This window comes from Pseudophryne corroboree, chromosome 10, assembly GCF_028390025.1.
Source record: "Pseudophryne corroboree isolate aPseCor3 chromosome 10, aPseCor3.hap2, whole genome shotgun sequence".
Lineage (NCBI taxonomy): Eukaryota > Metazoa > Chordata > Amphibia > Anura > Myobatrachidae > Pseudophryne > Pseudophryne corroboree.
In genome coordinates, this window is record NC_086453.1 from 158,949,258 (window position 1) to 159,093,436 (window position 144,179).

The 144,179-nt window shown below is 45.8% G+C and overlaps 1 long non-coding RNA gene across 1 annotated transcript; it reads left to right on the forward strand.

Annotated features, from left to right (window-relative positions):
* Positions 1-32,353: 32,353 nt before the first annotated feature.
* Positions 32,354-98,477, forward strand: LOC134965115 (uncharacterized). The gene is made up of 2 exons (XR_010188325.1): positions 32,354-32,852; positions 97,626-98,477. It is a non-coding gene; the product is annotated as an uncharacterized LOC134965115 (long non-coding RNA).
* The last annotated feature ends 45,702 nt before the right edge of the window (positions 98,478-144,179 follow it).

The following is a 144,179-nucleotide window of genomic DNA, read 5'->3' on the forward strand; positions in this document are numbered from 1 at the left end:
TATGTCCCCCTTCCTCAGCCTTCCCCTGTGTGAGCCATTCTCACCTTCCCGTGTGTGAGCCATGCCCCACTTCCCATGTGAGCCAAGCCCCCCCTTCCCACTGACAGGGAGAGAGACATGGATGGGGGGATAAAGACAAGGAGAGAGACAAGGGAGAAGGAGACAGAATGAGAGAGAAAGAGGGAGAGATACGCAGAAACTGAGAGAGAGAGAGAGAGAGAGAGAGAGAAAACAGACAAGGGAGAGAGGCAGAGACGGAGGGAGAGAGACAGGAAGAGAGACGGAGAGAGATGCAGATACAGAGAGAGACAGGGACACAGAGACAGGGAAAGAAACATAGAGACAGGGAGAGAGAGAGATGGGGAAAGAGAGAGAAACAGAGGAGGGAAAGAGAAAGGAAGAGAGAGACAGATGGACAGAGAGATGAGGGAGAGAGATAGGCAGGGGGTATAAAGACGGGGAGAGAGACGAGGGGGGGGAGAGACAGAGGGAGAGAGACAGGGAGAAAGATGCATTAACAGGTAGAGAGAGAGAGAGACAGATGGGGAAAGAGAGAGAGGGAGACAGGGAGAGACAGACAGGGAGAGAGATGGCGAGAGAGAGACAGAGTGTGTGACAGAGAAACAGATAGAGGGAGATAGAGACAGGGAGAGAGAGAGAGACAGGAAGATAGAGACAGGGAGAGAGAGAGAGATCAAGACAGGGAGAGAGAGAGATGAGGAAGAGAAACAGATGGGGAGAGAGAGGGGACAGCACAGGGAGAGTTGCATGAAAATTTATGCCACTCTGCGGGACGCTGGGGGATGAAGAGGCGCTACTCCTAATGTGGGTGGGTGACTGTTGTCTCGACCATAGATTTGATAGTCTTCCTGGCAGAGGGGAGATTCCCGGTGCTCCCTGCATAAGAGTTGTGAATTTTCTCCACACTTACCCTCCAAGGCCGCCATGGTACCCGCTGGGAGCAGCGCTTCTTCTGGCCTAGCTGTCCGGACCGTGTCCCCCTCTCTTGGGGAGGGTGGCTGGTCGTGGGAGCAGCTCCTTCCCTGTGTCCCCAGTCTCTGCTCTACTCCACCTGCTCGTTTCCCACCTCCCCGTATCTCACGTATTCTGCAGCACTCGTCAGCACTCAGCCAGGCAGTGATTCCTTTATGTGTCCCCACTCTCCACCGCTCAGGAGGGATGTTTTGTTAATAGCTAGACTTCACATGCCCCATGTCGGCGCCGCAGTTCCTGGTGTGTGTTGGATACACAGAGGAATGGTTATGTGGTCCCATGTCTCCTGCGCTACACAAAACTTCCAGATCTTGTAAGAGGAGGTCTTTTAGTGACCCCTCCCCCATACACTGAGTCTCTAAGTCACAGAGGGGAGCGCACCATTAATACTGATCGGCGCTGCGCATCTTGGTGGCTCCTCTATTGAAGCAAGAAGGGCAGGGTTGGGAGACAATGGATGTGCCCTCTGGTATCCGTTCAGATGGTCGACAATGTTAAGGTCGACACTCATTAGCTCAACCACTATTGGTCGACATTGACATGGTCGACATGGACAAATGGTCAACACATGAAAATGGTTTTTGGAACTTTTTCATACTTTACGATCCACGTTGTTAAGTTCAATTAACTTACAGGAGGAAAAAGCAATACCTTAAATACAGAAATGTTCAGGCTGCTGCAACTTCTAAGCGTGTGTGGGTTAAACCTCTATGAAATGCGTACACTTTGCATAAGCACACCGTCATGCTATAAGCACAAAATAGCTACACGTGCGGCCTATACACTTTAACCCCTAACAGGAAAGGAAATGCGACACCAATTGTATAATTAATGTTGTGGTCCAACCCAGCAACAAATATTTACTTAAAAGGGGGTACAACAGAAATTCAATAACACAAGAGAAAAAGGCTACAACCAATGGATACATACATTTGTTCGCCTGCGCCACCCGGTTCCGGTCCTCAGTCAATCTGGACAGATGACCTTCAGAGAATAGACTGAGCCCGGCCAGGAGGCTTGGTTTTTATACAATGGTCCAAAGCATGAAACAAAGGAAACTGTAATCTCTTCATCCGTAGGTGAAAGGGGTGGTCATTTACAGTACATGAGGGGTCATAAATCGGTTTGAATAGGTGGGCGATGCCTTGTCCAGGTGCACTTGCAGATGTCCTCCACTGGGTTCCCTCTGAATATCAAGAGTACAGTAAATACAGTGTAATATTAATATTGCACTCCTGCGCATATCTATGCACAGGAGCGTGCTGCTTTCTGCAAACTGCCATTGGAATATTGCCCTTGAAATACTGTGCAACTGGATACCAAACACCACCTCCTAACCCAATTCTGTCCCCTCATATCCTGTAAAGTTGAATATCTCTATTGTTCCATTTCTAAAGTAAATGTAACTTGCTGGTGTGGTGTGTGTGGGCTATGTGTAAATTATGCACTATGTGGATGAAATGTCAGTTATGTCTTTGTGGCTTTTCCATGCGAATGCATATGCTACCGTATTTACTCATACAACGCGCTAAAACACAGGACTTCGTGAGCCAATGCATGCACGGCAGAACAAGTACACGCACGGAGGCCACTCTGGTGTTTGTACTTGATGCATGTGGATATAATATTTTTGACTTCGACAGTCCACCCTTTGGCAGTAAACAATAACTGCCACACTTAACAAATAAAACTGAAAATATAACAAGGGAAGATTTGTAGGTGAGAAATGTATAGCCTAGTGGGATAGGAAAGAAGCTTGTATGTATGAATTAATGTCTGAGGGGCATGTGTCATCATGCCGTATATGTTCTAAGTAAGCTTTGAGGTACTGCGAAGTATACATTAAATCCTTCTCATCCCGTATTAAGGGTCTGTACATGGGCAAACAAACACTACCGAGCTCTTTTCGGGCAAGAGCCATTAGCCCTCACCTTTCCGGCTTATTATACCAACAAATGGGGAGCACATTTATCTGATGATACAATGTATGTGTATGGTACTATATGTGGATAACATTTATCGACTATGTGTGCCATTAACTGAAGATTGCAGAGATGAGGGTAAGATATATAAAAATACATTTACATAAATTAGGGTATGGTTGACGTCTTTTTTGCGGTTGGATGTTTCTGGGTAGAGGGGGAAAACAGAGAAAAATGGTGAAAGAAACAGGCCAAGAAATTCATTTGCAATCCTTATCATAACACTGTTTCTACGGATGGGTCATAAATCAAATCTGCTGATGTAACAATGCCCTCGGTCCTAAGACTCATTCATCAAGTTTGTCCTGTGTTTGTGCTGCGTCAAAATTTTAACACATCTGAATATCAGACCAATAATTTTGACGACACCCAGGATACAAAGGAAAAACTTTCCTACACTCGCAATTACATTTTGCGCCCACTCTCCTAACCCAGAGAACTATTTGAGTGGGTTCAACCTGTGACTGCCAAATTGTTTCCTTACAAATATTTAAAATGCCTGCTCTAATATATATTGTAGATGCCTGCACATCTTATTACCATTTGCCATGAATGTGCGCTGTACATAGCAAAACACTGCATCCCATAAGAGAAAACAATACACCCACACATTATCTGAGTTCCAAAGCTCATTGATGTATTTATATTTGTTATTAAAAGGATATGGATTCAAAATATCACAATGTACAGTATACACATAATTATAATGATTACAATTTATACAGTAAGCAGTTAATACATACAGTTACAGGCCAGCATACTATACCATTATCCTTAAGTTATATAAATTCATTTCTCCATATCACTCTCTCTCTCTCTGTAAAATCATGCAGGCACTCCATCATCGTCTGGGACCGATCAGCAACTGACTCCTGTGTGATCAGCAATGTGTTATCTAGTTTTTGGGGGAGGGGACTTTTTCATTCATGATGAGTCACTAGTCTGTGTATATGCTAAACAGGTTCAGCCTTGGAGACATCTGAGGGGGCTGGCCTGAGCTTCCTGTCCACTACCTGTTTGGAATATCTATTGTTCTAATAAAAGTGATTTCTAGCTTTCATACATTTAATCATAACTATTTGTTGCAATGTCCTACAACTTAATAACAAGTATCAAATGAATCTACACATTAATCTGCTTGCTTTAATACCAAATATGACAGGTGTATCTGGTTTCGTACAAATAATACACATACATGACATTACTTCATTATATAATTTTAAATCATCATGATGTCTGGCGCTTGATGTTATTATAATTATGTACTGCATGAAATAAGTGTCGAATCCATCTCTGTGGCTTGTCTGTGTAAATGCATGTGTTACTATATATTGCTGTGCTCGCTGCGCGTATTTGCAAGTATAGCGACTCATAATGTGTGTAGTTTGTATGTTCTTTTTATGTAATATTTTTGACTTCGACAGTCCACCCTTTGGCAGTAAACAATAACTGCCATCAATTATTCTCATTAAAAAAAAAATATTTCATACAATAATCGGTGACCTAGACACAAGTATGTATTAATTTCAGAAATCAGACACTTGACTTTATTTGGAGAAGACAGGGAGGAGGACGAGACATCCTCTATATGCACTCGGCGGTCACGGGACCACTGGTTGGGTGTGGGACAACATTCAACCTATAGAGTATGCTGGGACAGTGCTTTGGCCTATAATGTCTGATTTGCAACGAACATTTCACACATACATGTACCTACGTCTTTGTACACTGATGTTTGGATTCGATTGAGGTTCTGCTGGGTAGATGAAGAAGACACAAACAAATCGTGACAGTGACATATACAATTTTCATGATCTACATATTCCTATCATTTTCTGAACATTGTTTCCATTTCTGGAACGTATGCTAGGTCTGTTTAATCATTGAACAAGGGTTATAAGTAATGTCCTTCCTAAATAACATAAACCTTTGGAGTTCGGGGAGAGCCACTCATAAACCTTTCTTCCACATGTATTAATGAGCTCTTTATCTGCAATGTGTGAATAGCCATTGTCTGATTTTTCCTGATTACCTCTGAACTCCATAACCACTAGACCTTTGATTTTTCTCTGACTTTAACAAACTGATCGGCTAATCCTGGGATCCTATAAGGAAATCACTCCTTCCTCCAGAACCAGTTCCAGTCCCACACTCGAATCCTCATAAAAAAAACTCGCAAAAATAGAATATCCAGAAAAAAAATGTTTGTCAGCGGGAAAGAGAGAAAAGAGAAATAGAACAAAACAACTCTTGTTCATAACAAATAATTACAATGACTTATCTTTCTGCAATCCTTTAGTACGCTCAGGTAGTGTTCAACAGTGCCGCCTTTCAGTCTTCACGGAACAGAGTCTCTGGTGATACTTTTGCGATCTCACTCCATTTACGAGTTCCTTCCGGACTACCGACTTTCCTGCAAAGGGAATCGTGGACCCAATTCTCTCTCTCAGCTACTTTCACTGGGATAGTGCTGTCAACAAAACTTGGTATGGTCCTTCCCACCTGTCTATTAGGCAACCTGAGCGTAAGAAGAATCACACAGTCTCTTGGTTCACAATCAAGACAGTTAGTATTTGGCATATCAGCAATCAACAGTTTCAAGTTCTTTTGTCAAGTTCTCAAATGCTGGCTCATCTCAATAAGGTACTGTACTGTCACCTCATTGGTGTATTTCTGATCATTGTGCGGCTCAATCATGACATGAGGTTGTCTTCCAAAAACAACCCAAAAAACCACCCACAAATACCAAAAACAAATTTCGAAGAGGGTGATTCGTTGAGTGAAGATATGGGAGTGGTTCCGATGCTACATAATACTAGTGGCAGTATCTATGATCACAATAGTACAATTTCAAGCTTTGCTCCTACTTCTAGGGGTACCATTATCTACACACAAATTTCTGCACAATTTTTGTTTGCGGTAAACACAGCAGCATCCGTGGCTGCAGGAAATGCCTCTACCCAGTTTGAGAAAACATCAATGCACACCAATACATAACAATAATTCCTAAAGGGTGTTAACTGTACGAAGTCGATTTGTATTTCCTGAAAAGATCCGTCTGCAGGAGGGATATGGGATGGCTCTGTTGGTATTGCGTTACCAATATTCTTCCTCAAGCAAGAAAGACAGGTATTTGCTCTCTTACCTGCATGAGAATAGAATCTTGGCGCACACCAGTAGGCTCTCATCAGCCTGCACATACCCTCTTTGCCTAGATGAGTCAGACCGTGTGCCATCTCAGCTAGACTTGAAAGGTATGATCTGGGGGCTTCCGGCTTACCGAGTCCACCTGTCCACAGTCCTGAGGACTCCTGGCCATACCCCTTTGTCCTCCAGACTGCCCTTTCCTGTATGGAACACAAATTTTTCTATCTTAATTTACTATCGTCTGTTTGCAATGTAGAGTACCATAAGCATAACTCAAAAAAAAGAAAAGAAAAAAGAAACATCTCTAGAGGAGAGATAGAAGAAGAAAATGAAAAATAAAATGTCAGGTTTGCCATTCACCAACAGGCATATCAGTGTCTATACAAAATTTCCCTTCACCAGTATTCCCATTCTCCACCCTTACTGCAGTGTGCATGACAAGGCACACTGCAGTAATACTGGTGTTATCGTGCTGTTGAGATATACTGGGTTTGGGCAGAACTCTGAAGGACCTAGGCATGTGGAGTTTGAACTGTACTTGGGTCCATGTATTGAACCACCCTGTGTGAACGCAAAAGATGAAGAGGAAACTGTAGAGAAACAGAATAGAGGTTGGTGACAGATGAGTTTGTAGAGGTGAAGAAGATTTTATAAATATTTGACAACTGGATTGGCCACTACGGGGAAGTGATTCTCCACTTGGTCTACTCCCCTTAAAAAAAATTCTGTGTTTGTCGTATTGCTATTGGGACTATCCCAGCCATCAATCCAGTGTCCTGTCCATCCTAAGTTCATAGGGAACCCGGTATCTGTGAGATAATTTCCTCTACCTGTGATGGACATGTATCTAGAACAGTAGAATGCGACATTAGTCTTTGTGGATGTCTAACATACTGAGCGGGAGCACAGTATATATATATCATATCTAACAAAATTAAGTTAATCAGGGGCCATTTCTGCTAGGAAAAAGAAGCAAAAGTTTAGCGGCCCCAGCTTAACCCCAGCAAGTTTTATCAAAGGGTAATGTTGCATTTATTTTGCTCTTCCCATTAGCCGAATCTGTGTTTTCTATATGGCTTATGATTCCTTACTATATGTCCCTTGGTCCCGTCTATGTTTTTAGTAATGTGGCTTGTTTTTTCTGTCTAGGGGATCTATATTGACTATGTGTCCTACAACTCCTACAATCTCTGGCAAAATGCCCTTCCTTCCTACAAGTGTAACATATTATTGACCATTAGGGATCTGGGGTTTGGACTGATGGGTCTTTCCTGTATGTGCCAGTATACTTACCGTCCTCAACCTCTCCACCTGTTGTTCTCTGCACCTAGCACTATTCTTGTGATGTTCAATATCACACTATCTAAGATTAGCTACTGTGACCCCTTTCCAATTTTGCAAAGAAGTCTGCACCCTGACCCTCAATGCCTTATTGAGCCCGTCCATTAGCACAGAGACAGCCACCTCCCATTTGCCGAATTAGTGTTTACCAGTGGTCTTATCCAGATGGAGAGTTTTCTATTACTGCAAGAGACAAAAACCAAAATGTAACAAGCTTCTAGGTCATGCGAAGTATTCATTCAATCCTTCTCATCCCGTATTAAGGGTCTGTACATGGTCCAACAAACATTTCGAGCTCATCTTGACTAGGGGCATTACTAGGAATTAATACTTCTTATATGGTAACTGAAAGAAATACCCGGGGGTTACCTTGTCTCTGTCCGCTTTCCTACTGGCAAATACTAATGTGCGGACAGGTTTTTCTCCATTTCTGTCGTTACTTTCTTAATTTTTATTTTTATTTTTGGGGTTTACTATATATGTACACAAATGATACCATACTTACCTGTTCCACTGGTCTCAGCCACTTCCCCCACAGGACTCCTTTGGGTGCATGAGAAATGGCTGAAAACAATCAGGTCACCTTCTCCTCCTAAATAAAACTTCAACATTCATTAGTACATATATAGGTTACAGTCATAGTTTTCATATTTCTATTATTTTCTATAGTTTGTATGCTGGCCGTAACTGCTTCCACATCTACATATGGTGGTGTACTTGCATTCTCTTTTTTTTCCTACTTGTTTATTGTTGCTACAAGTTCAAACAGTTCTTATATTTCCATTCTTGTCTTATATGACTTTGGTTAGACATACCACCAGCAATACCTTAGGATCAAACTCACCAACCCCTCTTGCTGCCACAGGTTTAAACACTTTGTATGTCTGACCCTTTGTTTTCTGGATTTAAGAAGACATATTTTACTGCTTACATTCTGCAGTACCTCTGGTTCAAAGCTGCCCACCCTAGGGAATGGTACCCTATCTTTGTCAGTCATACGTACACGCATTCCGGGGTTCGAATCCACTCACTCCTACGTTCACTCACTCAAATACACTTTATTTTTCTGTACAGAAAATTTTAATTCATTCAGATTGGCAGCTTTACCCCAGAGGCAATACAGTTTAAACAAGTTTTATACTAATCTGCTTTAGAAACCGAGTAGTTTTGTGCTATTGTAGCATGGCTACTGTCCCACCTTTGAACTAAACGACACTATTGTGTAATTTGTACTTAGCGCCCGCACTCTTACGCACTTTTGCGTGAACACGCGACCGTGCATGTCTCTTACGCTGCGTGCGCAGTCCTGTACTTTGTCCAAGACATGTGTACAAAACCCTGCGTCCGCAATAAAACAAATCACACAGCTCTATAAATGTGAACAATACTAATTACTATTGCCCACTAGACACAACTTTTTCTGTATAAACTTTTATGCAGACCTGCGTTTGTGTCTTTACACTTCCTTAAAATACTGTTATTTCAAATTTACCTATATAGCAACAAATGTATCCTATTTCACACAGATCTATAATGACTGCAATAATCTATAATTTAAATGATATGATTCAGATTTGATAACTATCTTGCAGAACATACACTGATATAAATATACACATAATTATAATAATATTATATATATATGTATCATTCACTAGCCTTTATGAGTCACCTTACCTCTTATTTGCATATCAAATCTATGTGCTTTTGCCTGCCTGTAAAAGTGGTTGAACAAGTTAATTAGCATTTCAATGCCTATCTTATAGCAAACAGAGAGTTAACTAAATCCTAGGAAAGAAGCTGTTTCTTACACCAAACCAAGCATTTATCTCACCATTTACTCTCACTAGGCCCAATTGAAACTATTTGTAATTGACTATGGCATGGGTTAAATAAATGCATTGGTAACTCATAAATGGTGTTTGATGTGACCAAGGAAACTGATTGTTCTGAGCAGACTGAAAATCAGCTATTTAGAAAGTGACCTTCCTAAAATAGCCACTGCTCCTCCCCCTTCCACATCCATGAGGTTTACACAAAATGGTGGACAGGCCATGTGGTTAGTCCAAAATGGAGGACAGACCATGCGGCTTCCTTTGTCACAAAGAAATCAAACATTATGCAAGCACCAGAAGTTATTTTAGGCCTGAGTTAAAAAAAACTATGTCAAGGCTATGCAGCAACTTTTAAACATCCTTTTAAACCTACTTAACAGATATACAATCCAATCTGAATCAAACACAATATGACTTATTTGAACTTTGTTTTGCAACAATCTAAATACATTTTAGCATCTTAAATATTATGAGAAATGCATTGTCCCTTGAAATTTCATATCATTGGCTTACTGATATCACAACAATACACGTGGATGTTATTCATCAGCGTCGCGATGCGTCCATCGGAGCCAGTCGATCACAGCCGCGTTTGTAATGTACAGTGCATCATTAAGACCATGATATCCCGTAAGAGCCCTCATCTGTGAAAGTCAAATTGTTTCCTTACAAATATTTAAAATGCCCGCTCTAATATATATTGTAGATGCCTGCACATCTTATTACCATTTGCCATGAATGTGCGCTGTACATAGCAAAACACTGCATCCCATAAGAGAAAACAATACACCCACACATTATCTGAGTTCCAAAGCTCATTGATGTATATATATTTGTTATTAAAAGGATATGGATTCAAAATATCACAATGTACAGTATACACATAATTATAATGATTACAATTTATACAGTAAGCAGTTAATACATACAGTTACAGGCCAGCATACAATACCATTATCCTTAAGTTATATAAATTTGTTTCTCCATTTCACTCTATCTCTCTGTAAAATCATGCAGGCACTCCATCATCGTCTGGGACCGATCAGCAACTGACTCCTGTGTGATCAGCAATGTGTTAGCTAGTTTTTGGGGAGGGGACTTTCTCATTCATGATGAGTCACTAGTCTGTGTATATGCTAAACAGGTTCAGCCTTGGAGATATCTGAGGGGGCTGGCCTGAGCTTCCTGTCCACTACCTGTTTGGAATATCTATTGTTCTAATAAAAGTGATTTTTAGCTTTCATACATTTAATCATAACTATTTGTTGCAATGTCCTACAACTTAATAACAAGTATCAAATGAATCTACACATTAATCTGCTTGCTTTAATACCAAATATGACAGGTGTATCTGGTTTCGTTCAAATAATACACATACATGACTTTATTATATAATTTTAAATCATCATGATGTCTGGCGCTTGATATTTTATAATTATGTACTGCATGAAATAAGTGTCGAATCCATCTCTGTGGCATGTCCGTGTAAATGCATGTGTTACCATATATTGCTATGCTTGCTGCGCGTATTTGCAAGTATAGCGACTCATAATGTGTGTAGTTTGTATGTTCTTTTTATGTAATATTTTTGACTTCGACAAACCATGAGGCCCAACCGGTCAGTTCATTACCCACAGCCATCAAGGTAAGGTTGTGTTTCCTTCTGAACTCCCACTTTAACTGCAAGATCTTGTCCATCTTTTGATCAATGATCTCCGTTGGATCTTCAGTGCTATTCGTAATATAAGTACAGCACTTCACACCATATTGAGTTGCCAGAGTAACACAGTACACACCTGTCATAATTCAGGACCATCCTGTGCTGGACCAGCTCCTTCTTGTAGGCTTGTAGCTCTCAACCCGTATACCTGAAGGTGTCATCATACATCTCAGTGATATTATCTATCAAGTTCGCCAGCGCATGGATGTACAAATTTATAGTTCCTCTGGCAGTACGGGTGATATCTAATGCAAGAAGGAACTGAATCCCGGTGGATTCATGGATCAAATCAGGGGCTGCATGCTCTGTCCTATCTAGGAGGTTTCTCTTGATGATGTGTTCATAATGTGTATGAGTATAAGGAGTCTGAGCGTTGCAGTGAATGTCTTTCATTTTGTTGTGTGCTATGGTCATAACCTCTGGTAGTACTCTGCCAATATAACACAACCCTTCAGAGCTCGGAGTAAGCCACTTGTACGCTTTCCTCCCACATATGAAGTAGGCATCATCTGGAAGAACAAAAGGGACAAAATGCAACAGAACCATATCACATATCTTCCTTGTAAAGAAACCGGTCCCCAGTTCTCTCATTTGCTTAGTACAAGTATCAGGCTGGATGATGTGGGCACAATACCCCTGCAACACTTTTCCAGCCCACATGGTTTTAATCCCACGTGTATACCTATATCGAAAGTACTTCCCACTGGTGGCTATCTTACGTACAAGTTCGGATTCGATAGGTATCTTATCAGGTCTGTGTGAAAAGGTCATTGTCTGGTTATTCCATGTCACTTCCCAATTTCCTGGTTTCCGGAAATTGGACACATTAAAGCACAACAGTGACCTATCTACGTGGTACTGGTGGATCTTCAAGCTAGGGGCCTAGATATATTGAATTTCTTTTCCACCGGTCTTCCCCCCCCCACCCCCGTAATTCGAGTACCTCATCTATCGTTAAAGGGTGTGGCACTAATCCCGACTTACTCATTCCTTGGGGTACCTGTGAGCACACCCAGCATTCTGTTTGGTTTAAGACCGTACCCACTAATGAGTGGTAATCACTCAAAGGATGTCCGCCAATGCGTATATTACTGTTTGACTGACATCTCTGTATGCACCCATCTTCGACTATGTTTTCACAATGCTTACATATGCAGTATTCATCAGACAATAACCCTTCACATTGCCTCCGAGCTCCGTGACAACCAGATCTCTTTTTGATACCAGCCTTGACCAAAGTGATACGCTGATCCTGGGGTCCTACGAATCCGTACTCTCCATCAGAACCCATTCCAGATCCTTGCTCGACGTCTCGGGGGCCCTCACAAAAACAGATTGTCCTGATCAAGAACAAAACAAAAAGTCACAAGAAAAAGCCAGAACACAGTCTCTTGGTGTGGATCCATTTAGTTAAAGAACAAAAATAGGAAGAGAGAAAAATAAAAATGCAATGTGTGTGTGTGGGGGGGGGGAAGAAAAATGGTACGACAACCATCCTTGATTTTGTTTTTCTCCGCGCTCAGGTGCTGTCCAACAGTCCTGCCTCTTAGCTTTCCCGGAACAGATTCTCTAGTGATACGAGGTTCTCTTCACCTTTCTCTTTGTCACGTGTTTTCTCCGGGTCAGCAACCTTCTTGCAGTGGGACGAGTGGACCCAAGTCTCTCTCTTGGCAACCTTTAGTGCTGTCATGCTGGTCAACAGAACTTGATACGGTCCTTTCCACCTGTCAATGAGGCAACCTGAGCGAAGAAAATTTAGAATCCTCATAAAATCCCCAGGTTCAATGTCTTGACAATTACTGTTTGGTAGGTCAGGAATCACCAGTTTTAGATTCCTTTGCTGATTTCTCAGTTGCTGGCTCATCCTAACCAAATATCGCACAGTTATTTCGTTATTGCACTTCAAATCATCCTGGGGGTCTATCATTACATGGGGTTGTCATCCAAAAAGAACTTTGAAGGGTGATAAGTTAAGTGGTGACCTGGGAGTAGTTCTGATGCTGTACAACAGTAGTGTCAATGCTTCTGGCCACAGCAATCCAGTTTCAACCATCACTTTGCTCAGCTTGTTCTTAATAGTGCTGTTCATTCTCTCCACCTTCGCACTTGCCTGTGGCCGGTATGGAGTATGCAGCTTACTATTAATACCCATCACTTTGCACATGACCTGAAAGACTTCACCTGTAAAATGGGTACCCCTATCACTTTCAATCATTCTAGGGATACCATATCTGCACACAAATTCCTGCACAATTTTCTTTGCAGTGAATACGGCAGTATTTGTGGCAGCGTGGAATGCTTCTACCCAGTTTGAAAAGACATCGGTACATACTAACACATACTTTAAATTCCTACAGGGTGGTAACTGTATGAAGTCGATTTGTATTACCTGAAAAGGTCCGTCTGTGGGAGGGATATGGGATGGCTCCGTTGGTATTTTCTTACCAATATTCTTCCTCAAGCAAGTAAGACATGTCATGGCTTTCTTACCTGCATGAGAAGTGAACCCTGGTGCACTCCAGTAGGCTCTTACCAATTTGCACATACCTTCCTTAGCAAGAAAAAAAGGCATTTGTTTCCCCCAGCACCCTGAATGATAACCGTAACCAGATATAAATTCCACATGATAACAGAATTCAGAGATCTTCGTTACACTTATTTGCGCAAATGTGTGAATAAGCCCCAAAGCCGCATCAAGGCGTCTCTGTATATTTGGGGTCCCTAGCGCTATATCTAGGTGCAGGGTGTGGCACCCCAAAACACCAGCATAAGCCAGAAAGCCCAGCGTAGCATACCTGTGAAAAAACTATAGTGTTAATAAATTAGTATTTAGGAAGCCGAAGCTATAGAGAAAGTGATACAAAAATGAAATGCAATTAAAATAGAGAAATAGTGTTAAGAAATTAATAAGTGAAAAGTGTTAATAGAATGTAAAGGTATGCCACACTAAGGCCATCCAGCTCAGCCAGTCCAGAGGCACCACACCTCACACCTCCATTACCCCAATCTGGGTCTAAGATTAACCAGCAAGGAGCCACATGATAATGGCTCCTTACTACAATATGTCTAACCTAAGAGCTACCTACCTTGGAGCAACCCCATAATGCTCCCTGTGGCATGTCAGGGCCTGCACCTCCTCCTAATGCAGGAACCTCTCTGCCTCTCACAACAAACATATATATATTGGTAGATGCTCAATTAGCTTAGTGGTATCATTCAGGTGCTCGAAAGGGAGGGGTATTTCTAAGCAAGAAAAAAAGGCATTTGTTTCCCCCAGCACCCTGAATGATAACTGTAACCAGATATAAATTCCACATGATAACAGAATTCAGAGATCTTCATTACACCTTACACCTTACATGCCTTCCTTACCCAGATGAGTCAGACCATGTGCCGCCTCAGCTAGGCTCGGGAGATATGCCCTGGGTGCCACTGACTTACCGTGTCCATCTGTCCAAAGTCCTGGGGACTCCTGACCATATCCCTTCGCATTTCCAGACCGCCCTCTCCTGTAGGGAACACAAATTTTGCATTTCAATTTAACTGTTGTGTATTTGTTGTGTGGGGTAAAACATTTCTAGAGGAGAGAGAGAAAGGAGAAAAAAAGAAAATGTCAGGTTTGCGTTCACATGCATATCAGTGTCCGTACACAATCTCCCTTTACCAGTATTCCCATTCTCCACCCTTTGTGCATGACAAGGCACACTGCAGTAATACTGGTGCCATCGTGCTGGTGAGATATACCGGGTTCGGGCAGCACTCTGATAGACTGATAAGGCATGTGGTGTATGAACTGTAATCGGGTCCATGTATTGTACCCTTCTGTAGGTGAACGTAAGAGATGAAGAGGAAACTGTGAAGACCAACCACATAGAGGTTGGTAACAGATAAGTTTGTAGAGGTGAAGAGGATTTTATTAAAATGACAACTGGATTGGGCACTACGGAGAATTAATTCCCTACTTGGTCTACTCCCTTGAAAATTTGTGTTTGTTGTATCACTACTGGGACTATCCCAGCCATCAATCCAGTGTCATGTCCATCCTAAATTCATAGGGAAACCGGTATTTTGAGAGATAATTTCCTCTACCTGTGATGGACATGAATCTAGAACAGTGGAATACAACATTAGTCTTTGTGCGTGTCTAACATACTTTGTACTTTCTGAGCGGGAGCACACTATATGTATATCATATTTAACAAAGTCTCTGTTGATTAAGTTAGTCAGGGGTCACCGTTGCTAGGAGAAAAAAAAAAGTTTAGCATCATAGAGGCCCCATTTTAACTTCAGAAGGTTTTGTCAAAGGGTAATGTTGCACTTACCTTGTTCTTCCCATTTGCCGAATTTGTGTTTTCTATGTGGTTTTGAATCCTTACTATATGTCCCTTGGTCCCGTCTATGTGTTTGATAACGTGGCTCGTGTTCTTTGTCTAGGGGGTCTATATTTACTATGTGTCCCATTACTTCTACAATCCCTGGCAAAATGTCCTTCCTTCCTGCAATGGAAATATGTTATTGACCATTTCTTACCATCAGGGGTCTGGGGTTTAGGTGGACTGGACATCCCTGCAAGAGCCTGTATACTTACCTTCCTCAACCTCTCCTCTTGCTGTGCTTTACGTTTGGAGATACTCTTGTGATGCTTAATAGTGCACTCTCTGAGAGTATCTACTGTGACCCCTCTCCAATTAGGCAAAGAAGTCTGCACCCTGACCCTCAATGCCTTATTGAGCCCGTCCATTAGCACAGAGACAGCCACCTCCCTGTAATTCACATCGTTCCTTATATCCGATACCCCACTGTACTTAGCCATAGTTTGTAAAGCTCTATGGAAATATTCAGATGTCATTTCATTTTCTCTCTGTTTTATGGAGAAAATTTTGTTCCACTTAACAACAATAGGGAAATACAATCCCAGTTGTATGTTAATTCGTTCCACGTTCTCCTGATTGTGTTCGTCAGTCAGAGAATCGTCTGACTCTATTTTACAATCCGTGATACATTTTTGGGTGTCAATATTAGGGGGTAGGCACACTTTCAAAAGTGTCTTTCAATCTTTGTTTGCAGGGTCATGGGCATTACCCAGATCCTTAATATACTTCTGACATTGGCTAAATATCTCCAGGGATCGGGGAATTCTGAAATGATTGATTGCAGTGCTGATCTGGTCCACGGGCAATACATTGCATTATTCCTGGTGAAGGTTACTCCCTGGCTATCAGTTCTCCCATTGGAAGTTGCTATTTCCAAGACAGGATGTAACCCAACCATTCCATTCTCACTGTGAGGTGTTACTGTCTCTGCGTAATGAACAGTCTCACACTTACTGGTGGCTATGATCTCACCCATCCCTTCAGTGGGAGACATCGTCACTGCTCTTATTGGTTGGGCCGTGCCCACCTGAGTTTCCTGCAAGGTGGCTGCCTGGATGAGGGCTGAGATTAGGCTGGATCCATCATATTCCTTCGACCTATGACCTTGGAGAGAACTTAAGACAGGGTACAATATACATGGGTTAGGGTTAATACAATTTACATGAATGTTCCTATCATTTGCCACTGTACCATTGGTTGTAGCTGTTCTCTCCCCATCGACATGTGACGGTGATGGTGTGCTCACAATCACATTCCTGTCAGGTTTGGTACTGGCTGTGCGAGCCAGCTCCCTTTACACATCTCCCTCTTGTTGCCATATATTTAAACAGTCGTTATGTCTGATCCTTTGTTTCCTAGATTTGATAAGACATATTCTAATCCTTACGCTCTGTAGTACCTCTGGTTAAAAACTACCCATCCTAGGAAATGATGCTTTATCATCAGCAGTCATACGTACCCATTTATCACAAAAAGCCTCCGCATGTGGACCATATTTCCCACACATTATCAACCTTGCTGACCCCCTGGGCCGCAGCTCTCCTGCCTGATCCCTGGCTATCGAACGCCTTCTGCTTGTGCAATTGGATCCCATTGCGGACTTTTTAAACACAATATTCAAATGCACAACGAAAAGACGGTGAACGTTAACCTAGAGCTTTCACTTGCTCCTGCCCACGCTGGCCTATACACCGACCCACTCCACCAGTGGAAAACCCGGTGTACCCAACCTCAGAATCCTATCAGACCCTTCAGCACCATAATTTCTTTTGGTGGAGTTTCTGTTGGAATATTTCCCTGAGAGAGCCAGCGAAAAATTCCTTTTCGGTATCTTTCCACTGGAATTTTTATGGGGTGAGAAACAGACTATCAATCACCCTTTCCAATGGATGTCCACCAGGGAGATTTCCTGAAGAGCGAAAAACACATTGTTTACACAATCACGTCTGCATATGCTTTCCACAGCGCATATGACACACCTGCACGAGATAATGCAAATAGTATCACGTTGCGCTGTGTATAACACACGGACGTGCTGCCCAATCGCACAGCCTATAGGTACTTGTTTTCTATATGCCCTACGATCGTGGGAGTCGAATTCACAAGCTGCACTCCTCTGCCGAAGCGTAACACAAAAACATTAAACTTCAATTCACAATCTATACTCTATCACGCTCCTGTGCAAGTCTCCTCACGACTTGCGTACTTCTCTATTTATTAACGCAAGGTAGCAGACCTCACGCCACCGAGCCTCTGCTAACTCAGTGTTTCCATGGGATCCTGATTTACGGGGTTCAATCCACTCACTCTTACTTTCAGCTCACACAAATACACAGTGTTTTTCTGTACAGAAAAATATCACTCCCTTTGACTGATAGTTTTATCCCAGAGGCAGTACAGTTTAAATAAAATATTACAATAATCTGCTTTTGAAATCGGATAGTCATTTGCTATAGTATTAAATATATTCTATCCCACCTTAAATTGAACTGCTATCATGTGGTTATACCTTGCGCTCGCAACTCTATGCAACCTTGCATAAACACGTGACCGTGCGTGTCTGTACGCCACGTGCGCACTTCTGTACGCTGTCCTCACATACTGTATCACGTGTACAAATGTGCATTCGCACTTCAATAAACCACACTATCTCGATAAATGTGAGCAACAAAACTACTATTGCTCACTAACACAACACACAATTGTTCCGTACGCTCGCCTGAAGTCACCCACATGGGCAATCCGCTTTTGAGTGTAAACCTAAACGTTTAGGCCGGAACTGCGTTTCGTGTTTTACAATTACTCCCTTAACACACTATTTCAAATATATATATATATATATATATATATATATATATAGCAAACAAATGTATCTGATTTCACATAGATCTATAATGACTGTAATAACCTATGGCAACAATATGTGAGAATGCATGCAAAGTATCGGTACGCTTTGTGTATGCTTTTGCGCCAAAAATTACACACAGATAAAAAACGGCTTTTTCCCTGTGTGTCCCTCGGGTTACACCAGCACCTGTAACACTACAGAACAGACATGGTCTAACAACACAACAGAGAGTTTCAAACACAAAGCAACAAAGCAAGGTTACTTAAGATGCATCTCCACCCTTTGTTGGTAGACTAAAGTCTGTTATGGCCTGTAAGTCTATAAGTATGTGGCGAACCGGACAGAGCCCCCAATTGTTAAGTTTGATTAACTTTCAGGAAAAGAGCAATACCTTAATTACACAAGTGTTCAGGCCGCTGCGACCGTTAAGCGTGTGTGTGTGAAACCCCTATCAAATGCGTACACACTGCGTCAGCACGCCGTCACGCTGTAAGCACAAAGTAGCTACATGTGCGGCAGAATACACTTTATAACCCCTAACAGGAAAGGAAATGCAACACCAATTGTATATGTAATGTTGAGGTCCAACCCAGCAACAAATATTTACTCAAAAGGGGGGTACAACAGAAATACAATCACATAAGAGAAAAGGCTACAATCAATGGATACATACGTTTGTTCGCCTGCGCCACCCGGTTCCGGTCCTCAGTCAGTCTGGATAGATGACCTTCAGAGAATGTGTCTGACCGGCCAGGAGGCTTGGCTTTGATACATTAATCCAAATCATGAAACAATGGAAACTGTAATCTCTTCACCTATAGGTCAAAGGGCTGGTCATTTACAATACAGGAGGGGTCATAGGTCGGTTTGAATAGGTGGGCGATGCCTGGTCCAGGCACACTTGCAGATGTTCTCCACTGGGTTCCCGCCGAATATCAAGAGTACAGTAAGTACATTGTAATATTAATATTGTACTCCTGCACATATCTATGCACAGGAGCGTTTTGAATATTGCCCTTGAAATACTGTATAGCTGGATAGCAAACACCACCTCCTAACCTAATTCTGTTCCCTCATATCCTGTACAGTTGAATCCCTCTGTTGTTATACCTTTGAAGCAAATGTAACCCGCTGGTGTGGTGCATGTAGGTTATGTGTAAATTATGCACTATGTGGATTAAATATCAGAAATGTCTTTGTGGCTTTTCCATGCAAATGCATATGCTACCGTGTTTACTCATGCCACGCGCTAATACGCAGGACTTTGTAAGCCAATATACGTAACATGCGAGTATGCGCACGCACGGCAGTACAAGCACACGCACGGAGGCTACTCTGTGTGGTGTTTGCACGTGATGCGTGTGACTATAATATTTTCGACTTCGACACAGCGTTCACTTCCGATGACGTCACCCGGAATGGAACGTAAATGTGAAACACAAAAGTTAACCCTTCACCAACATATCACGATCCTGGGACGAAAAACGTATATCAAAATTATCAGACGGTGATCAAGAATTATCTATCCTCTTCACCAATATACTTATTGTAACTTTATAATCACTATAACTGTCTAGACAAAACCGTTACATAGACCTAAATGATACATGTAAGTTACATCATACTGAAACAGTGAGTCAACTGCAACAATTACTAAAGAGGACTAATAAAAACTAATACAAAAAACTAGAAAAAGATAAGGTTTCATTAAGACCATATGGTGCCATTGTATTTAAAAAATAAATCCACCTCTTTTCACAGCGCAGTAATAATTTATTCCTGTCACCTTGTCTACGACTCTCAGGGATATGATCGATCATCTTATACCTAAGGCTGGACAAATTATGGCCCATAGCTTTGAAATGTTTTGCTACCGGTTGTTCGGAAGCCCTACATCCAATGGCTAATTTGATGGCATTCCTATGCTGTGCTATACACTCTCTAAAGGTAAGGAAGTCTTTCCTAATTAAAGCAGCCCGCAGGGCTACAGGCTTAAATGCATTGATCAATACATGAAATAAAACTCGCAAACAAAAACCAAGTGGCGCTTGACAATCAGATAATTGGAGACATTTATTAAATATAAATAAAATACAACAACCTCCCGGGGGTATGTTACAATATTAAAACATCGCAATAATGTTAATATACAATGTAATATGGCTAAGCATCCAAAATATAATTGGAGCACCAATTGAAAACAGATCATGAAAGTTCAATTACTGATACCACCAGAGGGGTCATGAATTGTGCAGAGTTCAATGTATGCACTGAAATATACGGCTAAAAGGTAATTATCAAAGGAATAGCTCACGGCTGTGTACTTAAAAAGTATTACATGTAGCACAAATGGAAGGCGTTGTTCAGCCGGTACAAATGAATGAAATGATAAATGGATGTATATGCGCACCTGTAGCGCTGGGCAGGAGCTTTTCGATGCCTGCTCCCTGGTGCTATCCCGTTGGCCAGGGAAATGTTGAACACCAGAGCCTCAGCGGTGAATGAAAATGGTGCCGTGACGTGCAGGGAGCCCTAGTTATCCGTCCTCACCCGATCAATGCTGCATCCGGGGGCTCCATGTCCCCCAAACGGGGACAGATGACTTATGGAGCCGGGGCTGTAGCGATGGTCAGGCCGAGTGCACTGACCAACAGCCAGCCTGTCTGTAGTTGGAAAGGCACCCAATGTGAGTCCCGTTCGCAGGCCCGCACCAAACCTGTTGTGGGATGGCAATTACCGTTCTTGCCGCCAGGCTGGAGATGGGCGGCTGGGGCTGTATGGGTGGAAAGCTGCAGGCTGGGATCTCCGGGCCGCAGTTGTCAGACTGGGCTCCTATGCATGGCTTTGAAGGGAAATTGAAGTACACAGCGGTACTGATACTCAAGGTGTATCACCTGTATCCTTAACGCGTTTCAACGCCAGCAGGGCGTCTTTCTCAAAAGGCAGGTATACCTGGGAGTGGGAGTGTTCAGTCCTTATACCTGCTTCACAGGTGAAGCTAATTATCAATAATTGAATTCAGCCATTCTGGATAATCAGGTTGAGTATAATGCTTTAGGCTCCTTCACTTTGGAGCAGACACAAACATTCATGAATGAAACAAGAATGTTACTATATTGATGCCATAAAACAGTATCCGTTAGTACGAAACTATAAACAGGCAGCACTAAATACACTGCATGAACAGTACAAATAGAATAAAAGAGCCAAAACAAAATATGAGACTGGGAATACATAAATTTATCCTAAAAAATATGTTATAATAATTCATAATTACTATAGCATTTTGCATGCATACAAGTGTGTGTAAATAAATAAATAAAGTTCTATATTATCATCACAATAATTTAAAAAATTCCTTGGTGAGAAATAACTTATTTTGTATGAATCCATATTACTACACACAGTTCCGATCTCTACTGACACCAAGACATATTCTAATACATGGGAGGAAACCCCCCCCCCACTCCTAAAATATTATACTAAAATGCAGAGAGGGAAAGAAAGAGAGAATGAGAGGGAAATAGAGACAAAGAGAAGATAAGAAACTCATAGCGGCTTGATTATTTAGAGGATTTAGAAAGGTGGCTACTTACACAGAAGGCAGAGTGGAAAGAACCCCTTAGCTGGGATGGTGAAACCAGATCTCGGGCACTCCTATAAAGGTGCTCAAATTAAAAACAGAGATAAACCCCTAGATAAACTCAAGATCTATGGTTTCATTGAGACCCTGAGAGTTAAGTGTCTGTAATCTAAGGATCCATGCTGCCTCCTGTCTACACAAAGTTCTAAAACGGTCACCTCCCCTGCTGGTGGCTGGGATATGTTCCAGCCCAACCAGAAGAAGCCCCATAGGATCGCCTCAATGAAACTCAGAAAAATGACGTGAAACACTATGATTCGTACATTTATTTAGGATGTTTCTTCTGTGTTCCATAAATCTGAGTTTCAGGGGGCGTATTGTTCGACCTACGTAATATAATTGACATGGACATATTAATAAATATATCACATATTGGGTGTTACAGTTGATAAAAGTGTTGATTCTGTACTCTTTATTAGAAACATTAGAAACAACACTTTTAGTTTTATTCGAAACAAAAGAACAAGTGGTACACCTCCCATGGTTACACCTATAAAAACCAAAAGGAACCTCTTGTATGGGGATGGTATTATCATCATTGATCTCCAGATTCACGCCACCTAGGTGACTAAATTCCTGTGTGTCAACATGACTTTTGTCATCCTCAACAGCAAGGGTATCTTTTCTTACAAGTTTAGAAGCATAAACCAGAGCTTCGTCCAGTACTACTTGTGGATAATCACAACCTTTAAATGTTTCCACCAAATCCCTAACTTGTTCCTGATATTTTGTATCAAATGTGCAATTTCTTCTAATCCTATGTACCTGGCTTTTCGGTACATTCTTGAGCCAGTTTTTATCATGATTGCTGGAGTAAGGTATAAAATGACATACATCCACTGATTTTTTAAAGGGAGATACTGTGACGGCTTCCTCTACCACCTCCACCGTTACATCCAAAATATTAATCTGTGAGGGATGGTGAGTGCATGTAAAGGTTAAACCATAAGTGTTGTTGTTAATGTAACTAACAAACTCAGTGACTGAAACAGAATCCCCTTTCCAAACAAAAAACAGGTTGTCGATATAGCGACCATATAGGACCATATAGGACCAGGTTCGGGTGGACAATTGTACCCAAAATGACATCACAGCAGCAAGAATCCTCCTTAGCAGTTGCGAATGGAGAGTCTTCTCAAGAGCGTCGTCAGGGAGGAGAGACAGGATGGATTTGAATGCCAGAGGGAACAGACATTTCACACACAATTGGTATGACCCCCTAATACGAACACCAAAAAGAGGAAGAGATACCGACCAAGAGGTCGAAGAGGAGGTAAGGGGCAACAAAAACCAAAGGTTTCGTTAAAACCAGTTGGTATTTTTAATCTCTCCTCTATTTCTCTAACTAAAACTGAAGAAAAAATTCTCTCCAAAGGGATGAATTTTGCACCTACTACACGCCCCAATTTTTTCGAGCTCTTCATTGAGCTCAATCGTTTTGTCAGAGGATTATGCAGGAAAAGATTTTTTGTGACAGCAGAAAAACAAAATAAGCGTACCTGCCAAGACAATCCTGAAACTATATTAGACCAGGACGATGTCTCAGGTCTTAATATGCTGAATGAATTGTTGCTTGAAAATATGCTCCCTGATAATTTAGATCAGCAGGCCAAAACATTATTATTTGATGTTAATAGAGGTACCTTCAAGAAAAAAATCTCAATTTTTTCCTACTCAACATAAAACCAGTGCTATAGACACTTTTTACCGCACCACTCTGGAGGAATTTCGCAACCTGTGTGATTATAAAATACACCCCTGTTTGTACAATTTAAAGCCTGACGAAAGAAAAGCTCTTAAGAGACTTTCTGACAATCAGGCTCTCACCATTAAACCAGCGGATAAGGGAGGAGGAGTGGTGGTGCAAAATACTGAAGATTATGTTAGAGAGGCGAAAAGACAATTGACTGATACCACTTTTTATAGAATTCTAGGACAGGATCCAACTCTTGATTACCAAAAACAACTAAAATATATGTTGACATTGACTTGTGCTGATGATGTTCTTACACGTGATGAGTTTGAGTTCCTCTACCCCCTCCACCCAATCACCCCCATTTATTATCACCTTCCTAAAGTACACAAGACACTGCACGAACCCCCGGGTCGTACTATCATTTCAGGGATTGAGGGTCTTACATCAAATTTGTCATATTAGGTTGATCATTATTTACAGCCACGCGCATCCTCTCTGAGATCCCATATTAGAGATAGCACTGAGTTTATTAAACTGGTGGAAGGTTTGAAATGGAATCCAGACTTCTTGTTTGTCACTTGTGACGTTCAAGCCTTGTACACAAACATCCCACACGAAAAAGGGATAGAATGTGTGGCAAAAAGCCTACGTGAAGATATGAGTATCTCAGAGGGGAAACACCAATTTATTCTTTCTGCTATTGCTTTCATTCTGTCTCACAATTATTTTTTATTTGATCACCGTCACTACCTGCAGGTCCTCGGTACAGCGATGGGGACCAGGTTTGCTCCCAGTTTTGCGAACATCTACATGGGCGATTTTGAAAACACCTACATCTGGGGAGGCACCCATGTTGCGAACCTGGTCCTATATGGTCGCTATATCGACGACCTGTTTTTTGTTTGGAAAGGGGATTCTGTTTCAGTCACTGAGTTTGTTAGTTACATTAACAACAACACTTATGGTTTAACCTTTACATGCACTCACCATCCCTCACAGATTAATTTTTTGGATGTAACGGTGGAGGTGGTAGAGGAGGTCGTCACAGTATCTCCCTTTAAAAAATCAGTGGATGTATGTCATTTTATACCTTACTCCAGCAATCATAATAAAAACTGGCTCAAGAATGTACCGAAAAGCCAGGTACATAGGATTAGAAGAAATTGCACATTTGATACAAAATATCACGAACAAGTTAGGGATTTGGTGGAAACATTTAAAGGTTGTGATTATCCACAAGTAGTACTGGATGAAGCTCTGGTTTATGCTTCTAAACTTGTAAGAAAAGTTACCCTTGCTGTTGAGGATGACAAAAGTCATGTTGACACACAGGAATTTAGTCACCTAGGTGGTGTGAATCTGGAGATCAATGATGATAATACCATCCCCACACAAGAGGTTCCTTTTGGTAGTCTCAATAAGATCAAAAATAATGGAAATAATGATATTAACAATAAAAATAAAAACAAAAATAAAGTAAAAAAATAAGATTTTACTTACCGATAAATCTATTTCTCGTAGTCCGTAGTGGATGCTGGGGACTCCGTCAGGACCATGGGGAATAGCGGCTCCGCAGGAGACAGGGCACAAAACTACAGCTTTAGGATCAGGTGGTGTGTACTGGCTCCTCCCCCTATGACCCTCCTCCAAGCCTCAGTTAGGATACTGTGCCCGGACGAGCGTACACAATAAGGAAGGATATTGAATCCCGGGTAAGACTCATACCAGCCACACCAATCACACCGTATAACTTGTGATCTGAACCCAGTTAACAGTATGACAAACGTAGGAGCCTCTGAACAGACGGCTCACAACAATAACAACCCGATTTTTTTGTAACAACAACTATGTACAAGTATTGCAGACAATCCGCACTTGGGATGGGCGCCCAGCATCCACTACGGACTACGAGAAATAGATTTATCGGTAAGTAAAATCTTATTTTCTCTGACGTCCTAAGTGGATGCTGGGGACTCCGTCAGGACCATGGGGATTATACCAAAGCTCCCAAACGGGCGGGAGTGTGCGGATGACTCTGCAGCACCGAGTGAGAGAACTCCAGGTCCTCCTCAGCCAGGGTATCAAATTTGTAGAATTTTACAAACGTATTTGCTCCTGACCAAGTAGCAGCTCGGCAAAGTTGTAAAGCCGAGACCCCTCGGGCAGTCGCCCAAGATGAGCCCACCTTCCTTGTGGAATGGGCATTTATATATTTTGGCTGTGGCAGTCCTGCCACAGAATGTGCAAGCTGAATTGTACTACACATTCAACTAGCAATCGTCTGTTTAGAAGCAAGAGCACCCAGTTTTTTGGGTGCATACAGGATAACAGCAAGTCAGTTTTCCTGACTCCAGCCGTCCTGGAAATCTATATTTTCAGGGCCCTGACAACATCTAGCAACTTGGAGTCCTCCAAGTCTCTAGTAGCCGCAGGTACCACAATAAGCTGGTTCAGATGAAACGCCGACACCAACTTAGGGAGAAACTGGGGACGAGTCCACAGCTCTGCCCTGTCCGAATGGACAATCAGATATGGGCTTTTGTGAGACAAAGCCGCCAATTCTGACACTCGCCTGGCCGAGGCCAGGGCCAACATCATGGTCACTTTCCATGTGAGATATTTCAAATCCACAGATTTGAGCGGTTTAAACCAACGTGATTTGAGGAATCCCAGGACTACGTTGAGATCCCACAGTGCCACTGGAGGCACAAAAGGGGGTTGTATATGCAGTACTCCCTTGTCAAATTTCTGGACTTCAGGAACTGAAGCCAATTCTTTCTGGAAGAAAATCGACAGGGCCGAAATTTGAACCTTAATGGACCCCAATTTGAGGCCCATAGACACTCCTGTTTGCAGGGAATGCAGGAATCGACCGAGTTGAAATTTCTTCGTGGGGCCTTCCTGGCCTCACACCACGCAACATATTTTCGCCACATGTGGTGATAATGTTGTGCGGTCACCTCCTTCCTGGCTTTGACCAGGGTAGGAATGACCTCTTCCGGAATGCCTTTTTCCCTTAGGATCCGGCGTTCAACCGCCATGCCGTCAAACGCAGCCGCGGTAAGTCTTGGAACAGACATGGTACTTGCTGAAACAAGTCCCTTCTTATCGGCAGAGGCCCTGAGTCCTCTGTGAGCATCTCTTGAAGTTCCGGGTACCAAGTCCTTCTTGGCCCATCCGGAGCCACGAGTATAGTTCTTACTCCTCTACGTCTTATAATTCTCAGTACCTTTGGTATGAGAAGCAGAGGAGGGAACACATACACCGACTGGTACACCCCTGGTGTTACCAGAACGTCCACAGCTATTGCCTGAGGGTCTCTTGACCTGGCGCAATACCTGTCCAGTTTTTTGTTCAGGCGGGACGCCATCATGTCCACCTTTGGTCTTTCCCAACGGTGCACAATCATGTGGAAAAAACTTCTCGATGAAGTCCCCACTCTCCCGGGTGGAGGTCGTGCTGAGGAAGTCTGCTTCCCAGTTGTCCACTCCCGGAATGAAAACTGCTGACAGTGCTATCACATGATTTTCCGCCCAGCGAAGAATCCTTGCAGTTTCTGCCATTGTCCTCCTGCTTCTTGTGCCGCCCTGTCTGTTTACGTGGGCGACTGCCGTGATGTTGTCCCACTGGATCAATACCGGCTGACCTTGAAGCAGAGGTCTTGCTAAGCTTAGAGCATTGTAAATTGCTCTTAGCTCCAGTATATTTATGCGGAGAGAAGTCCCCAGACTTGATCACACTCCCTGGAAATTTTTTCCCTGTGTGACTGCTCCCCAGCCTTTCAAGCTGGAATCCGTGGTCACCAGGACCCAGTCCTGAATGCATAACTGTGGCCCTTTAGTAGATGAGCACTCTGCAGCCACCACAGAAGAGACACCCTTGTCTTGGAGACAGGGTTATCCGCTGATGCATCTGAAGATGCGATCCGGACCATTTGTCCAGCAGATTCCACTGAAAAGTTCTTGCGTGAAATCTGCCGAATGGAATCGCTTCGTAAGAAGCCACCATTTTTCCCAGGACCCTTGTGCAATGATGCACTGACACTTTTCCTGGTTTTTGGAGGTTCCTGACTAGCTCGGATAACTCCCTGGCTTTCTCCTCCGGGAGAAACACCTTTTTCTGGACTGTGTCCAGAATCATCCCTAGGGACAGCAGACGTGTCGTCGGAGACAGCTGCGATTTTGGAATATTTAGAATCCACCCGTGCTGTCGTAGAACTACTTGAGATAGTGCTACTCCGACCTCCAACTGTTCTCTGGACCTTGCCCTTATCAGGAGATCGTCCAAGTAAGGGATAATTAAGACGCCTTTTCTTTGAAGAAGAATCATCATTTCGGCCATTACCTTGGTAAAGACCCGAGGTGCCGTGGACAATCCAAACGGCAGCGTCTGAAACTGATAGTGACAGTTTTGTACCACGAACCTGAGGTACCCTTTGTGAGAAGGGCAAATTTGGACATGGAGGTAAGCATCCTTGATGTCCAGGGACACCATATAGTCCCCTTCTTCCTGGTTCGCTATCACTGCTCTGAGTGACTCCATTTAGAATAGGTCTCACCGAGCCGTCTGGCTTCAGTACCACAATATAGTGTGGAATAATACCCCTTTACTTGTTGTAGGAGGGGTACTTTGATTATCACCTGCTGGGAATACAGCTTGTGAATTGTTTCCAATACTGCCTCCCTGTCGGAGGTAGACGTTGGTAAAGCAAACTTCAGGAACCTGCGAGGGGGAGACGTCTCGAATTTCCAATCTGTACCCCTGGGATACTACTTGTAGGATCCAGGGGTCCACTTGCGAGTGAGCCCACTGCGTGCTGAAACTCTTGAGATGACCCCCCACCGCACCTGTTTTTACGGCCCCAGCGTCATGCTGAGGACTTGGCAGAAGCGGTGGAAGGCTTCTGTTCCTGGGAATGGGCTGCCTGCTGCAGTCTTCTTCCCTTACCTCTATCCCTGGGCAGATATTATGGGGACGAAAGGACTGAGGCTGAAAAGACTATGTCTTTTTCTGCTGAGATGTGACTTGGGGTAAAAAAGGTGGATTTTCTAGCTGTTGCCGTGGCCACCAGGTCCGATGGACCGACCCCAAATAACTCCTCCCCTTTATACGGCAATACTTCCATGTGCCGTTTGGAATCTGCATCACCTGACCACTGTCGTGTCCATAAACATCGTCTGGCAGATATGGACATCGCACTTACTCTTGATGCCAGAGTTTCGCATATATAGAAATGCATCTTTTAAATGCTCTATAGTCAATAAAATACTGTCCCTGTCAAGGGTATCAATATTTCCAGTCAGGGAATCCGACCAAGCCATCCCAGCGCTGCCCATCCAGGCTGAGGTGATCGCTGGTCGCAGTATAACACCAGTATGTGTGTATATACTTTTAGGATATTTTCCAACCTCCTATCAGTTGGCTCCTTGAGGGCGTCCGTATCTGGAGACGGTAACGCCACTTGTTTTTATAAGCGTGTGAGCGCCTTATCCACCCTAAGGTGTGTTTCCCAACGCGCCATAACTTCTGGCGGGAAAGGGTATACCGCCAATAATTTTCTATCGGGGGAAACCCACGCATCATCACACACTTCATTTAATTTAACTGATTTAGGAAAAACCACATGTAGTTTTTTTCACACTCCACATAATACCCTTTTTTGTGGTACTTGTAGTATCAGAAATATGTAACATCTCCTTCGTTGCCCTTAACAAGTAACGTGTGGCCCTAAAGGAAAATACGTTTGTTTCTTCACCGTCGACACTGGAGTCAGTGTCCGTGTCTGTGTCGACCGACTGAGGTAAAAAGGACGTTTTAACGCCCCTGACGGTGTTTTAGACGCCTGGACAGGTACTAATTGGTTTGCCGGCCGTCTCATGTCGTCAACCGACCTTGCAGCGTGTTGACATTATCACGTAATTCCTTAAAAAGCCATCCATTCCGGTGTCGACTCCCTAGAGAGTGACATCACCATTACCGGCAATTGCTCCGCCTCCTCACCAACATCGTCCTCATACATGTCGACACACAAGTACCGACACACAGCACACACACAGGGAATGCTCTGATAGAGGACAGGACCCCACTAGCCCTTTTGGGGAGACAGAGGGAGAGTTTGCCAGCACACACCAAAAACGCTATATTATACAGGGACAACCTTTATATAAGTGTTTTTCCCTTATAGCATTTTAATATATATATACATATTGCCAAATAAGTGCCCCCCCTCTCTGTTTTAACCCTGTTTCTGTAGTGCAGTGCAGGGGAGAGCCTGGGAGCCTTCCAACCAGCATTTCTGTGAGGGAAAATGGCGCTGTGTGCTGAGGAGAATAGGCCCCGCCCCCTTTTCGGCGGGCTTCTTCTCCCGTTTTTCTGAGACCTGGCAGGGGTTAAATACATCCATATAGCCTCCAGGGGCTATATGTGATGTATTTTTAGCCAGAATAAGGTATTATACATTGCTGCCCAGGGCGCCCCCAGCAACGCCCTGCACCCTCCGTGACCGTTGGTGTGAAGTGTGTGACAACAATGGCGCACAGCTGCAGTGCTGTGCGCTACCTTCATGAAGACTGAAAAGCCTTCTGCCGCCGGTTTCTGGACCTTCAATCTTCAGCATCTGCAAGGGGGGTCGGCGGCGCGGCTCCGGGACGAACCCCAGGGTGAGACCTGTGTTCCGACTCCCTCTGGAGCTAATGGTGTCCAGTAGCCTAAGAAGCCAATCCATCCTGCATGCAAATGAGTTGAACTTCTCTCCCCTAAGTCCCTCGATGCAGTGAGCCTGTTGCCAGCAGGACTCACTGAAAATAATAAACCTAAAAACTTTTTCTAAGCAGCTCCTTAAGAGAGCCACCTAGATTGCACCCTGCTCGGACGGGCACAAAAACCTAACTGAGGCTTGGAGGAGGGTCATAGGGGGAGGAGCCAGTACACACCACCTGATCCTAAAGCTTTAGTTTTGTGCCCTGTGTCCTGCGGAGCCGCTATTCCCCATGGTCCTGACGGAGTCCCCAGCATCCACTTAGGACGTCAGAGAAATAAGAATAAAGACAAGTACAGTTTAGTATTTAAGTCCAAATTTAATGTAGCTGCTAGCAAGATCAAGAGCATATTTAACAAAAACTATAGATTACTGTTTACTGATCCTGTCCTTAAAGACCATTTAGATGAAACACCAGTGATAGTCTTTAAGAAGGCCAGGAATTTGAAAAATGTTCTGGCTCCTAGCTTCTTTAAAGGGCATTCAGATCAGGTCTCAAAAAGTACACAAAGAACCCTAATTGGACCAGAGGTTATGGATTTTTATAGGTGTAACCATGGGAGGTGTACCACTTGTTCTTTTGTTTCGAATAAAACTAAAAGTGTTGTTTCTAATGTCTCTAAAAAAGAGTACAGAATCAACACTTTTATCAACTGTAACACCCAATATGTGATATATTTAATAATATGTTCATGTCAATTATATTACGTAGGTCGAACCATACGCACCCTGAAACTCAGATTTATGGAACACAGAAGAAACATCCTAAATAAATGTACGAATCATAGTGTTCCACGTCATTTTTCTGAGTTTCATGGAGGCGATCCTATGGGGCTCCTTCTGGTTGGGCTGGAACATATCCCAGCCACCAGCAGGGGAAGGGGACCGCTTTAGAACTTTGTGTAGACAGGAGGCAGCATGGATCCTTAGATTACAGACACTTAACCCTCAGGGTCTCAATGAAACCATAGATCTTGAGTTTACCTAGGGGTTTATCTCTGTTTTTAATTCGAGCACCTTTATAGAAGTGCCCGAGATCTGGTTTCACCATCCCAGCTAAGGGGTTCTTTCCACTCTGCCTTCTGGTACACTGGTGTGTACCAGAAGGTGTGTACCACTGGTGTGTACCACACCAGAAGGTGTGTACCACTGGTGTGTACCACTGTCCCACTGGGTTCCCTCTTTCATTTTTACATACCAGCTTTGTGCAAGTAGCCACCTTTCTAAATCCTCTAAATAATCAAGCCACTATGAGTTTCTTATTTTCTCTTTGTCTCTATTTCCCTCTCATTCTCTCTTTCTTTCCCTCTCTGCATTTTTGTCTATTATTTTAGGAGTGGGGAGGGTTTTCCTCCCATGTATTAGAATATGTCTTGGTGTCAGTAGAGATCGGAACTGTGTGTAGTAATATGGATTCATACAAAATAAGTTGTTTCTCACCACGGAATTTTTAAAATTATTGTGATGATAATATAGAACTTTATTTATTTATTTACACACACTTGTATGCATGCAAAATGCTATAGTAATTATGAATTATTATAACATATTTTTTAGGATAAAGTTATGTATTCCCAGTCTCATATTTTGTTTTGGCTCTTTTATTCTATTTGTACTGTTCATGCAGTGTATTTAGTGCTGCCTGTTTATAGTTCCGTACTAATGGTTACTGTTTTATGGCATCAATATAGTAATATTCTTGTTTCATTCATGAATGTTTGTGTCTGCTCCAAAGTGAAGGAGCCTAAAGCATTATACTCAACCTGATTATATAGAATGGCTGAATTCAATTATTGATAATTAGCTTCACCTGTGGAGCAGGTATAAGGACTGAACACTCCCACTCCCAGGTATACCTGCCTTTTGAGAAAGACGCCCTGCTGGCGTTGAAACGCCTTAAGGATACAGGTGATGCACCTCAGGCACGGATAGAGACGGGGGCGATGGGGGCGGTCGCCCCCCCTAGCAAACTCCGTCCGACAGGCAGACAAACTGTCTGTGAAGTCCTGCTCTCTCCTCCCTTCCTCACTCAGCTGGCTGTCAGCTATTGTCAGTGGCGCCGAGCCGAGCTCCCAGACGCAGCATCTCACAGCAGGTGCCCTTCCTCCCCACTCACCCCTTTGGCCTGGACGGCAGTAAATCAACATATTTTGTTGATTGAGACTGCTTTCTTGTGGCATCTAAACAGTGCTGATAAGATGAGGTCAGGAAGTGGCTGTGTGCTGGGGGCGTGGCTACAGTTACATGACAGGCCTGTGGGCTAATAGAAACAGTATAGTGTTGGGAGGGTAGAACCTGTTCTGTGTACACTGTACACAGGAAGAGGAAGCATAATGGAACTGTGCGTTCCATTTCTTTCTGTCCTGTGTTCCACTTTACTTTGCTGCACAGAGTGAGAGCACACTGCATTCCTGCACCCAGAGACCAGCCAGAGGGACTATCCTGCCAGTCTGCCACAGGGACCATCCTGCCAGTCAGTCACAGGGACCAGCCTGTTGCAGAGGGGCCATACAACCGGTAAGAGATCTTATTGTTAAATTCCCTAGGCAGGGTATTACAGGTTTAGTCTCCCATATGTACAATACGATAAAGGGTGTCTGTAATACTGTAGGTGCCCTTATACAGTAGGTTTTAAAACATACCTTGTATTTCATAATGTTAAAAATGACATATCACGTCCTATATTAAAACTATAGAGACGAGCGTAAAAGTACAGAAAGTGTGTATAAAAATACTATACAAAAAAACATGTGTCTGCTAATTTGTCCTCTATTTGGTTAGTTTCTCATAAATAACACTGTACACATTCTATGAAGTATCAACTTGGAATTGTCTTCACCGTATAATTAACCACCTACAAGGTGGCCCCGCTGTAGTCTTACAAATGAGTATTAGTTACAACTGTCTTCAAGTTCCTGTATATTATTGGTCCTATAATATGCATCAAATAGTTTATATATCACTGGGAGAGATCCAGCGCTACTGCATATGTAGGTTGTTCATAAATAGGCCACTTCGGATACAGCAGATGTCACATCTCACAGCATACGTCTCATTAGGCTCATTCAAATGTACCCAAAATGGATGGGATAAGAAAATATGGGGGGGTCATTCCGACCTGATCGTAGCTGTGCTAAATTTAGCACAGCTACGATCATCCACACTGACATGCGTGGGGACGCCCAGCACAGGTTCTAGCCCGCCCCGCATGTCAGTCCCAGCCCCATCGTAGAAGTACAAAAGCATCGGCGATGTTTTTGTACTTCAGGAGTAGCTCCCGGCCAGCACAGCTTTTGTGTGCTGGCCGGGAGCTACTCGTCGCTGCCCGGGTCGCAGCGGCTGTGTGTGACGTCACACAGCCGCTGCGGACCAGCCACACCTGCGTTGGACGGACCGCGCCTACAAAACGGTGACCAAACGCCGCCGTGCCGCCTCCTCCCGGCCAGCGAACACCTCTGCCTGTCAATCAGGAAGAGTCGATCGCTAGGCAATGACAGCCGTCGCCTGTCAGCCATGCGCCGGCGCACTGCGGCGCATGCGCACTTCTGACCTGATCGCTACGCTGCGATGAATGGCAGCATGCGATCAGGTCAAAATGACCCCCATAGTGAAGTACTGTTTAATAATTTTAAAATTTCACATGACAAAAACATAAACTCCACACAGATCACATGTATTTCCAGTCCCACCCCCCATAGCAAGACGACCCGCCAAATTACTGGGTTGGGAAAGGCAGCCTCTAAGGTCCAAAGCCGGATCCCACCTGGGAAGGACCCGTTTCCAATTCCCGGGTGGGATCCGGCATTGGAGATGTGTAAGGGGGGGTGGGTGTAGTATGTTTTGCCGGCGGTCGGGTTACCGGCGCCCAGCAACAGGCGCCGGGATCCCGACCGCCGGCATGCCGACAGCTGGGCGAGCGCAAATGAGCCCCTTGCTGGCTCGCTACGCTTGCCACGCTGCGGGCACGGTGGCGCGCGTCCAGGGGAGTTGCGAACCCCCAAGAGGGAGAATAGTTGTCGGTATGCCGGGTGTCGGGATTCCGGCGCCGGTATACTGAACAGCCGGCACACTGAATACCACCCGTAAGGGGTAATAATATGCCACTTGTTACCATTTGTATCAATAAATGTTGGTAGTATCCCAAAGATCTCTGATTGATACAATTATTCTAAGTAATTATAGTTATTATCACATTTATACTATTTATCATCTAAATATAAGGTGCTTATATAGAGTCAGTCAATCATCAAGGTTTATAATACTGTATTTCATAACAATGTCAACATATCATAAAACTTGATTGACTGACTATTTCAGCACCTCATATTAAGATGAGAAATAGATGAGAATAATTACTCCAGACATTTGTTTTCATTTAATATATTTCTCTAACGTCCTAGTGGATGCTGGGACTCCGTCAGGACCATGGGGAATAGCGGGCTCCGCAGGAGACAGGGCACATCTAAAAAAGCTTTTAGGTCACATGGTGCGTACTGGCTCCTCCCCCTATGACCCTCCTCCAAGCCTCAGTTAGGTTTTTGTGCCCGTCCGAGAGGGTGCAATCTAGGTGGCTCTCCTAAAGAGCTGTTTAGAAAAGTTTTTTTTTAGGTTTCAATCTCAGTGATTCCTGCTGGCAACAGGATCACTGCATCGAGGGACTTAGGGGAGAGATTTCCAACTCACCTGCGTGCAGGATGGATTGGAGTCTTAGGCTACTGGACACTTAGCTCCAGAGGGAGTCGGAACACAGGTCAGCCTGGGGTTCGTCCCGGAGCCGCGCCGCCGATCCCCCTTACAGACGCTGAAGAGACGGCAGAACGGAGGTCCGGAAAGCAGGCGGCAGAAGACTCCTCAGTCTTCTTGAAGGTAGCGCACAGCACGGCAGCTGTGCGCCATTGTTGTCACACGGCTCACTGACTCAGTCACGGAGGGTGCAGGGCGCTGCTGGGGGCGCCCTGGGCAGCAATATAATTACCTTTAGTGGCAAAATAAATACATCACATATAGCCATTAAGGCTATATGTATGTATTTTAACCCAGGCCAGTTTCTTAAAAACCGGGGAAAAGCCCGCCGAAAAAGGGGCGGAGCTTATTCTCCTCAGCACTCAGCGCCATTTTCCTGCTCAGCTCCGCTGGTGAGGAAGGCTCCCAGGTCTCTCCCCTGCACTGCACTACAGAAACAGGGTAACAAAGAGAAGGGGGGCATAAATTGGCGATATTTATATATTAAGAGCGCATATATAGTAAACAACACCTTCTAGGGTTGTTTATATACATTTATAGCGCTTTTGGTGTGTGCTGGCAAACTCTCCCTCTGTCTCCCCAAAGGGCTAGGGGGTCCTGTCTTCGATTAGAGCATTCCCTGTGTGGCTGCTGTGTGTCGGTACGTGTGTGTCGACATGTATGAGGACGATGTTGGTGTGGAGGCAGAGCAATTGCCGATGATGGTAATGTCACCCCCTAGGGAGTCGACACCGGAATGGATGGCTTTAGTTATGGAATTACGTGATAATGTCAGCACATTACAAAAGTCAGTTGACGAAATAAGACGCCCGGCTAACCAGTTAGTACCGGTTCAGGCGTCTCAGACACCGTCAGGGGCTGTAAAACGTCCTTTACCTCAGTCAGTCGACACGGGTACCGACACAGATGAATCTAGTGTCGACGGTGAAGAAACAAACGTATTTTCCAATAGGGCCACACGTTATATGATCACGGCAATGAAGGAGGCTTTGCAGATCTCTGATACTGCTGGTACCTCAAAAAGGGGTATTATGTGGGGGGTGAAAAAACTACCTGTATTTTTTCCAGAATCAGAGGAATTGAATGACGTGTGTGATGAAGCGTGGGTTAACCCCGATAGAAAACTGCTAATTTCCAAGAAGTTATTGGCATTATACCCTTTCCCACCAGAGGTTAGGGCGCGCTGGGAAACACCCCCTAGGGTGGATAAGGCGCTCACACGTTTATCAAAGCAAGTGGCGTTGCCGTCTCCTGATACGGCCGCCCTCAAGGATCCAGCAGATAGGAGGCTGGAAACTACACTGAAGAGTATATACACACATACTGGTGTTATACTGCGACCGGCAATAGCCTCAGCCTGGATGTGCAGTGCTGGGGTAGTGTGGTTGGATTCTCTGACTGAAAATATTGATACCCTGGATAGGGACAGTATTTTATTGACTCTAGAGCAATTAAAGGATGCTTTCCTTTATATGCGAGATGCTCAGAGGGATGTTTGTACTCTAGCATCAAGAGTAAGCGCGATGTCCATATCTGCCAGAAGAAGTTTATGGACGCGACAGTGGTCAGGTGATGCGGATTCCAAGAGGCATATGGAAGTATTGCCATATAAAGGAGAGGAATTGTTTGGGGTCGGTCTTTCGGACCTGGTGGCCACGGCAACTGCCGGCAAATCCACTTTTTTACCTCAGACCCCCTCCCAACAGAAAAAGACACCGTCTTTTCAGCCGCAGTCCTTTCGCTCCTATAAAAAGCGACCAAAAGGACAGTCTTATCTGCCGCGAGGCAGAGGAAAGGGTAAGAAAGGGCAGCAAGCAGCCCCTGCCCAGGAACAGAAGCCCGCCCCGGCTTCTACAAAGCCATCAGCATGACGCTGGGGCTTTACAAGCGGACTCAGGAACGGTGGGGGGTCGACTCAAGATTTTCAGCAATCAATGGGTTCACTCACAAGTGGACCCGTGGGTCCTGCAGATAGTATCTCAGGGTTACATGCTGGAGTTCGAAAGGTCTCCCCCTCGCCGGTTCCTAAAGTCTGCTTTACCAACGTCCCCCTCAGAAAGGACGTCGGTTTTGGAAGCCATTCACAAGCTGTATTCTCAGCAGGTGATAGTCAAGGTACCCCTCCTACAACAGGGAAAGGGGTATTATTCCACACTATTTGTGGTACCGAAACCGGACGGTTCGGTAAGGCCTATTCTAAATCTGAAATCCTTGAACCTGTACATAAAGAAATTCAAGTTCAAGATGGAGTCACTCAGAGCAGTGATAGCGAATCTGGAAGAAGGAGACTTCATGGTGTCCTTGGACATAAAAGATGCTTATCTACATGTCCCGATTTACCCCTCACACCAAGGGTATCTCAGGTTCGTGATACAAGACTGTCATTATCAGTTTCAAACGCTGCTGTTTGGGTTGTCCACGGCCCCTCGGGTCTTTACCAAGGTAATGACCGAAATGATGGTTCTTCTACGAAGAAAAGGCGTATTAATTATCCCTTACTTGGACGATCTCCTGATAAGGGCAAAGTCCAGAGAACAGCTGGAAGTCGGTGTAGCGCTAACACAAGTAGTGCTTCAGCAACACGGGTGGATTCTAAATCTTCCAAAATCTCAATTGACCCCGACAACACATCTGCTGTTCCTGGGCATGATTCTGGACACGGTTCAGAAAAAGGTATTTCTCCCGGAAGAGAAAGCAAGGGAGTTATCCGAACTTGTCAAGAACCTCCTAAAACCAGGAACTGTGTCAGTACATCAATGCACAAGAGTCCTGGGAAAGATGGTGGCTTCGTACGAAGCGATTCCATTCGGCAGATTCCATGCACAAACATTTCAGTGGGATCTGCTGGACAAATGGTCCGGATCGCATCTGCTCATGCATCAGCGGATAACACTGTCACCGAGAACAAGGTTGTCTCTCCTGTGGTGGTTGCAGACTGCCCATCTGTTAGTGGGCCGCAGATTCGGCATACAGGACTGGGTCCTGGTGACTACGGATGCCAGCCTACGAGGTTGGGGAGCAGTCACAAAGGGAAGAAACTTCCAGGGCGTGTGGTCAAACCTGGAGACGTCTCTTCACATAAATATACTGGAGCTAAGAGCGATCTACAATGCTCTAAGCCTGGCAAAATCGCTGCTTCAGGGTCAGCCGGTGTTGATCCAGTCCGACAACATCACGGCAGTCGCCCACGTAAACCGACAAGGCGGCACGAGAAGCAGGAGTGCAATGGCAGAAGCTGCAAGGATTCTGCGCTGGGCGGAGAATCATGTCGTAGCACTGTCAGCAGTGTTCATCCCGGGAGTGGACAACTGGGAAGCAGATTTCCTCAGCAGACACGACCTTCACCCGGGAGAGTGGGGACTTCATCCAGAAGTTTTCCACATGATTGTGAACCGTTGGGAAAAACCAAAGGTGGACATGATGGCGTCTCGCCTCAAAAAAAAAATTGGACAGGTATTGCGCCAGGTCAAGAGACCCTCAGGCAATAGCTGTGGACGCTCTGGTAACACCGTGGGTGTACCAGTCAGTGTATGTGTTCCCTTCTCTGCCTCTCATACCAAAGGTACTGAGAATTATACGGAAAAGAGGAGTAAGAACAATACTGGTAGCTCCGGACTGGCCAAGAAGAACTTGGTATCCGGAACTTCAAGAGATGCTCACGGAGGATCCGTGGCCTCTACCTCTAAGAAGGGATCTGCTTCAGCAGGGACCTTGTATGTTCCAAGACTTACCGCGGCTGCGTTTGACGGCATGGCGGTTGAACGCCGGATTCTAAAAGAGAAGGACATTCCTGAGGAAGTTATTCCTACTTTAATTAAAGCCAGGAAAGAAGTGACCGCACAACATTATCACCGCATTTGGAGAAAATATGTTGCGTGGTGTGAGGCCAAGAAGGCTCCAACGGAAGAATTTCAATTGGGTCGATTCTTACATTTCCTGCAAGCAGGATTGTCTATGGGCCTCAAATTGGGGTCCATTAAAGTTCAAATTTCGGCCTTATCAATTTTCTTCCAGAAGGAATTGGCGTCAGTGCCTGAAGTACAAACTTTTGTCAAAGGTGTACTACATATACAACCCCCAATAGTGCCTCCAGTGGCACCGTGGGATTTGAACGTGGTTCTAAATTTTCTCAAATCTCATTGGTTTGAGCCTTTAAAATCGGTAGATTTAAAATACCTTACATGGAAGGTAACCATGCTGTTGGCCCTGGCTTCAGCCAGGAGAGTTTCGGAGTTGGCAGCTTTGTCATACAAAAGCCCATATCTGATATTCCATTCGGACAGGGCAGAATTGAGGACACGTCCTCAATTTCTCCCTAAGGTGGTTTCGGCATTTCACTTGAACCAGCCTATTGTGGTGCCTGCGGCTACTAGCGACTTGGAGGACTCCAAGTTACTGGACGTTGTCAGAGCATTAAAAATATATATTTCAAGGACAGCTGGAGTCAGAAAATCTGACTCGTTGTTTACATTGTATGCACCCAACAAGTTGGGTGCTCCTGCGTCTAAACAGACGATTGCACGTTGGATATGTAGTACAATCCAACTTGCACATTCTGTGGCAGGCCTGCCACAGCCTAAATCTGTAAAGGCCCATTCCACAAGGAAAGTGGGCTCATCCTGGGCGGCTGCCCGAGGAGTCTCGGCATTACAACTTTGCCGAGCAGCTACGTGGTCAGGGGAGAACACGTTTGTAAAATTTTACAAATTTGATACTCTGGCTAAAGAGGACCTGGAGGTCTCTCATTCGGTGCTGCAGAGTCATCCGCACTCTCCCGCCCGTTTGGGAGCTTTGGTATAATCCCCATGGTCCTGACGGAGTCCCAGCATCCACTAGGACGTTAGAGAAAATAAGAATTTACTTACCGATAATTCTATTTCTCATAGTCCGTAGTGGATGCTGGGCGCCCATCCCAAGTGCGGATTGTCTGCAATGCTTGTACATAGTTATTGTTACAAAAATCGGGTTATTACTGTTGTTGTGAGCCATCTGTTCAGAGGCTACTTCGTTTGTGTTATCATACTGTTAACTGGGTTCAGATCACAAGTTGTACGGTGTGATTGGTGTGGCTGGTATGAGTCTTACCCGGGATTCAAGATCCTTCCTTATTGTGTACGCTCGTCCGGGCACAGTACCTAACTGAGGCTTGGAGGAGGGTCATAGGGGGAGGAGCCAGTACGCACCATGTGACCTAAAAGCTTTTTTAGATGTGCCCTGTCTCCTGCGGAGCCCGCTATTCCCCATGGTCCTGACGGAGTCCCTGCATCCACTACGGACTATGAGAAATAGAATTATCGGTAAGTAAATTCTTATTTTTTTTGCTATACCCTAATATTAGGGGATTACAACCTTTTATACTTTAGGTATCACAACTGTACATGACGTGTCATAAATTCTGATGAACATATCTTTGGAAGATGTAATATTGGGGAACTTTGATTTGATGTGTTGTAGAAGTGATTATTATACCAAACACCCACTAACAAATCCTAAACCTGCTTGGCTGGCAATATATCCCTACCAGCTATTAGGGTGTCATTTATAATCAAGGGATCTCTCCCACTGATATATAGACTGTTTGATACACATTATAGGACCAATATTATGTAGAAACTTGAAGACAGTGGTAACTACTACTTATTTGTGAGACAACAGCGGGGCCACCATGTACAGTAGGTGGTTAATTGGGAAGCAGTCACTTTCCCGGCATATAGGATCCCGGCGATCAGGATACAGACGCCGGAATCCCGACAGCCAAGGAAATGCCAGCAGACGGAATCCCGAATGGGGCCCCTAATTCCTACTCGGGGGGGTTGTCCACACCACCCCCCAAGGGGGAATTTAATAGTGTGGCGAGCAAAGCTCACCACCAGGCCTGGAAATTGGTGAGTGCAGCGAGTCCGCAAGGGGACACGCTGCTGTCGTCACTGGGACTCTGGCGTCGGTTGTTTGTTGCTTTCATTGTTGTTATTTATAGCTATTTAGTGTTTTGCTTAAAATAAAGCAAATAAACTTAAAATATATTTATTTGTGTGATGGAGGAATTGGGACTGGATAGGGGAGGAGTCAAGACTGAAGAGGGGAGGAGTTGGGACTGGATAGGGGAGGGGTCAAAATTAAACAGTAAACCGCCCCCCCCCCCCCTAAAAGAAAAGTCTAGATCCGACCCTGATGCACCTTGAGGATCAGTACCACTGTGTACTTCAATTTCCCTTCAAAGTCGTGCATAGGAGCCCAGTCTGACTACTGCGGCCCGGAGATCCCAGCCCGCAGCTTTCCACCCATACAGCCCCAGCCGCCCAACTCCTGCCTGGCGGCAAGAACGGTAATTGCCGTCCCACAACAGGTTTAGTGCGGGCCTGCGAACGGGACTCACATTGGGTGCCTTTCCAACTACAGACAGGCTGGCTGTTGGTCAGTGCACTCAGCCTGACCATCGCTACAGCCCAGGCTCCATCAGTCATCTGTCCCCGTTTGGGAGACACGGTGCCCCCGGATGCAGCATTGATCGAGTGAGGACGGACAACTAAGGCTCCCTGCACATCACGGCACCATTTTCATTCACCACTGAGGATCTGGTGTTCAATATTTCCCTGGCCAACGGGATAGCACCAGGGAGCAGGCATTGAAAGCTCCTGCCCAGCGCTACAGGTGCGCATATACATCCATTTATCATTTCATCCATTTGTACCGGCTGAACAACGCCTTCCATTTGTGCTACATGTAATACTTTTTAAGTACACAGCCGTGAGCTATTCCTTTGATAATTACCTTTTAGCCGTATATTTCAGTGCATACATTGAACTCTGCACGATTCATGACCCCTCTGGTGGTATCAGTAATTGAACTTTCATGATCTGTTTTCAATTGGTGCTCCAATTATATTTTGGATGCTTAGCCATATTACATTGTATATTAACATTATTGCAATGTTTTAATATTGTAACATACCCCCGGGAGGTTGTTGTATTTTATTTATATTTAATAAATGTCTCCAATTATCTGATTGTCAAGCGCCACTTGGTTTTTGTTTGCTACTTTTGTGTTTTAAGGGATTGGCAATTCCCTTTTACAAGAGGCTGCTGACAATCATATCGCAGTACTACTCACCAGAGCGCTTAGTACTTTTACCCATGAAATAAAACTCCACTCTTTATTATTGCTAGTTAATATGGTGAGTGCAGAGCCCCTGACCATATATATATATATATATATATATATATATATATATATATATATATATATATACACTGCTCAAAAAAATAATGGGAACACTAAAATAACACATCTAAATGAATGAATTATTCTTATTAAATACTTAAGACGTTCTTTACATAGTTGAATGTGCTGACAACAAAATCACACAAAAATTATCAATGGAAATCAAATGTATTAACCCATGGAGGTCTGGATTTGGAGTCACACTCAAAATTAAAGTGGAAAAACACACTACAGGCTGATCCAACTTTGATGTGATGTCCTTAAAACAAGTCAAAATGAGGCTCAGTAGTGTGTGTGTGGCCTCCACGTGCCTGCATCACCTGCCTACAATGCCTGGGCATGCTCCTGATGAGGTGGCGGATGGTCTCCTGAGGGATCTCCTCCCAGACCTGGACTAAAGCATCCGCCAACACCTGGACAGTCTGTGGTGCAACGTGGCATTGGTGGATGGAGCGAGACATGATGTCCCAGATGTGCTCAATTGGATTCAGGTGTGGGGAATGGGCTGGCCAGTCCATAGCATCAATGCCTTCATCTTGCAGGAACTGCTGACACACTCCAGCCACATGAGGTCTAGCATTGTCTTGCATTAGGAGGAACCCAGGGCCAACCGCACCAGCATATGGTCTCACAAGGGGTCTGAGGATCTCATCTCGGTACCTAATGGCAGTCAGGCTACCTCTGGCGAGCACATGGAGGGCTGTGCGCCCCCCCAAAGAAATGCCACCCCACACCATTACTGACCCACTGCCAAACCGGTCATGCTGGAGGATGTTGCTGGCAGCAGAATATTCTCCTTGGAGTCTCCAGACTCTGTCACGTCTGTCACATGTGCTCAGTGAAAACCTGCTTTCACATGTGAAGAGCACAGGGCGCCAGTGGCGAATTTGGAAATCTTGGTGTTCTCTGGCAAATGCCAAACGTCCTGCACGGTGTTGGGCTTTAAGCTCAACCCCCTCCTGTGGACATCGGGCCCTCATACCACCCTCATGGAGTCTGTTTCTGATCGTTTGAGTAGACACATGCACATTTGTTGCTCGCTGGAGGTCATTTTGCAGGGCTCTGGCAGTGCTCCTCCTGTTCCTCCTTGCACAAAGGTGGAGGTAGCGGTCCTGCTGCTGGGTTGTTGCCCTCCTACAGCCTCCTCCACGTCTCCTGATGTACTGGCCTGTCTCCTGGTAGCGCCTCCATGCTCTGGACAGAACGCTGACAGACACAGAAAACCTTCTTGCTACAGCTAGCATTGATGTGCCATCCTGGATGAGCTGCACTACCTGAGCCACTTGTATGGGTTGTAGACTCCGTCTCATGCTACCACTAGAGTGAAAGCACCGCCAGCTTTCAAAAGTGACCAAAACATCAGCCAGAAAGCATAGGAGCTGAGAAGTGGTCTGTGGTCACCACTTGCAGAACAACTCCTTTATTGGGGGTGTCTTGCTAATTGCCTATAATTTCCACCTGTTGTCTATTCCATTTGCACAACAGCATGTAAAATTGATTGTCAATCAGTATTGCTTCCTAAGTGGACAGTTTGATTTCACAGAAGTGTGATTGACTTGGAGTTACATTGTGTTGTTTAAGTGTTCCCTTTATTTTTTTTGAGCAGTGTATATACACTGCTCAAAAAAATAAAGGGAACACTAAAATAACACATCTTAGATCTGAATGAATGAAATATTCTTATTAAATACTTTGTTCTTTACATAGTTGAATGTGCTGACAACAAAATCACACAAAAATGATCAATGGAAATCAAATTTATTAACCCATGGAGGTCTGGATTTGGAGTCACCCTCAAAATTAAAGTGGAAAAACACACTACAGGCTGATCCAACTTTGATGTAATGTCCTTAAAACAAGTCAAAATGAGGCTCAGTAGTGTGTGTGGCCTCCACATGCCTGTATGACCTCCCTACAACCCACACAAGTGGCTCAGGTAGTGCAGCTCATCCAGGATGGCACATCAATGCGAGCTGTGGCAAGAAGGTTTGCTGTGTCTGTCAGCGTAGTCTCCAGAGCAGGAGACGTGGAGGAGGCCGTAGGAGGGCAACAGCCCAGCAGCAGGACCGCAACCTCCGCCTTTGTGCAAGGAGGAACAGGAGGAGCACTGCCAGAGCCCTGCAAAATGACCTCCAGCAAGCCACAAATGTGCAAGTGTCTACTCAAACGATCAGAAACAGACTCCATGAGGGTGGTATGAGGGCCCGACGTCCACAGGTGGGGGTTGTGCTTACAGCCCAACACCATGCAGGACATTTGGCATTTGCCAGAGAACACCAAGATTGGCAAATTCGCCACTGGCGCCCTGTGCTCTTCACAGATGAAAGTAGGTTCTCACTGAGCACATGTGACAGACGTGACAGAGTCTGGAGACGCCAAGGAGAACGTTCTGCTGCCTGCAACATCCTCCAGCATGACCGGTTTGGCAGTGGGTCAGTAATGGTGTGGGATTGCATTTCATTGGGGGGCTGCACAGCCCTCCATGTGCTCGCCAGAGGTAGCCTGACTGCCATTAGGTAACGAGATGAGATCCTCAGACCCCTTGTGAGACCATATGCTGGTGCAGTTGGCCCTGGGTTCCTCCTAATGCAAGACAATGCTAGACCTCATGTGGCTGGAGTGTGTCAGCAGTTCCTGCAAGACGAAGGCATTGATGCTATGGACTGGCCCACCCGTTCCCCAGACCTGAATCCAATTGAGCACATCTGGGACATCATGTCTCGCGCCATACACCAACGCCACGTTGCACCACAGACTGTCCAGGAGTTGGCGGATGCTTTAGTCCAGGTCTGGGAGGAGATCCCTCAGGAAACCATCCGCCACCTCATCAGGAGCATGCCCAGGTGTTGTAGGGAAGTCATACAGGCATGTGGAGGCCACACACACTACTGAGCCTCATTTTGACTTGTTTTAAGGACATTACATCAAAGTTGGATCAGCCTGTAGTGTGTTTTTCCACTTTAATTTTGAGGGTGACTCCAAATCCAGACCTCCATGGGTTAATAAATTTGATTTCCATTGATCATTTTTGTGTGATTTTGTTGTCAGCACATTCAACTATGTAAAGAACAAAGTATTTAATAAGAATATTTCATTCATTCAGATCTAGGATGTGTTGTTTAAGTGTTCTCTTTTTTTTTTGAGCAGTGTATATATATATATATATATATATATATATATATATACACACACACACACATATATATATATATATATACAAAAAATATAATTTTTTTTATGTTTTTTTGTTTAATATGTGTTAACAAAAAAATCAATTGAAGTACAATCCTCCATTAAAATATCCACTACTTTCCATCTGAGACATTTTGCAATTTAATTGAAGTTCTTTACATACAGTATACTGTCTATACCATGATTAGTTCCCTGCAGAAGAGAAATGAAAACAGCATTAATCACTAAAGATACATTTACAGTTTGCAATATGCTTATACACAGTGCCCAGTTATTCCAAGAGTATACATATGTCTGCTGAACAACACATTGCAAAGACAAGTGGCAGTGTCTTAATGTGTAAAATGAATACTCTGCCCCACCATGGAAATTATTAAATGCTCTTTAATTCATGAAAGTTGACTTTAACTTTATATGGCCATGCAGAGAGGCACAAATGACATTTTAAGGTAGATATAAACACACAAAGTAGTTCTTATGCTTCTCTTGAAAGGCTGTAGGCAGGGCCAGTGCTAGGGTGTTTGGCACCCTCCTGCAAACTATAAATTTGCTCTCTCCCATATTTTACAAAGGGACGGTGTACACCAAAGGCATGCAAAAAAAAAGGTGTGGTCTCACAAGGAAGGGGAGTGGCCACACAATGGTACCCACATTTCAAATTACGCAACACAGTAACACAATCTTATTCACATTACACCGCATGTAGTGCCCCTGATTCATAATACACCACAAAGTAGTGTCCTTTACTCACATTATTACACACAGTAGTACCACCCATTCATGTTAAGCTACACAGGAGTACCCCTTATACATATAACTCCCACAATAGTAGTGCCTCTTACACATGATGCCCACAATAGTAGTGGCACTTACTGTACACATAACTGTGAAGAGACGGGGTTCTTCTAATCACTCAGACACAGAGCCGATGAAACTAAAGTGATGGTTTATTTCTCACAGCACACAGTAGTAGATAATTCACAGGAAGCAGAAGTAAATATAGCCCAGAAACAGTATACAGGTAGCAGTCCAGATAGTAAGTCCCAGTAGAGGATTTAGGTCCACAGCAATTCCGTGCAGAAGTTCCAGATCAACAAGTCCATACAGCAGAACTATCACTGAGTCCACACAGCAGTGATAGCAGATTAGTCCATACAGTAGTAAGTACATATAAGTCCACACAGCACTGTTGATGCGTTCCACAAGGTACCCTGGCAGAGAATCACCCCTTAGCCAAAGTCCTTTGACTAACATATTGCTATCTGCACCTATGCAAATCATCTATATTCCAAATGTATGTTCCAATCTCACCATGTAATCTGCCTATTGCTATCTGCACCTATGCAAATCATCTATATTCCAAATGTATGTTCCAATCTCACCATGTAATCTGCCTACTGCTATCTGCACCTATGCAAATCATCTATATTCCAAATGTATGTTCCAATCTCACCATGTAATCTGCCTATTGCTATCAGCACCTATGCAAATCATCTATATTCCAAATGTATGTTCAAATCATTTGTTAGACAGTTTTGTGATTTATGCTTTTGTTTGTAATTTAAAATACCTGTGTTTCAAAGCTTGGTCAGTGCCGCATATTTAATTAAGGCTGACTGGGCTGGTGTTTGTTTAGTCAAACACTGTGTAATGTAACACCTTTGATTAGTGGGACAGTTGCCTCAGCTGTAGTTTGGTCAATTTCCCATAGTATATCTGTAACTTTAACCATGCACAGCTGTGCATGTCAGCTGTGCGTTCCAATACTCAAAGCGTTCCTTTCTCTAAGCGTTTTGAAAATGAACAGTTAAAAAAACAGTTGAACAAACATTGAACAGCATCAAGAAAGAAATCTGGAACATTATGTGGCCTCTCCTCACCTCTGCCATGAGAACACGAGGACCAATGCCTACTACTCCTTTGTCCAAGAACATCATGACTGCCCCCGGGACTACCCCTCAAGCTGAGCAGGGAACTGGGGACGTGCGCATCAGGACCAGACTTTGCTGGGTCAGTTCCATTGGACATTAGTGTGCACCCCACATTCTCACACCCACCCGCACTGCTCTCATGAGACCAGGACATTTATCTTTTTCACAAAATAATGTTAGTACAGTTTTCCTGCAAATGTGTCTTTCTCTTCTCTTTCTTCTTACACGGTACTTCCACCCCACTGTGTGCTATTCCCGTAATGTGTACCTCCATTGGTTGCACACCCTGCCAGCAGTAACCTATGCAGTGCGCCCCACATGGCTGCCTCGGATGGTTCCTCCGTGGGCGGGGTGTGCTTCATTTGGATCTTTACATGCAGGGTATAGCATACTTCTACACACGTGTCAGTTCTCCCATACATGCATTTGGCCCCTGTATGGCTCATCTCCCACTGTGTAACCTTTGTAGTGCGCCCAACATGGCTGCCTTATCTGGTGCGCTTGTGGATGGGATGAAAAATGCGTGGACCTGATGTTTTTATTGGAACCCTACACTGAACTTAGGGACTCTGCAATCTCCCCATTTTGTGTTCTCTTCTAGGGGTGGACTATTCCACCCTGGGTAATCCTACGCAGTGCGCCTAAGATGGCTGCCGCACCTGGTGCCTTGTGAGGAATACACAACCCCTGGAGGTTATTACTCAAAATGCCTACACCAATCCTGCATTATTCTTTCTGTGTCTTTGTCAGTGTGGTTTATCTTTTGATGTAATACTTAAATCTTCTGTATTATGTGCATTGTGTGAGTTCTAGTTGGCACCGCGGATGGCTGCCTCAGTGCTGCTCTGCCAAGCAGCCTTAGTTTTTAGTCTTAAATGTATAATATGTCTACTGTACAGTTGCATATGTGCAGTATGAACTCATATGTGTAATGTTTGTAATGTATGCTATGTTTTTCCTCCTTCATGTTGCTGCTTGGCGATGCATTGTACCACAAAGAATTCCTAGTGTACGTGAGTACACCTGGCCAATAAAGCTGATTCTGATTCTGACATAATGCCCACAGTAGTAATGTCCCTTACACATAGTACCCACAGTAGGGCCACGTATACATATAATGCCTACAGTAATGCCTCTTACATATTATGAGTGGGGCAGTGTGCAATGAGGTAGAGGGTCCAGGCATATGCACTCAGACATGCCAAGACAAAGCCCCATACTGCCTCCCCCTGCCACCTGCATTCAGCTCCTTGGAGTATAGACTCACTGGTGGTGGTGACTGCTGATCTATGGCCAGGTCTGGCTACTGCTGGCTGGGGGTTGGGAGAGGGAGCTGTCAGTCAGCAAATATATGCATAGCAGTGGCGTAACTAGAACTTTTGGTCCCCAGAGCTAAATTTTTAAGGGGCCCCCAGTTCAGGACTCCCAAGAGAGTGGTTGAAGGTACATAGAGACAGAGAGTTGCAGAAGGGACACAGAGACAGACAGTGACTGCAGGGAGACAGAGAGAGTGGCGACAATGACACAGAGAGAGAGAGAGACAGCAAGGACATAGGGATAAAGATAGGCAGCAAGGACTAAGGGACAGAAACAAGCAGCAGGGACATAAAAACAGAAGAAGAGGCAGCAGGAACATAGGGACAGAGAGAGACAGCAGTAATGTAGGGACAGATGGAGATGCAGCAGAGACATTGGAACAGGTAGAGACACAGCAGTGACTTAGGGAAAAACAGTATGGACGTAGGGACAGAGAGAGGCAGCAGGCGCGTAGGAACAAATAAAGGCAACAAAGCCGTAGAAGCAGCAGGGACGTAGGGACAGAGAGGCAGTAGGGGCAGAGAGAAGAGCAGCAGGGACATAGGGACAGAGAGAGGAGCAGCTGGGACATAGGAACAGAGAGATAGGAGCAGGGACATAGAGACGGAGTGGCGACAAGGACAGAGAGAGAGTGTCGGAAAAGACATATGGGCAGAGAGGCAGCAGGGATGTAGGGACAGAGAGAGGCAGCAGGGATGTCAGGATAGAGAGGGGCTGCAGGAATGTTGGAACAGATAGAGGCAGCAGGGATGTTGGGATAGAGAGTGGGGCAAAAGGGATGTAGGGACAGAGAGAGGCAGCAAGTACATTGAGACAGAGAGAGTGGCGGCAATGACAGAGAGAGTACTGACATAGACATAGGAACAGAGAGAGGGGCAGCAGGGACGTAGGGACAGGGAGAGTCAGCAGGGAATAGGGACAGAGAGAGGCAGCAGGGAATAGGGACAGAGAGAAGCAACAGGAAATAGGGACATAGAGAGGCACCTGCATGGGGGCTGGAAGCATCTCAGGTCTCAGGAAGACATAGTGGGGGCACTGAATAAATATATATATATAGCTCTGTGATGCGCAAAGATGCCATATTAAATAGATATAGCTGGCCACTCCACCTACTTTGGTAGCTGGTCGCTGGCTGGCAGTCAGGTAGGCTTGTCTCTCTGGCAGGCAGCAAGCTTTGGATGCAGGTGTGCAGCATGCTCTCACTATGCAGTAAGGATGAGAAGAAGTGGAAATGGAACACAGTGCCTTTCAGCTTCCACTTCCTGTGTACTGTGTGCACACAGCACACCTCCCAGCCTGTCTTTCGTATAACTAGTCCCACCTCCACATAACAGCCACTTCCCCTGCTGGACCTCCTGTGATCAGTGCTGTGGAGACATTGGGGTGATTTGTTGCGCTCTTCCGCAGACTCCAATGGATGTTAATAGACTGTACTGTCAAAAAAGAAAACGGGCGAGTGGGGAGGAAGAGGGACGCTAGGCTGGGAAGTATGCTCGGTATTAGTAAGTGAGGGAGGAGGGCTGGCAGTCAGCAGGGGGAGGGAGCACAGCTTGCAGTCAATGAGGGAGGAGGGCTCTTCACACTGCTGGCTCCGCTGCCTGTCACACGGTTTGACAGGCGCAGCGGCAGTAACAGTGAGTGGACAGCAGCAAAGTAGCAGAGCAGGGAGAGTGCCTCTCTAGCCTGGTGCATCCCTGCTTTGCAGACTTTGCTGAGAAGGTAGCGCTGGCACTGGTTACAGGTAAGAAAACGTATCCCAATAAATTAAATGGGATACGTTCTAAATAGAGATGTGCGGTGGGCACTTTTTGTCACAATCCTCACTGTAGTTCTCATATTTGGTGACTTACCTCTGCCATCTCTGTCCTGGATCCTGTGTCTTTCTGCTCACTGGGATAAACAGCTTGCCAATACCATGAGTTTCCTGAGTTCTCTGCCTGGAAGTTAAGAGTTAACTAGCTCTACCTGTGGTTATTAACCTTCTGTGTGAATCTGAATTCAGCAATCTGGAGTTAAGGCTTAAAATCCAGCATCCTCTGTTCATTTGTAGAAGTTCAGGCTTCAGTGTTCTTTCAGCCTGCTAGGCCTCACTCCACATCAGAGCCTAATCTGGAGTATTGACATGACAGTGTCTGATCACCTGACCTGGAGCTGTCCAATCCTGTGCCAGCCTGAGACTCTCTGAATCACCTGACTCTGCTCACCAATCACCAAGGACCAGGAAGTATAAGTCAGGACACTTGAGTTGCAGACTCTGCCAGTTCCTTGTGTCACACACACAGCTATGTGTAAGCTTAGAAGCAAAGCTCACTAAAGGTAACACTTTTACTTTGGTTCCTGTAAAACTATGCACTTTTGCTATCCAGTCTGGATTACAGTTGTGTTACCATTGATATCTAGTATTCGTCTCGTCTTAAAGCCATAGCCGCAGTATTCCACAGTCTTGTCTTAAAGCCACAGTTGCAGTATTCCGCAGTCTCGTCTTAAAGCCACAGCTGCAGTTTTCTACAGTATCATCTTAAAGCCACAGCTGCAGTATTCTTCAGTCTCGTCTTAAAGTCACAGCTGCAGTATTTCTCCAGTCTCGTCTTAAAACCACAGCCGCAGTATTCTTCAGTCTCGTTTAAAAAAGCCACAGTTGCAGTATTCTTCAGTCTCGTCTAAAAGCCACAGCCGCAGTATTCTTCAGCCTTGTCTTAAAGTCACAGCCACAGTCATTGTTCTACTTACAGTTGCGTTTCCAGTTATTTTCGGTACCAGCCCGGATTACAGTTGCATTCCAGTATACCGGTACACAGCCCAGTTTACAGTGCGGTTCTCAGTCTCACCGGTATCCAGCCCCGTTCTTAGTCAGTCTCACCAGTAACCAGTCCAGTTCAACGTCTTCAGCTCTCCTCCCAGTTCTGTGCAACTCCAGAGAATCTATTTCATAGTAACCTTGAGTACACAAACACCTACTCCTGAGACAGTATATCCAGTTCATACTCACCAATACTTTCACCATCCTGCTATCAACACCAAGTCCCTGGTGATCCAGTGGTCAGGATACGGCTCCCTCTGCCGAGGCCCGGGTTCGAACCCTGGTCAGGGATTGCTCCTTACTACTTCTACTCACTGATTCCTACAGACCAGACAAGTATACACATAGTCCTCCAGTTGCCCGCACAGACTTCACTAACATGCCAGGTTCACAATAACCACAGTCATGACAGTAGGAACTGGCCTGGTGTACCCGGCCGAAAGTGTTTGTCTGATGCAGGACCTCCTAAGCGTTATTGCAGGACACTTGGAGGGTTTGGAATTGACTCAGCATCAATTGGAAGTGTCTACAGCAGAATTCGTTCTCCAGAGTTTCTCTGACTCTGCACTCAGACTCCTGACTAACTGCGGATTCTCTACCAAATGTTAATACAGTTACAAGAACTTTTGTCTAGTTTTCTTTCTGTGATGCCTGAACTCCTCAGGAGTACTACCAACATTGTTGATCCTGTTTTGTTCCATCCAGTTTTTAAAGTCTCTTCCTCTGTGCAAGGAAAAGTTGTTTTTCAGAGCTATCCATTACACAAGGTCTCTGAATCTGAACGTCAGCGGCATAGGGATCTACACCTCTGTCTTTACTGTGGAAATTTTGGTCATTTTGTTAAGGATTGCATTCTTCACAAGCCTGGAAATGGTTCACAATCTCAGTATCATAGCTCTCATGTCTACAAGTCATTTACAGTAGCCGATCCTGCTACTGCTGACAGGGGTATCAAGAAGGCTACTCAAAAAGAGACTTAAATTTATGACTGGGGTACTGTGATTTAAAAGACCCTATCACAAGTTGAGTGTCCAGAAAAGAATGTTCAAGCCATTTAAAGTCACAGAGGAGTCTGTCTCTGCAGCCCAAGGAGGGGCATCTGTCTCTGCAGCCCAAGGAGGGGCATCTGTCTCTGCAGCCCAAGGAGGGGCATCTGTCTCTGCAGCCCAAGGAGGGGCATCTGTCTCTGCAGCCCAAGGAGGGGCGTCTGTCTATGCAGCCCAAGGAGGGGTATGCAATGTTCAAGCTCTAGTAGGGGCATATGAGTCTTCTTCTCAAAAAGGAGTTTCTGACCTGTCAACCCCAGGAGGGGTGCTGGAAATAACAAACCTGAGAAAGGAGCAGAGCCGGCCTTAGCTATAGGCAGGCTAGGCATTTGCCTAGGGCATTCAAGCATGTCTAGGGGCATCCAAGCATGTCCCTGCAGTATCTCATGCTGAGAGGGACAGTCCGCAAACTAACTGTTACTTTCCAAATGTATTCAATCAGTACTTGTATACACTGCTGTTTACATTTGTCAAAAAAAATGCACACTGTGCCTTAAACTTCCTCCGCCATGCTTGAATGCCCCTGACTTGTGAGACCTCAGACAGACAGCAGAAGCCCAGTAAATACAATTCCTGGACCTGTGACATTTTTACTGACTATATAAGGTTATTACTGGATGGCTCCTTATGATACAACATGTGTATTTTGGAAGACTGCTTCACAGAAACCAGACATCACCTATACTGCTTGTGCACATGGGGGAGGGGGACCCTGCCATCCTGTGTGTGTCCCTTATCCCTGTGCAAACCCCAGGTGTCTGCAGGGACATAACATGGGCAGTGTTCTCCCCACACTTTATTTCCTAGTCAGTACATGCCGTAAAATTCCCCTGCCATCTAGCACTGTAACGTGGTCAGTAAGTTGCGTTGTGCTATTTCTATATGAAACATCAGTGCAGTGTGACTTTCGGACACATCAGACTGGAGGGCAGAGCATTTAGCTCCCACAGTATAAAGGAAAGGGCATGCAGTTAACGGGAGTAACAGACACCAGCAAACACACTGAATAGTGAAGAGAATGGACAGTTTCTACATGTTTGATACTGATCTTTTTGTATAACCAGCAAGTGTGGCAGTATCTGTGGCAGTATATGTGTATTATGGGCATTACTAATGTGGGGCATATGTGTAAGGTGCATTACTGTGTGGCATTATGTGTATTATGGGCATTACTAATGTGGGGCATATGTGTAAGGTTCCTTTACTGTGTGGAATTATATGTATTATGGTCATTACTGTGTGGCATTGTGCAGAGTTGAACTGGCTTACAGGGTAACCCCCCGGTGGGCCCCACTACCTGAGCGTTGCAGGTACAGATGCAGAACTAGCGGCGGAGCTAGGGGGCACCAGACAAAATTTTGCCTAGGGCATCAAATTGGCTAGGGCCGGCTCTGGAAAGGAGTCTGATTTGTCAACCCCAGGAGGGGTCACCAAAGTTTTAGCCCCAAGGGAAGTATCCAGAGCCAAGTTTCCAGATATAAATTTTTGTGCTACAGATGCAGTTATGAACTCCTGTTTGCCATCCTCAGAGTGCACCACCCTGTTGGCATACAGCAAGGTGCAGGTCCAGGATGGGCAATCTGAACACTTGGATTCTCTGGACTGAATCCGGTTCCGTCCGTGGGTCCAGAAATTCCTCCAGTTCTAGCCGGTTCAAGTTCATCCGGATTCAATCTGGTCTCGTCCACATGTCCGGTTCAGTCCGTCCTGGTTCCAGCCGGTCCAGCAATATTCCAGACCCAGCCTGGTCAGTCCGTCCCGGTTCCAGCCAGTCCAGCAATATTCCAGGAAAAGCCTGGTCAGTCTCCTTTGGTTTCAGCCAATTCAAGCATTCTTGTATCCAATTCTGTCCTACTCATCCATCTGAAGACTTCTCCAGTTTGTCTGTTTAAGCTCATCTGGACTCAAACCGGTTCCAATCATTGGCCTGAGTAAAGAACTTTTACTATCTAGTTCTAAAATTAAACTTCGGTCTGTCTCTGATTCTGTTTCCTCGTCTTCAAGCTCTCAATCCACAGCTTCTGTGGGAAACTATAATACCTCGCCTCATCAATGTCAGGATAATTTTGCTGTAGCAGCTAAAGTCAAGAAAAATCCCAAGGCTATTAACTTAAAGTCAGAATGTGTTACAGAGCTGGATACCAATCTGATTACAGCTTTCTCAGCTTTGTCCCTAAGCTTTCCTGAGCAACCTATTGTTCCATCTGCTGATTTGGATAATGGACTTCAGCTAATATTGCTGATAAGGTGTTAGGGTCTCCTGCCCTGTGCTGCCACGTCGTCATGGCAACCGGGAGACAAGTGCTAGCGGAGTAACCTGAGCGCAGCTAATACTCCGGTTCGGGTCTTTTGCTGTGCAGTGGTTATAGGCTCTGTGCACGGCAGGGGATCCGGTGCTGGTTTTTGTGCTCACAGTCTGTGAGGTCTGAGTGGGGCGTGGACAGCACCTGCTTTATAAGGCCTCTTCTCAGTTTAAGCAGATGCTGCTGAATCTTTGTTGGTTAGTCAGTTCCTGAAAGTTAGCCAGTACTGTGTAGCTTTGTATTTGTTTGTTGCTTACTGCAAATAGGCCTGGGGATTTGGTATTACACTCTGCCAATCCAGACCTAGCAGTAAGACTGGAGTCAGTCATTTAGCTTGCTGGGGTTCTGTTACTACTCTGTGAACTTAGCAAGTTTGCGGCTGTATTCTAAGACTTGCCTGTCTAATCCTGTCTCACTGTGCTAGGTGTCAGGGGTCAGTTTAGTGGCAGTAAGCTGAACCTGTGCACTGCAAGTGAGAATTAGGATTGTGGAGACTCTCCTTGTGTCTATCATTCCATCTCTGACCAAGGAGTTTACTGCCACACCCGTTGGTAACCCTTTAGGGTTTTGCTGTTGCCCTTAGCAACAGCATTTCGGGTTCTCTACGTATTAAAACACAACATCTTGCTTTTCCCATCTGAGCATTTCTAATACAAGGGAGATACCCAGTTCCTTAGCCTCTGGGCTTCTCTGTTCACTTTGTGTGTATTTTGTTACCCTATCACCTTCTGTGTACGTTATGTCATATTCCCCAGTCTGTCTGTGAGTCCATTTGTTTTGCATACCTATCCGTTCAGACACCAGTACATTCCTGCAGGCACTGGTGTGCATAACATATTCAGCAGCCTAATACTCCTGTTGAAATTTTGTGGGAATATGGAGCATACCGCTCAAAATACGTTGCAACAGGTGGTCGATCAGGTGCAGGTCCTGACTCGACAATTTAATGATTTGTCCATTAAAATGCACACCTCCCAGGCTGCTGGCGGAGCTCCCGCAGCAGCAGCACCTGCAGGGGTTAAGGAGCCGAAAGTAAATCTCCCGGATCGTTTTTCTGGAGATCGCTCGCAGTTCTTTTGTTTCAAGGAGAGCTGCAAGCTATACTTCCGGCTTAGGCCTCAGTCTTCTGGGTCGGAGATTCTGCGGGTGGGCATAGTGATTTCCTTGCTACAAGGAGACCCACAGGTCTGGGCATATGGGTTGCAGCCTGACTGTCCGTCGCTTAAAAGTGTTGATGCTTTTTTTACGGCACTGGGCATGTTATATGATGACCCTGACAAGACGGCCTCAGCCGAGGCTCAGATTTCGATCCTTAAGCAAGGGCGAAGGCCAGTTGAGGTTTACTGTACGGAGTTTCGGAGGTTGGCCCATGATACCCAGTGGAATGACCCAGCCCTGAGACACCAGTAACGAAGAGGTCTTTCTAACCAGATAAAGGACCAACTGGTACAATATCCCTTGCCTGATAGCTTGGATCAGCTCATGCAGTTATCCATCCGGGTGGATAGACGGCTGAGAGAGCGTAGGCTTGAAAGGGAGACTGAGATTTCCTTCCTTCCCAAGGGAACCTCAGACTCTGAGGAATTTTCCGAGGAGCCTATGCAGATTGGGGCTACCCGCCTCTCCTCGCGTGAGAAGACGCGGAGGAGACAGCAGGGGTTGTGTTTGTACTGTGGGAATAAAGGTCATGTTGTAGTATCATGCCCAGAAAAGCCGGAAAACTTCAGGGCCTGAGGGTGATGGGAAATATCCTGTCAGGCCAGAAGTCAGAATTTCCCAAAAAGACTTTTATCATTCCGGTGACCTTGAAGATCCTCGGTCAAACTGTCAAGACTGAGGCCTTTGTGGACAGTGGGGCCGACGGGGTTTTTATGGACCGCCAATTCGCCCTGAAACACTCTGTTCCCTTAGTACCCTTGGCATCGGAAATTGAGATTTGTGGGTTAAACGGGGAACCATTATCCCAAGGTAAAATTACCTCTTGCACTAGCCAGATTTCTTTGTTTATTGGAGCCACACACTCTGAAAAATTGTCCTTTTATGTGACTGTCTGTACTTTTGCCCCATTGGTGTTGGGGTTACCCTGGTTAAGGGCCCATAATCCTCAATTTGACTGGGTCTCTGGGGAGATTCTTAGTTGGGGTACTGATTGTTTCAGGAGTTGCTTGAGCCTTCCAGTCAGGCTCTCGCAGCTAAGTTTGCCAGGATTGCCAGGGTGTTATGCAGATTTTGCGGACGTGTTCTCCAAAAAAATTGCAGAGGTACTACCTCCCCATCGCCCCTATGACTGTGCCATTGATTTGTTGCCAAATGCTAAGCTTCCCAAGAGCAGGTTGTACTCCCTGTCACGTCCTGAGACTCAGGCTATGGCAGAGTACATTCAGGAGAACTTGGCTAAGGGATTTATCAGACCTTCACAGTCTCCAGTTGGGTCGGGGTTCTTCTTCGTGGGTAAAAAGGACGGTTCATTGCGACCCTGCATCGACTTCAGGGAATTGAACCGTATCACGATTAAAAACTCATACCCACTGCCTCTCATTTCGGTCTTGTTTGACCAGCTTCGTACTGCCACCATTTTTTCTAAGATTGACCTACACGGTGCGTACAATCTAATCCGAATAAGAGAGGGGGATGAATGGAAGACTGCCTTTAATACCCACTCAGGGCATTATGAATATTTGGTGATGCCTTTTGGGCTCTGTAATGCCCCGGCAGTCTTCCAGGATTTCATGAATGATGTGCTCAGGGAATATTTGGATAGATTCTTAGTTGTATACTTAGATGACATCCTAATCTTCTCCCATTCCCTGGAGGAACATCGGAAGCATGTACGCTTAGTCCTCCAGAAACTCAGAGACCACCGGCTTGGGGCGAAGCTGGAGAAGTGCGAATTTGAAGTTCAGCAAATCGCATTTCTAGGATATATTATCTCCCCAGAAGGTTTCCAAATGGAGGGTTCCAAGGTACAGGCAGTCCTGGATTGGGTGCAGCCCACTAGTTTGAAGGCGCTTCAGCGTTTCCTGGGCTTTGCGAATTTTTATAGACGATTTATCGCTGGATTTTCGTCTATAGTGGCGCCCTTGGTGGCACTCACTAAGAAAGGGGCGGATGTTGCTCACTGGTCTTGTGAGGCTAAAGCGGCTTTTGCCCGTCTCAAAAGGGCATTTGTTTCGGCCAAGGTGCTGCGACACCCAGATCCAGAGCGTCCTTTTGTGGTGGAGGTGGATGCCTCTGAGATGGGTATTGGGGCAGTGCTTTCTCAGATGGGAGTGTCTGATAATCGCCTTCATCCCTGTGCTTACTTTTCCCGTAAATTTTCGCCTGCCGAGATGAATTATGACGTGGGTAACCGGGAATTGTTGGCTATTAAGGATGCACTCGAGGAGTGGAGACACTGGCTTGAGGGGGCTAAGTTTGTGGTCTCAATTCTCACTGACCATAAGAATCTGGCATATTTAGAGTCAGCGAAGCGTCTCAATGCCAGGCAGGCACGATGGGCTTTGTTTTTTGCTCGCTTTAATTTTTTGATAACATATCGCCCTGGGTCAAAAAACATCAAGGCTGATGCGCTCTCGCGGAGTTTTGCTCCAATCCAGGAGACCACCGAGGAGCCGTTGCCCATTGTTTCCCCATCATGTATTAAAGTGGGCATTACCCAGGACCTCTTATCATTAGTCCTTAGAGCACAGGAGCAGGCTCCTCCAGACCTTCCGGTAGGTCTTTTGTTTGTGCCTCCTAGGTTAAGACAGCGAGTGTTCCTGGAATTCCATGCCAAGAAGTCGGCAGGTCACCCGGGTATTGCCAGAACTCGGGAGTTGCTATGTAGGGCGGTGTGGTGGCCCTCGGTGGCTAAGGATGTGGATCAGTGGGTTCGGGCATGTGACATCTGTGCCCGAAATAAGACTCCTAGTGGGGTTCCTGTTGGCCCATTACATCCACTCTCTATCCCATCTAAGCCATGGACCCACATTTCAATGGATTTTGTGGTGGACTTGCCCAAATCCTCGGGGATGACAGCCATCTGGGTTGTCGTTGACAGGTTTTCGAAGATGGCGCACTTCGTTCCACTGGTTGGGCTGCCATCGGCCAGACGCCTGTCTGAATTATTTATGCTGCATGTTGTGCGTCTCCACGGGTTGCCACTTGATGTGGTCTCTGACCGCGGATCCCAGTTTGTGGCCAAATTCTGGAGGGCATTTTGTTCCGATCTCCAGATTTCTGTCAGCTTGTCGTCAGGCTACCATCCGCAGTCTAATGGGCAGACTGAAAGGGTGAACCAGTCCTTGGAGCAGTTCCTCAGGTGTTATGTCTCCAAGTGTCAGACTGACTGGGTTGCTCATCTGTCCATGGCGGAGTTTGCCTATAACAACGCGGCTCACTCTGCTACAGGGATCTCTCCCTTCCTTTGTGTGTATGGGCATCATCCTAAGGCCAATTCTTTTGACCCCCTGGACTCCACGCCTGGTGGTTCCTCTGTGGTTTCGGTCCTTAGAGGTATTTGGCGGAAAGTGAAGAAAGCCCTTGTGTCTGTGTCATTAGTGACCAAAAGGGTTTTTGATAAGCGGAAAAGACCCTGCAGCTTCAAATTAGGAGACTTCGTCTGGTTGTCTACCAAGAATTTGAAGTTGAGACAGCCATCTCATAAGTTAGGCCCCCGGTTCATCGGCCCTTATAAGATCACCAGGGTTATCAATCCGGTGGCATTTCAGTTAGATCTGCCCCGTTCTTTGGGTATCAATAAAACATTTCATTGTTCCCTTTTAAAACGGGCGATTAGCAATACTTCTTCCAGTGGAAGACCTTCCCTTCTTCTGATACGTGGCCAGAGGGAGTTTGTTGTTGAAAGGATTCTTGACTCCAAGGTGGTTCGGGGTCGGCTGTCATTTTTGGTGCACTGGAAGGGGTATGGCCCGGAGGAGCGGTCGTGGGTGCGCAGTTGTGATCTTCATGCCCCCAGACTGATACGCTCTTTCTTCTCGCAGTTCCCCGATAAACCCGGTGGTAGGGGTTCTTTGACCCCTCGTCAGAGGGGGGGTACTGTTAGGGTCTCCTGCCCTGTGCTGCCACGTCGTCATGGCAACCGGGAGACAAGTGCTAGCGGAGTAACCTGAGCGCAGCTGATACTCCGGTTCGGGTCTTTTGCTGTGCAGTGGTTATAGGCTCTGTGCACGGCAGGGGATCCGGTGCTGGTTTTTGTGCTCACAGTCTGTGAGGTCTGAGTGGGGCGTGGACAGCACCTGCTTTATAAGGCCTCTTCTCAGTTTAAGCAGATGCTGCTGAATCTTTGTTGGTTAGTCAGTTCCTGAAAGTTAGCCAGTACTGTGTAGCTTTGTATTTGTTTGTTGCTTACTGCAAATAGGCCTGGGGATTTGGTATTACACTCTGCCAATCCAGACCTAGCAGTAAGACTGGAGTCAGTCATTTAGCTTGCTGGGGTTCTGTTACTACTCTGTGAACTTAGCAAGTTTGCGGCTGTATTCTAAGACTTGCCTGTCTAATCCTGTCTCACTGTGCTAGGTGTCAGGGGTCAGTTTAGTGGCAGTAAGCTGAACCTGTGCACTGCAAGTGAGAATTAGGATTGTGGAGACTCTCCTTGTGTCTATCATTCCATCTCTGACCAAGGAGTTTACTGCCACACCCGTTGGTAACCCTTTAGGGTTTTGCTGTTGCCCTTAGCAACAGCATTTCGGGTTCTCTACGTATTAAAACACAACATCTTGCTTTTCCCATCTGAGCATTTCTAATACAAGGGAGATACCCAGTTCCTTAGCCTCTGGGCTTCTCTGTTCACTTTGTGTGTATTTTGTTACCCTATCACCTTCTGTGTACGTTATGTCATATTCCCCAGTCTGTCTGTGAGTCCATTTGTTTTGCATACCTATCCGTTCAGACACCAGTACATTCCTGCAGGCACTGGTGTGCATAACATAAGGTTACAGAAGTTACTTCCTCTGTCCAGTCCCCAGAGTCATTTACCTCAGTCACAGACGCAAGTGTCGCAGCTTCAGGGAAAATTACTAGTGTCTCCATCCAGGAGGACATTTCAAATGATTTCTCAGTTGAGGATTTCAGTCAACTTCAGAAAGGATATTTCTTCATCAGTCTGATGTCCCTCAAACTATCTCCAATCCAGCTTCTGAGGGTGCATCATCAGTTTCAGATTTTAAGCTTTTGTCCACTGCCTTAGCACCTATTTACTTTGATGGAGATTTATTGCAATATATCGCTCTAGTTGATCGATTTCTCTCTCTGATGGAGTCAGATCCTTCTGGTGCAATAACTCCTTCCAACATTACTCGATTTTTGTTCCTGGCATTCAGAGGAAGAGATTTGGAGTGGGCTAACACACTTTTTGAGAGTAATGATCCTGTGCTCCACGATTTACAGACTTTTAGTAGTTCAGTCTTTAAAGAATTTAGTCCTAAACTCTCGGAGTCTGACTCATGCAACAAAAAGAATTTCAGTTCATCTTTGTTCAAACTACAACATTCTGATACAAAAGGAAGTTTGTGCTTTCCTTCCAAGGATAATCTAAGTATCCCTTCCCATAAGAATCCGATCATTAAAATTGATTATCTAGGTGTCTCTCCTAGCCCAATACTAAGTTCTCCGCCAAAGAATTTAAAACTCCAGTGCACTTCTTTGTCATCTTCAAACTGTGTATCTAAGGTAGATTCATATCTTCCATTAGACTTGGACTCAGACTCTGAATTTGATCCAGTTCATGATGCTACTCCTTTCCTGGGAGGTCCTATGTTTTCTAACGAAGTTTTTTCTTTACAGGAGATTCCGCTCTCCCTGGTCAAAACCAAAGGTTCCTGTAAGAAGAAGAGGCATCAACGAATGTCCTAAGTTCTTCTGTATGAATTTTTCAAGTTCCTCTAAAATTCAAGATTGGTGTCTGGAGTCCACCCTTGAAGAGGGGGGTACTGTCGCAATCCTCACTGTAGTTCTCATATTTGGAGACTTACCTCTGCCATCTCTGTCCTGGATCCTGCATCTTTCTGCTCACTGGGATAAACAGCTTGCAATACCATGAGTTTCCTGAGTCCTGAGTTCTCTGCCTGGAAGGTAAGAGTTAACGAGCTCCACCTGTGGTGATTAACCTGTGTGAATCTGAATTCAGCAATCTGGAGTTTAAGCCTAAAAGCCAGCGTCGTCTGTTCATTTGTAGAAGTTCAGGCTTCAGTGCTCTTTCGGCCTGCTAGGCCTCACTCCACATCAGAGCCTAATCTGGAGTACTGACGGGACAGTGTCTGATCACCTGACCTGGAGCTGTCCAATCCTGTGCCAGCCTGAGACTATCTGAATCACCTGACTCTGCTCACCATCACCAAGGACCAGAAAGTATAAGTCAGGAGACTTGAGTTGCTATATGTAAGATTAGAAGCAGAGCTCACTAAAGGTAACACTTGTACTTTGGTTCCTGTAAAACTATGCTCTTTTGCTATCCAGTCTGGATTACAGTTGTGTTACCATTGATATCTAGTATTCGTCTCATCTTAAAGCCATAGCCGTAGTATCCACAGTCTCGTCTTAAAGACACAGCTGCAGTATTCTTCAGTATTGTCTTAAAATTACAGTTGCAGTATTCCACAGTCTCATCTTAATGTCACAGCTGCAGTATTCTACAGTCTCATCTTAAAGCCACAGTCGCAGTATTCTTCAGTCTCATTTAAAAAAGCCACAGCTGCAGTATTCTTCAGTCTCATCTAAAAGCCACAGCCGCAATATTCTTCAGCCTTGTCTTAAAGTCACAGCCACAGTCATTGTTCTACTTACAGTTGCGTTTCCAGTTATATCCGGTACCAGCCTGGATTACAGTTGCATTCCAATATACCGGTACACAGCCTGGTTCACAGTGCGGTTCTCAGTCTCACCAGTAATCAGCCCCGTTCTCAGTCTCACCAGTAACCAGTCCGGTTCAATGTCTTCAATTCTTCTCCTAGTTCTGCGCAACTCCAGAGAACCTATTTCATAGTAACCTTGAGTACACAATCACCTACTCCTGAGACAGTATATCCAATTCAGTCTCACCAATACATTCACCATCCTGCTATCAACACCAAGTCCCTGGTGATCCAGTAGTCAGGATACAGCTCTCTCTGCCGAGGCCTTGGTTCGCTCCCTGGTCAGGTATTGCTCTTTACTACTTCTTCTCACTGATTCCCACAGACCAGCCAAGTATACACACAGTCCTCCAGTTGCCCGCACAGACTTCACTAACATGCCGGGTTCACAAAAACCGCAGTCATGACACTTTTCGTGTTTTAGTTTTGGTTCTTGATTGGTTTTGCCAAAACCACCTTTTTCGGGTTTTGATTTTGGATCTGGATGATTTTAGAAAAAATCACAAAAACAGCTAAAATCACAGAATTTGGGGTTAATTTTGATCCTATGGTAATATTAACCTCAATAACATTAATTTCCACTCATTTCCAGTCTATTCTGAACATCTCATACCTCACAATATTGTTTTTAGGCCAAAAGGTTGCACCGAGGTTTCTGGACAGAGGCGTATCTAGGGTAGGGCGAGTGGGGCACGTGCCCTGGGCGCCTTGGCAGGCCCAGGAGAGGGGGGCACCGCCGGCGGCCAGGGCATCATGCCCCACTCGCCCCTGTCCACCCGAAATGTGAGGGGAGGAGAGCGCACTGTCTCTCCCTCCCCTCACCGCAGCTGAAAGCCCTAGCAGCGCTGTGTCCGGTCTTCGGCGTTAGCCAATTAGAGCCTGCAGACCGGCTCCTGATTGGCTGCCGGTCCGCGAGCTCTGATTGGCTAGCGAACCGGCGCCAGACAGCTGCCGGAGACCTGGAGCGATGAGGGAAAGGAGAGGCGCTGCGCTCTCCTCCCCTCACATATCAACAACAAGCGGCCGGTGAGTGACCGGGGGGGGGGCGCGGTGGCACAGTGGGGCATGTTTCTGGAACCAAATGGGGCATGTAACTGGCACTGAGTGGGTCCTGGCACTGTGGGGCATGTAACTGGCACTGTGGGGCAAGTATCTGGCACTGTGGGGCAATGTATCTGGCACTGTGGGGCATGTAACTGGCCCTGTGGGGCAATGTATCTGGCACTGTGGGGCAATGTCTCTGGCACTGTGGGGCATGTATCTGGCACTGTGGGGCATGTAACTGGCACTGTGGGGCATGTAACTGGCACTGTGGGGCATGTATCTGGCACTGTGGGGCAATGTATCTGGCACTGTGGGGCAATGTATCCGGCACTGTGGGGCATGTATCCGGCACTGCGGGGCAATGTAACTGGCACTGTGGGGCAATGTATCTGGCACTGTGGGGCAATGTATCCGGCACTGTGGGGCATGTATCCGACACTGTGGGGCAATGTAACTGGCACTGTGGGGCAATGTATCTGGCACTGTGGGGCAATGTAACTGGCACTGTGGGGCATGTATCTGGCACTGTGGGGCAATGTAACTGGCACTGTGGGGCAATGTAACTGGCACTGCAGGGCAATGTAACTGGCACTGCGGGGCAATGTATCTGGCACTGTGGGGCAATGTATCCGGCACTGTGGGGCATGTATCCGGCACTGTGGGGCAATGTAACTGGCACTGTGGGGCAATGTATCTGGCACTGTGGGGCAATGTAACTGGCACTGTGGGGCATGTAACTGGCACTGTGGGGCAATGTAACTGGCATTGTGGGGCATGTATCTGGCACTGTGGGGCAATGTATCTGGCAATGTGGGGCATGTATCCGGCACTGTGGGGCATTGTATCTTGCACTGTGGGGCAATGTAACTGGCACTGTGGGCCATTTTCAGTGGCCACACCACTTCTGGTGTGTGACCACGCACATTTTTTTTCAGCGCGCGCGCACATGCTTTTTTTTTTTTTTTTTGGGGGGGGGGGGGGGGGCGCCATTTTCCATCTTGCCCTGGGCTTCGAAAACCCTAGCTACGCCTCTGTTTCTGGATGACTTTGCTAAGCAACACAAGTGTGCGGCACAAACACCTGGCCCATCTAGGAGCAGCACTGCAGTGTCAGACAGGATGGCACTTTTAAAAACTAGGCCCCAAAAAGCTCATCATGCAAATAAGAAAAAGAGGTGCAATGAGGTAGCTGGATGACTAAGCTAAACGACACAAGTGTGCCGCACAAACACCTGGCCCATCTAGGAGTGTCACTGCAGTGGCAGGCAGGATGGCACTTTTAAAAACTAGGCCCCTGGGCTCATTATACTATGAGGTGTCTTATCAGACAGAGTGGAAGTGTATTATTGATGCAACAATGGTTCTCTTTAATTTATTCTCATGGCTAATCTAAAACTAGTGTCTTTTAATGTGAAAGGCTTAAATATTCCGGAAAAGAGATCTAGACTCTTACATACATTACACACTGACAGAGCTGACGAGGTGATTATCCAGGAGACGCATTTTAAAAATGGCGCCTCCCCTAGTTTATATTCCCGCCATTTCCACTTTGACTGCTCAGAGCATAAAGGTGCATACACACGGAGAGATTTTGGCTATGAGAGATTTTGACTAACTTTTCCCTTGAACTGGCAGTAGGAGATTTTGACTAACTTTACCAGAGATTTTGTCTAACTATGCAAGAGATTTTGGCTATGGGAGACTTTGGCTATGGGAGATTTTGACTATCTCATTTAAATAAGGGGATGAGTGTCATATATAGGACGATTTTACAGGGTGGCTGGTATTTAAATAGCTGAAAGTTAAAAAAAAAATTTGCGTGGGGTCCCCCCTCCTATGTAAAACCAGCCTCGGGCTCTTTGAGCCAGTCCTGGTTGTTAAAATACAGAGGAAAAAATGAGTAGGGTTCCCCCATATTTAGACAACCAGCACCGGGCTCTGCGTCCAGTCCTGGTTTAAAAAATACGGGGGACAAAAGACATAGGGGTCCCCCGTATTTTCCAAACCAGCACCGGGCTCCACTAGCCAGGGAGATAATGCCACAGCCGGGGGACACTTTTATATTGGTCCCTGCGGCCGTGCCATTACCCCCCCAACTAGTCACCCCTGGCCGGGGTACACTGGAGGAGTGAGGACCCCTTAAATCAAGGAGTCCCCCCCTCCAGCCACCCAAGGGCCAGGGGTGAAGCCCGAGGCTGTCCCCCCCATCCGTGGCCCGGTGGATGGGAGGCTGATAGCCTTTCAATAGTAATATTGTTCTTTACAGGAGGCCTACAGGTCCCAGCAAGCCTGCCCCAGCATGTTGGCACTTGGAGAACCACAAGTGCCAGCATGCCCGGACATAAAGGGCCCGCTGGCACCTGTAGTCCACCTGTAAAGAAAATATAAAAAGAAAACACAACACATTCTTTTAAAAATCCTTTATTAAACTGGGTCTTCACCTGGGGGCGGCGGCCTTTAAGCTCTTTTGCATGGCCGCCGCCTTCCCAGGGCTTCCGGCGTCTTCACCTGGGGGGGCGCCACCTCCCCAGGGCTTCTGGGGTCTTGCTCCGGCGTCTTCACCTGGTGGGCGGCGGCTGCTAAGCTCTTTTGCATAGCCGCCGCCCATCCAGGACTTTCACGGCGTCTTCAGGAGCTCTTCTACGCTCCTCCTCCGCCGTCGGACTGAAAGCCGCTGCCTCGCGCTGACTTATATAAGTCAGCGGGAGGGGGCGGGGCGATGACGCGGCGAGCCGTGATTGGCTCGCGGCGGCCATCTTGAATTTCAAAAATGACGCTGAGGCGCCATTTTTGAAACTGGTACCGCTCCGCTGCCAAACTCTGCAATAGAAAGGTAAATTTCCCCCGCCCGCACCGCTGCCGCAACCCGCCGCCGCCGCCCGCACCGCCCACACCGCAACCCGCCGCCGCAACCCGCCGTCGCCCACACCGCCACCGCAACCCGCCGCCGCCCGCACCGCCGCCGCCCGCACCACCGCCGCCTGCACATCGCTATCGCTGGGCAAAATCGCTGGCCTCTTAAAGTGTTAGCGATTTTGCCTAACTTTTGCAGCGACATAGTCAAAATTGACTTGCCTGCACTGACTATTTTTCCCAGCGATAGCGACCTAGCGGGGACGCGCATCGCTATCGCTGGCTGTGTACACACGGAGCGATCTGCACTAACTTTCTGAGCGATTTTAACTATATAGTCAAAATCGCTCAGTTATATCGCTCCGTGTGTATGCACCTTAAGACTAAAGGTGTTGCTGTTCTGTTTGCCAAACACATTAGATTGAATGATATATCTGTAATTCCGATAGGCGAAGGGTGAGGATAACTAGTAAAGGCTACTATTGCTAACCAAATTTTTACATTTATTAACCTCTACCTTCCCAACCAGGGCCAGCTACAATTCCTGAGGGAAGCCTTAGAACAGATTGAACAAAACATAGACGGTGTGCTAGTAGTCGGTGGGGATCTTAACTGGGTATTGGAACCTTCTATAGACACCTCTACTGGGACACCTTGAACCCCTCTAAAGAATATAATCAAATTTCGTTTGGTACTACATGATTTCCAATTAATAGACTCCTGGCGTCTATTATACCGTAAGGATAGAGACTATACATTTTATTCACATCCACATAACTCTTATACACAATACACATATAGATTATTTGTGTGTAAGCCACGAATGTCTTGATCTCCTGGTAGATGCCACTATTGGCCAAATTGTCGGCTCTGATCATGCCCCTATTACTCTTGTTTTATCCCCACGCCATTCCCCTCCACGTCAATGGAGTTGGCATTTTAATGAACAATTTCTTTGAGACACGGACTGCCAAGCCCAGCTAGAGAAAACTATAGCTGACTATATTGCCCTAAATTTGACTGACGATGTTTCCCCAGTGACATTGTGGGAGGCTCATAAATGTGTGGTTAGGGGCCAATGTATCCAAATGGGATCCCGCCTTAAAAAGCAAAAATCTGAATGTCATACTGCCCTGCTTGCTAAAATTTTGGCGTTAGTATTGACACATAAGTCCACACTAGCTTCTGACACATTGGCAGAGCTACAACAAAGCACGGTCCTCTCTTAATAGCTTACTGAATGAGGGCACTCATAGAGCTTACCGTTGCTGTCATCACAAATATCACAGATGGGGTAATAAACCTGGGAAATTACTTGCACGAGGTCTCCATGCCCAGAGATCTCTGACATACATAAAAGAGATCAAAGATCGTAATGGTTACTCAGGTTACTGATAAAATGATAGCTCATATTTTCCATTCATATTATACAGACCTATATAATTTGACGTCAAAGCGCCCCCTTGCTGAACAGACAGTACATGAGACTGCAGTAAAAGACTTTTTAGAGTAGATTAAATTTCCTGCACTTCCTGAGGAAGTGTCGTTAGTTCTGGAAGAACCCTTTACAGACAATGAACTTTTGAGTGCTCTTAAATTTTCCCCATCAGGCAAGAGCCCGGGTCTTGACGGCTTTCCCATAACATATTCTAAAAGGTTTCAGGACAAGCTTCTTCCTCTCTTGCTCCGTGCATGTAACGCTGTCTCCTTAGATACCCCTTTCTCTATTCAATCCCTAGGAGCACATATCACTGTCATACCTAAAGACAGCAAAGATCCGTCTTTGCCGTCTAGTTATAGACCAATCTCCTTGCTAAATGTTGATATAAAGTTATATGCCAAACACATGGCCAACCGTCTGAGCTCATTAATACCAAAGGTGATATACTGTACCCAGATCAGGTGGGCATTGTTCAAGGAAGAGTGGCCAGAGATAATACCATAAGGGTGATTTACCTGATAGCTTATGCCCAGTCAGTTGGGGCCCCCATGATACTTCTTTCTACAGATGCCGAGAAAGCCTTTGATCGGGTGGATTGGGTTTTTATGGAGGCGGTACTGCAACGCCTGGGCTTAGGCAAAATCTTTTTGCAAAACATCCTTGCACTATGGCCCTCATTCTGAGATGATCACTCACTAGCTACTTTTAGAAGCCATGCAAATGCATTGTTGCCGCCCACATGGGAGTGTTTTTTCGCTTTGCAAGTGTGCGATCGCATGTGCAGCCGAGCGGTACAAAAACATTTTGTGCAAAAACAAGACCAGCCCTATAGTTACTTATCCTGTGCGATGATTCTAGTGATGGAGGTCCCCGAATTGACGTCAGATACCCGCCCTGCAAAAGCCTGGTCATACCTGCGTTTTCCCTACCACTCCCTGAAAACGCTCAGTTGACACCCATAAACGCCCTCTTCCTGTCAATCTCCTTGTGATTGGCTGTGCGAATGGTTTTGTCGCTAGAAGCATTGCACAGCAACGATGCTCTTTGTACCCGTACGACACGCGTGCGCATTGTGGCACATATGCATGCGCAGTTATGCCATTTTTTACCTGATCGCTGCGAAAATCGGCAGCGAGCGATCAACTCGGAATGACGCCCTATATCAGAAGCGTATAGCACAGGTTAGGATAAATGGTTTGCTCTCTGACCCAATAACCATATCGAATGGGACTCGACAGGGCTGTCCACTTTCACCATTGATATTCGTTTTATGTATGGAGGCTTTAGCTAGAGCTATTAGAATGAACCCTGACATCACGGAACTGAAAGTGGGTGATAATGACCATCGCATGCTCTCTTTGCAGATGATCTCTTGGCAGTTATTACAAATCCTGCCGTATCACTGTCTAATCTTATGAAGGAGTTCTCACGCTTTGGGACACTCTCTAACTTCAAAATTAATTACACCAAATCAACGGCACTTAACATTTCTCTACCTGTGGAATCAGTCTCCCCTCTAAGCACTGCGTTTCCTTTGACATGGCATCCCAATCATATCAAATATTTAGGCATTTATCTACCCTCTTTTCTTTCTACAACCGTGACTATTAACAATACACCCTTATTACGAAAACTGCGCCAGGAGATGACTCAAGGGCTTACACAAAAGTTTTCCAGGCTGGGCCGTATAAATATCATAAAAATGAATATATTACCTAAGTTGTTATACCTTTTTCAGACTATTCCATAGAAACTTCCTCCTCAGTTCTTAGCCGAAACACATAAAGCAATTAGTCACTTTGTTTGGGGTTGGCAGGAAACCCAGATTTAAGCACTGCCATTTATTTCGTAGGATGGCTCAGGGTGGCCAACAGCAGTGGTGCAAGTAGAAATATTTTCTTAGTGGTACTGAGTGCTGGAAAAAGGGGCATGGTCATGTGTTGTGATGGGGCGTGGTCACACACCACTAGTGGGAGTGGCTACATGGCACTAGCGCCGTGGCCACATGACACAGTCCCTTTTCTTTGCACTCTGGAGGCAAGGCTAGAAACATATAGTAATGCCTCCAGTATCACAGAAATATATAGTAATACCCCCAGTATAATAAATATATATAGTAATGCCCCCAATTTAATAACAATATATAGCAATGCCTCCATTATAACAGGAAAATATACTGTAGTAGTGCCCCTGGTATAATAGAACTATATAGTATTGCCCTCATAATAGAAATATATAATAGCGTCCACATTACAATAGAAATATATAGTAATGACCCATAATAATAGAAATATATAATAATGTACACATTATATTAGAAATTAATTACCCCACACAGTGAAGCCAGAAACATACCCAGCAGCCCAGCCTGTGAAGAATAAAAGCTGCCCAATGCTGATGCGTCACATGAGCCGAGTGAATGGAAACAGCTGCACTGCTGCTTGCTGCAAGGAACGCTGTGGGAAATCAGGCTCCTCTCTTCACGCCAGCGAACAGCTGCCAGAGAAGGAAGTGTGATATGTCATCATGATGTCACCATTGCGCTCCTAGTAACCCTGATAAAGTGAGAGACATCGTCATGCTGCCGAGCACCATGGTCTTGTTGCTTTGTGGTGCATTATAATTGTGGTAATGGCGGTCACGGATGCAAAGTGTGTGGCAGGTGGTAATGCGTACCTGCTGCCAAATTCTTAGAGGGACTCCATACCTGAGCGCTCCTGCATCCTTGCACCACTAGCCACGAGTTACCTATGGTCTCTGCGTAGGCTACGATCCTACATAGGATCTTGGATTGGTCGCGACCAGACTCTAGCTCTAAACAATGGGTAGATTTGGAGAGGAGATCCTTGGACTTATGTCTGCAGGTTGTGCCCTAGCTTAAGCTCTTCACATCTGACAGTGGGCCCCACTTTAGCTTTCTGGAGAATCTTACACAACTGAGTGGGAATTTCTTCTATGAAATCCTTGCTTCTACCATTTTTTTATAATCCATAGTTCCCACCGGGCCTCAAGGCAAGTGTAGCGAATAGGTGGAGGTTAGAGTGCTTGACCAGAATAACACATTTAGTATCAGATGGATGGCTTAAACCTTCTAGGGAACTCTGCAAAATCGCAAGTATTCCTTCAACAGACTTTTGGTTTTATCTCCAATTGCGCCACTTCATTTCAGTTCATAGGACTGCTGCTGATCTAGCTAGAACTCCCACGCCCTTTGAAGGTCTGTGTTCCCAATCTTCGAACCCCACTCATGTTATGTCATGTATTTATAAGATACTGCTCCATGGTCATTTTACTGAGGACCCTTCCTTTTGTAAAGCACGGGACACGAACCTCATTCCTCGAGGGATTCATATCAAATGGGAAAAACATTGTGATCTTATGTCACGCTGCTCCACGAGTTTAGAAGTAATAGAAACTCAGTATAAACTGCTTACTAGGTGGTATCGATGCCCTTTCCTTTTGTACAAGTTTTACCCATCTGTGTCCCCCTTATGCTGGCGATGTGGTACGGAAAAAGGTACTCTTATCCATATATGGTGGGACAGCCCATTAATCGCTGTGTTTTGGGGTAAAATTATTGAACTCTCTACTGAAATCCTTGGGTTTCAAGTTCTCACTGGACTTGATTTTTGGCTACTCTCACACACTGCCATTCCTATAGCAAAGTATAAACAATCGCTTATTAAACATCTAAATAATGCACCAAGAGCTGTAATACCAATTTATTGGCGATCCCAGGACTTACCCACCATTTGGGAATGGTTTCAAAGGATAGAGTTTTATAGGTCCTTGGAGGATATCTATTACTCAGAACTGGAAAAGCAATCGGATTATGTTGCCACATGGTTTTCATGGCTAGAATTCAAAACCACCTCGACCTATAAAGATCGGATATTGTTAGATTTAATACAACACTAACCACTCACCTACATTATGGAACTGATCAGCTAAGATACCTGTTTTTTGAAACTATTATACAGGTTGAGTATCCCTTATCCAAAATTCGAAAGCCTACATTTTTGGGTCCCCTACTGAGATAATGACATATAAATTATGTATTATGTGTATATATAGATATAGTATATATAATATAATATAATATACATATATATGTGTCATTATCTCAGTAGGGAACCTGTACTGCTAATTTTCCCTCCCTGCCATCCCATTTTACCCGGCCTTTCCTTATCCCCCCTCTCTTTCCCTTGTCTTGTCATAACAATTTTATTCATATGGTTATTGTTTTACTGTATTATACCATAAATTACGTTATATTATTAGTAGACACTGAATATCTTATTGGTGACCTTTCAGAGCATTTTAATATAACTGGTTCCTTTTTTCTAAAGTCAAATGTCACAAGGTTTACTTTATTGCGAATGTCAATTTGGTATGCCATATTGCCATTTTTGTCTGTATACCATCTCAATTTTGAACTATGTTTGTTTTAAACTGACTTTTCTGAAAAATCTAAATAAAGAATATATATATATTTTAAAAAAAACTAGGCCCCAAACAGCACATCATGCAAAGAAGAAAAAGAGGTGCAATGAGGTAGCTGTATGACTAAGCTAAGCGACACAAGTGTGCAGCACAAACACCTGGCCCATCTAGGAGTGGCACTGCAGTGTCAGACAGTATGGCACTTTTAAAAACTAAGCCCCAAATAGCTCATCATGCAAAGAAGAAAAAGAGGTGCAATGAGGTAGCTGGATGACTAAGCTAAGTGACACAAGGCTGTGCACAAACACCTGGCCCATCTAGGAGTGGCACGCAGTGGCTGAATGTCGAAGGTGGCCCACAATTTTTCGGGCCACTGACAGCATCTCCTGCACGCCCCTGTCAGTTTTTAAAAAAAAATCTGCACCACCAAATTAATTATATGTGCAAAACACGGGACATGCTGGAATTTGCCGAGATGTATGCACACACAATATTGGTGGACTTATACGGATGTACCTCTGGACTTATACGGCTGCACACTGGACTGGACTTATACTGCAGTACCCCTGGACTTATACGGCTGCACCACTGGACTGGACTTATAATGCAGCACCACTGGACTTATACGGCAATATCAATGGACTGGACTTATATGGCAGTACCCCATGACTTATACGGCTGTACCCCTGGACTTATACGGCTGTACCCCTGGACTTATACGGCTGTACCCCTGGACTTATACGGCTGTACCCCTGGACTTATACGGCTGTACCCCTGGACTTATACGGCACTACCACTGGACTTATACGGCACTACCACTGGACTTATATGGCAGTTCCACTGGACTGGACTTATACGGCAATACCCCTGGACTTATACGGCAGCAGAACTGGACTTATGGCAGCACAGGACACCACCACTGGACTTATGGCAGCACAGGACACCACCACTGGACTGATGCAGCACAACACAGCACCACTGGACTAGACTTATACAGTAATACCACTGGACTAATGGCAGCACAGGACACCACCACTGGACTGATGCAGCACAAAACAGCACCACTGGACTGGACTTATACAGCAGCACAACTTGACTTATTGCAGCACAGGACACCACCACTGGACTTATGGCAGCACAGGACACAACCACTGTGACTGGACTGATGCAGTACAAGAAACCACCACTGGACTGATGCAGCACAAGACAACACTGGAATGACACAAAAGAGCAGGTCACCACCCCACGCACCACATCACTTTCCCGCACAGACACTGAGGAGACATGTCCTCTCGCTACCTTCTCCAGGACCGAAGTGAAAAAGGCGGCGACACGCTGCTCCTTATATGGAATCCAAATCCCACGAGAATCCGACAGCGGGATGATGACATTTTGCCTCGTTCTGGTTTCTGAGTCTGAAGGGAAAACCCGAGCCGGACTCGGAACCGGGCTCGGGACATGTTGTTCGGTAGGGTTCGATTCTCAGGGAATCGAACCCGCTCATCCCTAGCTCTAAACTTATGATCATATTTATATCATAGGACATATGGGAATAGAATATTATGCACACTAAACTCCACTGTACTTTCAAACCTCATGATAGAATATAAAACTAATATCCATCGATTACAGTGCTGTGCCCATATTACTATTGTAGCACCATAGCATTAGTGCCTTTATACCAATGGGCCTAATTAAGACCTGATCGTAGCCCTGCAAAAATTTGCAGACCTACGATCAGGCACACCGACATGCGGGGTGACGCCCAGCACAGGGCTAATCTGCCCCGCATGTCAGGCCCCCCACCTGAGAAGTTCAAAAGCATTGCACAGCTGCGATGCTTTTGCACTTCAGGAGTAGCTCCCGGCCAGCGAAGCTTTTGAGCACTTGCCAGGAGCTACTCGTCACTGCCTGGGTCGCAGCGGCTGCGTGTGATGAACTGCAGTGTGCGATCAGGTGAGAATGACCCTCAATATACAGTGTAGCACTTATTTTACCACCTTACAATCCACTGTCCCACCTGACCAGTATGCAGTGCCATCTGCTAAATAAACATTTACCTGGGTGTCTAAATGTTTAAGTTGAGATGGTGGTGGGGGCTTGAGAAGAGGTGAGGATGGACTAATTGGGCCATTATAGCGGCACAGGAGAGCAGGAATCCTGATGCAGTCACCATCCACCAGCCTTCACAATTGGATGGACCAGAGATTCATACTGAACAAGGGTGCATATCCTAGTCCTTCTGGATGTACTGAAAGAGTTGGTGGCTTTGTCTGAGATTACTATGGATATGGACCATTTAACAGAGTAGACGGCCCATGTTCAGGCTCTGTGTGGACCCCATATTTTATGACAGTGCAGTATTCTCTGACTTTGGTGCTTTGTTCGCTGGGACTTCTCTACTGTGCATTTGCAAATCCCCTGGAGAAGGGCCATTTCACCATTTTCACTATTCTTTCTGCTGCTCTGCAGGGTTGGACCACCAGCCAACGCTGGACTCTGGAGACGCTTTCTTCGTAGAATCCATCGCTTTCTGGCGACCCCCGTCGCCGCCCTTTGACGCGCCTGCGCATTGTGGACCGCACGCACTGTTCAGACCCGATTGCACGGCTGCAAAGAGAGGCAGCGTGCAATCGTGTCTGAATGACCTCCATTATTCCAACTTGTTTGTATTACCAAAACCGGATGGTTCGATAAGACCGATTTTGAACCTCAAGTCGTTGAATCCGTACGAGGGTTCAAATTCAAGATGGAGTTTCTGAGACTGGCGATCTCAGGTCTGGAGGAGGGGGAATTCCTAGTGTCTCTAGATATCAAGGATGGGTACCTTCACATTCCGATCTGGCCACCTCATCAGGCTTATATAGGGTTTGAACTGCAGGACCAGTTCCAGGCCCCGCCATTTGGTCTCTCCACAGCACCGAGAGTGTTCACCAAAGTGATGGCAGAGATGATGGCCCTCATTCCAAGTTGATCGCTAGCTGCCGTTGTTCGCAGCGCAGTGATCAGGCTATAAATTGGCACTTCTGTGGCATGCATATCCGGCTCAATGCGCACGCGTGACGTACTTTCACAAAAGCGATACAGTTTTACACAAGCTCTAGCGACGCTTTTCAATCGCACTGCTGGCCGCAGAGTGATTGACAGGAAGTGGGTGTTTCTGGGAGGTAACTGACTGTTTTCGGGAAGTGTGTGAAAAAACGCAGGCGTGTCACATACAAACGCAGGAGTGGCTGGGGAAACGTAGGCGTGGCTGGCCGAACGCAGGGCGTGTTTGTGATGTCAAAACAAGAACTAAATAGTCTGCATTGATCGCAAGCTAGGAGTAGGTCTGGAGCTACTCTGAAACTGCACAAAATTATTTTGTAGCCGCTGTGCGATCCTTTCGTTCGCACTTCTGCTAAGCAAAGATACACTCCCAGAGGGCGGCAACTTGGAATGAGGGCCGATGTTTCTACTCCGCAAACAGGGAGTGAACATGATTCCATATCTGGACGATCTTCTGATAAAAGCACTGTCCAGGGAGAGGTTGTTGGACAGCATTGGCCTCTCAACCAGACTATTCCTGGATCATGGGTGGATTCTGAACTTACCAAAATCTCACCTGGAACTGATGCAGAGGCTTCCTTTCCTGGGAATGATAATGGACACAGAGTCTCAGAAAGTTTTCCTTCCCTTGGAGAAGGCTATGGTAATCCAGTCATTGGTTCGGGCAGTCCTGAAGCCAACACGGATCTCGGTGCATCTGTGCATTCGCTTTTTCTGAGGAAAATGGTGGCCTCTTACGAGGCGCTTCAGTATGGAAGGTTTCATACAAGACCCTTCCAGCTGGATCTGTTGGACAAATGGTCCAAATCGAATCTTCACATGCACCAGAGGATCTGTCTGTCGCCAAGAGCTAGAATCTCCCTTCTGTGGTGGTTACAGACTTTTCACCTCATCGAGGGTCCGAGGTTCAGGATTCAGAATTGGGGCCAAATGTAATAGAGTGAGAGTTTCAGAAAGTGAGAGATTTGGTAAGGGTTTTCAGTTTTTTTTTAAGTGACAATCATTTACACTGCAAAACCAGGTTGATCTTTCTGTCTAAATGATTGCCACTTTTTAAAAAAAAAACCTGCAAAACTTTACCAAATCTCTAATTTTCTGAATCTCTCACTCTATTACATTTGGCCCCTGGATTCTGCTAACCACAGACGCAAGCCTCAGAGTTTGGGGAGCAGTCACCAAGGGGGTGCAGTTTCAAGGTAGATGGTCTAGTCGGGATGTAGTCCTTCCAATAAACATCTTGGAACTCGGGGCAGTCTATAATGCCCTTTGGCAGGCCTCATCTCTACTTAGGAATCAGGCCATTCAAGTCCAGTCGGACAATGGTGGTCATTCCGAGTTGTTCGCTCGCTAGCTGCTTTTAGCAGCATTGCAAACTCTAGGCCGCCACCCTCTGGGAGTGTATCTTAGCTTAGCAGAATAGCGAACGAAAGATTAGCAGAACTGCTACTAAATAATTCTTTGCAGTTTCTGATTAGCTCCAGACCTGCTCCTAGATTGCGATCAGCTCAGTCCGTTTAGTTCCTGGTTTGACGTCACAAACACGCCCTGTGTTCGGCCAGCCACTCCCCCGTTTCTCCAGACACTCCCGCGTTTTCCCTGACACGCCTGCGTTTTTTAGCACACTCCCGGAAAACGCTCAGTTACCACCCAGAAATGCCCCTTTCCTTTCAATCACTCACCGATCAGCAGTGCGACTGAAAAGCGCTGCACGAACAACAGCAAAACTGTTTTTAGTTAAATAACTAAGCGCATGCGTGCTGCGTACCATGCGCATGCGCATTTAGCAGCAAATCGCAGCATAGCGAAAATCGGCAACGAGCGAACAACTCGGAATGACCCCCAATGTAAGCAGAGCAGCAATGTCAAGGGTGTCAAGAATTTTCCTCTGGCCGGAAAAACACGCCGTGGCATTGTTGGTAGTCTTCATTCCGGGAGTAGACAACTGGGAAGCAGACTTCCTCAGCAGACATGACCTGCACTCGGGGGAGTGGGGCCTCCACCCAGAGATGTTCCGGTGGTTGACACGTTGGTGGGGATATCCAGAGTACGACATGATGGCCTCTCAACTCAACAAGAAGCTCAAGCGGCATTGTTCCAGGTCGAGAGACTCACAAGCACTGGCGGTAGACGCTCTGTCAACCCTGTGGGTCTAACAGCTGGTGTACATGTTTCCTCCACATCCCCTGATCCCAAGATTTCTAAAAAGAATAAAAAGAAAAAAATTTCAAGCAATCCTCATTGCTCCAGACTGGCCTCGAAGGGCATGGTATGTGGATCTTCTCGAGATGCTGATCGAAAACCCGTGGTCTCTACCTCTTCGCGAGGATCTTCTGCAACAGGGCTCGTTCATCTATCAAGACTTACCGCGGCTTCATTTAATGGCATGGAAGTTGAACAGCTGATTCTAGTCAGGAGAGGGATTCCTGACAAGGTCATCCAGACTATGATCCAAGCCAGGAAGGAGGTAATGTCTAAACATTACCACCATATATGGAAGAAGTATGTCTCTTGGTGTGAGAGCAGACAATATTCTGCAGTGGCATTTCATCTGGGACGTCTCCTGCTTTTTATCTGGGACATATCCTGCTTTTCCTGCAGTCGGGAGTGGATGTGGGCCTACGCCTAGGCTCCATTAAAGTCCAGATATCGGCCTTGTCGATTTACTTTCAGAAACAATTGGCTTCTCTCCCTGAGGTCCAGAAATTCTTGAAAGGTGTTCTGCACATCCAGCCTCCCTTTATGCCTCCCACGGCACCTTGGGATCTCAATTTTGTGCTGCAGTTCCTCCAATCAGACTGGTTTGAACCGTTACAGGAGGTAGATGTAAAGTACCTTACATGGAAGACCGTCACACTGTTGGCCTTGGCTTTAGCAAGACGTGTGTCGTAGCTTGGGGCATTGTCTCACAAGAGCCCCTACTTAATTTTCCATGAGGATAGAGCTGAACTCAGAACTCACCAGCAACTTCTTCCTAAGGTGGTGTCCGCGTTTCACATCAACCAACCTATTATGGTTCCGGCTGTTATGTACACCTCTGCTGCTTCAAAGTTTATTGGATGTTGGGAGGGCTTTGAAGATGTATGTAAAGAGGACAGCTCGTCACAGGAAATCCGACTCGCTGTTCGTTCTCTATTATCCCAATAAAATTGTGTGTCCTGCTTCAAAGCAGTCTATTGCACTCTGGATCAGGCTTACTATCCAGCATGCTTATTCCACGGCAGGATTGCCGGTTCCAAAATCTGTACAGGCCCCACTCTACTAGGTCGGTGGATTCTTCTTGGGCGGCTGCCCGGGGTGTCTCTGCTTTACAACTCTGCCGAGCAGCTACTTGGTCAGGTTTGAACACGTTTGCAAAGTTTTACAATTTCGATACTTTTGCCTCTGAGGATCTTCAGTCTGGTCAATCAGTTCTGCAGGAACCTCAGCACTCTCCCACCCGGTTTGGGAGCTTTGGTACTTCCCCATGGTACTAAATGCATTCCCAGGATGCAAGGATGTAAGAGAAATAGGATTTTAATTACCTACCAGTAAATCCTTTCTCGTAGTCCGTAGAGGATACTGGGAATCCATTTAGTACCATGGGGTGTAGACGTGTCCACTAGGAGCCCTGGGCCCTTTAAGAATTTGTTAGTGTGCACTGGGTCCTCCCTCTATGCCTCTCCTACCAGACTCAGTCTAGGAAACTGTGCCCGAGGAGACGGACATACTTTGAGAGAAGGATAGATAAGGAAAGGGGTCAATTACGAACCGCCACACAGAACAATAGGAAAGCCATGCTAACCAAACTTGAAACATGAACAGCAACAGCTGAACCAACCAGAATACTTAAGTAACAGTGCAGGAAAAATAAAGCACCGGGTGGGTGCCCAGTTTCCCTTATAGACTACGAGAAAAGGATTTACTGGTAGGTAATTAAAATCCTATTTTTTAACCATGCCTCTAAGCCAAAAAATTCTTTTTGAGAAATTCAGAAAAAAATATTAATTAAATTAAATAAATTGTGTTTATGGGTCATCCTTAGGTTCAGTTATGTGGTGAGGAACAGGATTCACTTCTCTTTGTCAACACATTTTATGATTGAAAGCCACAAGCACTGGTTTTGCTTATTACATTGACCATAAATATTTGAAATGGTCCTAGATGACCAACCCAGGGCACTCCTGCAAGTTCTCTGAGGCATCCCAGCGTGCCTAGGCGGCACAAATTTCAGGCCCTGAATCTGAATCCCCTAACAATAGACATATTCTGCTTAATATATCCAGCCTCATATTCCTAAACTTATAGTTATGTAGTTACTGCTGAGGAGTCTTGAGGAAGTCCCGAGTCCCGGGACGAAACGCGTTGACGTCATCTCCCTGTCTGTTCGACCACACACCGACAGAAGGATCCACACGCACAAAGCCGCTGACCGGAGTTCCCGATTGTCAGCCTGCCAGCACCTGAGATTGCATCTCTTTCAGCGGTCTGAGTACAAGCGACAGCCCTAACTCAGACGCTGATTAGAAAGTCCGCTGTTCACCTGCCAAGGACCTGAGAGTGTGCTAACTCCAGCGGCCATACTACAGGCGGTAGTTATATCCGAGACGCTGACCGGAGCTCCTGCTGTCCGCTTGCCAGGACCTGTGAGTGTAACACCTCAGCGCTCATACCGCAAAAAGTGTACTGGCATCACACAGATTTACCTGTCCGTTCAGATTGCAATCTACATACTGTGCACCGGCGGTGAGCAGCACAGTTTTGAAACTATACAGAATTTCCATCTCTCCAGGTGCGTGCATTTAAACACCGGACATTCCCGCAGGTCGGGTAAGAACACACAATCTATCCTCTGCACTGGGACGCCAGTAGCAGGTGGTTGTGAGAAACTTGCATGTGACACATATTGGCAGCTGTTACAGTATTTTATTCAGTGTGACATAATTGGATGTAACAGATTTGGACAAGTCTGTTTAGTGTCACTTATATATTGTTGCCATCAATATAATTATACTACTGCTGCCTAGTTCTTGCAATATCAGTGGATCCTATCTGCCCCTATTGTAGTGTGTGGAATATACAGAATTTTAGCTGTTTAGTTATTTATGTATGTGTGTTTATTTATCTTTTCAGTAAAATATATTATTAATCAAGGCAGACTCTCTGTTGTTTATTTCGGTGGTGAGTGAAAGCAGACACACTACTGAGATTTATATATTAATATACAAACAAATACATTTGGTTTGTATTCAAGCGCACCATTGTTTTTTCTTTTTCTTTAATACAATTGCTACAGGATTTAGCTAATCCTTTAAATGTGTGCAGCTGAATCAAACAATTAAACTTATTAATTGCGCCGGGATCTGAGGTGTGAATAACACCTCTCTTGTGTTTGTCCTACCAGACTCAGTCTAGGAAACTGTGCCCGAGGAGACGGACATACTTTGAGAGAAGGATAGATAAGGAAAGGGGTCAATTACGAACCGCCACACAGAACAATAGGAAAGCCATGCTAACCAAACTTGAAACATGAACAGCAACAGCTGAACCAACCAGAATACTTAAGTAACAGTGCAGGAAAAATAAAGCACCGGGTGGGTGCCCAGTTTCCCTTATAGACTACGAGAAAAGGATTTACTGGTAGGTAATTAAAATCCTATTTTTTAACCATGCCTCTAAGCCAAAAAATTCTTTTTGAGAAATTCAGAAAAAAATATTAATTAAATTAAATAAATTGTGTTTATGGGTCATCCTTAGGTTCAGTTATGTGGTGAGGAACAGGATTCACTTCTCTTTGTCAACACATTTTATGATTGAAAGCCACAAGCACTGGTTTTGCTTATTACATTGACCATAAATATTTGAAATGGTCCTAGATGACCAACCCAGGGCACTCCTGCAAGTTCTCTGAGGCATCCCAGCGTGCCTAGGCGGCACAAATTTCAGGCCCTGAATCTGAATCCCCTAACAATAGACATATTCTGCTTAATATATCCAGCCTCATATTCCTAAACTTATAGTTATGTAGTTACTGCTGCATACCTGTACTGAAGGGACCCAGCAGTCAAAATGCAGAGGCCGGAATCCCGACACATCTCGGAATGCCAACACCGGCATCCTGACAAGGTACAGATGTTTCCCTTTACAACCTCGCCTGCAATGCAAATGCATTTCAGGCAAGGTTTTCCGTTACAGCGTGGTGTTCGCGGGCATGTGCGTACTCACCCTCCCGTATGTAAACAAACAGGCTGTGATCACATGCAGTGGGAGCAAGACGCCCACTCTACTGTGCATAGGGGGTGATTCAGACCTGATCACTGTTCTGCTAATTTAGTTGTCCTGCATTCAGAGAGTCGCCGCCCAAGGGGAGTGTAAATTTATTTCCCCATGTAAGTGTGCGATCACATGTGTACACCACGCAAAAATGTCCCTCAGTCAGCGGACAGCTGCAAATCCATTTGCAACTCACACACTATCTAATGGTTTTTCCAGTGTGTGCAGTCTATGCGCAGCCCAGGACTTACTCTTACAGTGCGAAAAGAACAGGCTGATCGGGTCCGGAGCTGACGTCACACACCCTCCCTGAAAATGGAGAGCCTGCGTTTTCCCTGACACTTCCAGAAAACTTACTGTTAGGGGGATATACAATTAGCCCTGGTAATTTACCGGGGCTAATTGTACCGCCGGGAGCTATCCTGTTACCCATGATAAGCCAGCATGTGTGGTGGCTTATCGGTGGTTACCTGATGGTGCACCGGGTGCCGGCTGCTGACAGCTCCCGGTGCAGCGCTGCTCCTCTGGCTCCCCCTGGTCACATGGGTGCTCCCCCATTATGTGACTGCTGCCGGGGGTGAGGGAGAGGGGGGGGGACCCTGGTTTCTCCGCTATGGGTCACCGCGCCGAGTAGCAGCTTCCGGGCCGCGGCACCATGCCTGCAGTCCCAACTTGCTGCAGCGGGCATGGGACATTCCAGGTTGTCTCAGGCAGGCAAAACCAAATCCCCAGAAACAGCCTAGTTTTCGTGTGAAAACGGGGCTGTTTCTACCGAAAACACACAGATTTCACATGGCATTAGCATTTGAATTAACTTGTAGTGGTGCTTGTTACCGCGATGCATATGCATCATGGGAACACCACACCATGGCGGTCATTTGCATAAATATGTGTGAGGACATATACACAATATCGGCACCGGGATACCGAAACATCATCTGCCGGTCCGCCGAAGAGGTGGGGGGTTGGATTTTTAGGTTTAAGCTGCGGTGGGGGGGGGGGGGGGGGGTTAGGCTGTGGGGAGGGGGGTTAGGATTTGGCTTCAGGAAGGATGGGGGTAGGTTTAGGCGACCCCGGGGAGGGTTATGGTCCGGCTGCATGGGAGAGAGGGCTAGGTTTATGCGGGCTGCGGGAATGGGGGTTAGGTTCATGCACCACCATGGAGGATTAGGGTTATGCTGCAGGAAGAGAGGGTTAGGGGTCTATGGGGGGGAGACAAGTATATTTAACTTCCCTGTCAGGATTATCACTGTCGGGATGCCGCGGTCATTAATCTGATCGCCGACACCCTGACTGGTGGCATTTCCAACCCAACCCGCACTGAAAATTATTCTTTTGGTGTACTGCAGTGGTTCTCAAACTTTTTGGAATCATGGCACCCTAGAGAATCAGAATTTTTTTCATGGCACCCCTAGGCCAAATGTTTCTTATTGAGAAATTTAGAAAGATATTAAATTTAGTAAATTGTGTTTATAGGTCATACTTAGGTTCAATTGTGTGGTGAGGGACAGGATTTGCTTCTGTTTGTCCATATATTTTATGATTGGCAGCCACTAGCACTGGTTTTACCTATTACATTGACCATAAATATGTTTAATTGGTCCTGGACCACCAACCCAGGGCGCCCCTGCGAGTGTCCTGAGGCACCCCAGGGTGCCACGACACACAGGGGCAGGTGTATTAACCTGGAGAAGGCATAAGGAAGTGATAAACCAGTGATAAGTGCAAGGTGATAAACGCACCAGCCAATCAGCTGCAATATGTAAATTAACAGTTAGGAGCCGATTGGCTGGTGCGTTTATCACCTTGCACTTATCACTGGTTTATCACTTCCTTATGCCATCTCCAGGCTTAATACATCTTCCCCACAATTTGAAAACCACTGGTGTACAGGATTAATCACTGGCTAATTTAATTTATTTGTTGATAATAGACAGCAGTAGCCTCCTTTCTATCCCTGGCCGATGTGTCAATGCCACTGTGCTTGGGGTGGGGTGGGGGAATGCTTTTTTGTTTATTTCCATAATTGCTAAACACATACAGATTTATGGGAATGGTGGTAAATGTTTAATAAATTGGAGGAAGTGTTGTAATAGACATTCTCTTGGAGAAAAAGTAAGTAGAGAGGAGAGCATCCTGCAGTGAAGATAATAGGATTTTAATTACCTACCGGTAAATCCTTTTCTCGTAGTCCGTAGAGGATGCTGGGGTCCATTTTAGTACCATGGGGTATAGACATTTCCGCAGGAGCCTTCGGCACTTTAAGACTTTTCAACAGTGTGAACAGGCACCTCCCTCTATGCCCCTCCTCCAGGCCCCAGTATAGGAACGGTGCCCGAGAAGACGGACAACTTTGAGAGTAGAATTTACATTAAACTAGTGGCGAGATTCACACCAGCTCACACCATACACAACATGCCGCCTAACATGGCTTTCAACATAACCCATGCTAACGTGCATGCATAACGCAACAGCAACAGCTGTGAACATCTTAACACATGAGAACCTGTGTAAAAAGATAAAATGTAATTCTGCAGGAAAAAGGAGCACTGGGCGGGCGCCCAGCATCCTCTACGGACTTTTTTGAAAAGGATTTACCAGTAGGTAATTAAAATCCTATTTTCTCTTACATCCTAGAGGATGCTGGGGTCCGTTTTAGTACCATGGGGTTGTACCAAAGCTCCCAGTACGGGCGGGAAAGTGCTAATGTTCCTGCAGTACTGACTGACCAAACTGAAGGTCGTCAGCAGCCAAGGTGTCAAACCTGTAAAACTTTAGCAAAACGTGTTTGCCCCTGACCAAGTAGCTGCTCGGCAAATTTGCAACGCCAAGACACCCTGGGCAGCCGCCCAGGAAGAACCCACTTTCCTTGTATAGTGGGCCTTTACCGAACTCGGTAATGGCAATCCTGCCGTGGAATAAGCATGCTGAATGGTACCTCCGATCCAGCGCGCAATGGTCTGCCTAGAAGCAGTACCCCCAATCTTGTTGGGGTCATAGAGGACAAAGATTCTGTTTTCCTTATTCGAGCCGTTCTTACAACATAAGTCCTCAACGCTCTGACAACCAATGACATTTGAAACGGCTGAGGTGTCAGAAGCCGCTGGCACCACCACAGGTTGATTGATATGTAAATAAGACACAACCTTTTGGAAGAAAATGCTGACACGTCCGCAGTTCAGCTCTATCTTCATGAAAAATCAAATAAGGACTCTTGTGTGACAGAGCCCCTAATTCAGACACTCGTCTGCCTGAGGCCAAGGCCAACAGCATGACCACTTTCCAAGTGAGAAACTTCAACTCTACCTCTTGTAGAGGCTCAAACCAGTCCAATTTAAGGAACTGCAACACCACATTAAGATCCCATGGCGCCGCAGGAGGCACAAAGGGAAGTTGGATGCGCAGAACCCCCTTCACGAACATCTGGACCCCAGGAAGGGAAGCCAACTGTTTCTGAACCAAAATGGACAAGGCCGAAATTTGGACCTTGATAGACCCTAATCTCAAGCCAGCATCCACACCTGCCTGTAGAAATAGGAGAAGAAGTCCTAATTTAAACTCCACCGCAGGAGACTTCTTGGATTCACACCAGGATACATATTTTCTCCAAATACGATGGTAATGTTTGGACATTACCCCTTTCCTGGCCAGAATAAGTGTGGGAATGACTTCATTGGGAATACCCTTACAGGCTAGGATCTGGCGCTCAACAGCCATGCCGTCAAATGCAGCCGCGGTAAGTCTTGATAAACAAATGGCCCCTGCTGAAGCAGGTCCTCGCGAAGAGGAAGAGGCTGAGGATCTTCCAGTAATAACTCCTGAAGATCTGGATACCAAGCCCTCCATGGCCAGTCTGGAGCAATGAGAATTGCTTGAACCCTTGTTCTTCTAATGATCTTGAGAACTTCTGGTATTAGTGAAAGTGGAGGGAACAGGTACACCGACTGAAATACCCACTGGGTCACCAGTGCATCCACTGCTATTGCTTGTGGGTCTCTTGACCTGGAACAATATTTCTGAAGCTTCTTGTTGAGACGTGATGCCATCATATCTACTTTAGGTACGCCCCAACGATCTGCTACCTCTGCAAAGACTTCTGGGTGGAGGCCCCATTCTCCTGGATGGAGATCGTGTCTGCTGAGGAAGTCTGCTTCCCAGTTGTCCACTCCCAGAATGAAAATTGCCAACAGAGCTTTTGCATGTCTTTCTGCCGAGAAGAGTATCTTTGTCACCTCTGCAATTGCTGCTCTGCTTTTTGTTCTGACCTGGCGGTTTATGTAAGCTACTGCCGTTACATTTTCTAAATGGATCTGTATGGGACGACCTTGAAGAAGGTGTGCCGCTTGATGAAGGCTGTTGTACACAGCTCTCAATTCCAGAATGTTTATGTGAAGGAGTACTTCTTGACTTGACCATCATCCTTGGAAGCTTTCCCCTTGCGTGACTGCTGCCCAACCTCGGAGGCTTACATCTGTGGTCACCAGGATCCAAGTCTGAATCCCGAACCTGCGTCCCTCCAGGAGGTGGGAACTTTGAAGCCACAAGAGTGAAATACTGGCTTTTGTTGACAGGATTATCCTCCGGTGCATGTGTAGGTGCGATCTGGACCACTTGTCCAGTAGGTCCCATTGGAACACCCTGGCGTGGAATCGGCCACATTGTAGAGCCTTGTAGGCCGCTACCATCTTCCCCAGCAGGCGGATGCACTGATGAATCGATACGTGTGCTGGTTTTAAAACTTGTTTGACCATCCTCTGGATCTCCAGAGCCTTTTCCACCGGTTGGAATACTTTCTGTGCTTCCGTGTCCAATATCATTCCCAGAAATGATAACCTCCTTTTGGGTTCCAACTGTGATTTTGGAAGGTTTATGATCCAACCGTGCTGTTGAAGCACCGTCAGGGAAAGTGCAATTTTCTGCACTAGTTTCTCCCTGAATCTCGCTTTTATGAGGAGATTGTCCAAGTATGGGATGACTTTGTCTCCTTTCTTGCGAAGAAGAACCATCATCTCCACCATCACCTTGGTGCAGAGGTTCCCAAACTGTGTGCCGTGGCTCCCTGGGGTGCCTCGGAACACTTGCAGGTGTACCCTGGGTTGGTGGTCCAGGACCAATTCAAATTATTCATGGTCAATATAATAGGCAAAACCAGTGCTGGTGGCTGCCAGTCATAAAATATGTGGCCAAACAGAAGCAAATCTTGTCCCTCACCACACAGCTGACCCTAAGGATGACATATAAACACAATCTACTTAATGTAATATTTCTTTCTAAATTTCTCAATAAGAAATTTTTGGCCTATGGGTGCCGTGAAAAAAATTCTGATATTCTAGGGTGCCGTGATTCCAAAAAGTCTGGAAACCACTGCCTTGGTGAATATTCTCGGAGCCGTGGAGAGCCCGAAAGGCAATGTTTGGAACTGGTAGTGGCAGTCCTGCACCGCAAACCTCAGGTATGCCTGATGTGGCGGGTAGATGGGAACATGTAAATAAGCATCTTTGATGTCCATCGATACCAGAAATTCCTTTTCCTCCAAGCTGCAGATCACCGCTCTCAGGGATTCCATCTTGAATTTGAACCTTTCCAAATAAAGGTTCAGAGTCTTTAGGTTTAAAATCGGTCTGACCGAGCCATCCGGTTTTGGCACTACAAACAGGCTTGAATAAAACCCTTTTTCCTGTTGTGACACAGGAACTAAGGAAATTATGTTGTCTTGACATAATTTCTGTATTGCATTCAGCACTTTTGCTTTGTCCTGAACAGAAGCTGGTAAAGCTGATTTAAAAAATCGGCATGGTGGAAGGTCCTAAAATTCCAATTTGTACCCTTGGGATACTATCTGCAATACCCAAGGATCCAGATCTGAGTGAACCCAGACCTGGCTGAAAGACAGTAGACATGCCCCCACCCGATCGTACTCCTGCAGGGGAGCCCCAGCATCATGCTAGCAACAGGCTGATGCTGGGCGCGGGGGGCCGCCGGAGGCAGATGGCATTCCCTGTTGCTTAGGAAATTGGTTACGTGCAGCAGGGAAGCTTCACTTATTTTTCAATTAGGGTTCTGAGGGCATTTATATGCACTTCCAGTTTACTCCCCTAATCGCTGGTGATAGTTTCTACTCTAAATGAGAACCTGTCAGCCTGTGAACACCCGTGATTCTGAGATCATCTGACTGCTTTCCTGATCGGATCCAGCTAGCCTTGTATTCAGGTTTTGATGTGGAATTTCAACACAGGCACTGTTTTTGCCTATATTTCTTTATTGTCTCCACCTTGTGCATTGTTGTACTTATATTTGATTAAGTTGCTTATCACATCAGAATCAGAATCAGCTGTATTGGCCTGGTATACTGTGCATAGTTGAATTTACAAATGATTTGTGTTACATACATTCCATCCTGTGCATTGTTGCATTTACAAATCATTTGTGTTATATTTATTCCATCCTGTGCATTGTTGCATTTGCAAGATCATCTGGGTTAATTTTATCTGTGCATTGTTGCACTCATGTGCACTCCTTATATACCCCTCAGTCTGTGCCTTAGCATTGTAGTAAGGTTGTGTATGGTGAACGTCTCACCATACTGAATTTACCCCTGCCCAGCCTCCGATAGTCACCTTGTCCATACATGTAGTGTTTTGCAATGTACAGCGCACTTTTATCGTATATGGTAATAAGATGCGCCTGGCGTCCACAGTATATATTAGAGCGGGCATTTTAAATATTTGTTAGAAAGCAATTTGACATTTACAGGGTGGACCTAATACACCTTGGAAAGGCGGCTGCCATAGGATAAGCCTAGCATTGCAGGAGGCATAACTTCATAATTTTATAAGTCATATGTATAATGACTGCATATATTTATCAGCCACTTAGTTTGTAAGCCTGACATAATATGTTTGCAGATATATATATGGTAAATGCATATTAATTAAAATATATCCATATATTATCAATCATATATGATATATTAAATATTAATATAATTTATAAATATGATTCCAGAAATCAATACCTGTCACACAGCAAAAAAGAGGAGGGGCCAGGCTGGCATCCACATATATATGATATCTTATGATCTTATGGTTCTTTGCACACACTATACAATATGTGCAGAGCATCACCCAATATATCACCAGCAAGCCTGCATGCAGGACTATCAGATGGTGTCTCATGAGATGCACAGAAGTGCCCATCTTACAAAATAAAATATAAAATAAAAATTGTTTTGAAAAAATTGAAAAATACGTATTGAATATTCACAAAATCAGTAGTGAAGAATTGCAATATGCACACTGAGTCTGTGTGATCGATCACTCTGGAAATAAGTTGTGTCAAATGTCTCTTGGTGGGTTCTGTGGAACAGTCTCTGTGTCCCTGAATCATTGCAGTATGGATAGAGTCTTGTGGATGTTAACAATTATGAACAGCTCCAGATGTTGGAAATGGTGAATGATGCAAGTGAAAAAATAATAATAATTAAAAAAAATAATGAATACGAAAAAATATATGTGAGTAGTGGCGTCCCGCTAACTTACTGGGTTATACCTTTGTAGTTGCAGTGTCTGTCCAAGCCAGGTACTTTTCCTGGGTGTTTGTGTGCTTCAGTTCTGACGGGCTCCCGCCCCAGGCCGCCGTCCAGGGGAACGGTCACTAAGTGAGCGTCCACTGCACACGGAACTTGGGAAGGAGCTGCTCTTGATCTGGGGAAAGACAGTGACAGGGTTGGGCTTGTTCAGCCTTTTCCTGCAATATCTCTCCACTACAGAGGCTTACCACAGCGTTACACTGAGGATGTCCGTCCTTTTCCCATTCAGCGCTGCAGCTTGGTCGTTCTTAGCCGGTCCAGGGAGGTCATTCCGAGTTGTTCGCTCGCAAGGCGATTTTAGCAGTATTGCACACGCTAAGCCGCCGCCTACTGGGAGTGAATCTTAGCTTCTTAAAATTGCGAACGATGTATTCGCAATATTGCGATTACAAACTTCTTAACAGTTTCAGAGTAGCTTCAGACTTACTCGGCATCTGCGATCAGTTCAGTGCTTGTCGTTCCTGGGTTGACGTCACAAACACTCCCAGCGTTCGCCCAGACACTCCTCCGTTTCTCCAGCCACTCCCGCGTTTTTTACGGAAACGGTAGCGTTTTTTCCCACACGCCCATAAAACGGCCTGTTTCCGCCCAGTAACACCCATTTCCTGTCAATCACATTACGATCGCCGGAGCGAAGAAAAAGCCGTGAGTAAAAATACTATCTTCATTGCAAAATTACTTGGCGCAGTCGCAGTGCGGACATTACGCATGCGCACTAAGCGGAAAATCACTGCGATGCGATGAAGTTTACCGAGCGAACGACTCGGAATGAGGGCCCATGCACGGATCTCCCTTGTTTGCTGCTCTAATGCTTCCAACGCGTTTCAACCATTGATTGGTCTTCTTCTGGGAATTGTGGGTTGTGCAGTCTTTCTTACTTGTTATTTATTCCATCTGGAGCTCATCAATTAATAAATTATGTGGTTAACTAACCATATCTGTTCAGTTTTTTCATTTAATTTACTGATAATGTGTTTGTTTAATGAATGTTGTTGAATAAGAATTAGGAAATATACTTGGATAGTAAAAGAAAGATTAGTTGAGATAGAAAAATCAATAAATAAAAAGAAAAAGAAAACTGGACATGAAAAAATTATATGTAATTAGGTAATGAGTAATAATTAAGAAAAGAAACTAAGCAGTGGAGAGATTAAGAAAAGAAACTAATCGGTGAAGAAATTAATATATTTTTTTAATATCTATACAAAATATATATGTGTGTGTATGTGCTTATTGTCTTTTGTATGGTATAAAGCTGTCACTTATTATTTTCTTATAGCAACAATAGTGTTACTTTTTCTTAATGTAAGTAACTTTTAATGTATTCTGATTGTTTTAACTATTGTTTAATGTTATACATTTTGCAACTGTGTAACCGTTTAGTGGGATATTGGAAATAGTGAGATAGTATTGGTATTAGGCTATTGTTCGTATTTCTCAGATTAATTCATTTATTCATTTATTTATTTTATGTTTACAATATAGATCAAATATATTAACATGATGCTTTCATACTAACTGTGTGATGTTAATTTGTGTGTAACTGTTGTTGCTCTTAAGGATGATTGCTCCTTTGGAAATGTTCTTCAGGGTCCTTTTTATTTTTTTGCTGATGATGGATTTAATCTCATTGTCTAAATTAAGTCCCTTTGGTGCAAATGTTTATAGTTCGTACATCCATCTTAATTCAATTTTGTTTATGTTCTGTATAAAGTCTCTTCCTCTCCAGTTGGATTTGATTTCTTGTATTCCTAGGAATTGAAGTGTACTGGGATCACTATTATGGTTTTCTTTAAAGTGTCTTGATAAATTGTGTTCTTCTAAACTTTTCTTTATGTTCCTTATGTGTTCATTAATGCGTATCTTTAATTTCCTGGTTGTTCTCCCAATGTATTGTTGATGGCATCCACATTCTAGGAGGTAGATGATTCCTTTGCTGTTACATGTGATGTTTTCTTTGATCTTGTATTCTTTCTGGGTTACTGTGGAATGAAACTGAGTTACTGGTTTTGTGCTTTTGATATGCTGGTTTCTGCAGCCCTGGCATGAACCACAAAAATAGAACCCTTTAGGTGCTGGAATGTTGTTCAGAGTTCTTTGTATGTATCCAGTTGGTTTGATGTGGTTTTTTTATCAACTTCTGTCTAAGATCTGGGGCTTTTCGAAAAACCACCTTGGGCATGTCTATTAGATGTGCCGCTAGTGTGTCAACCTCCATTAATATGGATCAGTTCTTCTTTAGGATTTTCTGTATTTGTGTCGCTTGTTCTGAATAGTCTGTGATGAATAAAACTTCCTTGTTTTCTGTTTCGTCCTTTTTCTTCTTATATGTTAGGAATTCTGTTATGTCTAGTTGTTCAACTTCTCTGTAGGTTTGTGTAGTCATTTGTCATATTCTTTTTCTTCAAACTGCAGTGCTAGTTCTTGTCCTTGTAGTTTGTAGTCATTTATTTTCATGCAGTTTTTTCTTAATCTGACAAATTGTCCTCTCGGTACTGCCTTCAACCATTTCGGGTGGTGCCAACTTGATGATGCAATAAAACTGTTCACATCTACTGATTTTATGAAAGTATTAGTATGAATTTTTCCTTCTATAAAGATTTTGAGGTCGAGGAATTCAACTTCCTTTTTGTTGTAATTTACGGTGAATATCAAGTTGTTTATTCTTTCCACAAATTCTTGCAAGCTTTTTTCTCCCCCACGCCATTTGCAGAAGACATTGTCAATATAGCAGGTCCAGAGTACGAGATTTGCCCCAATCTTATTGGACCATATGTGTTGGTCCTCCCACCAGCTCATAAATAAGTTGGCGTAGCTTGGAGCAAAGCTTGTACCCATTGCTGTGCCTGTGGTCTGTAGGAAGAACTTGTCATCAAACCATACATAGTTGTGTGTAAAAATGAAGTTTATACTGTCCAGAATATATGTACGTTGAATGTCCGGTACTGTCATCTTTCTGTAAATGGTATTTTATGCTGTTTATGCCTTGATTATGATTGATTACTGAATACAGTGAGGTGATGACCACAGTAATTAGCCAGTAGTTTTCTTTCCATATTGTATCTTCCAGGATATTGAGAATATGGGTTGTGTCTCTGATATATGTAGGTTTTTGTTGTACATACTGTTGAAGAAAGTGGTCTAAATATTGTGACAAGTTTGATGCTAGTGATCCGATGCCCGAAATGATAGGCCTGCCTGGTGGGTTAATTGGATCTTTGTGGATTTTCTGTAGATAATAGAATACCGGGATCACTGGATGTTTGGTTGTTATGTAGTTGAATTCTTGTGGTTTGAGTTTTCCTATATCCAATCCATAATGGAGATGGATGTCTAGTTGTTTCTTGGATGTCTCTGTGTGATCTTGTTTGAGTAGCTTGTAGTTTGTGCTGTCGTTTAGGATTCTACTTGCTTCCTTCATGTAATCTATCTTGTTGAGAATTATTACCCCTCCTTCCTTGTCTGCCGGTTTGATTATGATGGATTGGTTTTCTTGTAGTTCTTTGAGTGCTTCAGATTCTTTCTTGGTTATATTTCGATTCCTAGTGTTGTTTGTGGTGATCCTTTCTATAGTTTTTTCCATCATTCGTGTGAATGTATCTACCTGTGGTCCTTTGAGATAACTAGGGTAAAATTCTGAGGGCGGTTTTAAATTTGTGTGTTTAAAAGTGGACGCCTCCTGGTGATTTCTTATTTCGGCTGGTTTTGTGCTTGCGTGGAATTTCTTGAGTATAAGTTTGCGTACAAATTTGTGGAGATCCACATATGTATTGAATTTCTCCGTTTTGTTCATGGGTGCTAATTTTTTTAAACCCTTTGTCCAGAAGTGTTAAATGATCATCGGTGAGGATTTTGTTACTTAGGTAAAAAAAAATCCCTGTTCCTGGTGTTGATCTTGTTCCTTTATTTTTGGTCTTTTGTCTGCCCCTGGAGTTTCTTCTGGTGGCGTGGTTCTCGGTAGTCCTCTTTCTAAAAAATGTTGAGTTGTACTTGTTTGATTGGAGTCAACTTCTTCTGATGGTTTCGAGTGAGATATTTGTTCTGTGCTCTTGGTATAGCTTGGAATAATTGTATTCCCCCCTAAGTAAGATTATGACATTTAAATAAACAAATAAATAAATAGTTACTTTTAAACAACTATTTCCATGTTTCCTGAAAATGCAGTGTCCGCAACTTTTTTTATAGTAAATTTCCATTTTAAAATTCACAATATTTAAAATGATGTAAAAGACAACTTTTTTTTTTTCACTTGGCATTAAACGCACATTTGCAGACAGAAACTCCCATGTTGTTGCACTGTGTAAATCATGAGACTGTTGTTTCATTTCAATATTATATGCATCAACTTTGTACACATTTCAATTGCACTTCTCCACATGTCCCAGTCCCTTCCGAAGGCTGGCACATCCCACCTTCCCAACATAGGGGGTCATTCCGACCCGATCGTTCACTGCAGTTTGTCGCAGCGCAGCGTTCAGGTCGGAAATGCGCATGCGCAGCCGTCGTTACCTAGCGATCGCCTCTGAGACAGAGGCGGTCGCTAGGCAGGAGGGGGCGGAACGGCTGCGTTAAGCAGCCGTTTAGGGGGAGTGGTCCGGCCAACGCAGGCATGGCTGGACCGTTCTGGGGCGGGCCACGGCGGCTGCGTGATGTCTCACGCAGCCGCTGCGGCCAGCAGGAGCGACGAGTAACTCCCGGCCAACCGCAGGAGCTGTGTTGGCTGGGAGTTACTCCTCAAATACAAAGGCATTGCCTCTGTGCAATGCTTTTGTATTTATGCAGGGGGGGGGCGGCACTGACATGCGGGGCGGACTCGCCCTGTGCTGGGCGTCCCCCCGCATGTCTGAGTTTACGATCGTAGCTGTGCTAAATTTAGCACAGCTACGATCAACTCAGAATGACCCCCATAGACCTAAATAGAGCAAGGACTCATAAAGCTCATATGGCTAGACACCTATGGTAAGTCAGTCACTTTACAAGTAATAATTACGTAAACATTGAAGAATAGCTTTCTGTTTAAAATGGTTAATGTTGGACATGTAAGATAGTCAAGTCATCAATAGACAGTAATTAACCTTTGATCTATAGTACATCTTATCATAAACCACACCTGCAATCACTGCAATACATGGATGTAAGAAAATGTAAGTATACAGATGCGTCCTCATACATCTAGCCTCAATACGCCATGGAGCATGAGATGCCTAGCGCAAGTAAGACGCCAGGTACCGTGCAACTCTGGTAGCGTCGGGAGTCTTTTCTTCCTAAAATTCGCCTTAGTCACAACTAGATATGTGCACCGGAAATTTTACGGGTTTTGTGTTTTGGTTTTGGATTCGGTTCCGCGGCCATGTTTTGGATTCGGACGCGTTTTGGCAAAACCTCCCTGAAATTTTTTTGTCAGATTCGGATGTGTTTAGGATTTGGGTGTTTTTATTCAACCCCCCCCCCCCAAAAAAAAACAGCTTAAATCATAGAATTTGGGGGTAATTTTGATCCCATAGTATTATTAACCTCAATAACCATAATTTCCACTCATTTCCAGTCTATTCTGAACACCTCACACCTCACAATATTTTTTTCAGTCCTAAAATTTGCACCGAGGTAGCTGGATGACTAAGCTAAGCGACACAAGTGGGTGGCACAAACACCTGGCCCATCTAGGAGTGGCACTGCAGTGTCAGACAGGATGGCACTTCAAAAAATAGCCCCAAACAGCACATGATGCAAAGAAACTCATTTCAGTTTTATGAGTTACTTGAACTCTGATCACAGCACAGCACGGCTATCAGACCACAAGTAGTGTTCATAAGTTAATTTTGTGTGTGTGTGTGTGTGTGTGTGTGTGTGTGGGGGGGGGTGGTGTCACACAGATAGAAAAAACACCCACGTGAATGAGAGCTTCAGTGGAAAGGAAAGAAAGTCTAAAAGGCTGTCTTTCGAAAAGGTTGGTGACAATGGGTCTAATTCAGACCTGATTGCAGCAACAAATTTGTTGGCAAAACCATGTGCACTGCAGGGGGCAGATATAACATGTGCAGAGAGAGTAAGATATGGGTGGGGTGCAGGGGCGGATTGGGAACAAAAAGCGGCCCTGGAAAAATTTGTACTTGTGGCCCCACATGGGCAACAACAAAGGTGTAAGGTCTAGCCATGGGCCATGGCAGCAGCACCCTCCCCCCAAGACTTTCCAGATAGTGGGCATGTCCAGCATCAAGGCGGAAGTTAAAAAGAAATAAAATAAAATATTATGACCACATTGGGGCAGATGTATTAACCTGGAGAAGGCATAATGAAATGATAAACCAGTGATATGTGCAAGGTGATAAAGGCACCAGACAATCAGATCCTAACTGTTAATTTACATCTTGGAGCTGATTGGCTGGTGCCTTTATCACCTTGCACATATCACTGGTTTATCACTTCCTTATGCGGTCTCCAGGTTAATACATCTGCCCCATTATATGTTACACCTTCAGAATTTTGGAAACTATATCATTCTTTAGAAAGATAGATTTTCTTGCTTATTACACCAACCATATCCCAGTCACTATTTACTCAATCTTATATGTCAGCCAGACAGAGCATACACTAGATCAGTGGTTCTCAAACTCGGTCCTCAGGACCCCACACGGTTCACGTTTTCCATGTCACCCAGCAGCTGCACTGTGTGTCACCAACTGTCACATTTTAAAAATATACAGGTGACCTGCAAAACATGAACCGTGTGGGGTCCTGAGGACCGAGTTTGAGAACCTGTGCACTAGATCATCTGCAATCACAAGCTAAGTGGCAAAGTAATTTTCATATATGCAAATTATTTTGCATCTTATTCATTATGTCTATAAAAAAGGACCACATGTCCTCAAACAAAACAGGCCCCACGGGCGCGTCGGCCCACCGGGAATCTTCCCTGTAAACCCTATGGCCAATCCGCCTCTGGTGGGGTGTGTTCAAACTGAAATCTAAATTGCAATGTAAAAATTAAGTAGCCAGTATTTACCCTGCACAGAAACAAAATAACCCGCCCAAATCTAACTCTTTATACATGTTATATCTGCCCCACCTGCAGTGCACATGGTTTTGCCTATTAGCTAACAAATTTGCTTCTGCGATCAGACCTGAATTAGGCCCAATGTCAACACTAATGCTGGCCAGATAATGCTAACACGGTGGTAATGTAATTTCAAACATTGTAACCATGTCAGCATTATGGGGCTGATTGTGAGTTGCACACAAAGTGGCTGTAATAGCGGGCAGCCACGGAAGCCTGATTCCCTACATTATGCTAATGTGAGTATCTAATCAGCTAACTTCAGGGGTTTGTGTGTCTACAAGCAGGAAACCAGTGCCGCCCCTTGATTTTACAGTCTGCTACAACCGTCAGAATTAGTATAAGAATTTGCACCAACGTTGGGTGCATGAGATATGTCTGAAACAGACTTCCCTTCTCCATATACATGACTCGGGAGCTTTAGATACACTCTCATGTTACTCCCATGAGCCAGGGTGATTATGTGTGATCGCCCCCCTGTCGGGATTGTGCCAGTCGGGATCCCGGTGTCGGTATTCCGGCGGGATTTCGTACTGATCCCGTCACCACCCAGTTCACTACCCAAAACGCCCTATTTTATTAATCGATATTGAGCTGTTTGTACATGAATAGGAATTTGCATGGAACTAGGAAATGACTATTCTGTAATATCTGATATAGAATAGTCCAAGGTCAAAGTCATGGCTCTGTTCATTTGATACTCGTGATATTAGGTCTTTGCTGGGATTCTGTGCAGTACTCTTATAATACAGTACACCAGTAATGTTATGTATGTTAATCCTCCTGTAAATATTATGGGGCCGAATTCAGAGGTGGATGCGGTGCCCATTTGTGAGCAGTTAACCAATGTTGTTTGTACTGCCCATGCATCCGAGTTGCACCATGCATGCTCCATGATTATAAGTAATTAATCACTTGTACTTTTTACCTGTTATCACATATTGCGTACTTTTTCACACTTATTTGTGTACGGTATGTCTCCATCTACTTAATTTGATATAAGCCTTTCAGACCAAGGACTTATTTATTGTATATAACTGAGCTTACTGCTATACAGACTTTCTCTTTGTTTATGATCTAGAGTGCTGTGTACTTTGTTTGGTATGCATGTACTGTATAAGTCCCAGGTATTGTGATCTTTATTTTACATTAGTTTTTCATTTGTCAGATTGCAGATATCATCCGGGGAAAGTCGTCTTCACCACATGGTCAAATTGAGAGAATAAGGAGAGAAAACATAGACCCTTCATGTTCTTCACCACTACAAATAACATCGTCCAGTTACAGCCCTTAAATTGCTCCTCGATAAAAAGTCCATTATTCTTCCTACCTCATACTCTATACTGTGACCACTATGGGGGAGAAGCATCAAGCCTTGGAGAGAGATAATTTTCTGAAGCTGCCCAAAGCATCAATCAACTTCTAACTGTCCTTTATCTAGCATCATTTTTGAAATGACAGCATCTGATTGGTTGCTTTGGGCAACTACTCCACTCTCTCTCCAAAGCTTGACACATCTCCCCTTATATGAGAAGGGGTTCTTTTAATTGAAAGCCCTTTGCCTGCCTAGTAGGAATTACAGTACAATGCCACAGAATTCACCCAGCGCAAAGACGTTCGTAAAAGCCTTCTAATTGTGAAAATTTACCAAAGACACTTCAAGGACCAAACGAGGAGAGACATCTCATAAACTGCCAACAGAACTCAACCACAGCATTATATTGTTCCTTGACACAACTTAGTGGTGACAAATGACCCTTTTCCTGATGCAGTGACACATTCAGAAAACCTTCTAGATGACCTTGTAACTGTTCCTGTAACGCAATACTAGAAGGTCATTCACCCACCCATGATGGAGAAAGAAACTGTTCTTCAACATAAGGAAGGTACTGGCAGTTTGCTTGCTTGCATTTGAATGATGTGTTATGGTGGAGGGGGGCTGTGTGACATGGTTTTTCTGCAGGCTTTGCATACCTGTAAGTTATTTAATATTTTTTACAATAAATATTTTTTTATTAAACCAAGCTGCGTTCGTCAGAGAGATGAGTGTAAATGGATAATATTGGAAAGTTTCCGGGAGCACTAGTCACTAACAGAGGCTCTTAGTACTGCAGTACTTTTGTATTACCTGACTAGATGGGCTGCTCTGAGTAGCAGGGATGGTGATATCTCTGTACCGTACACATAGAAACAGAATTTCACGGCAGGTAAGAACCACTTGGCCAATCTAGTCTGCCCCTTTTTTAACCATACAGTATTGTTACCTCAAATCCTATTTGATCCTTATTTCTTTGTAAGGATATCCTTATGTCTATCCCATGCATGTTTAAATTGCTGCACTGTCTTATGTTAGCCATACATCAGGACGATATCTTTCCAACCAGCCAACTAGTTGGCTGGTTGGAAAGATATTCTGGCAGTGTGTGGGAGCAAACGATTATCAGCTGTTTGCTCCCACACGCTAAAAAACGTCCAGAAACGGTCTGTCCAACTAGTTGGGAATATCAAACCTGTTCGATTTTCCCAACTAATCGTTCAGGTGTAGGGGGAACTGAACGATAAGTAGGCGGACACTTTGAGCGTGAGTGTCCACCTACTTCATCGGAATCCCTGTCAGACGCAGCGGCTGAGCGGGAGGAGAAAATTCAGTGCCCCTGCTGCACTGGCGCACCTCAACAGTGTTCACCGCCTGCAGCAGCTGTGTCCCCCTGCCTGCACCCCTATCAGAGGTCACCCAGCACCTACCCTACAAACCCCCGCATTACCACACCCAGCAGCGGTGTTCCCCTACCCGGACCCCATCAGCAGCGGACACGCGGCGCCTGTCACCCCGCCCGCGATCGCCAGCAGCAGCAGTGATCCCCTGTCTGCACCCCATCAGCAGCGGACACCCGGCGCCTGTCACCCCGCCTGCGATCGCCAGCAGCAGCAGTGATCCCCTGTCCGCACCCCATCAGCAGCGGACACCCGGCGCCTGTCACCCCGCCCGCGATCGCTAGCAGCAGCAGTGATCCCCTGTCCGCAACCCATCAGCAGCGGACACCCGGCGCCTGTCACCCCGCCCGCGATCACCAGCCGCAGCAGTGATCCCCTCCCCTGTCCGCACCCCATCAGCAGCGGACACCCGGCGCTGCTGCATGTCAGTCTCCCTGTCACCTCTCTCTCTCCCTCTCCTGTCAGTATCCGCGGTCAGCCTTCCCAACAGGCTGCAGCATATACCCCATTAGAGGTCACAAGCGAGCACCTACCCTCCCCCTTTCCACGTGAGCACCACCCACAGCATGTGTCCCCATGCCCGCACCCCATCACCAGAGGATACCCAGCACCTGAATCCTCCCCTGCCCGCCCACGATCACCACCAGCCCGCCCGTGATCACCACCTGGTTTGGGGGACGCTGTGCTCATCCTCATTGGTAGGGGTCGGGGAAGCGGAGGGAGCATCACAGATGCGGGCTGGAGTGTGAGGACATAGTGCCACCAAAGTATCTTCCGTCCAGTTACAGGAAGACGTGGGTGCAGCAGCGCGGTCTTTGCAGGAGATCCCTCCGGCTGCAAGGACCTCCTCACTCAGTCTCCCTTGGCAGCCATCCTCCACATACAGTGCCAGAAACTTTGTATCACATTACAGTAAGGTAGGGTCCCCCCTGTCTTCAGCGCCGGCTGTGGGCCCCCTTCTCTGTCATCAGTGCCGGCTGTGGGCCCCCCATCATCAGTGCCGGCTGTGGGCCCCCACTGTCCTCAGTGCCGGCTGTGGGCCCCCACTGTCATCAGCGCCGGCTGTGGGCCCCCACTGTCATCAGCGCCGGCTGTGGGGCCCCCGTCGTCAGCGCCGGCTGTGGGGCCCCCCGTCATCAGCGCCGGCTGTGGGCCCCCACTGTCAAAAGGATCCCATCATCCGGCACCTCAACCCCGCCCATCCCCACCTGCAATCGACACCAGCTCATCATGCAACAGGACCACATGCGGCCGGCACCCCCAATCAGCACTAGCTCTCCCCTGCAAGTTTTACCTCCAATCTTCCCCACCTGTCATGAACACTTCCGATTCCCCCCTACCACAGCTGGCACCTCCGATCCCCCTCCCTCCAGCGTACGTCAAAACACTTAGATTTTAAGTGCACCCATTCCCTTATAGGATGATATATATTTCTATCCTATGTGCAATAAATCTCTTTTAGTATATGACAACATCTTAGTTTCATTATTGCACAGCATATAAATGTTTCAATCATTTGCAACATTTAAATTGTATTCTATTATCTTACATAAATTGCCATATAATTAGTATTTTAGTCTGCTAGGCAGACATTCTTTATTGAATTACTTGATGTGGATGCAGCTTTTTTAATATAATAAAATATATTTCTGTATACCAATTAATGTATGGTGTGGAAGAAGAAAAAATAAAGCTTTTACTGGAATAAATAGACATGAGAGTTTAAAAAAAAAAAAAAAACTAATACCCCCTTTCCACTATAGCATGGGTCGCAGCCGTGTCGCCTGACACGGCTGCGACCCGTGCTACAGAACCCTTTCCCACAGCGCTCACCAACCCAGCATATTGCCGGGTTGGTAACGCTGCTAGTGACGTGGCAGGGGCGGCGCTGGGAGATCACATGATCTCCCAGCACCGCCCTCCCATACACTGTGGCGACACGGCTCCCGTTCACACTACACAGCTTACCGCGTTGAACACATGTTCAACCCGGCTAGCTACCCGGGTAGGATTCCCGGATCACTTGAATCAGGAATTTGCAGGGGGACCCTTTTCCACTAGGGAAAAACACAGGTAAATGCGCGCCCCCGCGCATTTACCCGTGTTTTTAAAGCTAGTGGAAAAGGGGTATTACATGCAGAAGTAGGCAGACACTGTCCGCCTACTTCTGTGACATCACAAGTTGGAGAGAAGTTGGCTGGCCTGATGAAAAAGTTGCCAGGTTGGCTGGTCAGGTGAAAAAGTTGGTTAGGTGTGTGGGGCAGAGTTTTAGTTGGGAAAAAAGTTGGACGGTTGGTCAGTTGGATAGTTAGTGGAAAGTTGGTCTGATGTATGGCTAGCATTAGCCTCTACCACCTCTGCTGGGAGGCTATTCCACTTGCCCACTACCATTTCTGTAAAGTAATTTTTCCTCAAGTTGCCCCTGAACCTCCTCCCCCCCTCCAGTTTCAATGTATGTCCTTATGTTCTAATACTTCTCTTCATTTGAAAAATGTCCCCCTCCTGTACCTTGATAAAACCCTTGATATATTTGAAACTTTCTATCCTATCCCCCCTTTCCCTTCTCTGCTCCAAACTATACATGTTAAGATCTTTAGTCTTTCCAGGTAAGTTTTGTGATGTAGGCCATGCACCATTTCAGATGCCCTTTGTATCTAGTGTATTAATATCCTTCTGAAGATATGGCCTCCAGAATTGAACACAGTATTCTAGATGAGGCCGTACCAATGACTTATACAGTGGCATTATTAATTCTTTCTGCTGCTGATTCCTCTCCCTATGCAACTAAGCATCTGACTAGCCTTCATCATTGCTTTGTTACATTGCTTACCTGCCTTTAACTCACCTGAAATAGTGACTCCTACTGTAGACACCTTACTTCCTCAGTATCTTCCAATATAGTGCCATTAATATTATATTTAGCCTTTAGATTTTTCAGACCCAAGTGTATGATTTTGCATTTTTTGGCACTAAATTGTAATGCCACTCTCTTGAACATTCCTTAGTCTACCTGGATCCTTAGTTATTTGTTTTACCCCTCCTGGTGTGTCTTCCCTGTTGCATACCTTTATGTCATCTGCAAATTAGGCATACATTCCCTACAATACTATTTGCAATGTCACCAATAAAGATGTTAAAAAGCACTGGTCCAAGTACAGATCCCTGGGGTACTCAACTGGTAACATTCCCCTCCTGTGAATGCACTCCATTTACCACAACTCTCTGTTTTCTGTCTTATCTTCTATCCAATCTATCCAATCCCATGCTTTCAAGTTTATTTAAGAGCCAACGCTGTGGGACAGTGTCAAAAGCCTTACTAAAGTATAGATAAGCCACAGGTTCTATTACCACGCTATGGGTGTCGTGGACACCCACGAGTGGGCATAGTCCCTGTCAGTCGGCATGCCGACTGTCAGGCTGTACAACGGTCGGGATCCTGGCATCGGTATAGTGACCGGCGTTCTCCTGATTGCCGTTCATATAACTACAGCTCGTTGAGAATAACCTACAATGTAACTGATGTAAGGCTCAGTGGTTGGTAGTTGCTTAATTCTTCCTTGCTTCCACTTTTGTGCATTATGACTACTTTTGCTCTTTTTCAGTACTCTGGGCTTACTTCTGTAGCTATTGACTGGTAATTATGTTAATGGTGCTACCAGTACCCCTTAAGCTCTTTTAGTATCCTTGGATGTATCCATCTGGCCCCATTGATTCATCCACTTTTAGTTTGAGAGTTCTGTTAGGACCTCTGCAAGTGTACTTGTTGCTACCTAATTTTTCTGAATATACAGGATGTGGGCCGCATCATGGCTACATCTCTGCGCGATTGCACCTTGTTAGGTGAGACCACGTGCACGCCTAGGGCACGCGCTTGTCTTAGAGGTGCATGCACTCCATCTGTATCAAAAGGAGCGTCTAAATACACGACTAGATGTGGGCACACCAAGCCGCCCCGAGATTGCCCATTTACCACAGATGTAGCCATAACGAGCGTGACTACATCTGTACCTACAACTTAACTGTGGACCCTTCCCCTGTCTTTCAGTAGTGAATACTGAGAAGCTTCTAGTCTATGACCAATAGGGAGAAAGCAACAGTGTATTATAAAAAGGACAGTAACCTCAAATATTTGCTTTGCTTAAATTTGCCTAACATCTTGAGCATGCCTTGTTGTGTAAATGGGCTACACTGCTGAAAATCAATGTACACATCTTGGAGGTGGGGCTGCACCTGCCAGGCACTTAGACACCCCCCCCTGAGAAGGGAAGGAGTGAATACTATGTACCCACCCCACTCCATCTCTGTGTATAAACTGTGTCTTAACTGCACTGTGTCAGTTAAAACCGTGACCACGGAGATAAAGCAGCTGCAGAGAGCTACGTAGCTCTCTGCATAGAGAAAGTCCAGGGAGAGCTGCTGGTTGCGCATGCTTAGCCGCAGCAGCTCTCTCCCACCTCACAAAACCGCTACTCTGCTCCTGCCTCCCACAGCTCCCAGCCACTGGTGGTATGTAAACCACCAATACTGTGTGTGTGTGTGTGTGTGTGTGTGTGTGTGTGTGTGTGTGTGTGTGTGTGTGTGTGTGTGTGTGTGTGTGTATTCACAGGGATGTATGTGTATTTGGGTATGTATGCATGTGTGTTTCATCTCAATATATGGATAGTAAGGCAGTGGTGGAAGTACCAGAGACAATGGAGTCTGTTGCCTCCGCGTGCTAGTTCCGAAGGGGGCATCCTGATAACTTCCTCCACTCCAGTCTGTGTGCTAGCCACTTATATAAGATGCGCTGCACTGCAGCAGTGTGACTTGCCTCGCTCCTGGAAATCTGGTACAAAGTGCGTATCAGACTGTGCACTGCTCTCAGCATTAGCCGCAGCCGCCGGATCATTAAAACCAGCCACTCGATCATTGCTGTACAGCTAGCGGACACCAGCATCAAGCGCCGCTCTTCAGTGGGGGACAGCCAGTGGACATCACCAGCAGGTAAAGCCCAACTGGAACAGTACATTCAGCATCATTTGTTGTGTTGCCAGGATCAACTACAGCATTGAACCTGGTCCCGCAGATATGTACTGCAAGGACTGATAGCCCATCTTCCACTTAATCTCCTCACCGCTCCCCCTTTCTCCTTGTTTTGTGTAGTGAATGATCGGGGGAGCTGCTGGGATATTGGTAGTGAAAAGGGTCGGTGTTAAGAGTAATGCTAGGGTCCTAGTAGTGAAAGAGGGGATGATGTATTTCACTACAAGCACCCTAGCAGTAATCTGACACGCCCCTTACAGACCACTGGGGCGCTGAAGGTGGATGAGGGGAGGTGCCTGGGTGCTGCAGGGCTCTTAAAGGTGAATGGGGGGTAATTTGTCTGGATACTGCTGGGCTGTCGGTGGTGACAGGGGTGGGCTCCAGCAGTGTCGCCGTCTCAGCAAAAGCCGCGACCGCGACCACGGAGATACAGCAGCTGCAGAGAGCTACGTAGCTCTCTGCATAGAGAAAGTCCGGGGAGAGCTGCTGGTTGCGCATGCTTAGGCGCAGCAGCTCTCTCCCACCTCACAAAACCGCTACTCTGCTCCTGCCTCCCACAGCTCCCAGCCACTGGTGGTGTGTAAACCACCAATACTGTGTGTGTGTGGTGTGGTGTGTGTGTGTGTATGTATTTACAGGGATGTATGTGTATTTGGGTATGTATGCATGTGTGTTTGTAAATGTATGAATGTGCATGGTATGTGTATATATATATATATATATGTGATGAGCGGGTTCGGATCCTCGGGATCCGAACCCGCCCGAACTTCACCTTTTTTTGCACGGGTCCGAGCAACTCGGATCTTCCCGCCTTGCTCGGTTAACCCGAGCGCGCCCGAACGTCATCATCCCGCGGTCGGATTCTCGCGAGATTCGGATTCTATATAAGGAGCCGCGCGTCGCCGCCATTTTTCACTCGTGCATTGGAGATGATCGTGAGAGGACGTGGCTGGCGTCCTCTCAGTTTCTATGTTCAGTGGGCTGCAAATATCTGTGCTCAGTGTGCGGCAAATATCTGTGCTCGGGCGGTATTCATGTGACCGCCGGTCCGCTCCTGAGAAAGCTGGATCATCTAAACCAGTGAAACGCGTTGAGCTATTTCATTTACCCTGATATTCATCATTACCACTGGCTTTTTTGACTGGTGTACACCATTTGGGACATTGACTCAGCAGCACCCACCTTTCCGGATTCATTCCTCCATGCCAAAGAGGATAACCGACTCAGCTATACAATAGGTGGACATTATCTGCTCTCAGGATCACTTGTAAATACCTCATATCTGCAAAATTATCGGCTTTATGCAAAAATAACCGATTAGTGATGGACATCTCCAGTGACCTTGGTCCCCTTGAGTGTTATTAACTGCCAAATGTGGATATACAAATAATTCAGGCACCCTGTGGCATATATTATCGAATATTATATTAATTTATTACATATTAATCTTTTATGTGTCTATCTATGTGAAATAAATGTGGTATTTTATCCATTAAGCCTTTTGGAATATATATTGTTTATTTTTATATGCATGATCAGCCAGCGCTGGTAGTTTTTCTTTATCTTGTTGTTCAAATCTTTCTAGGGGACTTACCATCCCCATACTAGCTGCTATTGATAGCGCACCCTTCCTTTTTCTTGACATTGCTATTGATATATTACTGGCATATAATTCCACACATTAAAAAATGGAGAACAAAAATGTGGAGGGTAAAATAGGGAAAGATCAAGATCCACTTCCACCTCGTGCTGAAGCTGCTGCCACTAGTCATGGCCGAGACGATGAAATGCCATCAACGTCGTCTGCAAAGGCCGATGCCCAATGTCATAGTAGAGAGCATGTAAAATCCAAAAAAATAAAGCTCAGCAAAATGACCCAAAAATATAAATCAAAATCGTCTGAGGAGATGCGTAAACTTGCCAATATGCCATTTACGACACGGAGTGGCAAGGAACGGCTGAGGGCCTGGCCTATATTCATGGCTAGTGGTTCAGCTTCACATGAGGATGGAAGCACTCATCCTCCTGCTAGAAAACTGAAAAGAGTTAAGATGGCAAAAGCACAGCAAAGAAAACTGTGCATTCTTCTAAATCACAAATCCCCAAGGAGAGTCCAATTGTGTCGGTTGCGATGCCTGACCTTCCCAACACTGGACGGGAAGAGGTGGCGCCTTCCACCATTTGCACGCCCCCTGCAAGTGCTGGAAGGAGCACCCGCAGTCCAGTTCCTGATAGTCAAATTGAAGATGTCACTGTTGAAGTACACCAGGATGAGGATATGGGTGTTGCTGGCGCTGGGGAGGAAATTGACAAGGAGGATTCTGATGGTGAGGTGGTTTGTTTAAGTCAGGCACCCGGGGAGACACCTGTTGTCCATGGGACGAATATGGCCATTGACATGCCTGGTCAAAATACCAATAAGATCACCTCTTCGGTGTGGAATTATTTCAACAGAAATGCGGACATCAGCTGTCAAGCCGTGTGCTGCCTTTGTCAAGCTGTAATAAGTAGGGGTAAGGACGTTAACCACCTAGGAACATCCTCCCTTATACGTCACCTGGAGCGCCTTCCTCAGAAGTCATTGACAAGTTCAAAAACTTTGGGTGACAGCGGAAGCAGTCCACTGACAACAAAATCCCTTCCTTTTGTAACCAAGCTCCTGCAAACCACACCACCATCTCCCTCAGTGTCAATTTCCTCCTTAGACAGGAAAGCAAATAGTCCTGCAGGCCATGTCACTGTCAAGTCTGACGAGTCCTCTCCTGCCAGGGATTCCTCCGATGCATCCTTGAGTGTAACGCCTACTGCTGCAGGCGCTGCTGTTGTTGCTGCTGGGAGTCGATCGTCATCCCAGAGGGGAAAGTCGGAAGACCACTTGTACTACTTCCAGTAAGCAATTGACTGTCCAACAGTCCTTTGCGAGGAAGATGAAATATGACAGCAGTAATCCTGCTGCAAATCGGATAACTCAGGCCTTGGCAGCCTGGGCGGTGAGAAACATGTTTCCGGTATCCACCGTTAATTCACAGGGAACTAGAGAATTGATTGAGGTACTGTGTCCCCGGTACCAAATACCATCTAGGTTCCATTTCTCTAGGCAGGCGATACCGAAAATGTACACAGACGTCAGAAAAAGAGTCACCAGTGTCCTAAAAAATGCAGTTGTACCCAATGTCCACTTAACCACGGACATGTGGACAAGTGGAGCAGGGCAGACTCAGGACTGTGAAAGCCCACTGGGTAGATGTATTGCCTCCCGCAGCAAGAACAGCAGCGGCGGCACCAGTAGCAGCATCTCGCAAACGCCTACTCATTCCTAGGCAGGCTACGCTTTGTATCAACGATTTCCATAAAAGGCACACAGCTGACAACCTCTTACGGAAACTGAGGAACATCATCGCAGAATGGCTTACCCCAATTGGACTCTCCTGGGGATTTGTGACATCGGACAACGCCACCAATATTGTGCGTGCATTACATCTGGGCAAATTTCAGCACGTCCCATGTTTTGCACATACATTGAATTTGGTGGTGCAGAATTATTTAAAAAACGACAGGGGCGTGCAAGAGATGCTGACGGTGGCCCGAAGAATTGCTGGCCACTTTCGGCATTCAGCCACCGCGTGCCGAAGACTGGAGCACCAGCAAACAGTCCTAAACCTGCCCTGCCATCATCTGAAGCAAGAGGTGGTAACGAGGTGGAATTCAGCCCTCTATATGCTTCAGACGATGGAGGAGCAGCAAAAGGCCAATCAAGCCTATACAGCTACCTACGAAATAGGCAAAGGAGGGGGAATGCACCTGACTCAAGCGCAGTGGAGAATGATTTCAACGTTGTGCAAGGTTCTGCAACCCTTTGAACTTGCCACACATGAAGTCAGATCAGACACTGCCAGCCTGAGTCAGGTCATTCCCCTCATCAGGCTTTTGCAGAAGAAGCTGGAGACATTGAAGGAGGAGCTAAAACAGAGCGATTCCGCTAGGCATGTGGGACTTGTGGATGGAGCACTTAATTCGCTTAACCAGGATTCACGGGTGGTCAATCTGTTGAAATCAGAGCACTACATTTTGGCCACCGTGCTCGATCCTAGATTTAAAACCTACGTTGTATCTCTCTTTCTGGCAGACACAAGTCTGCAGAGGTTCAAAGACCTGCTGGTGAGAAAATTGTCAAGTCAAGCGGAACGTGACCCATCAACAGCTCCTCCTTCACATTCTCCCGCAACTGGGGCTGTGAGGAAAAATCTAAGAATTCCGAGCCCACCCGCTGGCGGTGATGCAGGGCAGTCTGCAGCGAGTGCAGACATCGGGTCCGGACTGAAGGACCTGCCAACGATTACTGACATGTCGTCTACTGTCACTGCATATGATTCTGTCACCATTGAAAGAATGGTAGAGGATTATATGAGTGACCGCATCCAAGTAGGCACATCAGACAGTCCGTATGTATACTAGAGATGAGCGGGTTCGGTTCCTCGGAAACCGAACCCCCCGAACTTCACCCATTTTACACGGGTCCGCGGCATACTCGGATTCTCCCGTATGGCTCGGTTAACCCGAGCGCGCCCGAACATCATCATCCCGCTGTCGGATTCTCGCGAGATTCGGATTCTATATAAGGAGCTGCGCGTCGCCGCCATTTTTCACTCGTGCATTGGAATTTATAGTGAGAAGATGTGGCTGGCGTTCTCTCACTTTGTTTCAGGGGGCTGCATATCTTTATTCTGGGGACCAGCAGTATTATAGGAGGAGTACAGTGCAGAGTTTTGCTGACCAGTGACCACCAGTATTATACGTTGTCTGCCTGAAAAACGCTCCATATCTGTGCTCAGTGTGCTGCATATATCTCTGCTCACACTGCTTTATTGTGGGGACCATCAGTATTATATAGGAGGAGTACAGTGCAGAGTTTTGCTGACCAGTGACCACCAGTTTCCGTTGTCTGCCTGAAAAATGCTCCATATCTGTGCTCAGTGTGCTGCATATATCTGTGCTCACACTGCTTTATTGTGGGGACTGGGGACCAGCAATCTTATATAGGAGGAGTACAATGCAGAGTTTTGCTGACCAGTGACCACCAGTATTATACGTTCTCTGCCTGAAAAACGCTCCATATCTGTGCTGCATTGTAGTATATAGTAGGAGTACAGTGCGTAATTTTGCTGACCACCAGTATATAATATATATATAATATATAGGCTACGGTACAGAAGGCCACTGCTCTACCTACCTCTGTGTCGTCAAGTATACTATCCATCCATACCTGTGGTGCATTTCAGTTTTGCACAGTTTGCTGACCACCAGTATATAATATATAGCAGTACGGTACAGTAGGCCACTGCTCTACCTACCTCTGTGTCGTCAAGTATACTATCCATCCATACCTGTGGTGCATTTAAGTTTTGCACAGTTTGCTGACCACCAGTATATAATATATAGCATTACGGTACAGTAGGCCACTGCTCTACCTACCTCTGTGTCGTCAAGTATACTATCCATCCATACCTGTGGTGCATTTAAGTTTTGCACAGTTTGCTGACCACCAGTATATAATATATAGCAGTACGGTACAGTAGGCTACTGCTCTACCTACCTCTGTGTCGTCAAGTATACTATCCATCCATACCTGTGGTGCATTTTAGTTTTGCACAGTTTGCTGACCACCAGTATATAATATATAGCATTACGGTACAGTAGGCCACTGCTCTACCTACCTCTGTGTCGTCAAGTATACTATCCATCCATACCTGTGGTGCATTTCAGTTGTGCGCAGTATATATAGTAGTAGGCAATTGCTATTGATACTGGCATATAATTCCACACATTAAAAAATGGAAAACAAAAATGTGGAGGGTAAAATAGGGAAAGATCAAGATCCACTTCCACCTCGTGCTGAAGCTACTGCCACTAGTCATGGCCGAGACGATGAAATGCCATCAACGTCGTCTGCCAAGGCCGATGCCCAATGTCATAGTAGAGAGCATGTAAAATCCAAAACACAAAAGTTCAGTAAAATGACCCAAAAATCTAAATTAAAATCGTCTGAGGAGAAGCGTAAACTTGCCAATATGCCATTTACGACACGGAGTGGCAAGGAACGGCTGAGGGCCTGGCCTATGTTCATGGCTAGTGGTTCAGCTTCACATGAGGATGGAAGCACTCATCCTCTCGCTAGAAAAATGAAAAGACTTAAGCTGCTAAAAGCACAGCAAAGAACTGTGCGTTCTTCTAAATCACAAATCCCCAAGGAGAGTCCAATTGTGTCGGCTGCGATGCCTGACCTTCCCAACACTGGACGGGAAGAGGTGGCGCCTTCCACCATTTGCACGCCCCCTGCAAGTGCTGGAAGGAGCACCCGCAGTCGAGTTCCTGATAGTCAAATTGAAGATGTCACTGTTGAAGTACACCAGGATGAGGATATGGGTGTTGCTGGCGCTGGGGAGGAAATTGACCAGGAGGATTCTGATGGTGAGGTGGTTTGTTTAAGTCAGGCACCCGGGGAGACACCTGTTGTCCGTGGGACGAATATGGCCATTGACATGCCTGGTCAAATTACAAAAAAAAAATCACCTCTTCGGTGTGGAATTATTTTAACACAAATGCGGACAACAGGTGTCAAGCCGTGTGTTGCCTTTGTCAAGCTGTAATAAGTAGGGGTAAGGACGTTAACCACCTCGGAACATCCTCCCTTATACGTCACCTGGACCGCATTAATCAGAAGTCAGTGACAAGTTCAAAAACTTTGGATGACAGCGGAAGCAGTCCACTGACCACTAAATCCCTTCCTCTTGTAACTGTTATGCACACCAGTGCCTGCAGGAAAGTACTGGTGTCAGGACTGTTATGCACTCCAGTGCCTGTAGGAATGTACTGGTGTTTGAACTGTTATGCAAAACAAATGGACTTACAGACAGACTGGGGAATATGACATAACGTACACAGAAGGTGATAGGTTAACAAAATACACACAAAGTGAACAGAGAAGCCCAGAGGCTAAGGAACTGGGTATCTCCCTTGTATTAGAACTGCTCAGATGGGAAAAGCAAGATGTTGTGTTTTAATACGTAGAGAACCCGAAATGCTGTTGCTAAGGGCAACAGCAAAACCCTAAAGGGTTACCAACGGGTGTGGCAGTAAACTCCTTGGTCAGAGATGGAATGATAGGCACAAGGAGAGTCTCCACAATCCTAATTCTCACTTGCAGTGCACAGGTTCAGCTTACTGCCACTAAACTGACCCCTGACACCTAGCACAGTGAGACAGGATTAGACAGGCAAGTCTTAGAATACAGCCGCAAACTTGCTAAGTTCACAGAGTAGTAACAGAACCCCAGCAAGCTAAACGACTGACTCCAGTCTTACTGCTAGGTCTGGATTGGCAGAGTGTAATACCAAATCCCCAGGCCTATTTGCAGTAAGCAACAAACAAATACAAAGCTACACAGTACTGGCTAACTTTCAGAAACTGACTAACCAACAAAGATTCAGCAGCATCTGCTTACCCTGAGAAGAGGCCTTATAAAGCAGGTGCTGTCCACGCCCCACTTAGACCTCACAGACTGTGAGCACAAAAACCAGCACCGGATCCCCTGCCATGCACAGAGCCTATAACCACTGCACAGCAAAAGACCCGAACCGGAGTATCAGCTGCGCTCAGGTCACTCCGCTAGCACTTGTCTCCCGGTTGCCAAGACGACGTGGCAGCACAGGGCAGGAGACCCTAACAGTACCCCCCCTCTGACGAGGGGTCAAAGAACCCCTACCACCGGGTTTATCGGGGAACTGCGAGAAGAAAGAGCGTATCAGTCTGGGGGCATGAAGATCACAACTGCGCACCCACGACCGCTCCTCCGGGCCATACCCCTTCCAGTGCACCAAAAATGACAGCCGACCCCGAACCACCTTGGAGTCAAGAATCCTTTCAACAACAAACTCCCTCTGGCCACGTATCAGAAGAGGGGAAGGTCTTCCACTGGAAGAAGGATTACTAATCGCCCGTTTTCAGAGGGAACAATGAAAGGTTTTATTGATACCCAAAGAACGGGGCAGATCTAACTGAAATGCCACCGGATTGATAACCCTGGTGATCTTATAAGGGCCGATGAACCGGGGGCCTAATTTATGAGATGGCTGTCTCAACTTCAAATTCTTGGTAGACAACCAGACGAAGTCTCCTAATTTGAAGCTGCAGGGTCTTTTCCGCTTATCAAAAACCCTTTTGGTCACTAATGACACAGACACAAGGGCTTTCTTCACTTTCCGCCAAATACCTCTAAGGACCGAAACCACAGAGGAACCACCAGGCGTGGAGTCCAGGGGGTCAAAAGAATTGGCCTTAGGATGATGCCCATACACACAAAGGAATGGAGAGATCCCTGTAGCAGAGTGAGCCGCGTTGTTATAGGCAAACTCCGCCATGGACAGATGAGCAACCCAGTCAGTCTGACACTTGGAGACATAACACCTGAGGAACTGCTCCAAGGACTGGTTCACCCTTTCAGTCTGCCCATTAGACTGCGGATGGTAGCCCGACGACAAGCTGACAGAAATCTGGAGATCGGAACAAAATGCCCTCCAGAATTTGGCCACAAACTGGGATCCGCGGTCAGAGACCACATCAAGTGGCAACCCGTGGAGACGCACAACATGCAGCATAAATAATTCAGACAGGCGTCTGGCCGATGGCAGCCCAACCAGTGGAACGAAGTGCGCCATCTTCGAAAACCTGTCAACGACAACCCAGATGGCTGTCATCCCCGAGGATTTGGGCAAGTCCACCACAAAATCCATTGAAATGTGGGTCCATGGCTTAGATGGGATAGAGAGTGGATGTAATGGGCCAACCGGAACCCCTCTAGGAGTCTTATTTCGGGCACAGATGTCACATGCCCGAACCCACTGATCCACATCCTTAGCCACCGAGGGCCACCACACCGCCCTAGATAGCAACTCCCGAGTTCTGGCAATACCCGGGTGACCTGCAGACTTCTTGGCATGGAATTCCAGGAACACTCGCTGTCTTAACCTAGGAGGCACAAACAAAAGACCTACCGGAAGGTCTGGAGGAGCCTGCTCCTGTGCTCTAAGGACTAATGATAAGAGGTCCTGGGTAATGCCCACTTTAATACATGATGGGGACACAATGGGCAACGGCTCCTCGGTGGTCTCCTGGATTGGAGCAAAACTCCGCGAGAGCGCATCAGCCTTGATGTTTTTTGACCCAGGGCGATATGTTATCAAAAAATTAAAGCGAGCAAAAAACAAAGCCCATCGTGCCTGCCTGGCATTGAGACGCTTCGCTGACTCTAAATATGCCAGATTCTTATGGTCAGTGAGAATTGAGACCACAAACTTAGCCCCCTCAAGCCAGTGTCTCCACTCCTCGAGTGCATCCTTAATAGCCAACAATTCCCGGTTACCCACGTCATAATTCATCTCGGCAGGCGAAAATTTACGGGAAAAGTAAGCACAGGGATGAAGGCGATTATCAGACACTCCCATCTGAGAAAGCACTGCCCCAATACCCATCTCAGAGGCATCCACCTCCACCACAAAAGGACGCTCTGGATCTGGGTGTCGCAGCACCTTGGCCGAAACAAATGCCCTTTTGAGACGGGCAAAAGCCGCTTTAGCCTCACAAGACCAGTGAGCAACATCCGCCCCTTTCTTAGTGAGTGCCACCAAGGGCGCCACTATAGACGAAAATCCAGCGATAAATCGTCTATAAAAATTCGCAAAGCCCAGGAAACGCTGAAGCGCCTTCAAACTAGTGGGCTGCACCCAATCCAGGACTGCCTGTACCTTGGAACCCTCCATTTGGAAACCTTCTGGGGAGATAATATATCCTAGAAATGCGATTTGCTGAACTTCAAATTCGCACTTCTCCAGCTTCGCCCCAAGCCGGTGGTCTCTGAGTTTCTGGAGGACTAAGCGTACATGCTTCCGATGTTCCTCCAGGGAATGGGAGAAGATTAGGATGTCATCTAAGTATACAACTAAGAATCTATCCAAATATTCCCTGAGCACATCATTCATGAAATCCTGGAAGACTGCCGGGGCATTACAGAGCCCAAAAGGCATCACCAAATATTCATAATGCCCTGAGTGGGTATTAAAGGCAGTCTTCCATTCATCCCCCTCTCTTATTCGGATTAGATTGTACGCACCGCGTAGGTCAATCTTAGAAAAAATGGTGGCAGTACGAAGCTGGTCAAACAAGACCGAAATGAGAGGCAGTGGGTATGAGTTTTTAATCGTGATACGGTTCAATTCCCTGAAATCGATGCAGGGTCGCAACGAACCGTCCTTTTTACCCACGAAGAAGAACCCCGACCCAACTGGAGACTGTGAAGGTCTGATAAATCCCTTATCCAAGTTCTCCTGAATGTACTCTGCCGTAGCCTGAGTCTCAGGACGTGACAGGGAGTACAACCTGCTCTTGGGAAGCTTAGCATTTGGCAACAAATCAATGGCACAGTCATAGGGGCGATGGGGAGGTAGTACCTCTGCAACTTTTTTGGAGAACACGTCCGCAAAATCTGCATAACACCCTGGCAATCCTGGCAAACTTAGCTGCGAGAGCCTGACTGGAAGGCTCAAGCAACTCCTGAAACAATCAGTACCCCAACTAAGAATCTCCCCAGAGACCCAGTCAAATTGAGGATTGTGGGCCCTTAACCAGGGTAACCCCAACACCAATGGGGCAAAAGTACAGACAGTCACATAAAAGGACAATTTTTCAGAGTGTGTGGCTCCAATAAACAAAGAAATCTGGCTAGTGCAAGAGGTAATTTTACCTTGGGATAATGGTTCCCCGTTTAACCCACAAATCTCAATTTCCGATGCCAAGGGTACTAAGGGAACAGAGTGTTTCAGGGCGAATTGGCGGTCCATAAAAACCCTGTCGGCCCCACTGTCCACAAAGGCCTCAGTCTTGACAGTTTGACCGAGGATCTTCAAGGTCACCGGAATGATAAAAGTCTTCTTGGGAAATTCTGACTTCTGGCCTGACAGGATATTTCCCATCACCCTCAGGCCCTGAAGTTTTCCGGCTTTTCTGGGCATGATACTACCACATGACCTTTATTCCCACAGTACAAACACAACCCCTGCTGTCTCCTCCGCGTCTTCTCACGCGAGGAGAGGCGGGTAGCCCCAATCTGCATAGGCTCCTCTGAAAATTCCTCAGAGTCTGAGGTTCCCTTGGGAAGGAAGGAAATCTCAGTCTCCCTTTCAAGCCTACGCTCTCTCAGCCGTCTATCCACCCGGATGGATAACTGCATGAGCTGATCCAAGCTATCAGGCAAGGGATATTGTACCAGTTGGTCCTTTATCTGGTTAGAAAGACCTCTTCGGTACTGGTGTCTCAGGGCTGGGTCATTCCACTGGGTATCATGGGCCAACCTCCGAAACTCCGTACAGTAAACCTCAACTGGCCTTCGCCCTTGCTTAAGGATCGAAATCTGAGCCTCGGCTGAGGCCGTCTTGTCAGGGTCATCATACAACATGCCCAGTGCCGTAAAAAAAGCATCAACACTTTTAAGCGACGGACAGTCAGGCTGCAACCCATATGCCCAGACCTGTGGGTCTCCTTGTAGCAAGGAAATCACTATGCCCACCCGCTGAATCTCCGACCCAGAAGACTGAGGCCTAAGCCGGAAGTATAGCTTGCAGCTCTCCTTGAAACAAAAGAACTGCGAGCGATCTCCAGAAAAACGATCCGGGAGATTTACTTTCGGCTCCTTAACCCCTGCAGGTGCTGCTGCTGCGGGAGCTCCGCCAGCAGCCTGGGAGGTGTGCATTTTAATGGACAAATCATTAAATTGTCGAGTCAGGACCTGCACCTGATCGACCACCTGTTGCAACGTATTTTGAGGGGTATGCTCCATATTCCCACAAAATTTCAACAGGAGTATTAGGCTGCTGAATATGTTATGCACACCAGTGCCTGCAGGAAAGTACTGGTGTCAGGACTGTTATGCACTCCAGTGCCTGTAGGAATGTACTGGTGTTTGAACTGTTATGCAAAACAAATGGACTTACAGACAGACTGGGGAATATGACATAACGTACACAGAAGGTGATAGGTTAACAAAATACACACAAAGTGAACAGAGAAGCCCAGAGGCTAAGGAACTGGGTATCTCCCTTGTATTAGAACTGCTCAGATGGGAAAAGCAAGATGTTGTGTTTTAATACGTAGAGAACCCAAAATGCTGTTGCTAAGGGCAACAGCAAAACCCTAAAGGGTTACCAACGGGTGTGGCAGTAAACTCCTTGGTCAGAGATGGAATGATAGGCACAAGGAGAGTCTCCACAATCCTAATTCTCACTTGCAGTGCACAGGTTCAGCTTACTGCCACTAAACTGACCCCTGACACCTAGCACAGTGAGACAGGATTAGACAGGCAAGTCTTAGAATACAGCCGCAAACTTGCTAAGTTCACAGAGTAGTAACAGAACCCCAGCAAGCTAAACGACTGACTCCAGTCTTACTGCTAGGTCTGGATTGGCAGAGTGTAATACCAAATCCCCAGGCCTATTTGCAGTAAGCAACAAACAAATACAAAGCTACACAGTACTGGCTAACTTTCAGAAACTGACTAACCAACAAAGATTCAGCAGCATCTGCTTACCCTGAGAAGAGGCCTTATAAAGCAGGTGCTGTCCACGCCCCACTCAGACCTCACAGACTGTGATCACAAAAACCAGCACCGGATCCCCTGCCATGCACAGAGCCTATAACCACTGCACAGCAAAAGACCCGAACCGGAGTATCAGCTGCGCTCAGGTCACTCCGCTAGCACTTGTCTCCCGGTTGCCATGACGACGTGGCAGCACAGGGCAGGAGACCCTAACAGTAACCAAGCTCCTGCAAACCACACCACCAACTCCCTCAGTGTCAATTTCCTCCTTACACAGGAAAGCCAATAGTCCTGCAGGCCATGTCACTGTCAAGTCTGATGAGTCCTCTCCTGCCTGGGATTCCTCCGATGCATCCTTGAGTGTAACGCCTCCTGCTGCTGGCGCTGCTGTTGTTGCTGCTGGGAGTCGATCGTCATCCCAGAGTAGAAGTCGGAAGACCACTTGTACTACTTCCAGTAAGCAATTGACTGTCCAACAGTCCTTTGCGAGGAAGATGAAATATCATAGCAGTCAACCTGCTGCAAAGCCTGGGCGGTGAGAAACGTGTTTCCGTTATCCACCGTTAATTCACAGGCAACTACAGACTTGATTGAGGTACTGTGTCCCAGGTACCAAATACCATCTAAGATCCATTTCTCTAGGCAGGCGATACCGAAAATGTACACAAACGTCAGAAAAAGAGTCACCAGTGTCCTAAAAAATGCAGTTGTACCCAATGTCCACTTAACCACGGACATGTGGACAAGTGGAGCAGGGCAGACTCAGGACTATATGACTGTGACAGCCCACTGGGTAGATGTATTGCCTCCCGCAGCAAGAACAGCAGCGGCAGGACCAGTAGCAGCATCTCGCAAATGCCAACTCGTTCCTAGGCAGGCTACGCTTTGTATCACCACTTTCCAGAGGAGGCACACAGCTGACAACCTCTTACGGAAACTGAGGAACATCATCGCAGAATGGCTTACCCAAAATGGACTCTCCTGGGGATTTGTGACATCGGACAACGCCAGCAATATTGTGCGTGCATTACATCTGGGCAAATTCCAGCACATCCCATGTTTTGCACATACATTGAATTTGGTGGTGCAGAATTATTTAAAAAACGACAGGGGCGTGCAAGAGATGCTGTCGGTGGCCCGAAGAATTGTGGGTCACTTTCGGCATTCAGCCACCGCGTGCCGAAGACTGGAGCACCAGCAAACAGTACTGAACCAAGAGGTGGTAACGAGGTGGAATTCAACCCTCTATATGCTTCAGAGGATGGAGGAGCAGCAAAAGGCCATTCAAGCCTATACATCTGCCTACGATATAGGCAAAGGAGGGGGAATGCACCTGACTCAAGCGCAGTGGAGAATGATTTCAACGTTGTGCAAGGTTCTGCAACCCTTTGAACTTGCCACACGTGAAGTCAGTTCAGACACTGCCAGCCTGAGTCAGGTCATTCCCCTCATCAGGCTTTTGCAGAAGAAGCTGGAGACATTGAAGGAGGAGCTAAAACAGAGCGATTCTGCTAGGCATGTGGGACTAGTGGATGGAGCTCTTAATTCGCTTACCCAGGATTCACGGGTGGTCAATCTGTTGAAGTCAGAGCACTACATTTTGGCCACCGTGCTCGATCCTAGATTTAAAACCTACGTTGTATCTCTCTTTCCGGCAGACACAAGTCTGCAGAGGTTCAAAGACCTGCTGGTGAGAAAATTGTCAAGTCAAGCGGAACGTGACCCGTCAACAGCTCCTCCTTCACATTCTCCCGCAACTGGGGGAGCGAGGAAAAGGCTAAGAATTCCGAGCCCACCCGCTGGCAGTGATGCAGGGCAGTCTGGAGCGAATGCTGACATCGGTTCCGGACTGAAGGACCTGCCAACGATTACTGACATGTCGTCTACTGTCACTGCATATGATTCTCTCACCATTGAAAGAATGATGGAGGATTATATGAGTGACCGCATCCAAGTAGGCACGTCAGACAGTCCGTACGTATACTGGCAGGAAAAAGAGGCAATTTGGAGGCCCTTGCAGAAACATGGTTTATTTTACCTAAGTTGCCCCCCCTCCAGTGTGTACTCCGAAAGAGTGTTTAGTGCAGCCACTCACCTTGTCAGCAATCAGCGTACGAGGTTACTTCCAGAAAATGTGGAGAAGATGATGTTCATCAAAATGAATTATAATCAATTCCTCCGTGGAGACATTCACCAGCAATTGCCTCCAGAAAGTACACAGGGACCTGAGATGGTGGATTCCAGTGGGGACGAATTAATAATCTGTGAGGAGGGGGATGTACACAGTGAAAGAGGTGATGAATCTGACGATGAGGAGGAGGTGGACATCTTGCCTCTGTAGAGCCAGTTTGTGCAAGGAGAAATTGATTGTTTCTTTTTCCTGTCTGACACTGCAGTGCCACTCCTAGATGGGCCAGGTGTTTGTGTCAGCCACTTGGGTCGCCTAGCTTAGTCACACAGCTACCTCATTGCGCCTCTTTTTTTCTTTGCATCATGTGCTGATTGGGGACTATTTTTTTAATCTGCCATCCTGTCTGACACTGCAGTGCCACTCCTAGATGGGCCAGGTGTTTATGTCGGCCACTTGGGTCGCTTAGCTTAGACATCCAGCGACCTCGGTGCAAATTTTAGGACTAAAAATAATATTGTGAGGTGTGAGGTGTTCAGAATAGACTGGTTATGAGTGTAAATTATGGTTATTGAGGTAAATAATACTATGGGATCAAAATGACCCCCAAATTCTATGATTTAAGCTGTTTTTGAGGGGTTTTTGTAAAAAAACACCCGAATCCAAAACTCACCCGAATCCGACAAAAGATTTTCAGGGAGGTTTTGCCAAAACGCGTCCGAATCCAAAACACGGCCGCGGAACCGAATCCAAAACCAAAGCACAAAACCAGAAAAATTTCCGGTTCACATCACTAATACATATATTTATTTTATGTCTATGTATGTATGTATATAATAAATAATAACATTTATATATATATATATATATATATATATGCAGACATGAACGAGCGGCACTCACAGGACTTACATGAATAAATGGGACCTCAACCCATCAATTGCAACGTTTCGGTATTTATTACAACTATAGCCTGACGACGGTTGTAATAAATACCGAAACGTTGCAATTGATGGGTTGAGGTCCCATTTATTCATGTAAGTCCTGTGAGTGCCGCTCGTTCATGTCTGCATATGGGCCCTCATTCCGAGTTGTTCGCTCGCAAGGCGATTTTAGCAGTATTGCACACGCTAAGCCGCCGCCTACTTGGAGTGAATCTTAGCTTCTTAAAATTGCGAACGATGTATTCGCAATATTGCGATTACACACCTCGTAGCAGTTTCAGAGTAGCTTCTGACTTACTCGGCATCTGCGATCAGTTCAGTGCTTGTCGTTCCTGGTTTGACGTCACAAACACACCCAGCGTTCGCCCAGACACTCCTCCGTTCCTCCGGCCACTCCTGCGTTTTTTCCGGAAACGGTAGCATTTTTTCACACACGCCCATAAAACGGCCTGTTTCCGCCCAGTAACACCCATTTCCTGTCAATCACACTACGATCGCCGGAGCGAAGAAAAAGCCGTGAGTAAAAATCCTATCTTCATAGCAAATTTACTTGGCGCAGTCGCAGTGCGGACATTGCGCATGCGTACTAAGCGGAAAATCGCTGCGATGCGATGAAATTTACCGAGCGAACAACTCGGAATGAGGGCCCTGATTCAGGGGAATTCCCTATTTGAGAAGGGCTAAACCATGTGCACTGCAGGGGAGGCAGATATAACATGTGCAGAGAGAGTTAGATTTGGGTGGGTTATTTTGTTTCTGTGCATTGTAAATACTGGCTGCTTTATTTTTACACTGCAATTTAAATTGCAGATTGAACTCACCACACCCAAATCTATCTCTCTCTGCACATGTTATATCTGCCTCCCCTGCAGTGCACATGGTTTTGCCTAACTGCTAAAAAATTTCCTGCTGCGATCAACTTGGAATTACCCCCATTGATCTATATATATATATATATATATATATATATATATATATATATATACGAAGCAAAAATGGCGGCACTCCCAGTCTTTCTTTGGTAGAAAATTCAGTGTTTTTGAAATAAAACACTGAATTTTCTACCAAAGAAAGACTGGGAGTGCCGCCATTTTTGCTTCGTGTATTGGAGATTTCCTCATGGAGGGAACCCCAAGCAAGTATAACAGACGCCAATCAGTGAGTGCCGGGTGATTTGGAATATATATATATATATATATCAGTATGTTTTACCGGCACACGGGATGCCGGCTGTCAGTATACCGACAGTGGCACCACGTATGTCGGAAGCGAGGCGGCGAGACCCCTCGCGGGCTCACTGTGGGCCCGGTTGCTTGCTTTGCTCGCCACAGGTTATATTCCCACTCGGTTGGTGGCGTGGAGCAACTAACTGAGTGGGAATAACCTGCTGATATCAGGATTCCATTAGTCGGTATTTCACCGGCTGTCGGAATTCTAGCATGTCAGTCTCTTGAACACCGGGATCCCGACAGCCGGCATTTTAACTGCGTCCCATATATATATATATATATATATATACATACATATATACATATATATATATATATATATATATATATATATACACACAGATACACACCCACGGAAACCCCCCTAAATAAATCCTGCATTTGCCCCTGGGCTCCACCTTATAATTCTCTTCCGAGCACTTGGTATGAACTTACGCCCCTGTAGCATTTAAGTATTATGGGTGAGAAAAGAGAAATTGGACGGAAAGTTCAATATGCAAAAAGACCTAGCACCATTATAAACACCAAGTAGACATTTATAACAAATTTTTTTTTTACATCTTTAATAGTTATATTGGATAACTTGATATTTTGCTACTGAAATTGTGCATTACCTTTATTTCTTTTCCTTAGGCAAAACTGTTTACTGGAGTTCTTTAATTTATTGTTCCATCAGATTAAGCACGGTGGCTGCATTCCTATTCAAATCCACGCCAAGAAGTACATATCGTAAACAAGGTTACCATTTAAAATCTTAACATCTGGCCATCATGTGTCAGTGTTGCTAAATAAACTCTTGTGCAGGGAGAGTAGCTTGTTCTAAAGGTGTCGCCATGTTACTGTACATGCTAGATTGTAGTCTGTAGTCACTTGTTTCTAAGATGCCTTGCAGTGACCGCATCCAGGTGTTCTGCGCACCAGGCGTTGTGCGCAACCTTACACATTGCTGCCGCATCCAGGAAGGATGCGGCCGCAGTGCGAATGACAGCAAAGACTGTCGGGGGGAGTGGGAGGGTCGTCGCGTTTTTTGGGGGGTGCAGCTGTGTGCAGTCACAAGCAGCCTTTCCAGAAAAAAATGGCGGCAGACTGCTGCGTTGCCATGGGTCAACCTTAGTTCTGAAGCATCCGCAAGCATTGGAAAGCATTCTCACACATGCTGGGCAGCCCGCAGCATGTGAGGAGATGAACGCAGATCTGGCTGTGTATGCTGTGATCTGCGTTCATCCCTGAATAAGGTCCTAAAGTGTTAGCTGTACTGTAAGAAATCCATGAAATATTTAATCATTTGCCTGGCATCATTTGCGGCTACACCAAGCTGTGTGTTATCTGACCTGGTTGCAAACAGTCAGAAATGCAGAGTGGCCGGAAGATATTCTTCTTGCAGCTGCCAATCACAGAGGGATCTCCCAGCACCTCTGCATCTCTGCACCTTCTCCCAGTGTCTGCCATGCTGCCGTTCACTGCTGATCAGTCAACACAGCAAGATGCCCCACCTGGTGGCTGCACACAGGAGCAACCACCCTGGGAATGTAAATTAACTAGAGATGAGCGGGTTCGGTTTCTCTGAATCCGAACCCGCCCGAACTTCATGTTTTTTTACACGGGTCCAAGCGACTCGGATCTTCCCGCCTTGCTCGGTTAACCCGAGCGCGCCCGAACGTCATCATCACGCTGTCGGATTCTCGCGAGGCTCGGATTCTATCGCGAGACTCGGATTCTATATAAGGAGCCGCGCGTCGCGGCCATTTTCACACGTGCATTGAGATTGATAGGGAGAGGACGTGGCTGGCGTCCTCTCCGTTTAGAAATTAAAATAGATAGGAGAGTGAGAGTGAGACACTTCATTTACTTACTGGAGCTTAGGAGGAGTTATACTAGTGACTGATGACCAGTGACCTGACCCACCAGTGCAGTTTTATAATTTATTATTATTTAATAATCCGTTCTGTTCTTGTTCTCTGCCTGAAAAAAACGATACACAGTGACTCAGTCACACTCACATACCATATCTGTGCTCAGCCCAGTGTGCTGCATCATCTATGTATAATATCTGACTGTGCTCACACAGCTTAATTGTGGGGGAGACTGGGGAGCAGTTAGAGGTTATAGCAGGAGCCAGGAGTACATATTAAACAGTGCACACTTTTGCTGCCAGAGTGCCACTGCCAGTGTGACTGACCACTGACCACTGTGACCAGTGACCTGACCACACTGACCACCAGTATAGTATATTGTGATTGTCTGCCTGAAAAAGTACACTCGTCGTGTGACTTGTGTGGTGTTTTTTTATTCTATAAAAATTAAAAAACTCATTCTGCTGACAGACAGTGTCCAGCAGGGCCCTCATTATATAATATATACCTGTCCGGCTGCAGTAGTGATATATATATATTTTTTATATCATTATTTATCGTCCAGTCTATACTAGCAGCAGACACAGTACGGTAGTTCACGGCTGTAGCTACCTCTGTGTCGGCACTCGGCAGTCCATCCATAATTGTATACCACCTACCCGTGGTTTTTTTTTTCTTTCTTCTTTATACATACTACATCTCATTATCATCCAGTCTATATTAGCAGCAGACACAGTACAGTACGGTAGTCCACGGCTGTAGCTACCTCTGTGTCGGCACTCGGCAGTCCATCCATAATTGTATACCACCTACCCGTGGTTTTTTTTTTCTTTCCTCTTTATACATACTACATCTCATTATCATCCAGTCTATATTAGCAGCAGACACAGTACAGTACGGTAGTCCACGGCTGTAGCTACCTCTGTGTCGGCACTCGGCAGTCCATCCATAATTGTATACCACCTACCCGTGGTTTTTTTTTTCTTTCTTCTTTATACATACTACATCTCATTATCATCCAGTCTATATTAGCAGCAGACACAGTACAGTATGGTAGTCCACGGCTGTAGCTATCTCTGTGTCGGCACTCGGCAGTCCATCCATAATTGTATACCACCTACCCATGGTTTTTTTTTCTTTCTTCTTTATACATACTACATCTCATTATCAACCAGTCTATATTAGCAGCAGACACAGTACGGTAGTTCACGGCTGTAGCTACCTCTGTGTCGGCACTCGGCAGTCCATCCATAATTGTATACCACCTACCCGTGGTTTTTTTTTCTTTCTTCTTTATACATACTACATCTCATTATCATCCAGTCTATATTAGCAGCAGACACAGTACAGTACGGTAGTCCACGGCTGTAGCTACCTCTGTGTCGGCACTCGGCAGTCCATCCATAATTGTATACCACCTACCCGTGGTTTTTTTTTTCTTTCTTCTTTATACATACTACATCTCATTATCATCCAGTCTATATTAGCAGCAGACACAGTACAGTACGGTAGTCCACGGCTGTAGCTACCTCTGTGTCGGCACTCGGCAGTCCATCCATAATTGTATACCACCTACCCGTGGTTTTTTTTCTTTCTTCTTTATACATACTACATCTCATTATCAACCAGTCTATATTAGCAGCAGACACAGTATGGTATTTCACGGCTGTAGCTACCTCTGTGTCGGCACTCGGCAGTCCATCCATAACTGTATACCACCTACCCGTGGTTTTTTTTTCTTTCTTCTTTATACATACTACATCTCATTATCATCCAGTCTATATTAGCAGCAGACACAGTACAGTACGGTAGTCCACGGCTGTAGCTACCTCTGTGTCGGCACTCGGCAGTCCATCCATAATTGTATACCACCTACCCGTGTTTTTTTTTTTCTTTCTTCTTTATACATACTACATCTCATTATCATCCAGTCTATATTAGCAGCAGACACAGTACAGTACGGTAGTCCACGGCTGTAGCTACCTCTGTGTTGGCACTCGGCAGTCCATCCATAATTGTATACCACCTACCCGTGGTTTTTTTTTTCTTTCTTCTTTATACATACTACATCTCATTATCAACCAGTCTATATTAGCAGCAGACACAGTACGGTAGTTCACGGCTGTAGCTACCTCTGTGTCGGCACTCGGCAGTCCATCCATAATTGTATACCACCTACCCGTGGTTTTTTTTTCTTTCTTCTTTATACATACTACATCTCATTATCATCCAGTCTATATTAGCAGCAGACACAGTACAGTACGGTAGTCCACGGCTGTAGCTACCTCTGTGTCGGCACTCGGCAGTCCATCCATAATTGTATACCACCTACCCGTGGTTTTTTTTTCCTTTCTTCTTTATACATACTACATCTCATTATCAACCAGTCTATATTAGCAGCAGACACAGTACGGTAGTTCACGGCTGTAGCTACCTCTGTGTCGGCACTCGGCAGTCCATCCATAATTGTATACTAGTATCCATCCATCTCCATTGTTTACCTGAGGTGCCTTTTAGTTGTGCCTATTAAAATATGGAGAACAAAAATGTTGAGGTTCCAAAATTAGGGAAAGATCAAGATCCACTTCCACCTCGTGCTGAAGCTGCTGCCACTAGTCATGGCCGAGACGATGAAATGCCAGCAACGTCGTCTGCCAAGGCCGATGCCCAATGTCATAGTACAGAGCATGTCAAATCCAAAACACCAAATATCAGTAAAAAAAGGACTCCAAAACCTAAAATAAAATTGTCGGAGGAGAAGCGTAAACTTGCCAATATGCCATTTACCACACGGAGTGGCAAGGAACGGCTGAGGCCCTGGCCTATGTTCATGGCTAGTGGTTCAGCTTCACATGAGGATGGAAGCAATCAGCCTCTCGCTAGAAAACTGAAAAGACTCAAGCTGGCAAAAGCACCGCAAAGAACTGTGCGTTCTTCGAAATCCCAAATCCACAAGGAGAGTCCAATTGTGTCGGTTGCGATGCCTGACCTTCCCAACACTGGACGTGAAGAGCATGCGCCTTCCACCATTTGCACGCTCCCTGCAAGTGCTGGAAGGAGCACCCGCAGTCCAGTTCCTGATAGTCAGATTGAAGATGTCAGTGTTGAAGTACACCAGGATGAGGAGGATATGGGTGTTGCTGGCGCTGGGGAGGAAATTGACCAGGAGGATTCTGATGGTGAGGTGGTTTGTTTAAGTCAGGCACCCGGGGAGACACCTGTTGTCCGTGGGAGGAATATGGCCGTTGACATGCCTGGTGAAAATACCAAAAAAATCAGCTCTTCAGTGTGGAGGTATTTCAACAGAAAAGCGGACAACAGGTGTCAAGCCGTGTGTTGCCTTTGTCAAGCTGTAATAAGTAGGGGTAAGGACGTTAACCACCTCGGAACATCCTCCCTTATACGTCACCTGCAGCGCATTCATAATAAGTCAGTGACAAGTTCAAAAACTTTGGGCGACAGCGGAAGCAGTCCATTGACCAGTAAATCCCTTCCTCTTGTAACCAAGCTCACGCAAACCACCCCACCATCTCCCTCAGTGTCAATTTCCTCCTTCCCCAGGAATGCCAATAGTCCTGCAGGCCATGTCACTGGCAATTCTGACGAGTCCTCTCCTGCCTGGGATTCCTCCGATGCATCCTTGCGTGTAACGCCTACTGCTGCTGGCGCTGCTGTTGTTGCTGCTGGGAGTCGATGGTCATCCCAGAGGGGAAGTCGTAAGCCCACTTGTACTACTTCCAGTAAGCAATTGACTGTCCAACAGTCCTTTGCGAGGAAGATGAAATATCACAGCAGTCATCCTGCTGCAAAGCGGATAACTGAGGCCTTGACAACTATGTTGGTGTTAGACGTGCGTCCGGTATCCGCCGTTAGTTCACAGGGAACTAGACAATTTATTGAGGCAGTGTGCCCCCGTTACCAAATACCATCTAGGTTCCACTTCTCTAGGCAGGCGATACCGAGAATGTACACGGACGTCAGAAAAAGACTCACCAGTGTCCTAAAAAATGCAGTTGTACCCAATGTCCACTTAACCACGGACATGTGGACAAGTGGAGCAGGGCAGGGTCAGGACTATATGACTGTGACAGCCCACTGGGTAGATGTATGGACTCCCGCCGCAAGAACAGCAGCGGCGGCACCAGTAGCAGCATCTCGCAAACGCCAACTCTTTCCTAGGCAGGCTACGCTTTGTATCACCGCTTTCCAGAATACGCACACAGCTGAAAACCTCTTACGGCAACTGAGGAAGATCATCGCGGAATGGCTTACCCCAATTGGACTCTCCTGTGGATTTGTGGCATCGGACAACGCCAGCAATATTGTGTGTGCATTAAATATGGGCAAATTCCAGCACGTCCCATGTTTTGCACATACCTTGAATTTGGTGGTGCAGAATTTTTTAAAAAACGACAGGGGCGTGCAAGAGATGCTGTCGGTGGCCAGAAGAATTGCGGGACACTTTCGGCGTACAGGCACCACGTACAGAAGACTGGAGCACCACCAAAAACTACTGAACCTGCCCTGCCATCATCTGAAGCAAGAAGTGGTAACGAGGTGGAATTCAACCCTCTATATGCTTCAGGGGTGGGCAATTATTTCAGCTGGGGGGCCGCTTAACACTTCCAATGAATAGTCGAGGGCCACACACAAAATATCTTGTAAATCGGATCTGAACTGCGCATGCACCGCAATGTGTAGGTGCGCCGGTCCGCAGCGTCGGGCAGCGATGGGATGGTACGAACAAAGTGATCGCACGGGCGATCGCAAGGTGATTGAGAGGAAGAGGACGTTTGTGAGTGGCAATTGAGCGTTTTAGAGGAGTGTCCGGAAAAACGCAGGAGGGACCAGGCGTTTGGAGGGAGAGTTTCTGACGTCAGCACTCAGCTCTGGCCCCGATCATCGCACTAGAAGAGTAAGTCCTGGGCTGCGCAGAGACTGCACAAACTTCTGTTTGTGCAGCTCTCTGCAGACGCGATCTCACCCCTGCACAGCGATTTCCCCCTCCCCTGTAGGCAGCGACTACCTGATCGCAGCAGTGCAAAAATCGCCTGCTAGCGATCAGGTCTGAATTAGGCCCATAGTTACGTACATAACTATAAAAACATAGTGTGTATATATATATATATATATATATATAGATATAAAACTACACAAACATACACCACAATATACATTACATACATAGTTTTTTTACAGGCAAAATCCAAGATGGCTAAAAAAACACAGTAATCCAGTAATATTTTTTTTTTTTTAAACAGTGCTGAAAACACCCCCCCCCCCCCTCCCCTCCCCTAGACCCATATAGCAGTCTCTACCCCCCTTCCCTGCTGGACCCATATAGCAGTCTCTACCCCTCTTCCCCCCCTCCCCTAAACCCATATAGCAGTCCCTACCCCTCTTCCCCCTCTCCCCTAAACCCATATAGCAGTCCCCGCCCCTCCTAACCCCCCTTCCCTGAACGGTTGGTTCTATATCGGAGGGGCTGAAGGGACCTTGTGACATATTGAAGGGAGGAGCTACGTCACCAGGGGGAGGAGCTACGGGTGAACAGGGTACCCGAAAAGTACCCTCGCGGGCTCGCTTCGCTCGCCACGCTTCGGGCACGGTGGCTCGCTTCGCTCACCACCTAATTACTAAAGGTAATAGTTGGTGGCGTGGATAGTAGAGGAACTATCCCGCTGGCCTAGCTCCTCCCCCTTGCGTCGTAACTCCTCCCCCTTACGGAAAAGGTCCCTTAGCCCACTTGATTCTAGCATCTACCTTCCCTGAACCTCTATAGCAGCTTTTAAAGTTAAGCACAGATCCATTTACCTTTTTCACAGTGGCAGATCCGCTGCCTGTTGCCAGATCCCCGCTGCCTGATGCCAGATCCCCGCTGCCTGCTGCCCGCGGTGCCGCACAGAGTCGCTGCTGCTGCCCGCTCCTGCCGTGGCCCCGCCCCCCGTGCCGCCCAGCGCCTGATGTCACAGTGGGAATCCCGGTCAGCAGTGACGTGACCGGGATTTCCTCTGCGGCGCCGCGTCTGGGAGGTACGTAGCGCAATGACGAGCGGTTTAGCCAGTCGGGCCGCTTGTCATTGCACACTGTGTGGGACAGCGGGGCCAGGCAGGATCGGTTCGCGGGCCGCATCCGGCCCGCGGGCCGCTTGTTGCCCACCCCTACTCTATATGCTTCAGAGGTTGGAGGAGCAGCAAAAGGCCATTCAAGCCTATACAATTGAGCACGATATAGGAGGTGGAATGCACCTGTCTCAAGTGCAGTGGAGAATGATTTCAACGTTGTGCAAGGTTCTGATGCCCTTTGAACTTGCCACACGTGAAGTCAGTTCAGACACTGCCAGCCTGAGTCAGGTCATTCCCCTCATCAGGCTTTTGCAGAAGAAGCTGGAGACATTGAAGGAGGAGCTAACACGGAGCGATTCCGCTAGGCATGTGGGACTTGTGGATGGAGCCCTTAATTCGCTTAACAAGGATTCACGGGTGGTCAATCTGTTGAAATCAGAGCACTACATTTTGGCCACCGTGCTCGATCCTAGATTTAAAGCCTACCTTGGATCTCTCTTTCCGGCAGACACAAGTCTGCTGGGGTTGAAAGACCTGCTGGTGAGAAAATTGTCAAGTCAAGCGGAACGCGACCTGTCAACATCTCCTCCTTCACATTCTCCCGCAACTGGGGGTGCGAGGAAAAGGCTCAGAATTCCGAGCCCACCCGCTGGCGGTGATGCAGGGCAGTCTGGAGCGACTGCTGATGCTGACATCTGGTCCGGACTGAAGGACCTGACAACGATTACGGACATGTCGTCTACTGTCACTGCATATGATTCTCTCACCATTGAAAGAATGGTGGAGGATTATATGAGTGACCGCATCCAAGTAGGCACGTCACACAGTCCGTACTTATACTGGCAGGAAAAAGAGGCAATTTGGAGGCCCTTGCACAAACTGGCTTTATTCTACCTAAGTTGCCCTCCCACAAGTGTGTACTCCGAAAGAGTGTTTAGTGCCGCCGCTCACCTTGTCAGCAATCGGCGTACGAGGTTACATCCAGAAAATGTGGAGAAGATGATGTTCATTAAAATGAATTATAATCAATTCCTCCGTGGAGACATTGACCAGCAGCAATTGCCTCCACAAAGTACACAGGGAGCTGAGATGGTGGATTCCAGTGGGGACGAATTGATAATCTGTGAGGAGGGGGATGTACACGGTGATATATCGGAGGATGATGATGAGGTGGACATCTTGCCTCTGTAGAGCCAGTTTGTGCAAGGAGAGATTAATTGCTTCTTTTTTGGTGGGGGTCCAAACCAACCCGTCATTTCAGTCACAGTCGTGTGGCAGACCCTGTCACTGAAATGATGGGTTGGTTAAAGTGTGCATGTCCTGTTTATACAACATAAGGGTGGGTGGGAGGGCCCAAGGACAATTCCATCTTGCACCTCTTTTTTCTTTAATTTTTCTTTGCGTCATGTGCTGTTTGGGGAGGGTTTTTTGGAAGGGACATCCTGCGTGACACTGCAGTGCCACTCCTAGATGGGCCCGGTGTTTGTGTCGGCCACTAGGGTCGCTTATCTTACTCACACAGCTACCTCATTGCGCCTCTTTTTTTCTTTGCGTCATGTGCTGTTTGGGGAGGGTTTTTTGGAAGGGACATCCTGCGTGACACTGCAGTGCCACTCCTAGATGGGCCCGGTGTTTGTGTCGGCCACTAGGGTCGCTTATCTTACTCACACAGCTACCTCATTGCGCCTCTTTTTTTCTTTGCGTCATGTGCTGTTTGGGGAGGGTTTTTTGGAAGGGACATCCTGCGTGACACTGCAGTGCCACTCCTAGATGGGCACGGTGTTTGTGTCGGCCACTAGGGTCGCTTATCTTACTCACACAGCTACCTCATTGCGCCTCTTTTTTTCTTTGCGTCATGTGCTGTTTGGGGAGGGTTTTTTGGAAGGGACATCCTGCGTGACACTGCAGTGACACTCCTAGATGGGCCCGGTGTTTGTGTCGGCCACTAGGGTCGCTTAGCTTAGTCATCCAGCGACCTAGGTGCAAATTTTAGGACTAAAAATAATATTGTGAGGTGTGAGGTATTCAGAATAGACTGAAAATGAGTGTAAATTATGGTTTTTGAGGTTAATAATACTTTGGGATCAAAATGACCCCCAAATTCTATGATTTAAGCTGTTTTTTAGTGTTTTTTGAAAAAAACACCCGAATCCAAAACACACCCGAATCCGACAAAAAAAATTCGGTTAGGTTTTGCCAAAACGCGGTCGAACCCAAAACACGGCCGCGGAACCGAACCCAAAACCAAAACACAAAACCCGAAAAATTTCCGGCGCTCATCTCTAAAATTAACCCCCCCCCCCCCCCCCTCAGTCCCTCATTGTGTACCTGCCAGCTGCTCAGATGAGCCACATCAAATCAAAGTCGTGATGGCCCAATGGTGTTGGCCGCGATGTTAACATGTTTGTAAAAAACTTTTTTTAATATATATTTGTGACCTAATTCAATCAAAAAAACCTAACAATTTCAGAACTTTAAAAAAAAAAATAATTGAGGCAGATTTATTAAGCATGGAGAAGGGATAAAGAAGTGATAAGTGCAAGGTGAAAAACGCACCAGCTAATCAGCTCCTGTCATTTTTCAAATCCGTAATGATTCGCTGGTGCATTATCACCTTGTGCTTATCACTTCTTTATCCCTTCTCTAGGTTAATACATCTGCCCCAGTGGCGTAACTACTGCCCCCGCAGCCCTCGCGGTGGCTTGGGGGCGAGGGACTGTGGGGGCGCCACTGATTTAGTGCAGACTGACATGCGGACGAGCGTCCGCATGTCAGTCTGCGGTCTCGTTCCCTCCCCTGCTGTTAGGAGGGACACGGAGGGCACAGCGCACGCCTCCCTGTGTCCCTCCTGGGTCTCCGGCGGCCGCGGGTCTCATAAAGGAAGTGCCGTTCGTGAGCACTTCCTTTATGAGACCCGCAGCCGCCGGAGACCCAGGAGGGACACAGGGAGGCGTGCGCTGTGCCCTCCGTGTCCCTCCTAACAGCGGGGGAGCGGCGGCGGCAGCGGCGGAGGAAGCGGGGGGGGGGACGCACTGAGGGGGCATATCTGGCACTGGGGGCAAATTTGGCAGGGAGGAGGGGGGGTTAATATCTGGCACTGGGGACATATATGGTACTGGGGGGAATATCTGGCACTGGGGCATATGTGGCACTGGGGGGGAATATCTGGCACTGGGGGCATATATGGCACTGGGGGGGGATATGTGGCACTGGGGGGGAATATCTGGCACTGGGGGCATATGTGGCACTTGGGGGGAATATATGGCACTGGGGCATATGTGGCACTGGGGGCATATATAGCACTGGTGGGGGAATATCTGGCACTGGGGGCATATGTGGCACTGTGGGGGAATATCTGGCACTGGGGGCATATGTGGCACTGGGGGGGTATATGTGTACCTGGCACATGGGGGGGGCTATATTTGGCACTGGGGGCATGTGAGTACCTGGCACCGTGGGGGAATATCTGGCACTGGGGACATATGTGGCACTGGGAGCACAGCCCTAGCAACAAGGACTACCTCCTAGCAACGAGCATGACACCCAGTGCATGAAACCCCTGGCAACGAGCATGACACCCAGTGCATGAAACCCCTGGCAACGAGCATGACACCCAGTGCATGAAACCCCTGGCAACGAGCATGACACCCAGTGCATGAAACCCCTGGCAACGAGCATGACACCCTGAGCATGAAAACCCCTGGCACCGTGCATGGAACCAAGAGCATGAAACCCCTGGCAACGAGCATGACACCCAGTGCATGAAACCCCTGACAACGAGCAGGTAATTGAAAAGTAATTAGAAGCCTTACTGTAGGACTTAATGTGTAATGGGCATTACGGTGTGTGGCATAATGTATCACGGACATTGCGGTGTGTGTCATAATGTGTCACAGGCATTACGGTGTATGGTATACTATATTGCGGGCATTGTGATATGTGGTATAATGTCTCAGGGTCATTGCAGTGTGTGGCATAATGTATCACGGACATTGCGGTGTGTGTCATAATGTGTCAGGCATTACGGTGTGTGGTATACTATATCACGGGCATTGTGGTATGTGGTATAATGTCTCAGGGTCATTGCAGTGTGGCATAATATATAACGGGCATTGCGGTGTGTGGCATAGGGTATAACGGGCATTGCGATATGTGTCACAGGCATTACGGTGTATGGTATACTATATCACGGGCATTGTGGTATAATGTCTCAAGGTCATTGCAGTGTGTGGCATAATGTGTCACAGGCATTGTATGTGCTATAATGTATCGGGCATTGCAGTGTGTGGTATAATGTATCACGGACATTGCAGTGTGTGTCATAATGTGTCACAGACATTGTATGTGCTATAATGTATCAGGGGCAGTGCAGTGTGTAGCATAATGTATAACGGGCATTGCGATTCCTGTCATAATGTGTCACAAGCATTATAGTGTGTGGCATAATGTGTCGGGGGCATTATGGTTTGTGCATATTGTGTCATGTGCATTATTGTGTGCGGCATAATGTCTAAGGGCCATTGCAGTATGTGGAATAATGTATACTGGGCATTACTATAAGGAGGAAAAATGACAAATAATGTAAGGGGCATGAATCAGGATTATTTTTCTTTCCTGTGGTGGCTAACGTCTGGGCGTGCAGGTTGCAAAACTGGGGTATTAGGTAGTCTTTTCCTGCAATGCCACGCCCATTCCAACGAAGCCACGCCCATTCCAACGAAGCCACGCACCCTTTTTTGCTGCGCGCGCCTTCTGCGCGCGCATATTTGCCCCTTTATTGCTCCCAATTATGGGGGGGGAGGGGGCGAAGAATTTTTTGGCTTGGGGGAGATAAATTTCTAGTTACGCCACTGATCTGCCCCATTGTTTGTTAAGTGGTTAATGGCACTGAAACCTGTGGAGGGTATCTACTCTAATTTGTGGAAGTGTAAAGGAATAGTAAATTATATCAAATTAACTCAGAACTGAGATCAATCTGCATATTGCCCCAGGAAAATACTTTTGTCATACCCCTTTCACACCAAGCTTCTGACCCAGGATATTATCTGGGCAACCCAGGTCCAGGCTTGGTGTGAAAGGATCAACCCTGGTTGTGCATCCCGGGACTTTGACCCTGGTCGTAACCAGGATCAAACCTGTTATACCCCTTTTACACTCGCATGAAAATCCCGGGATATTGCACGTGAACGCACATCATCCCGGGATTTTTGTCAGTGTGAAAGGGTACAGGGACAATTTCCCGAGTCGAGCATTCCGGGATTTCAACCCTGGTCTCGACCAGGGTTGAATCCGGGACCGTCCCGGGAAGCTGGGTAGTGTGAAAGGGCCCGTCCCGGGATTCACTACCCGGGACTGTTAAAAGGCCTCCGATTGGAGCTTTCATGGGCTCAGAAAAGATGATGTCATCTTTCAGAGCCCTGGGAAGCATCCTGGATGCGTGTGAGGAAGGCAGCATGGCGACCTGGACAGACCAGGAGGTTAGAGAGTTGCTGAGCATTAGGGGAGAGGAGGAAATAATGAGGCAGATCACAGGCACAGTTAAAGATGCAGTGATTTATAAAAACATCTCCAAGATGCTGGAAGCCAGGGGAATCATCCGCACGCAGCAGCAAGTGTTAAACAAAATGAAAACTCTTAAAAAGCAGTTCCTGAAGGTGCATGACAACAACAGGAAAAAGAGCGGTGTTGGCCGTATCGACTGGCAGTACTATGACATCTGCGCCAATATCTTTGGAAACACAGCTATATGCAGTCCGGTGAGTCTGTCTTCCAGTTCACAGTACACTGCTACAGACGGCACTCCAGAAGAGACACAGACAAGCAGTGACGTCTTTCCGTCATCACCATTGTTAATTGACGACACACCTGAGGACAGCGACACATCCTCCCAGCCGTCCATAAACACATCCAGAAACGACGACAGCATAACTGCAACCATTGAAGACGTCGTGGATGCTCAGACCAGTGACAGTGGGACTGTACTAAGTGCCGTCACCGTCACCCCAACTTTACAGAAAAACAGTAAGTACATGTTTAGAAATGAACACTCATAGCACAAATACACAATTGTTAATCATCCGGTTATGTGTGTAGTATGAGTGGCCAGTGTGGCGGCAGCGTGGCGAGCGCAAATGAGCCCCTTGCAGAATCACTGCGCTCAGCACGCTGCTGGCATGGTGGCACGCTTTGCAATTTCTGCCCCCACCCAGGGGGGCTTTGCATTTTTATTAATAGTTCAATGTTGCAGAGTAGCTAGTGTGTAGGTGGATTAATGCCACAAACACGTTTGCTAACGCTGCTATTTTTATATACGCTCATTTTGTATTTCTTCTCTTCACAGTTTACACCGTACCGCCTAGAAGGAAGAAACTGAACAGAGCGGAGCAAGTGGCTAAAGCCATGTCAAATGTCCTTGTCGAGCAACTCCGAGAGATGGACGCTACAATGTCCGCACAGGAGGATGCAAGGCTCGACAGGTTTCTAGAGGCAGAACGCCAAATGCATGATGCATTTCTTTCCCAAGTCATGACAATGCAGGAACGCATGAGTAGAGAGCAGTATGACCGGCACAGGGAATTGCACCAAATGAACATGGCGTTCTATGAGCGTATGACCAATACCTCAAGAGCACCAATCCAACACCACAACTTACAATACCCTGAGCAGGGTTTTTCATCATTTAATCCTGGCCCATACTATGCCCCAAATACTGCACCATCTAGTGCGCAAAGCACACAGTTTACTGTATTGCGCAATTTGCCGTGAAACACAGTGAATTTCTTATTGTTGTTATTTGTTGTTAAATAACCACAGTGTGGTCAGTGTTTATGCACAACTGTTTGTGCATTCTTTAATTTTTTTTCTATGTTCTGTTTTGTATAGTGTCTACATGAAAGCACTTTTTATTTATTTTTTACACAGTAATAATATACTGCAGGGACACTGTGGTTTATGGTGTTGTATCTACAAGCCTACCAGTGTTTTTTTTTTTATGCCAATCAAAACTTGATTGCAAATCTATGCATAACATTCCCACTTGTGCGTAACAGTAGACCATGTTTTCAGTGTTTTCTACATTGTTTCACCATATATACACAGTTGCTGGCAATGTGGTTTTTTTGGAAAATCATAAATATTGAAACCAAAGATCAAAGGTGGAAAACAAAATAAAAAAAATGTAATTCACCAAACATGTTGTGCTGATTCTTAAACACTATTGTACCAGTGCTGCAAGGTTGGACGTAATAGTGTGGCGTATTTGTTCTGCAGCGGAGTTTGAGGCAGTCCCAAACAAAGCACCTTCCACATGTGGGTTCATAACCTCAGGGTCCTGCACAGTCCACTCAGGAAGGAATAGCTCATTTTACAGTTCACAGATGTTGTGCAATATACAGCACGCAGCTACTACATTAGGCATATTCTTTAGGTCCACATAATTGCGCTTCATCAAACAACGCCATCTTCCTTTAAACCTGCCAAAGGCGTTCTCAACCACCATCCTTGCTGGACTCAGGGTGTGAGTATAGGTTTGTTGCTCTGGGGTTAACTGGACCTGTTGGGTGTAGCCTTTCATAATCCAGGGGCGTAAAGGGTATGCAGCATCCCCGATGATGTGGACAGGGATCTCCACCCCATTCACAATCTTTGCACACTCTTTGGGGTACAGCCAGCCTCCCTGCTGACCCGAGTCGCACTATAAGCAGCTGCTTGGCCCATGCCATCTCCAGCTGCCAGAGCACAGCAGATATGGCTAACTGGCAGGCAGCTGAAGTCTGGGAGCTACTTGCAATTAGGAGGAGGAGATTACAGGCACTGTTAAGAATGTGATAATGTATATCAATATAACCAAATTCCTGAGTGCCCAGAGGGTGAAGCATACGCAGCATCAAGGGGTGAACAGCTTGGAGGCACTGTGCAAACAATATAGCAAATTGCATGACCAGGACAGGAAGAGCAGTAATGTGGGACATACGGAGTGGCCATATTATGATTTATGCAGTAGTGTATTTGGCAAGTCAGCACTAGCAAATCCCATATCAATAACCTCCTCCAATGGAACTTCTCCTCGGAATCCCACACCGGAAAGCAGCCAATGACCAGCAGCCAATGTAAGATAAGGAAAGGGAAGGGTGGGAGAAGGGCCACACAGGAGCTTTTCTCTGAGAATGATGATCTATTCATTTAGATTATTTTAGCTAGTGCTCTCATAAATTAAATAAATCCACTGTCTCTGTGTAATGGTCAGTGGCGAGAATGAGAGACATGCACCCAAGAGCAAATATATGAATAGACAAATGGAAGAAGAAAGTACTCTGAAATAGGTGCACACTCTGAAATATATACCAATGATGGGGAAGCAGTTATGTTTCCGACGGACGGGGACCGCCAGCATCCCATCGGGAAATCATACTGAACCACAATGATGGGTTAAAGAATAACTTTTAATAGATAATACTAAAATATCATAGCACTATAGCAATGTATGTCACAAAAATGTGGTATATAGAATGCTAAACATGAAAATTTATTATGAACAAGGTATATGTCACATACTGTATGGATAGGCGATAAGGCGAAAATATTGGTGAATAAATTTAGTGGGTTAAGTAAAACATGAATACATAAAAAGGACCACTGAACATCAATATATACAATATCTATGCATGAACTGCAGGATAAGGTATCGTTACACACTGGACAAAATATTTTTTTAGTTCATACAGGTAATGATTCTTAGGTATATTGTATCCATGAAGAAACAAACAAGTATGGAGGCAGGGATGCAAAAAATAAAATAATAAACTACGCAGAAGAATGCTGTGCACATATGCTATATGGTGCTAATTGAAAACAATCCTGTAGATATTACCAATTTATATGGAAGCAACATTGCAAAAAAGAAGAAAGAAGAAAAAAACACATTTATTTTCCTACAGGTAGAAGTGAAAGGGTCTAATTCAAAATGATTTGTAGTTGTGCAAAAAGTAGTTGTGTAAATCTTAGACAAAGTAGGTGGACAGGCTGTCATAGAAGCTCCTCCCCGGTTGGGGTAGACAGCGTGTCCCAAGTATTACCAACTAAACCCATATTGTCAAGATTAATGTAAGAGTCTTGTTTGAATTTTAACAACAATACATGTTTTCTTAAATCATTTGGAAAAATAGGAACTAATGAGTGGTTTCATTGTTGGGTGATTGGTACGATGGTTTATTCCAGAGATACCAGCTTCATCTCCATCTGATTGTTGATCTCCAAGAAATTGTAAATTAGGTCACTAAGAACTTTCAAGTGATTTTGAGCGCTCCTTGACAACTAATATATTCCATTACGTTGTTCGATTCTCTGCTGGCAAGAGGACCTGTCTGTGAATAGCCGCCAACTCCCCCAAGGATTATTGTATTTTAGAGGGTTTACATTAAGTGTTAGCGCAATTGGGATAACTTGTCTATATATATAATATTATAATAATATGTAAGATATAAAAGCCTGGTGTTATAATGCCCAATACTGTGAATATATCCACTTAGACAATCACCTGCATAGCTCATCATGATGCTAATATACTACTGTCGTTTACACAGTCCACGGTGGAGGCTCCCCAACAGATGTTTTACTACAAGTCACAGCATGCCTTGTGAACAACAGACTTACAGTGTATCTGTGACTAGTTCCACAACAGCACCTTAGCCAGTAGGTACAGCCCCCAAACATGACACCCGGCACTGCAATATAAACTGACTCTATCCACAGATTACAGTGCTCAGCAGCATCACAGTGCTCTCTCCTACTGTCCAACCTGGTTGGCTGGAATCCGTCCAGTCCATTGAGTGCCTGTGATTTGGAGCATTCAGGCAATACGAGCAATGGGCACAAAACATTGTGGTCTTAGTAAGGATTTTTTTTTTTATCTATTTGACAAACAGAATGACTACAGCTCCCACATTTCTGAGGGGCTAGATAAGAGAAAAACGTGGTAGGTAACAAGTTGTAGCTTGTCTAATGATAAGCGCAGCAGCGGTCACAGGTCTGTGCTGGGCTCAGCTGTCATGCAAACTATTACTAGTAGTACTAGTACCAGGGGTGAGTGCCATTCTCGTGTGGGCCCAAGACTCCAGTGCCAGCAGTCCCCTCTGATGGCGGCCAATGTTTTCACCACAATATCAACATGGTTCAAATTGTCAACAAGCACCATGTTGACATGAGGAAAAATGAAGATGCCAATGGTTAGGAGGGATAGGCTGCTGGGGGAATTTAGGATTAGGTATTAGGGTTAAGTATAGGGTGTTTAATAATGTAACACGGGAGCATCGGAGTTCAGACCCAGGACTGTACTGCACGTGACCCAGAAGAAGATGTTGGAGCAGCTGCTGGGAGACAGTAAGAAACCACTAGACCACCAGAGACAGTTTATCATGTTGACATATCCATGTTTGACCATTTTCAACATTCTAATATTGACGTGATGACTGTCGACAAAATCATACCACAGCCCTATAGATGTGGTGGTTTCTTTTTACAGTGTATCCTTTATATGCAAAAAAGAAAAACCACAATAGTGTAATTCAGTTACAAATCCTTATGACGGCTGACTGTTACGGTAAAAACGTCTGACAGAAAATTGTTGTAGCTTTCAGGGTTTGACAGCAACCACTTAGGTCAGTGATTCCCAACCTCGATCCTCAAGGCACACTAAAGCTGGGCATACACTATACCAGAGGTTCCCAAATGCGGTCCTCAAGGTACCCCAACGGTCCAGGTTTAAGGTATATCCATGGTTCAGCACATATGGTTACATCAAATAGACTGGGGTGCTAATTAAGTCACCTGTGACCAAGCATGGATAAACCTAAAATCTGGACCGTTGGGGTTCCTTGAGGAACGCGTTTGGGAACCTCTGTAGTCACTATACAATTATCTGGCACATTATCTTCCAGATCTGTCTGGTTGGAATGAAAATCTGGTAATGGATGAGAACACTGAAAAACTTACAAAAACTGTACATACAAGTTGTTAGAATCACGGACAGGTTTTGTCCATTTTCCAGTGTGTGGTAGAAAAAGGTTGACTGTCATTAGCTCTTATCAATTACCAGATTTTCATTCCAACCAGTCAGATCTGGCCGATTATCTTATAGTATATGTCCAGCTTAACAGTCAATGTTCAAGTGATATTCATGCTTTAGCATAGAAGGTTAAATCAAAATAACTGAAGTACTATTTAACTCACCTGTGCTCAAGTATAGCTAACCTTAAAACCTGAACTGTAAATATGCGTCGAGGACAGAGGTTGAGAACCCCTGCTTTAGGTATTCTGCTTACTTATGCCCAGATTTATCAAACCTTGGAGAGTGATAAACTGCATGGTGATAAAGTACCAACCAACCAGCTCCTTACTGCCATGTTACAGGCTGTGTTTGAAAAACGACAGTTAGAAGCTGATTGGTTGGTACTTTATCACGTGCTATTTATCCCTCTCCAAGGCATGATAAATCTGGGCCTTAGTGCTTTAATGTGCAGCGTCTGGTGGTATTTGTATGCTGGGAGAGTTTTCTATTTGTCACATTGTTTCCTCCATGGTATCATAGGGGTTTCTATAATGGGTTCAGTGTGTGTGGTGCACACAGGCCCCTGGGTCCAGAGGGGCATACACGGCACCCATATATTATACTTACCCCTCCGGAGTCCAGCGGTGGCGCCCTGTACTGCGGACAGAAAACACTTGCAAAATGGCCACCGTGGCCATTTCCAAGTGAGTTACGCATGCGCACTGGTTATGTCCCAGGGAACAAGGCGCAGGTGCCATGTTCCTGTAGACCTGCTCTACTTGCTGCCAGAGAGGAGGGGGCCCACAACGGAGACTGCACGCAGGTCGCCTCCTCTCTTAAAATTACCCTGTATGGTATACTGTATGTGAAGAAGAAATACAAATATCCACATAGTGTAGTGCAATTATCTTAATAGAATATCTGATTTTAACAGAGGCGTAACAAGGGTAGGGAGAGCAGGGTAAGTGCCCTGGGCACCATGGCAGGCATAGCTGAGGGGGGAGCCGCCGGCCAGGACATCGCACCAGCAGCCGCAACCGACTGACCGCCCGCAACCGCCACTGCCTGCACCTGACACAATTTTGCAGCTGAGCAAGTCCCACAGTGGTGCTCGGCGGTGTTACTGCAGCATGCACCAGCAGCTCTAGCCTCCCTCCTTGCTAGGGCTGCTGCCGGGAGCGTGATTGCGATGCTAGCGTCACGCTCCTTGACCTGTCTGCGGCCAGTCCTCGTCGTTGCCGCCGGCTTGAGAGGTGGGGGGGGGGAATCAATCTAGACACACACACAGAGGCATAGAATAGGGGGGTATACACAAAGAGAGGTACAGAATAAGGGGGGAGGGTCACAGAGAGGCAAAGAAAGAAGGGGGAGGGGGGATACACACGAAGGCATAAAATAAGGGGTTGGGGGACACAGTGAAGCAAAGAATGAAGGTGGGGCAGGGACACAGAGAGATATTGGGGGGTATCCAATTAGCCCAATGCCGCTTCGGCCCATAAAAATGGCCTGTTAACGCAATTAATGACCAATGGTCATTATCACGGTATCCAATTACAGGCTGTTATATTTGGACAAAATTGGACCCGCGATCGTGCCATAATACATGGGAACGGGGATAAATCCCCAAACCGATGTGCTATCGCTGCTCGGGCAGGACACTAATTGCGGATTCTGCTTCGGATGCCTGAGGTAACGGAAGCATAATTCCTGATTAGTGCCAGCATCGGGGTTAATTGGATGGCCCCTGGTGCTAAAATTACCCCAGCAGTCATTGACAGTGTGTAACTGGATACCCCCCATAGGACTCAGGGGGAGACGATGCATGCTGATGGTGTGCTGAGAGATGACACGGTGAGGTGATGGTGTGCTGAGTGACAACACAGGGGGGAGGTGATGGTGTGCTGAGAGACAAAGCAGGGAGGTGATGGTGTGCTGAGAGACAACAGACAGGAAGGTGATGGTGTGCTGAGAGATGACAGACAGGGAGGTGATGGTGTGCTGAGAGACGACAGACAGGGAGGTGATGGTTTGCTGAGAGACGACACAGGGAGGTGATGGTGTGCTGAAAGACGACACAGGGAGGTGATGAGGTTCTGAGAAATGTATTTTGTATTTCTGTTTTGTCCCAGATAATGGTGGAGATGTTGCCAGACCAGTTCCTGTATTTATTTACAGAGAGAGAAAGAGTGATATGGAGGGGAGACTTTATATGAGAAAGATATGGTGTATTTGCTGGCCTGTAACTGTATGTATTTGATTTAGTTTGTATTAACTGCTTAATGTATAAATTGTAACCATGTAACTATATATATACTGTACATTGTGATATATTGAATACATATCCTTTTAATAACAAATATATACATCAATGAGCTTTGGAACTCAGATAATGTGTGGGTGTATTGTTTTCTCTTAAGGGATGTAGTGTTTTGCGACGAACAGCGCACTTTTATCGTATATGGTAATAAGATGTGCCTGTCATCTGCAGAATATATTAGAGCGGGCATTTTAAATATTTGTTAGAAAGCAATTTGACATTTACAGGGTCGACCTAATTCACCTTGAAAAGGCAGCTGCTATAGGATAAGCCTAGCATTGCAGGAGGCCAAAAGACTGCTGGGCAGTGGGTAATTGCATGAGCGTCACAAGGCACCACCTGGTGCAGACAGGGCACCCCTGGACTGATACAGCAGACAGGGCACCCCTGAACCATATTTGCTTACCCTCGTGCATTGTGCAGGAGACTCCCTGAAATGGGAGCAATCTCCCTGACTTCCTGAATAGATCAGAAACCTCCCTGATTGTACCTTACCCTCATTATGTAGCTGTTACATTCATGAGGAAATAAAATAAATCAGAGATATTTACATTCAAATGGGATCATTAATGCCATTTCCCTACATTGGTTATAAGGCACAATGATCCCTATGGCTACATGCATTTTAAATAAGGTTTCTCGTGACCACTTACAGTATATGGAACCTCTTATAAATCACAATACATGAACATCTGGTTTTCTCCTGACTGCGCTCATCCCCTACAATTTGAGTACTCGTGAAATGATGCAAATGGATACTTATATAAAGGTGTGTTTTACTTTAACATGTATCAAATATGACACTCAATAAAATGAAACAGTGCAGATGATATTGTGGAACATGCAAAAGGTGGTAATCACAATGTGTGCTCCACGGGGAGCACCTGTTTTACTCAGTCCTTTAATCACTCAAATTGGTGATTAAATCCTTTAGGTTCTTGGCGTGTGTGTTCTGAGACAAAGGCCAATGGGCTGGAAAAAATATATAATGATTAAATCTGGCGGTGTTGCTTTACAAGTCTATTATGGATTTTCCAGTGGAAATGTCTCTAGTCCTGACCGGACTGTGTAGGCTTTTAAAATCTGTCTTTAGTTTAGATTCATATAGTTGCAGAGGACGGCGTCCCGTACCTCTGCGTGTGGAAGTCAGGTGTTCGTGCACTATCGTTGCGGTCGTACTTGTAAGGTGTACAGGTGCGGGGGGCAGCGGGAACCTCCTGGCGGCTCCGGACAGACTCGTCCATCAGCTCGCGCGCCCGCTCTCCGGTTCGTCCCGTTAGGGATCTCCCCGTGTGCCTGCGCCGCTCGCTGGGTTGGTCGTGTTCGCGTGGGGGAAAGCTCAGCCGCAGGATCTAAAAAGAGCCTGTGGCAGTGTTGCACCTCCCCACAACGGAGTACTCACCTGTGTGGTCCTCCTGTTGCCCGTCCGTCTGTACTGCTTACCGATGTCTGCGCCGTAGGTCCGAGGGTCTCACAGCACTCTCCTGTCCTCCAGTGGTTTGATGTCTCTTAATCGTCTCCTCCAACGCGTTTCAACCGGATCGGTCTTCCTCTGGGAGTCTTTGCAGTGTTCTGATAGTGGTGGGTGTTAAATTAGCTTGCGGGCGGGACCAGCATCAGTTCCTCCTTTGTTCCACTAATTTGATTGAACAAATTCTGAAAAATATCTGTGAAGACCAGGAGTATTAGAGCATAAATCCAGAGTGTACTCCAGGACTTCTGGGTCAGGTCACGCAGACAGGAGACAGATAAAGATATAACA